The following is a 144,179-nucleotide window of genomic DNA, read 5'->3' as shown; positions in this document are numbered from 1 at the left end:
GCCATGATAATGTTACTTGGTCTAACCATAACTTAAGTGAGGTGAGTCAACATTCTTTCCCCTTTGTGAAAGTGCAAACTGCCTTTGCTGCACTCGAGAAACTTTCCACACTCGCCTACGGCTCGTGCGTAAACATTTCTCTTATGTGTAGCAAAGTGCCACTTCGCCCACTAGTTACCTAGTAGGTAGGTAGTAGTAGTTACCTACACAAAACTAACTATTATTAATAGTTTTATTGGAACATAAGGATAATTAATTATAATCTTTATGCAAATTTATAGTTTTTTATAAAAATTTAAAACTAGGCCCTACTTAAAATGTATTTGGATACATCTCGAAACATGTTGTTTGGAAATGTCTTAATTAGGCTAGAGCTTGCATTTTTGCAAATTGGGAAATAACAAATAATTAATGTTTAACACGTTCGCTACCGAGCGACGCACATATGCGTTGGTCCGGTCACTCCTACAGACCAAAAGGAATGATCATGACGTTGCTTACAGACCAAGTGATATAGGAATAACATTGCCAACAGACCAAAAGAGAAATATCGTTTTGATGGACAAATTTACTTCATATTAACCTTAAGTGAATTGTAACCTTTTGTAACCTTTCCCAAATTTGCCTCAGCTTTCTCAGGGAGAAGGGGTGGTCCAACTCAAAGCTTACACCTTACTAAATAATCCAAACTGAATGTTCTTAGTGTTTATTTCTGGGCGCCACCGTGTTGTAGAGTAGAATTTAAAACAGGGTCCAACAAGGAAGTTCTCCTGTACTCATGGGATGATATTTTGGATGAGATAACAAAAAGAAACAATCAGCTGGGCGGCTAATAGCTTACCAAATTCAAACCAAATATTACTCCAAAATGACAACAACAATAATACTATTATCAGCAAGTTCACTTATAATCAGTAGTAGTAAATGGTTACCCAGTTTAGCATAGAACTCACCTACCCCTTATCAGTTGATGATATGATTAGATAACTCAGGCTATATAGTTTACTACTAACCAAGAACTTTTGGGTAGTTTACTAAGTTCAAAATCCTTTTAAGTGTCAAAAGTAATCAACCAATCAATAATTAAACCAACTTACAACAATAAATTTTTAAACTAGACAGTACACAGGAACACAACAACGCTTGTGTACATGGCCATGCTAGAGAATTTATTATACCAAATATGATAATACACAAGGTCAATAGAACAATAATTTATGATTTACATTCCCATGCAACCAAGGATCTAATCCTTTGAAATTAAGGCAATCAAGAGCAATTGACAATCACTAGCAATTAACAAATAAATAAATAGATAAATCAATTGATTTGTGAATACAGTATTGCAATCAATGTAATATCTTTTCCCTCTGAGGTGTGCTCAAATGGCTGGATAAGAAACCGAATATAATTCTAGATCAGATAATCCCCCTCCTGTAGCTCAAAGCATTCAATAGCTCACCTAAAATGCACAGTTTCAAAGACATATAAATACAATCACAAACACTAACCAAAATCTTACTAGCTAAATTACAAACACATGAAAACTCAATGACCGGGGCCCCATTTAACCTAAAAGATTAATCCGGGCAGGCGTGAATAGTCCAAGTGTCTTGGGCTGTCCTCCAATAAGTCCTTGTTAAGTCCAGGCAATAAATAATAGGTAAATATGTCACTCACCAAGTCCACCGCACAAGGTAGCTATCAAGGGAATTCCGGTCTAGACCGATTTGTCTCACACAAGTAGATAGCACACAGGTCACGGGGTCAATGAGGTCCAGATAGGTGTGAAGATACTGGTAATCACAGTAGGCAAGTCCTGTAGGCTGTCACAGTAGATCCTCCAAGTATGGTGTGAAGGGCGCACAAAAACCCTGTACAATAAACCCAATAAATAGTCTTAAGCAATTACCGAAATATACACATAAATGCTGTTACATAATTATTTAATCCTTTTACAAGTTCACCATAAAATAAACAATTATTTTAATTAATCCGTCATTAAGTTACCCTACACTATACTTTATACAAATAAAACATTAATTGTGTTGGAAGTAAAACAAACAAATAATAGATTAAATTGAATATGTTGAATACAAATATTCTGTTTTAAAGTACTGTACTGATATTTACATCAAGGCCTACTGCAATCCAATTATTATTTGTTCAACAGAATCTCCAATTAAAAATATTATACTCAATATGCGATACATCATTTAAATTCATCAGTTAGTTGAATACTAATGTGTGCTACATAATTCTACTTTAATAACATTTCCAACTTCAAACTATTTACAATATTTAAATAACTCATTCATTTGTTAACTATTAATTTCTCAGTAATACACAAGATTTACATACAGTTTAATATACTTTGTGTGTTATCCTTTCATGAGTGGCAATACAATATTATTTATCACATATAACACATATTCAGTTTCAACTAATTAATTGATAATATGTTACCCTTCAAAACATTCAACAGAACAAAGCTAACATTTAATTGAACACTTTTACAAATTAAAATAAATTAACTCTAATGCAGTTCAAACCAGTGTATTATTGTTTCTTTTTTTTTAGTTTACCTCTTTAAGAACTAAAGTAGCATATTTACTTGTGAATGAAATTAACATTTTTTTAAAAAGGGTACTGAAATAGTAATATCAATATTTTTATATGACAATTAATTATAATTTCAAAGCATTATTTATTCTAAGAAACAGTAGACTAATTTCAAAAGATAATTATTTCTTCAATTTAATTTAAATACATGAATAAAATATTCACATTGTTGTATTATTTTCCAGACTAACTTGATATAGATTTTTAAGTTATTTTGGACACATGAAAACGTTTAAAAATACATTTAGGGGCGGTTTGGGAGCTCGGTATTAGCGCTAGTCCGCGACTAAATCCGGATATTTCCGGTATTTTAGGCTGCCGCCTCGAAAACGGGTTTGTGAGCTCGGGATCAGTAAGGCGCGCGCCTAACTTGTGCAGGGATAATCTCGCGCCTAAATGTTGTTGGTTTGGGAGTCAAGTAGACTTAGGCGCCAGCCTAAGAGATAGTTTCGGTGGGTTTGGGAGACCAATTTCGGGACTAAGAGATATGTTTTCGTCATAAAAATCAGTGAGTTTAGTCCCCAACTTTAGTCCTGCCAGGGGGCAGGTCTAAGTCGACATCATGCCGGTATTAGCTCATTAGCAAGTTAATTGTTTACATATTAAACAAAAGAATGTTATGTTGGAATTCGTTATTAAATTCCGAACATTTTCATTACTCTCAAAGTATATTTGATAAAACTTTTTTTTAGTTCTCTTTTGTTCAAAATAAAACGAAAATCTTGCAGAAAGCTAAATTTAACGATAGATTATTTGGTTTTTCGTTTTTACTGTTAACTGCAATACAAATATGGACCCTAAATAGAATTTCTTTCAACTGAGAGTTTGGCTATAAGCACCCATACCTTAATTATAAATATTTTATTAGTAAGGAAATAATTAGCAACCACATGCATACCCCCCACTCACCCCCCTACGAAAGAGTGAAGAGATAGTAAACAAAACATAAAAAACTGCAAATAGCTCACAGTCATAATCGTTATCTTTTAATTGTGTTGTGATAGAGCTCAGTTCAGTGTCATTGACCAAGTGCTAGTTACATCAAAATGGAGTACCTAGATTATTTGGAGTATAAGAAAATATATACAGTATATCAATAAGCAATATTTTGCAATAAGCAAAATAATTATAACAAGCACCTGAAACTACCTACGGTGTAGGTATGCTGCTACTGGGAGGGTGATAAAGTGTGTTTTTTAACAAAATATTAACAGCTTTATAAAAAATAAATAAATTTGCCAAGTTTCATAAAAATATATCCATAAACGACCACACTAGAACAGTTAACTTATTCTCCATAAGAATCACATGGGAATTTAAAATTTACAATTTTACCAATAGTCTCTGTAGCCAATAACCGTACAAAACATTTTAAGAAATTAATTTGTTTTTTATGCTCTTTAAAATATTTTAAAGACAAAGATTTATGTTATAGGGGTTAAAATTGAGAAAAAAACTATTTTTATCCAATACAACTCCGGGTTCCCTTGGTCTGATCATGCTGTTTCGCGAACTCATTAAGGAGAATCACGCCTAACACTTTCATGCCAAATTTTATCAAAATCAGACAAAAATTACTCAAGTTATCACGTTTATGGACGTATATATAATACATTATATATAGGCTATACATATATAAAATTTTGAACGAACAGTGTTTTTAGCCTCTAGGGACATCAAAATGGAAAAGTTTATCGGTCCCGGAACTAAGTGCTACCTACGGTAATAGATACTTCCCTAGGAAAATTAGATAAAAGAGTGTCATGTAAAAAAAGATTTTAAATTGACAACAATTTTTTCTAAGTACTGTATTAAAAGATATTTGTTTACATTTACCTTGGCTTCACACAATCATAACCTCCGCAATTACTTTTTATTATTTTTTTTGTCAATACCCCTATATACTGGGAAATTACTGTTTAATTTTAAAGATTTTTATTGCATGAAACCGAGTTTCCGATGTTAATCCTATGTTGCTCTGTATGTATTTATAAGGTATGGTACTTAAAAGACAACTAGTAGTACTTAAAGACAACTGATTAAATAATTATAAATCGTAAAGTGAAAATAAAGTTAGATCTTAAAAGAATTTAATATAAACAATTACGGTTCTTCAGTCATTGGGATGTAAAACAACGATCTTACAAAACTACATTTTTGCAATGGTACAATGCAGAAACATACACCATAGTCTACTAATTAGCCACCATTGATATACCAAGATAAAATTGTATCCATCTTCAATAAGTGTTCATCTTTTGTTGTTGTCAACGGTAACGGGTTCTGCAATGGCCGTTGCCAACGTCAAAACCTGAATACCCCGCGATTCCCTGTCCATCTAGCGGCGCTGCAACTTAGGCGCGACTATACTTGATCTACGACCATTTCAACTTAGGCGCGAGCTCCCAAGCCTGGTTTCTGGTCCGGGGACTAAAGTTAGGCGCGTCTAACACTAGGCGCGTACTAGCTGGGCTCGAGCTCCCAAACCGCCTCTTAATGAACTTAATAAATTAATATTCCAACAAAATATTCAATTTTTGGGGAGTAGACCTGAACAGGATTGTTTTTACATGATACAAGAACATGTGGTTTGAATTTGGTAATTAACTCTGGATAAAATATCATAATTTTGCAATTTATGTAACTATGAAATTCAATCATATAGAATATTACATTAACATACCTCATCCATTTAAAAATAAATGGTTAAAATCCACATTGAGTGCGAGGGTGAATATTCTTCAATCTTCATGAAGACAACATGAAGAATCTTCAGACAGGTACAACTGGTCTTGTTCAAGGTTTGGACCGCTCTGCCCCAGGCTACTCTCTTATCAGTTGAAACATCCTTATCAGTTGAGCTGGCGAACTGATACAATGGCTATTGTCTGGTTGGGTTTGGAGTAATTGTTTGAAATGATCCTCTAATTTTTATTTGAGCTGATTGCGCGCTCATCAACTCAAAAAGGTGTTAATTCATCTTTTGAAGTGGCCAACTTCAATAAATGATAATTAGGGAGGCAATAGAGTATATCAATTGTTACAGAATTAGTAAGCAATAAATATTGTTTTTATTTATCGTTTTTAACAAATTTTAAAACGCTGCATATATGAGTTGGTCAGTCTATTTAATGAAATCTAGATAAAAAGATTACCTACATTTTCGTTTCAATAGACCAGGCGACACACGGAAGCGTCGTTGTAAATTTGGTTGTTTCAAGCTTTTACACAAACAAATAAAGAAACTCCACCACTCGCCAAAACTGCAAAGGTTATAACCTTTACATCTGTTCTGAGATGTCGCGGAATGCACAATGTAAACAACAATGTTGCCAACTGTTGTGTGGCGTAACCAATCGTCATATCCACAGACCAAGCGACGCACATTTGCGGCAGATATCCCTCTAGACCGATACGATAAAATCAGGGCTTTAAAATAGACCGTTGCTAAGAAATTCGCGGATTAACCCTCCGAGTGTTATTTATCGCTGCAGCGACTCACAAACACTGTTTACGGCGAAGGCTCTATGACTGACAAAATCGGATTGAACTGGATCGAGTTAGGTATCGTTTTATTTGACAGATTCAGACCTTTCTCCGGAGGTCTGTCTCTAAGCGCTATTCATTTTAGTTCCGAATATTGTAGCAGACAGCTGACGTGCGTATTTGTTAACAGCTTGGTTAACCTCGGACCGATGACTGATGTGTTTTATTACGTTTATCATTGTTTTAGTGTTAAAATCAAAAGTAGTGATATACGTGGTGCATTATAAGAAGATTTAAGTGATTTTGAAGGGCTGGTTGATGATCCTGAAGAAGTAGGTAGTGATAATGATGTAAATTATCAGCCAGATTCCTAGCTATGGTTAGGCTATGCATTCTTAGCTAAACGCTATGTACTGAAATCTGTTTTTTGCCCATAACTTATTTATTTGCAAATCTACTTCCTTATATTATTATATATTTGTAATCCTCATAAAATTTAGAACAAAGTGGCTATTTTCAAATATTTATAGGCCTATAATTTATACAATTTCATTGAGCGCGAACTTATTTTTTTTTTTTGAAAATTTTCCTTGAAAAATATTTTTTTACCTAAAATTTTTTTTTGAAACAAATGTTCTTTATGTTCTATGTATAATATTGAAGCCCATGATTTTCCAAACAAAATGGTATATAGAACAGTATAATTAACATTGTTTTCAAGCTTCTCAGATCAGTTTTAATAAAACCTTGCAAATGAGCAAAAAATAGGCAGACATTAAGGCCAAAACAAGGGACACTCGGAGTTTTAATAACATTGAACACCGACGCAAGTGTGCATCGTTAGTCTATTTCAATGTGATCAGCTGACGCAAATATGCGTCGGTGGTCTATTGTGAGAAACGAGTCGACGCACAATTGCGTCGCTGGTCTATGCGAACGTAAATTCCATATAATTGTGGTAGCGAACAAGTTAAACCAATTTATTTTGTCTAAACCAAATTATTGTTACAAATTCTAATATTTGTACTAACTTGACCCAGATTTGCTCAAACATTTTCCTATTAGCTGTACCTATTTGAATATCGCAAATATAGAAAGGAGTGTACACACTTGTATTATTTGTTGGACTAAAATTATTTGTATAACACTATTTTTGCAATATTTCTGTACAGAACTGAAGCCTACCAGTAAAATGGGGGCGTTGCAATTAATATCCTCCGACATTGGAGAATACAGGGAAGAGGTGTCAGAGAAAGAGGAGATGGAGGATGGGGCGAAGTAAAGACTAAGATTGAAGAGAACTAACTAATGGTAAGTTTTGCCATTTACTTAAATTTAATACTTATAAATCCAGGGCCGTGTCCATTGCCCCCAAGCCTATGTCGCATAACCCTCCTGAATTACTAGTATTTAACCAGCATTTTAACTCGTGAGGTGCCCAAAAATTTGCTTTTGTTTTTTAGGAAATGTAGGCTATATTTTTTGACACCATAATTATAATTGTTCTGAATAGTTTTTACATTTGGTAAGTAGGCCTACTGAAACAACAATAATTTTAAGACAAATGGAAAAGCCCCTGTCAACAGAAGCAGTTGAAACAAGTATAAAAATTCTCATACATCAATAAGGTATTTATTTTAGTACTAGTATGGTTCAATAAGACCTTAGAAGAATATAGAATAACACAATTTTTTGTGATAAATTTGATTTATTTTGCTATTAATCTCCTTTTATAATATTTTATATTTCTATAATCTCCTCGAGTCTTCAGAAGAAGATAGAGGAAGTAAATAACAGACTTGTTGAAAGGACGGATGACCTCGAACAATATCAGCGGAGGGACAACATTCGTATTTTTGGTGTCAAGGAGACTAAAGATGAGATCACTGACGAGATTGTGGTAAAGCTATGTCGGGAAAAACTTGGTGTGGAACTGTCAAAAGACGCAATCTCCCGTTCGCATCGAGTCGGCAAGCTGCAGACACCGGGAGACGACGGCAGGGAGCGGCATCGGCCCATCATCGTCCGATTCAGCACATACCGGGCCCGACGGACTGTATTTGATGTGAAGAAGCGGCTAAAGGGGACAGGCGTAACCATCAAGGAGGACCTGACGCACCTTCGCCAGCAACTGTATAAGCAGGCGGTGGCAAGGTTCGGCGTGGGAAACGTCTGGACCCAGGATGGCAGAGTGCTCTGGGTTGACAAGAGCGGGGAGAAGAAGGTGGCGACGAGTCTGACCGACCTACCAGCTTTGGCCCAAAACACTGCTTCAGTTAACAGTTAAGATTCTGTTTAATTTTTATCACCAGCTACTTTTCTATCATTTTAAATTTTATTATGTTATTATACATTTACATTTAATATATTTTTTAATATTTTGTTTATTTTTATATTTACACTTTTAAAGAATACTAATGAATATTACTATTAAACTGAAATAGATTTTGTTATTTTGTTTTAAATTAAATTATAAAATATATTTTATGATCTTAAAGTTTGAAAGTTAAGTTTATGTTCTCAATTTATTTATATTTATTATCTTAGTGTGTAATATGGTATTGCAAACAGTAAATTAATTTATTTATTAACATTTGTTTTTATATTCTTTGCATGGAAAAGTTCACGTTCAAATAATAAATATAAAAAAAAATCAGTTTGTTTACAAATGTATAATGAATATGAGGTTTTATTGTTGAATTTAATGTCATTGAGTTTAGTTTCTTTGGATGTATTTTATTCTAAAATAGGGGAAAAAAAACTTTTATTTTTTGTTCATTTGTGAATTGTTAGCGGAGCCAGACAAGCGTGTTGTTTTATTCTTTACAGTGATTTTGATTTACTTTAATAATTTAAGTAGGTATGTATGTATGTATGTGTGTGAGTGTGAATCAGTGATCGCAGCTTGTGCAGTGGTCTTGGGTGCGCCTGTCGTGACGTCGCGACCTGTGATAGCGAGTCCACAGCCGCACAGTGCTCGCCACAACGACCCGCTTATCTCTCCCCCCTCCCCCACCCATCACCCTACACTGTCCACCGCTGATTGTCTTTCTCGCTCCTTATCTCCCTATCCCAAACACCTGAAAGCGGCGAACATCAATGCCCAGTCTTTGCGTGCTCACATTGATGAGGTTAGAGAAATATTTTGTCCCGGTAATTTTGATTTAATTTGCATTTCTGAATCCTGGCTGAAGCCGAGTATTCATTCAAATGAGGTGTCCCTCCCTGGATATGTGCTGCAACGTAATGACAGGATTGGTAAACAGGGCGGTGGCGTTGCGGTGTATATCAGGGAGGATTTAAAGTTTAAAACAGTCTTTTCTTCACCATCGGAGTACTCGGCTGGGCCAGAATTCCTATTTATTGAGATCAGTTTGCCTGGAGCAGATGCGCTGTTACTAGGAGTGTGCTACCGCCCACCAAGATCAGGGCATCTGCTTGATTTTGAAAATGCTCTGCTTAACGAGATGTTCAAATACAGTCATGTTTTGATCATGGGTGATTTTAACACTGACTTACTATCGTTGACTCATAACTTTGAACACAGACAGCTGACTACCATGTTTGAATCGTGCAACTTAACTGTACTACCACTCGATCCCACACATCATGTTGCCAATTCTGACACCCTCTTAGATTTAATAGTTGTGTCCAATGACCACGATATCATTCATCATGGGCAGCTTCCAATCCCTGCAATATCTAAACATGACCTCATTTTCTGTGTGTACTCAATCAAATCTCCCAAGCCCAAAGCAAAGTTTATTAAATATCGGGATTTTAAAAATATGAATGTCGCTCAGTTCATGTTAGATGTTTAACAAACTCCGTGGCACTTCATTGAAAATTTAAATTCTGTCGATGAAATGGTTCATGAGCTAAATTCATCCATATTGAATCTCTTTGACAAGCATGCTCCCATCGTTTCAAAACGTGTGACAAAACGAAGACCTGTTCCGTGGATGACCCCTGAAATTAAAAGTTTGATGGCTCAACGTGATAGCTTACTTAGAAAGGCTAGACGCTCCAGCAATTTAGAACTAAAACAACAATATCGGAATCATCGTAACCGAGTTAAACAGCTTCTACGAAATTCAAAACTCAGATACATTCAGAAACTTTTTGAAAATCAAAAGCAACCATCAAATGTTTTATGGCGCAAGGTTAAAAGTCTTGGGCTAGGGAAACAATTTGATTCTCAACCGGTACACATTCCTCTAAATGAGTTAAACGTTTACTTTTCTTCTTGCAGTCAAAATACCAACCAGCATCAAGTTGACAGTTACTTAAATGAACTAGTTAACTCTCCAACCCCACACCTGAGATATCCTGAGTTTAATTTTAAACCAGTTATTCAGTCCGATGTTTTGATGGCTATCCGCAGAATCCGAAGCAATGCTGTCGGTTCTGATGGTACCCCCCTATTCGTTTTATCAAAGACATCCTCTATGCCATCCTTCCAACTATCACGTTCATTTTTAATGCATCATTAAGGCACCATTCTTTCCCTTCTTCTTGGAAGTCTGCCATTATCCGTCCCCTAAAAAAGATCTCAGCCCCAACCTTGGTTGGGGATTTCAGGCCGATAAGTATTTTGCCCGCTCTATCTAAAGGCCTAGAAAGAATCGTTCACTGTCAAATCACTGAATTCATCACAGAAAACAACATTTTATCTGACTATCAATCTGGTTTTAGGACAGCACACAGTACAGAGACAGCACTCCTTCGAGTGACTGAAGACATAAAACTTGCTATGGAGCGTCGACAAGGAACGATTCTAACTCTATTTGATTTTTCTAAAGCATTTGACTGTGTTAATCATGACCTGCTGGTTCAGAAATTACGGGCCATAGGGTTTTCCCATAATTCTCTTAAATGGCTGAGATCTTATCTGTCAGATAGGCAGCAATGTGTGGAGATTGGTGACACGAGATCAGACTGGGTGACTGTTACATGCGGTGTGCCTCAAGGGTCAATCCTTGGGCCTCTGCTCTTCGTACTGTACGTCAGTGACATAAACTTGACCTTGGTCAACTGTAAACACCACATGTACGCTAACGACTTACAAATCTATGACCATTTTACTGCAAACAACGAAAACGACTGTGTCAGAAGGATCAATGAAGATGTCAACCGAATTGTTACTTGGACTGAGAATCATGGACTGAGACTAAATCACGAAAAGACGAAACCGATTGTCATTAGCCATTCTCGACTTCGACCTTCAATTGACTTAGACTCCATAAACCCAATCACAGTTAATGGCAAAGCACTTCCATACTACGACAATGTCAAGAATCTTGGTATATCTTTCAACTCTTCACTTACTTGGGACATAGCAGTTACGGACACACGAAAAAAGGTTTTTGCCTCCATACATTCATTGAAAAGATTACAGAATTTTTTACCACAACACACTAAACTACATTTGATCAAATCACTTGTACTACCCCACTTCAGTTACTGCAACTCATTGATCAATGACTTGACTGCGACTCAGGCGGGTATGCTCCAGCGGTCACAGAATTATTGTTTGAGATTTGTCTATGGTCTGCGACGTATGGAGCATATCACGCCATACTACCTTGAGGCACACATCCTGAAATTAAATGATCAAAGATTCATTAAAATTTTGTCATTGGTTTTTTCAATTTTGAAAACAGGCTCCCCAAAATATTTTAAATCCGATTTTAAATTTGTGTCTCAGGGTAGTTCACTAATGTCTCGTTATTCTTCGATCACATTGCGTATACCTCATCATGTGACCACAGCTTATGGCAGGGCTTTTGTTGTTACCGCTTGTCGTCTGTGGAACGGCCTACCCCAACACATTAAGACCATTGAAAAACGTTCCCAGTTTGTGGCGGCACTGAAAAAGCTCTATTTTGAGAAGATGGTCTCGGCTGGCGTGTCCTAGGGCTACTGTTACCTTGCGCGTTTGCTGATGCGTGTATGCGAGAGTGTGTGAATGTGTTTTTCTATTTGTTAAATTTTTGTTTTTTTTAGATATGTAGGTACTTGAATTGTTAAATATTTTATGTTTAATTAGATTAAGTTATCCCTATGTCACATTATTTATGTTATATTTTTAATGTCAGGTTAAGTGTAAGAAAGGGCCATGTGGCCCTAACTTTGCCTGAAAAAATAAAGGATTTTTCATTTCATTTCATTTCATTTAATTTTATTTAGCTCTATACACTTATCTTAAAGTTTCTCCAACCTCGTTCAAATTATGTCCAAATAAATAGTACCCTACAAACTTGAAAAGCCTTCAAAATACTCTTCTGTTTCAGTGATGACCAGCTCAATGGCAACTAAAAATGTCCGCACGTAGGCCTTGAAGCGCCCCTATCCCCACCACCTTTCGCCAGTCACTCGCCTGACAGGGCAGCAAAGAAAACTGTCAGATAATTTTGCCACACTCTGTACATTATATTTTGTCCTATACAAAATGGGTTATATGGGTCGGCTCTTATATATTGATCCAAACGTTTACTGCAATTGTGGCAAAATTAAACAATATTGTCCTCGGTTATGACCAAATCGTGATTGCAGGGTCATCATCTTCATCTCCCAAGGTCGCCAGTGGTTAAAATTGTGGGCATCCTCGGAGCAATCGTGAACATCTTTCGCGGTTGCGAGGCCTGATTATCGTCACCCGCGATCGCTGGTAGTCGTAAATTTCGATCACACAATCATTGCAGACGCTTTCGGCTATCATGAGAATACAAGACAAAGTTGGATTATTGTACCCCCTAATTCTAACAGATTGTGGGAAAATTAATTTTCCAAGAGAAAAAGCATTCTTTTGAGGCCCCAAGTGAGTCCCCTTCCCAGGCTGAAGCCCTTGGCAATCGCAGTGTCCACTGTTAGGGGAATACGGCCCTGATTTGGAGGCCTATGTTGGTGTGGGGCCTGGTGCAAACCGTCCCCCCCCCCCTCAGTACGCCACTGAGTAGCCTACATTAAATAATGATAGAAGTATGCATAAAAAGACTCTTTGTTCAGAATACTGTTTTTAATATTAATTTTTGTTCTGTTATATCCAGGCCTGATGACAGGGTGGATGGCGATGGAGGCATGGAGGTTGGGGGAGAGGAGGCTGAAGAAGTGGAGACAAATCAGTTTGGATCCATTATGTTGATTAGTTTAACATTTATTTTGAACATCAGTATTTAAATTTTTTTTCCTACAGTTACCTAACAATGTACATGTTCTCTCACTGATTTGAGAAAGCAAAGTGGCCAATTCGCTCATCAGTGAGACAATGTTAACATTGTCTCACTCTAATTACTTTGTCTCACTCCAGATTTTCAACGTGAAGGCACGAAATAGTGAGCGCGTAACATGCAGGCAACGCCGTATGCACGCGAAATACGTTGGCAGCACTGGCTGTAAATCAGCTGGTCAGCTGTTGTACTGTTGTATTTGTCACTTCACATTAAATTAATGTTATATTAAAAGTTCACTTCTGTGTAAAAATAGGTTATGTTTCTTCACCAATTTATTTGTTTTATGGTAACTGTAGGAAAAGTATAATGTGCAACTCGAGTTCAAAGTACAATTGCCTCACTCGAGAAACCATTCCTCACTCGCCTACGGCTCGTGAGTAAGGATTTCTCTCGAGTGAGTCAATTGCTCACTTTTCTCACTAGTTGCACAAATAACTATTCTCATTTAGATTATTAAATTAAGATAATTTTATTGTTTTTATGAAGATGTTTTCTTACATTTTTAATATTTGTTTGTACTTCTGCCTGGTAAAAAAAAAACCGTTTATTATGTTTGTTAAAATGATTACTTTCACTAACTGACCTTGTCTTGGGTAACAAGAGATATCTTGATACTTAACTAACAGGGTGCCTGTTCTATGGGGTTGTATAAGTCAGTAGAAACCTTCTTATATTTCGATACTTGGTAAATTAATCATTTCCAACTTTATATAGTATAGATCGCTATTCCTGTATTGATGTACTGAAATGAATAAAATTATATGAAATGAAATGTTGTTTTTTTATATATTTTGATGACACACTATTAAAAAGGCATAACAATATTCTAAAGTTTATAACAGCTAATTTTTGTGTTTTTATTAATGATTTATTGTGACTTTTGAGTGATTGAAGGATTTGTGATTTGGTTTTAAGGAGATTGATGTACCAAATTTTTTTAAATCTATACTTATTAAATACACAAGCAGGTTTTTTGTGACAATTACTTCTCCAAAATTACTGAACCGATTGACATGTTTTTGGTGTCATTGGAAAGAGCATAACGTGAAGTTGTTCAAGAAACTTTCTCTTTAGGGAAATAATTAGAGAGTGAGAACCTGGGGCCCTTTAAAGTTTCGTATTTCTCCATAAGATTAACATGGGAAACAAACATTGTTGTGAAACTCCAAATGTTGTCAGAAATTTAAAGTGAGAAGAAGGACATATGTTAATTGTAAAATTGTGACAGAGAGGTTATGCAGAAAATCAGGTAGTTAATGGTTATTTGGTGCTATTAAAATAAAGACTGAAATTTGTAAATGTACTGGCGACAATGGGTGATACAACGCAAACTACATTATCATTGACAAAGACCAACATGGAGAACCTATTGTGACTATAAGTGGGAAACATTTCTACAACACACTAAAAGCCCATGGTGGATGGAAAAACATAGGTGTGCTATTCCCGTCATATTCTAACCTCACTTGTATTGCAAACAAAAGATCACCTGATTGTAACTGTCAAATTAGTATGTATTTGTTTTGATTTGATTGTTAATGTTTTTTTTATAAAAACACACATTATAAAAACAATAACAACCAAATCAAAACAAATACATATACTAATTTGACAGTTATAATCAGGTGATCTTTTGTTTGCAATCCAAGTGACGTCGGAATATGACGGGAATAGCACACCTATGTTTTTTCCTTCCACCATGCTAAAAGCCAGATCAGCTTTTGAAACATGATAAAATATTTACAAGAAATGTTGATTATGTTGAACTGGTAAGTACATTGTGAGTATTATCATAAGTTACGTAATCTTTGAGTTGACTCTTTTAAACTCATCGGAATTTATAACCTATATTTGTTCTTAAACAAGTTATTTGTTTTTAAATAGCTCCTTTATGTACTTCTTTGCGATTGCTCGATTTCGAGCAACATATACCTAGTTCAATTTATGGGTCAACTTTTTTTTATAAGAACCGGGTTTCGTTATTCATGTAACTATTGGAACACTTTTTATTATAGTATCCATAATACGAGTAAAAAAATTAAACATAACTAGAAAACACCACGTAGGATTCGAATCAGCTGCTTGATATTGACATTTTGTGGACATTGTGTGACTATTTTTATATATTTCAATCTACTGATGAGGGAATTAAATTAAAAACAATTTATTTAGTATAAAAAGTATAGTTGACTTCCAATTAAAAGGTTTATTATAATAAAATAACTGGATTTGTAATAAAACAACTATTATTATAATAAAAAGCTAGTGACATCATTTTTTATGTTTATGAACCATACCGTTTCTGTTCTAATATCGGTGATAACATTTACAGTAATTCCTTTTACCTACGACCTTTTTTAAAGTAGCCGTTTCAGTTAAGTCCTTTAATATGTCAACAGCTGATCTTGTGTCTTTGTTTTTGTGTCAAATACTGCTCCATAAAGATTACATAAAAATTTTTAGAGCCAGTGGGGGGGATTCCTTAGAGAGTTTTTTTAACGCCATATAGTTGTTAGCACTCACCGATGGTCTTTATCACCATGCAAAATTTGAAAATGATTACTTCAGCCATCTTGGAGGAGATTGCGTATTACGAAATGCATAAGAGTCGACGTATAAGAGCTTCGCTCAATGAGTTATACGATTTTAGATTTTTTTAACATAGGGTAGGTAAGGTGTTTACATATTTCCAGCACAAAGAACCATTTTGAACAATATTTTTGAAGATTTTCAGTGTTTGTTCTTGTGTCTGATTAACATGGATATGGATGTCACTGAAATAGCCACCCTGGAAAATATACCACACAAACTGACCTTGTGAAAATAGGGTTAGGAAAGTAAAAAACTGTCATTGTTAGTGTCAGCCCGGTTTTCTGGCTAGTCAAACTAGCATATAACTGAATAAGTTACACACTTTTACCATGGTTGGAATATGCAGGCAACCTTGTGTTTGCATTGAACAGTATGACAGAACAAAAACCAATAACTTTGTGGTAATGTAATGCAAACATCATCTATACAGTAAAAATGAGAATTGAGAATCAAAGATTCATAATTATAATTAATAATTCAGTAATAGAGTAAACAAACAAACAATAAATCTTCATAAATAAAATTAGAGTTTTGTCTGCAAATTGCTCAGAATTATATATTAAAAAGTTTTTTATTAGCTCGCTTATTTCTTGTCTGGTACAAATTTTGCAATCAATTTTATACTAAGTTCCCGATGAGCTAGAGACTTGAAACTTGAAACATAGCTCACAAATGGATGACAATGCAATATTATATCATTTAATTTTCATATTTCCCTTGTGCTACGCCCCAATGGGCTTGTTTTTATTAGCTCGCTAGTCGCTTTCATACAAATTTTGATATCAATTTTAAACAAAGTTCCCGATGAGCTAGAGACTTGAAATTTGAAACATATAGCTCCCAAATGGAAGACAATGCAATATTATATCATTTAATTTTCACATTTCCCTCGGCTACGCCCCATGGCCTTCCAAATTTTCCATGTTTACATTTTGAAAGAATGTAAATATATCAATTCATTTAAGTCATTTGTAAATTTTTTTAATACTAAATAATATAATTCACAATTTTGATATGGAAAAATAATAAAACAAATAATAAAACATTTGCTATTTAAATTAATAAATAACTGGTACTCCAGCCCCATCTTCAAACTCTCTAAAAGGGTCCTCCACTTCTTCCTTGTCCTCCTTAGACACATGCTGCTGGCCCTTAACGTCGCACAAAAAGGTTTCTTCCATTTTTCTGTTAGGCGTTCTGCCATTGCTCTTAAGGGCACGAGACGCTCTCAAAGGTCGCATTTCCCCCATAAGAATTACATTGAAAACAAATTTAAAAACAAAAACAGCTGTACATAAAAATAAACTCACCAGCTTTTTTGGAGTAAGTATTTATGTTTGTAATATGTGAGGTTATAAACAAATCCAAACAGTTAATCAGTTTTGTTGGAAGAACAGAAAATGTCTTGAATTTAAAGGAGAAATATTGAAGACAGGAGGAGGAGACAATTAATAGGAAATCTTATACTTATGAGAAGAGTAGAGGAGAGGCCTGTTCTCACAGTAAGGAATCCAGGTACGCAATCACTTAGGGAGTTGAATCATTTTTGCCAGTTATGCTAAGCAACTTATTTTGGAAGTAAATAAAAAAACCATGAAGAATATACACATCGTGTTGTCACAGTGTCACAGTAAACCTACCTAAAGTCAGATCAAAGAAATACATGCAAGAAATGTTTACTGGTATCAGCTTTAAGTCGGGAAACATTTGTAGAAAACGCTAAAAAATAAGGCTGAGTCCTAAAAATGCTAAAATATTTTTACAAGAAACGTTTATTTATAATTTCAAAGCAGTATTAAATAGCGTGAGTATTTCAATTAGGATAGTTACCATAGCATTTAGTCGGGTCTTTTAAACTCATCGAAAATTATGACTGTTATTACTGTAGTTTTAAAATAACTCCTGCATAATACCGGTACTTGACAATTGCTCGATTTCGAGCAACAGGTACACTAGTTCCTGTTGAAATACTGTTCAAAAGTTAATGAAACTTTTGAGATTTTACCTATTAAATAGGCCTACCAGCCTACCACTATCATCGCTTACCTATGATAAAGGTTGTTGACAAGCTAATGGAAGAAAGTATGTGTCAGATTGCCGATACCGTTTATTTTGCATTTATGTAAACAGCTAATTTGAACTAAGCAGCAAAAAAAACTGTGATACGCAATGAGAAATGTCAAAGTAGGATTGTGTTATCTTTACGTTTCTAATTTCATGAATAATTTGTGTTATTTTGTGAATTTTTATAATTTTTTTCTCTATTGTTTAGGTGAAGTGGTAGAACATAATGGCTATGTTTATGTAAACTGTAAATTTAAAGAAGCAAATTGTATCAAACTGTGTCCTTCCCCATTGCATACACAAAGCTTGAGTATAACTCTTGAGTATATATGTCTATACTCCTTTTATCCATGCATGGTATAACTACAATAAGCATTTTATACTTATATGCCAACCCCATAAGGACGGGTACTCTGCTAGTAGATTGGTATATTTATAGTTAGTTACTAGGTAGGCCATACATTCAATCTAATACATAATTATATGAAAAGACACTCAAATAAACCTTAGATTTTCTACATGCCTCTATCTTAATCTGATATAGACGCTTGAAATAGATTTAACATCCAAACCCATTAAAAACTGGAACCAAAATAAATTATAAATATGTGGAGAGTATAAATGCTTAAGATTTAGAACGAAAAACGTTGGGTGCATGCAATTGATAATAATACATTAGTTCAATAGGTGAAGGTAATTGAAAATTTGTGTATTTTTACATTTCATACATTAAAGAAGCCGAAACAACTCAAACAAGTCTTATCTCAATTGCTGTCTATCTCTCCAGCAGTATACAATGCCCGAGCGGAAATGCCGGAAATGCCATTGATATCATAAAGGCCCCTCCAACGATGTGAGTGAGCCTCCCAACGGCTACAGTTGCGGTCAACCTAGTACTGTACTTTTATGATTCAAATTGTCTAGGTAGGTCAATGCGGAACTTTGGCACGTTATTAAAATAATACTTGTACTGTAATAATCATTTCAAATATGTATAAATTACAAATCAAAAATTATTTGATAGTTTACTTTACTTCAAACAGAGACATATATTAATAACGTAATTAATTATTGGTTTTCAACCGAAATATTAATTTAGGCCTAAACAACCTTAGGACGTTGACCCCCCCCCCTTTCGAGGGTGCGTTTTAACTGCGAGGCGCAGTTCGTATGATAAGGACCGTTTCCCGACTGTACACAGAAAACATATACTAACTGGGGCCCATTTGATAATGAAGTACATAATATTACTAGTAAATCAGCTGATCGCCCAATGCAAATCTAATAGAAATTACAAGTTGTTGTAACTTGTAATTTGTAGTTTATTATGAAATGGGCTACGCAGGATTAAATCCTGTACGCAGGATATGAGCATGTATTGTATATGTGGCGACGACGTCTTAACTTGACAGGAGACGGGACTAGTGAATAGTGAGAATAAAAACTACATCCAAGTCCAAGTCTATATATGACTGTTATTCGCTAAATCAATAAAACATGTCGTTAACGTAATCTTTATTGCTTTCATTAACAAAGTGTACTATTCCTCCTGTAGTTGCCCGATTGCACCTATGGCCAGGGATTAGGTCCACCCTACGATTGCACCGACAGCCCTTTTTAGGGGTACCCGTTAGTACTAATGTTTGCATACTTTTAATCTTTCAGTAGAGTATTAAAATGTTCTAACGCGGTAAAACTGATTTGTTTATTAAATAACAAACATTATCAGGTTGATTATACATTGCACGAAATAATACGTAAAACATAAAAATTGCTTATCGCCGAATACACAAAGTCCATTAACAAGTCTGGAAAATCTGCGTTAGTGAACTATAGGTAGCCATAGATGAACTAATATTAAAATTAGTATATTATTAGTTCTTACTATGGCTACCCGAAAATTGTCCTCATAATGGTCACTAGTACTTTTGGTTGAATAAGGCCTTCAAGAAATTTTGGATAAGTCATAGACTCCAAATTAGAGGCGTGCGTACACAGAGAGCTTCTTTCTAATTTTTATTCTGGTCCAAAAACTGTAAGTTGAATGGCCTTTGTGAAAAACGCGTAATACATTAATAAAATTTGAGTAAAACTAAAGTGTTAAATAGTCGATGGGGTTACGTTAATTCAACTTTACAAGTATCTACCATTTATTATGTATACCATATACGAGAGAGGTCATCCAGTGGCCAAAAACTCGACCAAAATAATCTGCTATAAGGTACAGAGTTCTCTACTTCCACCCCGCACTGTAAATAAAACATTATTGGAATTTCTTCCATTTGTTTTGATTTTCTGTTAATGTTTCGTTGTCATTTCGTCACCAGCATGGCAACCCATATATGGCCCATATGCAAATTTGTTTAAACTACTAAACACGTCGCTCGAAATCGAGCAATTGCAAAGAAGTAAAGTAGTTATTTAAAAAAAATAAAAGTCATCATAATTTCCCATGAGTTTAAAAGACTCAACTCATAGATTACGTACCTAACAGTTCCATATAAACAACATTTCTTGTAAATATTTTATCATTTTTCAAAAGCTGATCTGGTTTTTTTTTTATGTTTCCCACTATAGCCGTAATAGGTTGTCCGTGTTGATCATCGTCAATGATAATGTATGGCTGCATGGTACCACCCATTGTCGCCAGTACGTTTACAAATTTCAGTCAATTCTTTATAGCGATAATATTTTGTTTACATGACTAAGAACTACCCTACTACCTGATTTTCTGCTTAACCTCTCTGTCGCAATTTTATTTGCATGAATTGGCATTCATTGGCTAGTTACTGTTATATCGTAAATTATATTTACCTGAAACAAAAATGCAGAATTGAAAGGCCTAATGTCGTCCAGATGGTTTTTTTTGTTTCCCTTAAATGGGAATAATGCGAATCCTTCAATAAAAGTTGTATTAAAGTTTCTTGGATGTAGTCACATTCTTTTAAAATCCCTTGACTTTTATGAAAACACTAGCAGAGTACCCGTCCTTCGTACGGGGTTGGCATAAGTATAAAATGTTTATTGCAGTTATGCTCATAAGCTTTCTGATTGCAATGGGGAAGGACACAGTTTGATAACATTTGCTTCTCTAAATTTAAGGTATACTATAGTATTACACATCTACCATAGCCATAATGTTCTACCACTAAAAAAATATTATTACAAATTCTCAAAATATCACAAATTATTCATGAAATTAAAAACAGAAACATAACTGTAATCAATCCTTCTTTGACAGTTCTCATTGCGTATCACAGTTTTATAAATGCAAAAGAAATAGTGCAGCACCCTGTAGGTAAATCTAATAACTTTTTAAGGCTTTTGCATATCATAGAACAAACCTTTTTATTTGAAACAGCCGACTAAATTCTTTTATTCCCTTTAAATATTAATACTCATAAGATTAACATGGGGAACTACAGAGCCACTGGGGCGGAGCCCGAAAAGATTTTTGAGATAAGAATATGCCTATACATTTATGTTAATCGGAAATGTAAAGCTATCATTGTGCCAAATTTCAGCCCAGAACTCCTCCCTCATTTTAGGACCGATTTTGATGATTAGGGTAAAAGAAAATTGCCCTGATCTGTAGTTGTGCAAAGTGTTTTTCGTTTTTTGATATCTTTATTAGTTTGGGCAGGATCTTCCATCAAAGTTGGTTTCTCTCCCATAAGATTAACATGGGGGAATCTAAATATTTAATTGGAAACTTTGTTTCCACTAATTTGAGAGAACGGCTGGGCGTAGAAACTTGGTAGGAGGTGTCCAAAGAAAGGTTTTGGTCTGTAGATGAGTTATCATTATCAAAAGAAAAACGAAATAAATTCGCTTAGGACTCTGCCCCAGAAGCCTTTAAAGATCCCTCCACAGATTTGTTTACATTTCGGTCATGTGGATAATAATTTTTAATAAAAACAGCTGTTCATTTAAAAATTGTATTTTAAACAACACACACTGAATTGTCTAAAAGAATTATTTGCAATGTTATTTTCTGATTTTAAAATTGATTTTCTTCTGTATCATGTCATGTGTTGCAATTGGTTGCAATATAAAGTTCCATTACGAAATCAGTGGAATAGTATATTTCATTACTAGGACCGAAAGTGGCATTTTCCGTCGCGCGCCCAAGTTTTTGTGTGAGGCGAAGCCGAACACAGGGAACCCCAATTTCACGTGCGAGGCGAAGCCGAGTATGTGAGAGCTATTTTCACGTACGAGGCGAAGCCGAGGACGGGAATAATAGAGCAAGTGCCGGATAAACTTTCGGTACGAGTTATGAACGATACTTTTCATCACGACGCAAAAATACACAAACACAGAATAGCAGACCTCAGTATATTAAAACAATTTGATTTCTCAATTAATTTGATTGAATATCAAAATAAAATAAAATCTTCTAAAAAGAAACCTACTTATATTTCTCAATAAATTTTGTTTAAACATCAAAATAAAAGAATAACACAACTTTTAAAAATACATACAGCTGATAAAAATCATGAAATTAAACCGTAACAAAACACTGGCGCACGTAGTGAATAAATGGAGAACTAAATTGAGAGCGAGGGAAAGTAAATTTAGAGCGAGGGAAAATCAGCTGATCGATTTTCCCTCGCCCTAAATTAGAGCTTGGGAAACGACTACTTTCATTGATATCAGCTGTTATCGAAAATATTTACTTTCGTTAAGGAGTGATGAAAAATCCTTTTATCACAATAACTCTGTATACAAATAAGAACTTCAACTCTTAGAGAGCCTTTGAATGTTATTATACTAACAAAAAGGGTTATGCATGTTTACTAGCGCTACTCAGCAACAAAAACCATTTAATTTATCTCTAAAATATATATTCTTAAGGTGCACTGAGCAGCAGCCTAAAAATTCGATGTAACTTGCCCTTATGCTTATAATATACAGTAGTTACAAAATGCTCATACTCGCATTGTGACATTTATAATTCGGCTTATAATTCTCCAACAGAAAATTCATCAGCAGAAGAATTTTATTGTACTCTTACCGTTTCTAATAACATCCAAAGACAGAAACCCTGCCTAAAATGGTACCTGTCTTGACAAATTATTTTCAGTGGCCTATATTACGGACCGTGGCCCACTGGGTTGGTAACATTATTGAAAATAACACGACGATTTTGGCTGTAAAATGGCCCATTGAGTAAATACTATTCAAGCAGCTACTGGCATGACAGAAAGGTCATATTCCTTTTAAACTAGATCACATAATTCTTTATAAGATACGTTGATTAACAATGCATGTAAACGTAAATATTTACGTAACAGCCAATTAACATTATTTTTTGCTTTTTGGAAATGCCACATTACTGTGTCATTCGCATTATTTGTTTCCAATGAAGCTGCACGACCATATAAATGAGGAGGCTCCTAACAATCCGTAGAGAGATTATATTGACAACTTTATGTAACTGATAAGGCTGAGACAACTAACTATGACATCCCCCATGTCAAGGAATTCCAGCTTTAACAGTAACCTCAAAACCAATTTCTCAAAACTGTGCTAGAGGGTTATTCATCGGCACAGAAGTACGATATGAACTGACGCGACGTGACAAAGGAAAAATCAAACTTACACCACAGACAATGGAAACAAAGACAAAGTATTATATAGTCTGTGCTATTACCATTAGCGAAAAAATCTCTCATGGCAAAAATAATACGATCCTGATGAAATTTGTACAAACGTGTCGTGTAAACCTACAACGAATGAGTCCGCGAACCAACACAATTGGAATACGCGAAAATGAGTTTATGAGGGTAATAAGAATAAGGTAAAGATTTTTACATGGGCATAATGATTGAATTTCCAAACAAAATTTAAAATGTTAACCAATTGTAAATAGCTTATGTATGGCATGCAGAAGGAATTTTGTATATATTTTATGTATTTCTGTAATTGACGTAACCAATGCATAACTTATGTAAATCTGGTTGAATAAATCACTTATGACTTTAGAGTAAAATACCCCCGCCGCAGCAAACCTGCATACTAAGCGAATTTCCATTTGCCTAACTGGATTTACACTAAAGTGTCTCCTTTAAAATATCACGTAAATTATCGTACGTAACTCGTCCAAAATGTGTGTACCGGACTCGTATGGTAATCCCGTACTCGACTTCGTCTCGCACGGGAACGACCACACTCGTCCGGTAAACACACTTATTTTCAGGACTAGTAACGTAATATCGTATTACCGTGTACTTAGTCAGCTGTTGAAATAAACAGCTAATTTCAGCGGCCTATTTTATTTTCAGAAAAAAATCTAATTTATGTTCTGTCCTAAATAAATTGTGTCGCACGAAAATCCCGTACTCGGCTACGCCTTCGATAAAACACCTTACCGCTTACCGGGCTAGTAACGTAATACAGTAGGCATATACTATTATTTTCTTTATACCTACTGCATTTAGATAAGGTGTTTAAGTTTCTTAAGCAGCCATTACAGTTTACAGGTGGTTCTGATGTGTGTTTCTAAATACTGCAACAACTCTATGATTTATTTTAAATACCCCCCCCCGCAGCAAACCTGCAGACTAAACGAATTTCCATTTGCTTGATTGGATTTACACTATCTCCTTAAAATATCACAAAATTATTCCCTATTTCAATATTGCATTAGTTTAACAAGTACTTAGGAGTTAGGTACCTATGTTGTAACAGGGAGGGTTTTAAAGTTTTTTTTTTTTTTTTTTTTTTTTTTTTTTTATATTATTACATGTAGGTAGTTTAGTATGAAATAAATGCATTTTCAAATTTTGATCAAAAGATGTTCATAAACAAGCTAACTACAACAGTTTACCTACTTATTCTCCATAAGAATAACATAGGGATTTTAAATTTAAAACTGTTTGAGTTTTCTCCGTAACCATAGGCGCATAATAATGCTTCAATATACTAAATAATTTGTTTTTAAGCTCTACAAAATAGTTTGGAAAGAAATTATTGCAAAATTTTATGTTGTCATTGCTTGGATCGCCATATTGGCAATGGAAAGGTTAACAAAAGAATCAAAGCATCTGCAGAGGGAAATTAACGCAGTTTTTTCATTTTCTCATTTCCGGTGTAAGTTGCTGATACAAATGTACTACAACTCATTTAATATTTCAAAGTGTAACAATGAACAACGTAAAATTGTTATTTGGGTTAATCTGTTTTAACACTAAGCTAGCAAGTTAAATGAAAAAAAACTATGTACTATATCATTATAATTTCAAATAAATGTATGATTGAAAAAACTTGGATGGATACCATAATCATCCTCTATCAAAGTTTGGCCTAGGTAGCACGTTTTAACTACCTTCTTACACGAAAAAAAAACAGTCAATAAATCAAGTGCGACAAATGTCAAATTATTTTAAGCCTTCAAACGGAAGAACACATATTATATACACAAGATAGTTAAGATAGCATTCACAAATTTGAAGGAGACTGCAAGCGCCGTGAATAGAAGTCGTTCGGAGTTTAAAAAAGAACGACTCTCATTATACTCAACCGATCTGTTCAGCAAGAGCTGTTCACCTTCAATTTGAATCTCCCGCTCTTTGTCGATCTGTTTTGCTTGTCGACATTTTGCGTGTCGATAAAGTGGGAAAATTTACACAACCGTCCCACATAACAGACATCCCACATAACCGACATCCCACTTTACAGACATCCCATATTACCGACACTGTCGACATTTTGAGTTGTCGACAAAGTGGGACTATTTCAGTGTCGATCTTTTGGGATGTCGATAAACTGGGACCCCACGACCCAACAAAACAACACTCAATGTCAAAGACGACGAGACTCAAGGCAAGCCACCTTTTTCCAAAAGCTCAAGGAGCAAGCAACTCGAGCGAGACAACAGATGGTTTCCATACCTAATGTTGATGGAGAAAAAAGTGATGTTGATGTTGTTATCTGAGACAAAGTGCTTCTCAAAAATCCTTGATCAAGAGAGGAGTGCCCCAAAGGTCCGTCCTGGGTCCCATGTTGTTCCTTATTTTCATTAACAGCCTACCTAAGTGTGTCAGCCATCGATCTCTTTTACTAGAGATCGATGTTGTCAGCTCGTCAAAGCAGACTTTCCTATTTGCCGGTCCCTTACCCTTTCCAGTCCATCTATGGAATCATTGGAGCTAATGGTATTTCTAGAATCGAACAGTCTTCTGCAATGGTGTTATAAAAACCAGCTGATTTTAAACTCAGAGAAAATTTAAATGCTACACTTCCACACGTCTATAGCTCATCGTCAGCAAACGGCTGTGGCCTTATGTTCTTCTAAATGACAAAGTATAGTGGCCTCATCCCAAAATGAAAGTGTCTTGGTGTGGTACTGGACGAGTAGTTGAAATTTCACCACCACATTGAAAGTGTAACCAGGAAAGTTTCCACTGGGTTATTGTTCTTCGAACTGTGAAACAAAAGGCTCGTAAAAAGTTGTATCTGTCCGCATACTATGTCCCATATCCCATATCTATCATATGCTGTATCTGTCTGGGGAAGTGAAAACCAAAGGACTTTGCTATTGTTTCTTTAAAAAAAAATCCCTAAAGGAAATCTTCTCTAGAAAACAACAACAAACAATTGTGTACTAATCTTTAGGCAGTACAATATTTTAACCTTTCCTTCTTTGAATATTTTAGAGACACTGTCGTTTATTAAAAAATAATCTTGACATGTTTGAGGTTGCTTCCTGTCACAAAAGTATTCTCTCCGAAACTCTTACAACATTCCCATCTCAAATGTTACTACATTAAGTTGTGCATTTTAGTTTTACGTTTTACTTCAGTTTATTTTAGTTTATTTTGACATGGCTAACGCTAATTGTATTTGCTTAATTTAGCTGAATAAATTGCTTTTGAGAGAGAAGCGAGGAAGTGCATCAGTGTTATCAAGTTCCATTGGGCTAAAAACCTACTGATGCTGATTTAGGACTACACCAATATTGTGGTCCTAATTTGGGACACACAGTGCAGTGTGCCCCCTCAGATAAGAAATCGTGGATGCGACAGCAACAGTGCAATGCAATACGAACACCACAACCCAGTACTGTGTTTCCACAGGTATATGATAAACCCCGTTCATCAGAAAAGATAATACAGTTTTACCATTGACTATATACATCTCCTAGGGAGTCTTTTGGGAGAATCAATGAATTTTTCCTTCTTAGGATTTATGATGATTCATTGATTTTAGTTCATGTTTGCAGATTTAATCTTATTTGATACTCTTGCAGTCTTCATCTTTGACCGATACTATCGTATGCCTCTTACTTTCTTCTTCTTCACCACCACAGTCCTTAAGACTGTGGTTCGTCAATCGTCAGGGTGGTTTTGGGATCGATGGCCCAAGCTTAGGCTACGTTCGGCTGTATTCTTTGATGGTTAATAAATTGGTATTGGGTTATCAATTAAAATGTTTTCAGATCTGGTTTCAACTTTTAGAGCCTTGAAGTGCAAATAAAACTCATTATTAATTGACCTAAGGATATAGGTTTTAATAAACTCTGAAGTCAAGTAAGATTTGTAACATACAAATACAAAATATAAATAGTAAACAAAGAAAAACTGCGAGACAATAAAGAAATTCATGAATTAAATAAGGAATATTAACAGTTCATATGTATAAAAATATTATCACAAGCCTAATCTTGTTTGTAGTGATGATGGCAGGCAGTTGAATTATTTTGCAACCTGTATTTATATTTTGATATTTTGGGAATTTTTCAGCCTGTTCAAATGAAGTTTTCTACTTCAAAGGAAAACTTTTCTACCAGTGCTGAGCTTGTGAACTGAGTTTTTGGTTAAAATTCCTGTTTCTAAATGGATTTCAATTGATCCTTTCAAATCCCAAATCCCGCACACGACAGGACGCTTGATAAAAGATATAACGAATACTTGAAAAGAACACTATTATAATATTTGATTCTAGTATTCGTGCTAGATATGTTTCTACCACGCAGTGAGTGGGACGTTAGTGATGTGATAAACAGTAGAGTGACTCAAAAACTTTTGTATGATTTATTGTTTAGTGTAACTCTGAAGATCCCACTCTTGTGGCGGAATGCGCATGTGAACTTACGAAATAAAGGCAGTCAACATTATAAAAGGTAACTTAATACACTCCCTTGCATTGCATTGTATGTTAGACTAAGGGAGTATATTTTATCTATGGTGATTATAAAATCAACAGCATGTACATACGATCTAACTTTTATAATGCTTTTATTCAGAAGAATAGCATTCAAACTTAGCTTAATTTAATGATCACCAAGTTGAAACAGTTTAGAAAATTAAACCATGGATTAAACACACGCCCTTAACACATTGTGTTTACTATGAGTAAATGTTCACGTTGTTGTATCTATTAAATTAAAACAAATGTTAAATTTATCTGTATAAATGACATTATATCAGTTCAGTCGTCCCGTTGATAATTAATTAATTAATTAATTATTGATATAGGATAATAAATAAGTTTAACGTCTGACGAGTTAAATTTTCCTACAAGGTGAATGTAAAATGCTGTATTCCGTTGGCAAATGAATAAAAAAAACATAACCAAAGCCTAGTCATGGGCTTAAAAAGAAGCAGAAAAGAATATCCAATCAATGAGGAGGGATATTTAGGTTAAGAGAAGGATTTCCCCCAATTGGTAACACTGTATCTTTAGTTTAGAAACTGCAGTCTGTCAGTCTGTCTGTCTGTCTGTGGTTAATAATCATATGTTAGTGGAAATGTTAACCATCAAAATTACTGGTGAACTTTGTTTATAGTTTTGGGAGGTACCTTTTTAACCTAAGTTATTAGATTTTCATACTTTGGTTTAAAAATTTATGTTGCGTTATTTAAATTATTTCTACAGTAGTATTCCGGTCCGGATTCCCTTATTTGATCAAGAAGCTCCATCAACCATTTTTTCGTGCCAAGGCTGCTGTACCCCTAGCCCTAGATGTTTTATTTGCCAGACTAGATAGCCTAATTATACTAATGGATCCAGATTCAAATGGAAAATAAATTAGTTTTATTGTGTTTCTGCTAATTTACAGTTTGTGTTTGGCGTTTTATTCAAAGAATTCTCTTAGGTGGCTCTATACTGCCAATTTTAGGTTGGTCTGTTACCAAGAGTGACTAGGATAGGTATAGCCTAATGGCAGAAACTGTGAGAACTCCTGTGTTTGGGTCAAGACCCCCTTGTGCTTACAAATCTCGCTTGGAAGAAAGAAAAAGCAAAGCAAGGGCTTTGAGAGCAGAGAGAAATAGAAAACCAGAAAAACCAGATGACTTTGTTTGTTACGAAGACTCAGAAGATGAAGATGAACTTCTCACTTACTCTGCAGAAAAAGAAATTCTAAACAAGTCCTACAACTTTGCAGATTTCATTCGAAGTAGAGAAAGTGGTTTAAAAGAACATAGATCTTTTAAAACTAACTATGGTTCACGTCATATACTAACTAATGACATGTTTAAAGAAAGACCCATTCAACTGAACACTATGAACAAAGTGTTTTGTTCACAGTGGTTAAGTGATAGACAAGTTGCATTTGGTACTAAGTGTAACAAGGTACGTACCTACCAAGCCCAGCTTGCCATTTACCTAAGGTTAGATTGATCGAATCTGCTAGGGCCTAGTGGGTTTGGCTCGATAAGTTAACTTAATTTTGATGTGGAGATTTAGAATTTTATACCTAAATGAAATCAAAAACCTGACAACCTGCAGATCATTAACTTAGTTATAGATACTAAGCTTAAGTTAACTTAATTAATTATAGATACTATGTAGCATATTCGATATATAAATCAAATCAGATACGCCTAACTTATATTGCTTAACACAAAAATAACGATTAGGCCTACCTATGTATTGAATTTGAAAATCATAAGTTAACTAAGTTAAGCAATCTAGCCTACTTTTCTTTTAAGAACAATCTTTTACAGTGTTATACAGCGGATAGGATAGGTTACCTCCCTAGTTTGGCTTATAAGTTATGAAAATAACAAACAAGGTGACATTTATAAAAATAGTTGAAAGCCTATGTTGTCTAATTAGAAAGAGATATAGGCCTAGGCCTCTATTTGCAATTAAGTCACTTGTATTTAAGTGTTTTCTTTTTCATGAGATTATAATGGTAAATTTTGTACAGTACATATATCTTCTTCGTCATTACATTATGCACGGTTCTAAACTGGTCTAAAAGAATTAACCTGAGTTAGCGTATAACTTACGTTGCAGCACACAGTAAAAGATTGGCAGGCAGCCCTCTTCTAAGTTACAATAGACCCGTAATAATAACAGAAAATCATTATTTACATTGAATGAAGTATTTGAATCAATATTTATAAGTTATTGGATGGACATTTAATCTGATGATATATCGTAGGTTCTCATTGGTAAAAGTAGTAATTTGTAGCGTAGAAATAGAAATGACTGAGCTTAGGTGACCGGGGAAGCAGGCTATTGATTTCTTTTAAATTTACTTCAAAACTATGTGTGCCTGTGGGACCTCTTCAAAGAAGCAGCTTACAGTGAGTTTTTTGCAAAATCTCACATCTGTTCTTTCTCAATACACCCTCAATAGGCCTAATCACTTACGGTAAGTATTCGTTAACGAGGTCCCACGGACGCTGATCACCAGCAGCTGGCGAGCAGCCTAGTGTGACCCGTGCTTAAGAAACACACATCAACTCACCTCTTCTTTATAATAGGCTACTACAATAAATGGATTAATCATGTGGTACGTTAAATTACATCATAGCCAAGTTCACTAAATTAACTTACATAGCCTTTGCAGCCTTACATCCTTTCATATATATAGCCTTACATATATACCTCATATAAGTATATCTGCCTACCATTGAGATAATTGAAAAACATGCAGATGTTTTCACTGCAATTCAATAGTAAGATTTATTTTTCTAGACAAGACATTTTTTTATAAACTAAGTTAAGAAGGAAGCACTAAATAATAATTTGCTTTGCAGCTCATGGTATATGATGTGATTACTCAGCGAATTGACCAAATTCCATCGTTAAGCAGTCGGAGCGACCGAGCTGTAGAACTCCCACCAGAGCAGCAGTGTGGCATTCACTCGTTACAGATCAACCCTTCACGCACATTGTTGGCCACCGGTGCCAAGAACAGCTCTGATATTGCTGTCTATCGGCTCCCCACTTTAGACCCTGTCTGCGTCGGAGAGGTAATTTTTGCGAGTTTCTAACTAATGTTTAGTAAATATTTTTTTTTAATCCTATTTCTATAGGTACCGGTACTTAGGCGGACTAGGATTTAAGCATAGCGACATAGACGCGCACCAAGGGCGACGTAGATACAATTTACAAAATAATGTCATTGGTCATGTTTTACTATTATAAACAGTATGTTATCGGTACCGCAGTGGTGTTGTCGTAAATTTTCTAACGTGGGAATGCTAACATCGATGGTGATCACGATGTCAATGTGATTACGGGAGGTGTGTCATAATTTTGCTGTGGAAGACTGATGGTGTCTCTGCGACATTCACAATTATCGCATCATGACCCCAGGAGTTTTACCACCGTAAATTGCAAGAGATGGTCATGGTCACTGCCGTAGCAAATAATTGACAACTGTGGAGGATATTTGCTTTCACTGTCATTGCAGGAGCAAGAGATATTTGAATATTACCTAGGCTATTTAAAATTGTTGAAACATCTACAGTCATTGTTGAGTGGTGAGTCGTCAAAAATATACGTATAATAATATGGGGAAATACAGGGAGGATACGCTGTTCCTGCCCCACAACACTAACCTTACTTACTTGATACCATAATGTCTAAAATACTAAATATTTATTTGTTTTCTTGTTGAATAATAAATTTTATCCTATTTGACCTAAAATAACTTGAGTCCTAATTGAGGATATTAAATTTGCCTACTGTCTTTTAACCTTCTTATCCATATGAATGCAACTGTTAAGCTATAACTTGCAAAGCATTATTATTTACAGGACTGTCAATATAGAATATTTTGCGCAAATTCCCTTACAAATCTAATCATCATTTTCCACCTATTTCCTCCCATTTCCGCAAAACACCCTCCGAACCATGACCCCAGGATCCGCACTACAGCTGGAACCTAAGGTTGTTGTTTCTAAATTGGTCGCTGCTGTAGAGGAAATTAATGTATCTTCCTGATTATTGACTGTTAAAAAGGTTTACAACCAAAATATTGTGGTCGCTTGTTTCTTACCACTTAACAGATCGTTTGTCAGCAGTAGACGTGACTTGTGACGAGTGTTTGTGGTTGTGACAGGGAGCTCACCGGGACTGGGTGTTTGACATGTGTTGGCTGGACGACCAGTTCCTAGTGAGCGGGTCGCGGGATGCTCGAATGGGTCTGTGGAGAATATCAGAACCAGACAGCTGTAACGATGACGACATCCCCACCTACCAATCCATCTCTGCTGTCTGCGTCAAGGAGTGTAAATCGGCACAGAAAGTGAGGGCGCTCGCATTTAATAGACGAGCCAGAGAACTCGCCGCTTTGTCTCTCAATGGGTACATTCATGTGTGGAGTGCTGAAACATTTCAACAGGTGAATAAAATATATTTATAGGTTGAGAGGATTGTAACAAAAGGTTTGTTATTTAGAAGGTCTAATTTAAAGATAAGAAAATTTATTTATAAATAGTTAATGAGGTTTGTAGCTCAACCTCTCTCTTTTGCAAAAATTTCCATAAATGTCACACAGATTTTAGCTATTTTGCAGGGTTCATTTACTTACATTTTTTAGACTTGTTATTAACAATAAATATGAACTATTGTATATAATTTTGTTCACCAAATTTATATACTGATGCTAGCTGACCCGGCGAACTTCGTATCGCCTAAGTTATAGGTTTCCCCTAAGACAGACCGATGGAAAGAAAGTGCCGTTACGTTTAATTTTCAAGATGATCTCGTTCGCATCGCTCAATCACGTCCTGGTTGAAGTTCGTTCGCTACGCTCACTCACCTTTGGGTTGGAGCTCGTTCGCTACGCTCACTCACCTTTAGGTTGGAGCTCGTTCGCTGCGCTCACTTGCCTTCAGGTTAGCTTGTTCGCTACGCTCACTCGCCTCCATGTTGAAGTTCGTTCGCTACGCTCACTCACCTTTTGGTTGCAAATTAGCTGTTGTCATAAATGTAAAAGAAATAATAGTGCTGCACCCTGTTGGTAATCCTTGTAACTTTAATGCTATTGAACATCATAGAACAGAACCAACTTGTTTAATTGAAACAGCTGTTAAGATTCATTAATTCCATTTCTCATAAGGTTAACATGGGAAACTCCAGAGCCACTGGGGCGGAGCCCTTTTAAGAATTTTGAAACGGGAAATAGTTTAGGCCTACGTCCGATTCGCATACCTACAGAATTTACACACCAAATTTCATAACGATCGGTGAAGTCGTTCCGGAGGAGTTTGCAGACAAACACTGTGACACGAGAATTTTATATATTAGAAGATATAATAATAATGACACTCACCTGGTACTAAAAACAATTTTCAGCATAGAAATCCTATGCTGTTAATAAATAATTTTCAGTTTTCAACAAAAAGTTTTCATTGGTCACCACTTCAACCCACTTCACCAAGAAAAAGTTTCAATATAGCCAAACTTTAGGAAATAAAATATAGTTTTCAAAAACACACAATGTTTATGGTCTAACCCTAAAAATATTTACACTATGTACAAAAACCTTACGTTGAGCACAGGCAACAACACACAACTAACCTCACTAACCTACATTGCCGGTCTGACAGCTGAATACATTGCATATCCACTGCTACCTAAATAATATAAACATTCGTCGCCAAACATACAAAGTGGTACTATAAGAAAGCTTGTGATTTCAACTTTTAGTGAAAAAAATCATGCCAAAATTATTAAAATTATGCAAACGGTGAGCATTCAAGTGAACGCTTGCTAAATGTGTTGGAATTCTGACTTTGACAGTTAGTTCACAAATGGTGTAAATGCGTCGGAAAACCGATGTGTACAGAGATAGGGTTAATAAGTTTCATTGTTAGGATGAAAGTACGCTGAAGTTAAAAATTGCATTTTATGCTTATTTTGTAACGATGTATTGATTACCGGTACAATTTTCTAAAATATTAAAATCTCAACTATAATTGTCTTTGATATAAGGCTGTGATAACTTCTAATACATTGTCAGAATATAGCGGTTGCAGTTAGCTTACTTTAGAAAAAGTAAATATAGGCCATATAACATACTGGAGTACTCAATAATTCATCCAGTGCTATTTGACAAAGTCTCCTAAATATTTTGTATGTTTTATGGGCCATCCTATATTTTTTCAGGTAAGCTAGCTGCTATCGCTTTTCAAAATTTTGGCCTAGAGCCTTTCTTTTGACAAAACCATTATGCTAGCCTCTGTATTTTTAATAGGCCTACCACAATTCTTTGGAATAATGTAAGCCTACTTTAAGTATTATAGTCTATTGAGAACGAATGGGAGAGTCATAATGTTAATTTAGCCTCTAAACAGTTGAACAAAAAATAAAATCCGGTTAACTCAAGGAATGATTAGACAATCTGTCATACTGTGATTCTTAAGAGGAAATGCACTATTCACTATCTGCAACATAATAAAACTAGATTATTATTCAGTCAAAGATATCATTCAAAGGTTTTATAAACTGATGTAGACATCTAATCACTAATCTATATGAACCTGCTGTCGCCAATGTTTTATTCAAATAGAACATTATTGAATGACGTAATGAGCTACTGAGAGAAAGGTATGGTCAGATTATTTATATTTTCTTTTAAGCTTTTGATAATATGTTAGTAGGTGTGTGATGTTGGTTGGATGCTATACTTAACAATAAGTTGTACTTTGGTTTTCGCTTGGTTGAAAAGTTGGCATGCTGGAAAGAAATGAATACCTAATTAAAATCAACACACTCTGTCGGTGGCGTATTTAAACTAAGTTCAATTTTATTCTAAAACTGGTTTTAACTTTTACATACAAATGGGATGTCTAAATCAAAAGTCCAAGATTCTAAAAAAAATTTCACAACACAATTAATTTCATATATCGCTCCTTTGTTTCTTCAGAAAAAAGAAGCAGAATACTAATTAGGGTTGAAGTTGTATTTTGTTTATCAAATCAATCCTTACTAGTGTACATGTTGCTCGAAATCGAGCAATTGCAAAGATGTACAGGAGTTACATATAAACAAATGACTTGTTAAAAAACTGATAACAGTCATAATTTTTGATGATTTTAAAAGAGTCAACTAAAAGATTATTAACTAATGGAAATACTTACAATTTACATAACAGTCCTATTCCAGTTTAAAGGGTTAATTTTTAACTAACAAACTGTCCATGGACAGGAAAAGGTAAGCTTACAATTTAAGTCAACGTAAAAAAGATGTCAGCTTTTATAATGTACCATACCTAAGTTATTTAGCCAATTTGTAGACAATAAGGTGTAGGCTACTTTAAACTCTACAGAACAGTGTTAGGCAAAAACTGGCAGAACTCTGAAATGGTGTTATTTATCATAGGCATACTCATATGCCAAATCTTAAAAAAAATCAATAATTAATAACTTATCTATATACTAATTTGAAACTGTTTTTCTTTGTGACAGCTAATTTGAGAGAACGGCTGGGTGTAGAAACTCGGTAGGGGTCTCTAAAGAAAGGTCTTGGTCTGTAGATGACGATACTTGATTGGTGTAATTTTTAAAATTACAATGGAAAAAAGAGAGAAATACTGGCCAATTTGATATACTAAAAATAAAACTGCATTAACACTGTGCTACATTTCTTGAGCAATAATTGAAAGAGTCGATTTTCAAACAATGGAAACAGGAAAGTCATAGAACACAACCAAGTACAGTAGAAGAAATAGAAATAATGTTTGTTTTTTTTCATTTATAATCGTTATTATAGACAACCTAATGCGGCTATGAGTGGGGAAAATTTGTAGAAAACGCTAAAAAACAAGGTCAGCTTTTAAAAAAAAGATAAGATATTTACAAACAATTTTGATTATATCTAACTGCTGTGTACATCTTGAGTATTTCCATAATCTTTGAGTCAACTCTTATAAAGTGATCGGAAATTATGACTGTTATTCGTTTTAAAATATTGCCTGTAATGCTTCGCAATTGCTCGAATTCGAGCAACAGGTACACTAGTATAATTTATTATATCATTGTAATAAATAATCTATCATAAAGTTTAAGACAAAAATTAACCTACCACATAGTTGTTTTATTTTTTTGTATCAGCTGTCTGAAATTGTGAAATAGGCATTTGACAGTTCTGATTGTTTACATTTAAATTTCAAAGCAAATATAAACATTGTGAATTTTCTCATGCTTCCATGGAGACCAATTATTAATATTTAATTTCTGACAACAGCTGGAGTTTCAAAACAATGTTTGTTTCCCATGTTAATCTTATGGAGAAATACGAAACCTTTAAGGGCTTTAGGGCCTCACTCTCTAATTATTTACCTAAAAAGAAAGTTCCCTGCACAACTTCACGTTACGCTCTTTCCAATGACACCAAAAACATGTAAATCGGTTCAGTAGTTTCGGAGGAGTAATTGTCACAAAAATCCTGCTTGCGTATTAAATAAGTATAGATACTGTAGTATCATTAACTGCAGCTGTTTTGTGGTTTCGGTAAAAGAGCACATCATCAAGTTGCGACTTGCCTTCCAATTACCCTCTGCGACTAACCTTCCACTGGCTTTGTGGCTCATGTTGACTCAGCGTCTGGTTGACCAGTTTTAATGAATGTTTAGTTTTCTGTGTGTTAATTCGTTTATTGTACTAGGCCTCTTTCGTCTAATGTAAATCTCCTGACACACTCCATCATGAGGGATCATTAGAGCAAGATATCCTAAACTACTGTTTCCTAACCTAATGATGTGCTCTTTTTCCATCAGCACAAAACATCTGTACCCAGTTAATTATACTACAATGGCTAGTTTTACAAACAATAGGTAATTTAAACGATTTATATGATACAGAGAATATTGTTCATGAAAGAAGTAGAATGGCAGTTGTTTTGTAAACTTGTTGTGTGTTTCAACTGCCTGTAACTCTTTTCTTGGGCAAGTTAGTTGTATATCCATCCGTTCCTTCATCCTGAGTGTGATTGCTTTGTTTGCCGTTAGTAAACGGAGATTGATTCTGTTCAGATCATCTCTCGCAAGCTACCATCGGTACAGGAGAATGTTTGTATGGCAGTGAGGGACAACGGTTCTATGTATGCCGTCGGCTGCCGGTCCTACACCTTACTATTGGACTCCCGTACAGTCCAAGCCATCAAGAAAATCTCATCTAGATACAGTGGTTGTGGTAAGTCTTACCTATTACTATGGATTAAACTAGACATTTAATTCCCAAGTTTGTGTTTTGTCCAGTCTTGGAATAGAAATTAACTTAGCCTAGTGGTTAGTGTACTTTGTGAAATCTTTAACAATCTTTTATTATTTGTAACAATGTGCATTTTGAATTACTTACAACTATTTACAGTTAGCGTTTTGGACTTCCGTGGGGGAGGGACAGGTTCAATTCCCGGCACATTTACAAATTATATGGATATGGATGTTTTCCCCAAAAGCGCTTAAAAAACGTTCTCTCACTTTTTCATCTCCTCTGTAATATGACACCAATGTGGATCAGAAACAAAAATTGAGAAAATTACTTTGTTGAAGAAAATTACTGACTTCTGTTGGATAGGCTTACTTTTTAAACAAGTCAAACTACAAGGAAAACTTATTGTAAACTTTAGCGATTTTTTTGTAACATCAAATGACGCAGTAAAATAATGACGGGGAGGGAAATCGCTTGTTATATTGTAGTACACGTTGCAAGTTGCTCATTCAACTGTTTTCCTTATTTAATTAAAAATTGGATATCTAATTTGGTATCCAAAAGTGTATGGTCTATGGTGTATGGTATTGGTATTTTTTTTAGTGATGTAGTATTATTTTGTACAACCTTGAGTTTTTTGTTATTGGTTACTGTTTTTAATTGATTGAATTATTTTCATTCTGTGTCTTACAAATACAAGATTTAAGTGGAAACTACTCTTTCTTACAGTTAGTTGACAAAGCGGGTTTTCTTACACTGATTATAACATGCAAAGTGGCCGATTCATGCATTTACTTCCTTTCCTCTTTCCTGCACTGATTTCACTTACTCACACTCATTTTTCTTTTGCCCACTCCAGTATTTCATTCAAACAACACAAAATAGTGTACAAGTAATACGTGTAGGCTTGAAAACAATTTGGCAACACTACTAAATCGATCAGCTGGTGCAGTGTTTATTTGTCTTTCAACCCTTTGGGCTTTTGATCTTAACTTAACCTATAACCTGTTGTTGAGTGTTGACATAAACATTAGACACAACAAAAAATGAGTGGTGGTCTATTGCAGGTATCCGCTCGGCCAGTTTCCAAACAGACACCCTTACCATCGGCACAGGGCTGGGGATGGTCATGTTCTATGACCTCAGAGCCAACAAATACTTGGAAAGTTCCATCAACTCATCCAGAACTGTGGTGCTCAAGGCTTCTCGTGGATATGTGGTAAGTAAACATATGGTAAAAACAAACAAAATGGGGAAACTTCTTTTTACTTTACCAACCAATAGTATATGGAGAAAGTTGTTTTTTGTCAACATTTTAGAGTTTGAGTTTAAAAGGATATATCCGTTTTGGGCCCCATTGAACCCAAAAAAATGGTTTTCGAAGTGATGTTTGTGTGTGTGTGTATGTATGTGTGGATGTGTACAGAGCTACAGACCAAACCTGTTGTCCGATTTTGATGAAATTTGTTATGTAGGTTATTCATGTTATCCAGGCGTTTTTTCATTTTTTTGAAATTTTGATTTTCATTGGTGATTATTCCATAAAATAACAGAAAAATTGGATGTTAGGAAAAAGCTGGTTTTGATAAAAATTTATTCGTTATGGTCCTAATCCTGTAATTCTAAACAAAATATTTTAACCCACCATTGCTGTAACAAATAGGGTTAAAAATTTGTTATTTTGAAAATATCATATTTACTAACACTGCTTACCCATGATAGAGGTTGTTGACAAGCTAATGGAAGAAATTATGTGCCAGTTTGCTGATACCGTTTATTTATACATCTACGTGGAACAGGATAAATAAATAAATAGTCTATTTCAAACAGATAGTTGCATTTAAGCCTTATAAATAGACTATTTTGCAGAATTGGTTGTATTGCTATTGTGTTTTCCCTTTCGATTATTTTGAGTTAGTGGCAAAACTCATAATAGTGCCTCCTGATGAAAACTGCTGAAATCGGATAGCTCCAGATCACATTTTGTTTGGAAAAGATATCTGTATTTCACAATTCCTTAGATTGTGTAGTTTGATTTTGCACAGTGAAGAAAAAACAACCTAGTACCGAGTTCTGCAGTGATGACAGTATTGGCAATACCTTTATACAATTTACTAGCTGGCCCGACAGACGTCGTCCTGTCCTAATGTGGTTTTATGTCAATGCTCGTTCATTTTCCAGATGAGCTCGTTCGCATGGCTCAATCACGTCCTGGTTGAAATTCGTTTGCTACGCTTACTCACCTTTAGGTTGGAGCTCGTTCGCTGCGCTTACTTGCCTTCTAGTTAGCTCGTTCGCTGCGCTTACTTGCCTTGTAGTTAGCTTGTTCGCTACGCTAACTCGCCTCCAGATTGAAGTATTAGCTGTGGTCATAAGTTAAAAAAAATAATAGTGCTGCACTCTGTTGGTAAACCTATTAACTTTTTAATGCTATTGAACATCACAGAATCAAATTGTTTAGTTGAACCAGCTGTTAAGATTTTTTAATTCCATTTAAATATGAGCACTTATAAGGTTAACATGGGGAAACCCCAGAACCACTGGGGCGAAGCCGATTGGACGGATCACGAAATTGATGGTGTATAAACCTATTCCATGAAATTCTACACTTACGTACCAAGTTTCGTGGCAATCGGTCCAAGATTGTCCAAGCTCATAACGTTCAAACATACAAACTTTCTCTTTTATAAATATAGAAGATACTGTGGAGACTAGATCAACTCATATTCTTAAAAATCTACTCAGCTCTATATTTTGTTGTTCCCCCCTGTGCTGTGTGAAGCCCTTATAATAGTAATGTGTCAAAGTAGGTTTGTGTTAAAAATCGTCCCTTTGGTAATTGAGTCCATTAACTGTGAAAAAGTCTGGAAAGGCTTAGTATCTTTTTAACTAAATCTGTTAGAAATTCAAACTTTTTATATAAAATTATATGTATGAAAACTTTTTATTGCAAGCATTGCCATTTTTTAACCTCCACAACTCGTGAGTAGTAGGTACATAATCTTTAATGTAAGTATGGGTTGATATGCACATCATTTTAAAGGGCTGGTCAAGTACAGTTCATTGCTGGAAACCGCGGCTCAAAAGGTTCATCCGTTACATAACTGCGGCTGTCCTAAGTTCTTGAGGAAAATACATGTAAATAATTTTAAACGTAAGCATATGTTTCAACAATCATTGAATGAGTACACTGGATATTCAAAACATTGCAGCACAGTAAATTTAGGCCATTGTTACTTTTGGTTTAGTTTTTTTTTATTTACCATTTTGGAAGAAAATTTACCACATTGCCATTATTTATTATATTACCATTTTCATTTAGCTTACGTTTAATATTATTTACTGACTCCTCACGGGCCACCCCCCATCGAGATTAAAATTCTACTAGCTCATAGACTAAAATTATTCAGTAGTCAAAACAAATTAACCAGGTTTCAGTTCTCTATCTAATGTTGACTACGAGTATTTACCAATACTAAAGCCTCTGCAGGTATTTTCTGCAATACTAATTACACTACTGATTACAGTGTGTAGTTGCATTTTCACTCATTATAAGTTATGTATTCACTGTGCACTGTGTTGTACAGTTTCCTGATGAGGAGTACCTGGATGGTTTCCAGCAAGTGCGCTACACGCCAGCCATCTACACACACTGTTTTGACTTTTCCGGCACTCGTCTTTTCACTGCCGGAGGACCACTTCCCGCTAACCTCTACGGCAACTATGCTGGTCTATGGCGATAACCAAAGTCTGATAAAAGTGTTTAATATTAAAATTGTATCCTAAAACCCCCAATTGCAACCAAAAATATTCAAAAGGTTGTGTGTGGTGTTTCTTTTTGAACGCACTACTTCTAAATCATTTGATAATTTATATTAGTAACTTAGATTTTATCAATGTCATTTACTTATCTACAAAAATTATACAGCTCTCTGGATCATATACTGTGGTAACATTGTTACGTTTATTATTGTCTATTTTATCAAAATTTGTTTTAAATAATAGAAAATATTGTGCAATAAACCAGTGTTGTACCTTTAAGTATTATATTTACAAAAATATTTTGTGTATATTTGTAAATGTTTTTGTACATTTTACTACGTAATTGTTTTATTTTCATTTTATCACTTTTAGTTAAACTTGATAAAATATAGAGAATGATTAATGTATAGCTTAATTATAGTTTATTTTATTTACTTACATTATTTTTAAGTAAGTTCTCAGGTTAAAATCAGAAAATAATTGCAGTTCTTTGTTATGAGACAGGCTTATTGGTATATTTTGCATTTGCAAAAAGTTTGTATTTCGTTTATATTTATTCTACATTAGTTTATTTTTGCTGTTAGCCATAAATAAAAAAAAAATGATCTTGTTCTACTATCAAAATGCAAGTGCACTAAATCATTAATTGCGATTAAAACTTTTTTAAGAACATAGATTAAGTAAATTTTACTTCAAATGTAAGATGTTCAATTTTTTAAGTGTGTGTCTTTTTTTTAGAAATAGTATTGTTATATTTTTACTTGTTTTGCTTCTGATTTGTTCTTTTATACCCCTTATTACATCAATGAGATAGTTAAGTTGAAAACCTACAACATTTCAATCTTAAGAGGGACTTTTTACAAAATGTGTATTGTTTATGTTTCGCCCTTTGTCTTGTAAGCATCAATTTCTACAATTAGGAAAAAAATCTTAAATGGGTCGTAGAAGTTTTTAATTAGCCTCATATAATGAGCAACAAATTTTCAAAAGGTGGATACTTTTGGTGCAATAAACATTTACTTTGGTTTGTTGGCCATGGTAATTTTAAAGGCTTGAATAGTCCCTGTTTCTTTCTAACCTATACCTGGAAGAGAGATTTTTTAAATGTTTGAGACTGGTATTTCTCAGGAGACACAAGCAAGTTTATGCATTTTAAACATAATCACTAGAGAGTGTTAGAGATTCCTAACCAGAGACGATTGCGTTGAGAAGTGCTTTGTGGTAATGATAGGTATTTATCTGTATTTTACTATGTTTGTGATTTAGTTGGGATGATACTTTGTAACTTAACTAACAATAATTGTAAATTACAGTTTTCATACATATTTATTACAAATTGGCTTTTGTTTAACAATAAATATCACATCAAATGTATACATTCAAAATAGTTCAAATACTGAATTTAATTTACATAGAGTTGGAAAAACCGTATATAACTAAAACAAAACCTTACACTATTTGATTATAAATCATGATATGATTTACATAGGGTTGAAAATTATTGGTGAAACTTGAAATGGATTTTTAAAGATTTTAAACACATTTTATAAAATGTTTAACACTAGGAAAAATACAGTATAATATTATGTACAATTTACTTTTTAAAATATATGGCACTATTATAACCACCAGTGGTTGGAAGAATTTGTTTGCACCGTAGAACTTTATGGAAGGAATATCAATATCTTATTTAGGAACTACAATATTGAGTTAAAATTAAGTGAATACTTAAAATTCTGATTACCGTAATCTGGATTCCATTCACACAATGCTTTCAAACAGTACTTGATCATCCTAATGTTTCTACATCCAAGTTTATAATTAGTGTGTGGGATTTATTTATCTATGTATCAAATCTTGTTTTCATTAAAATATGTTTATGCAGGTTCCAATCAAAATATTTTACAATTTTTGAAAGAAGTGGTGAGTAATAATTAATAAACAAATTCATATTATTGCCACATTGTTTTTACTTTCTCCCCCTATACATAGTATATGGAGAAAGTATTGGTTTTTTGTAAAAAAATTTGTTCGACTAGTTTTGCTGACCTGAACACGTTCCATAGCTCAAGATATTTTATATTTTTTGAACGTGCCAATCAAGCATCAAATATAAAATGGAAGACGTTTTGCAAACAAATCACGTGTGACTTCAAACTTAGTTTCAATTCAATACAATAATACAATTCTTCAACTATCATCTTTTTCCGGATTTCTTCCTTTTCAAAAACGTTAAGTATTTTTGCTGATCACGGCAGAACAGCTGGGCCAGGTGGGTCTGGCTGGCATAAGTCGACGCTCGTGTATTTTTGCACATCTCCAACTGCGAGTCTGTGAGGTTAGGGTCACATTGGACAACATGGAAGATGTGAACCAATCCTGGGTCTACTGCTCGGAACACAGTAACATTGTCGGAGATGGCGACCAGTTTGTCAAACAAGTCTACGTCTTCCTTCCCCCAGCCACGGATGGAGGTGTCGAACCCTCCTACCTGTGAAAAAAAGGATTCAGCAATTAAACAATAGTAGTGCGATGTTGACACATCAAAACATGTTTTGTTCAATAAAATGCTTTGGGCTAGGATTTTAGGATATCAGCTAGTTTATCTTTGAAGAAATACAGGTAGGCCATAGAACACAGGAAAGACACATATCATTTCATCGTTATCCTGATATAAAACTAACCTTTCGCAAATCAGTCTTGTAGAGGCTGGCGATCCCGAAGCCAAACTGCCGCCAATACCCGGAGTCCTGGGATATGTTGAAGTGGTTGGGGGATTCTAGCGTGTTATAGACTATACGAGGATCATACTGGCTGAACACAATTGGAAAGTAAACTCTTCTACCGCGCACAGTGTTTAATCGCACTCTCAGTAGCGTTTCTGCATTGAAAGTCATATCTACATCGATAAAAAATAAGAGATCATCAGGTTCAGGCACATGAGAGGCACCGTAGTCCAGAGCTAGCGCTCTTGCAAATGTATTGTTCATGGGGAGCACTGTTAGTCTTGTGTACGCGTACTTTTGCTGCAGTTGGTTAACAAGAGACAACGACTGGTTAAAACTGTTTTCTCTCTCGTTAGGAAACAACACCACGGTTAGAGTAACTTTTTCTTTCCTCTTCAAGCAGACGTTTTCAAAATTCTCGACAAACCTGAGAAAAGTGTTATAGCGTCCAGAGAGAGGAAGGATGAAGTTGATGAGCTTGTCTGAAGCGTCGTAGAAACCTCTACGTTCCAGAGACGTTGGTGCCTGTAAACCGGTTCCATCTATAGTTTGCCCGAGCTTGAGGAAACCAGATTCTAGAGGCTGTCTGAGTCCGGTTCCCGTCAGGTCTTCAGTGTTAACTTCTGTCTCAATCTCTGCATAAGGGGTTACATCTTGAGCATCTTCCATCTCAAACGTCTCCCGCACATCGATTGCTGGAACAGAGAGAGGATATTATCATAGACTAAGCAACACAAGTAGACTCCTCATCCCATTGTAAATTTTGAAGCTTGTTTTTTGCGTCTAGTTCATGTACGTCCACACTGATCGCTAGTGTAGACAACATTTTGTTTCTATTATTTTACGGTTATTTTCATGATTTGTGCTTTACTATTTGGTTATATAACTAGGAGACCAGTTATTGTTTATGATTATATCGTTTTATTAGGTTAAACGAGGTTTTAAATGACTGCTATGACAAGAAACAAATTGTAAACAAAACATAACCTCTACAGTTGGACGTACAGAACTAACAATAAAATACCCCCGCCGCGGCAAGCCTGCAGACTTAGCGAATTTCCATTTGCCCGATTGAACTTACACTAAAATGTCTCCTTAACAATATCACATTTATTCCCTATTTAAATAGAATTAGTTTAACGAGTAGGTTTGCAGAAACAAGGAAGGGTAAAAAATTGTGTTTTTTATGTAAAATGTTAAAAGGTACTGTAGTTTAGTCAGAAATTAATGTTTTTTTCCAAATTTGATCAAAATTAGTTCATAAACAAGTAAACTACAACAGTTGACTTATTCTCAATAAGAATAACATGTGAATTTTAAAATTACAACTTTTTTAATTTTTTCTCGTAACCATTAGGCGCATAATAACGCTTAAATATACTAAATTATTTGTTTTTTAAGCTCTACAGAATGGTTTAGAAAGAAATTGTAAAATTTTGCGTTTTTAGGGTCAAAAATGGGAAAACCCTATTTTTACCCCATAAAACAGCCCATAAACGGACAATCATCACGAATCTCGCCGCGATACAGAACTAACAATAAAATTGGCTTCAGCTGTTCCATTAGGATGACTAATCTACTAAGGGAGTATGTTTTATCTATGATATTATGTAGACATACCTACCTTAGACTAAGAAGATCAAACTGATAGGAAACTTATTGAAAACTATACCATATTTTATATCCCATCAACTACTGTACTAACAAAACCTCCTCCACCACTTTTTTTCTTAATGTATTGACAGCTGTTGACGTGTTAAATACATTTTTGTTTTATTTGCTTGAGCTATTGTTTTAAAGGTAGGGCAAGTGAAAGGGGTAGATTTCTTCCCCTAAAAAAGCCTAAATTTTGTGAATGGAGTATAATATAGGATTCCTCCGGAAAGTAGGTTAAAGATACAAATTGTATTAGGAAAAATAAGTGTTATGTTTTGCAACTTTTTATAGTATATTCTATATCAGCCCCTGAACTCTTAACATCGTCAGCTTAGCTAGCTGAACTCTCAACACTAGAGGAAGGGAAGTTAGTAAGGTACCTGTAAATGACTGATGCAGGTAGACATGTTTCCTCACAGGAACTGTCATCTTATGACCACGAAACTTCTTATAAGTCAACAGCAAGTCAAAGATGTAGTCAGCACCATACAACGGGTTCAGTCGGTAATACCCATACAGAAGTTCTTTGAAGTCAATTTCTCTACCTTTCAGATCAGCATTGATGTTTATCAAATCCATCACCTGGAGGAAAATTAACTGTCAAAAGTTTTACAATGGATGAACATTTCAACGGAGAAAAACATGATCAATCTTATGTATATAAAGTACTTCGTTAGGGAGTAAAAAGCCTTTTTAGTCCTTAGGGAGTAAAAGTAGTATGTTGCAAACTTCGATTGTAAGCAATCACATGTATCGAAATAAAATATTGATTGTTAATTGGTTGCAGCTTTTTGCTGAATCCTTGTCAATAGTTTGACATATCGATAGTATAATGTACATTGCACACTATACTTCATTCAAAATTTAGGCGGTTTGAGGGGAAGTTTCCACACCACTTTTATATATTTTAAACATTTTTGATTTTTAAGGTAAGGGTCAAGTGGAGGGGGTAGATTTCTTCCCCTAAAACCACCTATATATTGTGAACAAAGTATAACACAATCTTATCAGACAGCAGCTGCTTGTTTGCATAGGCAAAATTTAAAACAAGTTGGAAGTAGTTTTGAAAAATTATCTCTAAATGAACAGTAATTTACTTTTCATGATGTTACAATAAAAGGTGAAATATAGTTTATCACACAGGCAAAAAGTGTATTTTCAACCCTCGTCTATTTCCTAGCGAAACTTGAGTTCGGGTTGATTTCCTTTTTGTGAATCGAGAACATTGGCTCACCATTGGATTTAGTTAATTTTTATGATGGAACATAAAAATTACAAATATAATCGGCTAAAATATTTTTTAAATGTCGCAATCTAGAGATATTATGGTTTTGGATCAGGATGATTAAATTTATTGTTTAACCTAACTATGTTATTTTATGTTCTCTCAAATTATAATTTTTTTTTTAACTTTAATGTTCTGAGGATTAATAATATTTGGCTTATGATCTGCTAATTTTAGAGACCAAGTTGTAAAATGTCAATTAATTACTGGTATTAATTACCTATATTCCAATAACAGATGAAATTATGTTTGTTTTTACAGTTTAAAGTTCAAAATATTTGGAAAGGAGTCGCTTGGTTTGGTTTCAATAAGTTAACAATTGACCGTTGTAAATTAAAAAAAAAAAAACTCAGTGAGGTAAAAATAGGTACTAAAACCAAACTTTTAACACAAATTTGATGGTATCACCAAATTCAGGAACTTCAATCTTTTTAGTTTTACACACCTCCAAAATACTCAGAGCTCCCAGATCATTTATAAACTCCATTTCAATATCCTGTTTTTCTAACAATCATATTTTGCATTCTTTTCTGTTCCTAGAGTTTGAAAAAAGTTCTATAGCGTACCTCTCGCACAGCATCTTCAATCCCCACGTAGAGAGCTCGCTCAGGACGCCGGCGTGGATTCAGATTCTTATGGGAGAAGAGAGACTTGGACATGAAATCCCATGTGAGGACATTGCTTGAGGACTTTGGACGAAACTGATTCAGACTTAGCTCTACTCCTGCAAGAAACCAACCATATAGCATCTCATGATTTCAAGATAAAGTTAGTCTTTGTAATTATACTGGGCCCACAAGTCTGGAATCATTTTACTTTTTTGAACCATTTGCAAATAATGCAACAAAGCTTTACACATAAGTACTGTAACTAAAAATGTACTTTGTCAAGTAAATAAATATAGGCCTGCAGTTTGCATGTGATGCGCTATGGGCCCGAATGACTGTGCCCCTCTCCTTATACCTTGAGGGGGAATTTTCCCTTCCTTGGGCCCTCAACAAATCTAAAACATCTTGCGCCCCTGGACCCCCCTTGTGACATTCCACAATGAGTCAGAACGTCAGAAGGAAATCATAAACTAAAGCATGGGTAGAGTAACATATATGGTGCATACATCAAATTAACAGTCTCTATTAAGAGAGCATAATGCAAACTTGACTGCAAAAGGTTCATCCAAGCTAAAATCAACAAATTTCTTGTTGAAAATACAGCTTTGTAAATGTTTTATTTGGGTAATTTCTTCTATTTATAAAGCCAAAAGTGCCCATGAACTTTTGAGAAAACTAAGTCACACCCCATAAACCATATACTTAAAATGTTCGTCATGACGAGAAACCTTGCGCAAAACTATCCCATTATTTAATAAATTGTCCTATAAGGTCGTAATTGCTTTCCAAAGGGAATTTTCCATTTGTTAAAAATACCTCAGCTGTTATTATTTGTTTGTATTACCATTACTGTATTCTGTTTTGTTTATTTCAGCTTAACTTAACCAATCAATAGTTTTATTAATACTTATGTAGTAAAACGGGGTGGAGCCCGTGGGTAACAGCTAGTTTGGATTAAAATAGACAATAGACAATTTCTTTATTACAATTTCATCAAGAAATGTTACAGCGTCAAATTTTCAATTGTTTTACATGTTTTTGTTACATACCAAGTAATGCAGCATCCTGTAGACAAGTTGAGCAGTTGGTTTTACGGGTGTTGCCACCAACCACAGGTTGATGTAACAACTGAGCCGTCGACACAAGATCTCTGAACAACTCCAGTCTCTGTTGCAACGTGTCTCTAACCCTCAAACCCTAAAAAAATACTACTTTTATAGTCAATGCTCTAACACATACAGATTAAATTTTTTTAGGAATTAAATTACATGTTGCAGTATGAGTATAATTGTTTCGGCAGGAGAAATAGGTATCGTAGTGATAAGCCAAGAGTTCGGTAGGTTGAGGTAATTAAAAGGAAAGAATAATTAAAATAAAGTTATCTGATAAAAAGATATAATGATACAGTATTGAGATTAAATACTCATGCTGCAGCAAACCTGCTGACTTAATCGTCAGCAGTTTCCATTTGCCTGGTTAGATTCGTACAGAAATATTTCCGTTCTCAGATTAATGCGGTATTTAAATAAGTTATAATACCGTCTGAGTACTTAAGTTTGCTGCTACAGGGAAGCTAAAAAAGTGTGTTTTAGCAAATTTTCTTATAGGGAAGTAGACTATTACCATAGGTGGCATGGTAAGACCTGGCCACGGGACCAATTTACTTTTTCATTCTGATGTCACCAGAGGCTAAAACATTATTCGGTCAAATTGTGTTTTATATAATTGGGTGAGTATCTGTGAACGCGATAAGTCGACTAATTTTGGTCCGATTTTGATACAACCAATCCCTCTCTTGAATCTGATCTTGAATTAGTTTACGAACCACTCATACATTTTAATTTCGATAGTGTGTTGCAGTCTAAAATTCTTTTTCCTCCTTTAGTTTTTGTCAATGTGAATTTGACGTCAAATAAAAGATGCTATCATATTCAATACATTAATACAATTAATATAATATAATGCTATACTAAATAATTGATGTTCTAAAGGAACTTGTTAAATTACTTTGTTCTAAAGATGTTGTAAGATAAAGATACTTTTTTAATTTGTCCATTCATTTGGGACATGTTTTTTTAAGTATACGTATTCAACTGCAATCATTAGTTGACAAAAGCGGATCAGCTGTCGGTTCGACTATTCATTCTCATTTTAAAACTAAATCCAGCATCAACATGGAAATAGAGTCTACTGCTATATAACCGGTACTAATGACAAGTTATGCTCTCACATACCTGTATGTAGTTGTGAAGCCTGTACATGTACTTAGGTAGCTTGATGGGATGTAGTGTGATGGCATCATGAACACTCTTAGACTTGAGAGGTCCTGTGAAAGCTGTCTTCTCTGTGTAGTTGTGATAGAACACGTTCACCATCTGACAACAAGCGGTAGCAATATTACAATACAACGCAGAAATTCAACAAGCAGTAGCAATATTACAATACAACGCAGAAATTCAACAAGCAGTAGCAATATTACAAAACAACAGACGATATAGGCAAGGCTCCACTAGAAAAAACAGGCCATGCTGCAGCACGGGCAGCGCAACACTACGTCACAGTGGTGGATAGTTGTACTAAACTCTTACCATTAAAATCTTACAAACAGCCAGCTTGTTTATTTACCTAAAACATATGGGAATGGCGATGGCAATGAATTTATCAATGAAATCCATCCACTAGTGTGACGTCATGGATCCTGCAGCATGGCCTGTTTTTCTAGTGGGGCCTTGATATAGGACAGTAAAACAAACAGTAGTAATATTACAATACAACAGGCGGCACAACAATAAATCAAGCAGTAGTAATATTACAATATAACAGGTGGTAGTACTACAACGATAAATCAAATCAAAATAAACTGTTTTACTGTTTTAAAATAAAAGCGTAAACAAGCCAACATTTCTTAGTTTTTGCAAACCATATTTCTCTCATTTTACAAATTAAAAAAAAATCATTATGACATTGAGAACACCTATTATTTTGTTTTGTAAATTTACTTCGACTGATAGTGCGAAAGTAAAACATAGAAAAGAAACATTTGACTCAATCAACATTCAGACAGCAAACCAATCATCCTAATATGCTTGATAGAGTTGAATGCTATTGCTTAATTAGTTGGTATTCAGGATATTCTGTTTGGATCTCATCCTACAGTATGCAGAATTCTAAGTTCAAAGAAAATATATTTACTTAAAACAAAAAACTATTTTAGAGTAGACTTTTGTATGGAAAATCAAAATACTATCAAACAAAGGATGTCTAAGATTCGTGTAACCGTGGTTGTTCTAGAAACCTTAGTTTTATTAAAAAGTGACAAAATCACTACAAAGGTTTTGTTAAAATAATAATAAAACAAGAGGTTCTACCCGCGAATTCACGGGTGAACAGAAGCCACCATTAAATTAATTTAATCAACTTTAAATTTATATTTCATTTAAAGGGCCCAAGTTCGAGAAATTGTCATCTGAAAGGATGTTAAAAGCTGTGGAACCTTCATACCTTACGTCCTAAGGTTGGCCAAGGTTGTACCTGAACACGCAGCTCTCTTCCACGATGTCTTTAATACTTTACTTTAACACTTTTCAATGAAACTGCGACCTGTTAAAGATTGGTGACAACCTCTTAGAGAACGAACAACATACATGGTTTGTTAATCTCATATTCATCGTGTTTCGAACCCCTTTAATCACTCACTTGTATCCTTGTATCAAACAGCTAGAAATAGCTTCACTGTCCATTCGCCGCACTTCTTTCAAGAACATAAAAGTAAATATTAAAATAAGTAAACAAAAAAACTATATTGTCAATTGCATTGGCCAGCTGATGTTCACTAAATTAATCGAATAACGTTAACTTCCATAACATGCAAGGCGTAGCCCTTTGGAAATCAGCCTGTGGGGCAGAACCCTTAGGGAATTCGTCCATATCAACACTTTTCGGCAAATCTACACACTCTAAGCTTAATTTTGATATGCCATATGCCTATATTTTTATTTGGTAAATGGCCTTAACCGTTTACGTAAAATTTGATTGTATCACTTTAATAATATAATAGATATCTTAATCAATGCTGCTGATATTCACTCCAATTGGAAGAAAATCATAAGAAAGTGGTGATAATGTTAGCCACTTACAAACTTTGAGTACATAACACAATTAAATGTTGAACTATGTTGACAACCCCATTAAATAATAAACTTGTTCTATCCCGTGAAAGGTCAAAGTAAATAATCCTCTTTTAGTACATTTTCATTTGGGTTTTATTTTCTAGTAGTTACAGATAAAGGAACCCTCAGTATACCTACATTAAATATTTGGTCTTGGTGGATGCACTACTACAGCAAATAATAAGATTAACGCGGTTAGTTGGATGGATAGATGGAGAGTATTTTTTAAAAGTCCATTTTCTTCTCTTTTTCTCTTATTGAAATAGTTTTACACCTAAATTGATATCACCTAGATGAAATACCTAGAAATTGATACACTTGGAATTGAAATACCGGTATTCAATTATGTTATAATTATTATCAAATTGATATAATCCCTTAAGTGTCTGATTCTTAATCAATTGGTAATATCAGTTAAGTGTTTGATAACTACTAATTAATTACTACTAATTAATGACGTTGTCTATAGCAATGTAAATTGACAAATGACAATAAATGGATTCTTATTCTTACTTGACAAAAACAAAGCCACCATATAAGGATGTAAACTAATAAATAACAGATGGATGGCATCAGATAAGTTTTGATTGGGAGCAGCAGCCTGATAAAGATACAATAATTCAGTCTATGAATGAACATATGGATTCAGTCACAGGCTTATGAATGATGAATGGATCAAATCAAAAGGCTTATTCATTAATTACTCTCATTAGAGTAAACTTTTAATGTTGGATCTATCTCAGACAGTTATTGATTGAAGCCACATTTTTAAGGAATCTATGTTTTAAAACATATTTGCTTGGGTAAAAGTTTGTCATAGCAAATATCAGGTGGAAGTAAGGTAACTTGTACCATTTTAACATTCATGAGGAGTCCTAGACCTAACATTCACTATGTAGAATTAAATACCGGGTTCATATTGTATAGTATAGTAACTTATGTGTGAGAATTTGATCAAATGAATATTACCACATTAATCTTAATTTTTCATGTTACATAAAATACATTACATTCATCATTTCCAAATAAATCTGTTAACATTTGCGATGAAATCCTGAAATCCATGGTTTTCCCTAAACTGACAAAAAATCACAGAATGAAATCCCCACTACAATGTATCTATTCTATTGCAGTTTGTTAATGCATTTTCAAATAAATACTTGACAACAGTTATTTATCTAACATTTCAATTTTTAATTTTATTTTACCCGTCTATTTATTTTAAACATACAAATTTTGTATTACAGTCATTTACACTATATAGCTTTATTGGTTTTCACTTTTGGATGTTAAAATATGTTTATTCGATCTAAATGACATCTTAGATTACATATGTTAATCATTAGTTTCTTTCTATAACGACATTATATCCGCAGGAGAAATCGTTTGTGTAGAACATCACTTTTAAAGGGTAGACTTCCGTATCTGTTGTAAAAAACCGAATGAAAATATCGATCGATACATCGATTATTTTATTCGATATATTTTTGGAACGATATATCGAATTAAATAATCGATATGTTGAACAATTTTTTATTCGGTTGTTTGTGACAACAGATACGGAAGTGTACCCCTTTTAAAATATTGAAAATACATTCTAACCTCGTTTTAAAATAAAATAATGCTCCCTCAAAGCCACATATCCTCCTTCAACAAAATCTTATTCCACGTCACAATTCTCCACCCTTCATTCCATTCTCGTTTATACTGTTTCTCTGCAGTTGTGCATGTTTGTAGTCCATTTCTCAGTCGTAAATGTTTTACGATCGTCATCAGTCGAGTGTAGACGCAAGACAGAGTGATGACGTCACAAGAGAAGGAGCGTTGCAGTGCGTTACTTCGTGGTGACGTTATGGAGAAAAACTTGCTTCTCAATGATGAAGTCACGAAAAATAATGTAAATGAGCGCCAACTCTGCATGAACAATACAAAGGAGCGTTAAGCGCAGTCAGCTCATTTTAAGGGTGCGTATTTTAAGTTGTATATGAATGTTAGAATAGAGTTAAATGACCTTCAGCTTTTGTTACTGACTAGGATTAATCGTTTCTTAACACGTTCCGAGACAGGAATGTATTAAAAGCCAAATAATCAAGGATAACTGGGCTCTGTTTCGAACAATAAAAAATAGTGAATTGTTTCATGAGTGAACTGGCAACCTTTTTTAGGCGATCACTATGAAAATAACTTCTTAGTTCTTAGTAACCCAGCTATGTTACTAAAACGCTATGTTAGCGAGAGGTGCGCATTTTAACTTAAAGATGAGTGTATAGCGAATGTATTGATTATTTTATTTCGATGTTTTGTGCAGCTTTACTAACTATTTAATATCAGCTGTTTTTTTTTTAGCCATAACCATTTGACGAGTTTATTAACTCAGATGCTTTTTGCAGCTTATTGTTACTAAGATCAGCTGTTTCTTTAGTCATGACTCTTTGTTGAAAGCATAATTTACGGAAAGTAAATAAAGATACGTCTTATAACACTTAAAACATATATTTACGCTTATACTGTTACTCACAAGACGGTAAATATACAAAAGATGGTAAGTGGGGATCGATTTTTATTGGGCACTCCAATCATCATCAGACCCAATAGGCGAATGCCCCCAGACGTATCTTTATTTACTTTCCGTAAATTTAATAACACGTACAATGCTGATCAAGATGAAGTTATTTAAAGCATAATTGTCAAGGAAAGCTTCTTCCAGTTTTTAGCTGCGGTATCAAAAATATAGTGGCTTTAAGGATTGGACCAGCGACCCATTGAGAAGGAGTCCTGTAGTAGTCTTACTCTTATTCAGCAACAGGCAACAAAAGACGAGTTTTACCCAGCGATCATAACCATATACAAAAGAATTAAATTGAACATCCCTATGCATGTCTGTGGTGTTACTGACAACTATTTATTTGTTGACGTCATAAAGGGTGTGTTATTTCACAGGGCTAGATCCTCTGTTCTGGTTATTACTGTGTCGTGTGTTAGAGGAGAGATCAGCTGGGAAGCAGGTCACAGCAAACCCTCAGCTGACGATCTCTGATAAAAAAAAACCCTCGGAGGGTGCGAGGAATGCGATTAGTCGCTATCGGAATGTCGTAAGTCTGAACAGCCCGTGTTCTTTATGAGGACGATCACACAGAAACTTCTCACACAAAGCGAGCTCTAGACCGTGCGTGTTTAGATTAGAGGTTTGTCAAACGTTGAAAAAATTAAATACAAAATACGTATACTGTATTTTTTCATTGAGAACAAATGAATCTCAACACGAATTTGTTCGTCCGTGTAGACTGTTTGTTACGTTTATTTTAACTATGTTACCAAAATCTGGATTTTGAATGGATTTTTAAAAACTTAAGGCAGTATTAGTAACCACTCAACATTTTTAAATATGCTAACAAAACTATATAGTTCTTACGAGCGTATTTAAGCTATCCTATACCGGTACTAAAAAAAGCTCATGTACGGGCAAATCCTTTTTCGTCCGAGGATATTTGATTTTTTGTTTAAAATTGGATATTTGGCCACGAAAATCTATTAAAGCTGGTCGCAAGGCTGGGAAAAATCCAGTTTCCGTCCTACAGCCCTTAAAAGTGCCCATGCTATCGTCAATACATTTTTGTTAACAAAAACAGCTGATTCAGGCTATTTTCATGGAGATAATTTGATTTGACGTGTAAACAAAAATAACTGTATTGGTTATTAGTTTGGACTAGATGTGTTTAAGAATAGTTTTTTTTAATGTGGTTTATCAGGTACATATCAGTGTTAAATGTTTTCAATTCAAGGAATGAACGTGGGAAGACCTCCAAAGCGAAAATTTATACAGAATCTGCAAGGGAGAGAAGCTACAATCGATCGTCAGGAAACAAATTTTTTAACACTTCGTCTACAACCAACCCAGCGCTTCAATCGGTAAGTTTCACATCGAAGAATGAAAGTAGAGACATAATTTCAGGTTTTATGGCCGAACAATATGATGATCATCTTGAGCAGAAGCGTCGAAAAATCGCTGGCTCGACGTTTGACATTGACCAAAGACTCCTCTCAGAGCTCAGCTCGGTCCCCAAAATATTTTTAAATGTTATCACCAAGTAATAAACAGCTTGTCAAGCGTCACTAAGAAGCGAGACGGCAAAATAATACAATCTAGCTATATACTAATACCTACGTAATTTTATAAATTGTCTCGACATTTTACAATTGAGTTTACTCCTTGTAATTTTAATCACAAACTAGCTCTAATTTTATCAAAAGTCATAACTTCCTTGACGAAATAACGATTAGAAATAAAATGCACCAGAACCGATCATTATTGGACATTTTTATTTTCTAACTAAAAGACGTGCAAGAAGAGACTTTGGCGGTTTCACTATTGCTGGCGTCACTTATTGGCCGACTGATGACAAAGCTAGTTTGCGCTGACGAGCACATTCAGCAAGTCATTCAGTTTGCTGACCGCTGACAAGCCTAAACTCTTTCCTACTTTACTTCATCAAGCTCTATAGCCCATTCACTTCAACAGAACAAGAACAATGGCTATATTGAATTTACATGTGCGTATAGGCTTATAGGTCTTAGAAGTTAGTTATTTATAGTGAAGAAACAATCCATAATTATTTGTAACCAAAAGGTTTCACCCAAGATGCGCACGTTAGTTCTAATACGAGGTGGTTATTTTTTTAAAAACAGGTAATTTCTACGGTGCACGTGCAGGAATGATATTTAATTTAATTTTGCTTCGAGGTAATGATGGTGGAGTTTTTTTTATTGCGTTGTTCCATACGGGCAGGGAATTAAGATCCCAAACAGCCCGGGGTGCCGACAACGCTAGACCGTTGATTATACTTCTCTGTGGGGGGCAACTGGGCCCCCATAATATTGTTGTAAAGTAGGCACACTCCGTACAGTGCTGGACATAGTGTCATTGACCATGATAATATTTGCCATAAGATTCACTTGACGTAGCCATTGATAGTGGAAAATATACACTTATCCTGTAAAATCCAAAGCTTAATTTTATCTATGTTTCGTGCCTGCCTGCTTGAAAGTGAAGGTTCCCCGTTTAGTGCTGGATATTGTGTCGTATTATCATAGACTAACCAAGACAAGTGTGGATGTTTTATCTATGGTATTATAGATGTTGCTTGATCAATGGACGTATTAAAACGGACAAACCCTTGATTTGACTCCCCACTATAAAGGCTGGAGATTCTGAAGATTCAATGTATTATTCATGTCAGGTTTATGCTAAGTGTTAATGATTAAACGTGCCTCTCTTTTAACAGTTTTTAACGTTTTTTCTATGTAGTTTTTATTTATTCTTTGGTCATTTTGCCAAGGGATAAGCGTGCATGGTAAAAATCGAGCATTTAAGCTTTAACGAACATCACAAAAGCTTCTATTCCGTCTTGGGTACCTATATAAAACTACTCCCATATTTTATTATCCTTTAGCTGGATAAACTCTTAAGGTATGTTTATCTCCGTTAAAAAATGATGTTGATGTATTCCATTTCTTTCTTCATAATTTGTTATTTTTTAACTACAAAGATCGAATTAAATGAACCATCGTCGTTAAAAATTTAGAATTTATAAAATATTATGTTACAACGTGTGTTTATTAAATCAAAATGATTACTCTGATATTTGTCAAGGCCCAACAATACGGTGTGTAAAGTTCAGTGTAAACAATCGAACGCGGTTGGCGGGAGTTCAAAAAGGCATTGAAAGAGCGACCGTCTGGCAGAAACTGTGCCAACATCAAAATATCATCAGATCGGCCTATCAGACCAGACTGGTGGTCCGTCTGATGTAGAGATTTCGATAATGAAATGTAATTAGAATTAAGATTTCACACGATATTCGATAACTTATATTTTATAATCAGTTATTGTAGTTCTATAGATTGTTCATATTAATTAACAAGAATAAGTCAAGAGGTCTTGGCAAATTGATTCATCCTTAAAATTGTCATGAGATGACTTTATGTTGGCAAAGGTATTGTGCTAAATTGTGATAATCAAAACTCCAATAAAATGAAGTTTCATCTGAGCTGTAACCCAGTGCATTAATACAACAATAAATTGTGTCTGTTTTAAACATATAATGTCAATCCACAAAATGAAATACAGTTTTTGAAAAACTGTTACACAATGAGTTAGTAAAAACTGGTTTGAAGTAACTGTTGCAAAACTAGTTTAAACTATAGAGGATTAGAGCGAATTACCTAGCGCTCCGTCAAAGATAGGTGCTTACCAAACAAATAACATGTACGAGAGGTACGTCAGTGTCGTATATCAAACGGTTTGTACAATGGTTTCAATCAAAACAGTGTATTTCAATAATCGAGAACGGAATAGCAGTCGACCTTGAAAACCAATGAGTTTGCAAAAAAAGGAATGAATGGAATCGAACAATAAAATTGTCTGTAGTCGGGAATCTCGTCCACGTCCATATTTAGTGAACCAGTCCTGGCTATCGAGGCTTTAGGGCAGGCAGAGGATAGCCTTCCGAAGTGATATGTAGATATTGTAGAGGTTAGGTGTGTGAGGGTTGAGCCTAAATCTTCCCTATACCTTCCCACTGTACTTATTGTAAGTGGTTCCAGTCCAATGACGCATTGCGATAATAAATTGAGTCAGATTAAAACTATAGGATTTCGCGACTGCATGTGGAACGCCTTCCATTTCAACCGATTTTTATGATTTTCATTCTATTAAAGAGAGTAATAGCATTAAGTTATTTCTATCCAAATTAAAATATCTAAAAAGGCGTATCAATATGATTATATTTTTCACTCTTTAGTCTCTACATCCTTCCTTCACACTACGGCCAATACACAAGCAACTGTCAGTCGCCGAAAGTGTAAATAATAGGACGAGTTCTCCTATATTGTATGTGGGTCCTGTGCTTGTGGCTTCCAAACCAGCGACTTATGGCATTATAGCATAGCCACTGATTATGGGCAACATTTAAATCTGGACTCGGTACTTCAATGACTACAGTACAGAATAATTTCAAACAGTGTACTTAGGTGTACTCGCTTTAGACAACAGGGGCGTGCTTGAACTTTTATCTTCTAATAAATCAAGTTTAGTCACTGCAATAGATGGGTTGCAACAGGTTGTCTTTTCACGGACTACTGACCACCTAACGCAAATGTCTGACAGCTCGACTCTGGAGGCAATGGTGCAGAAAAAGGCCTCCCTCGAGGCGACGGTAGGCTTGCCTCTATTGTGCAGTTATTGTATAATGGAGACACCGGATCGCCGGATAGTCGCCGACCTTCACGCTTCATCCGATAATGCCAGGAGCTTTTCATTAGATCTACTCCTGGCGTCAAGGCTTAGACACTCTCAAAAGATGTTATAAATCAGGACTATGGAGTACGGAACAGCGCGTTGGCGTAAAAGGCGAGTCTACAGCTCTTCAGTAGAAGTGCTAAAACAAAACAATAAACACAACGAAGGGACCGTTTGCAAATTGCTCATTTAAATCGAATTCGACACTTGTTTTCGAAGCAACTAATATAATAACCTATTACTCTTCGAAGATTACGTTTGTCTAAAACTACTAAAATTTACAACAAAGTAATTTTTTTATCTGCATAATACAGAGTGATTTACCTGGTCCAGTTTCAAGATTCAGTTTCATAAAAAATGGCCTATTTAAAATCCATTTTCATAAACTGTTTTATTCCTTGTTTACAATCTGACTGCGGCTGGGGCTAAACATTCAACGATTCAACTGAAGGATCAGCCGTTTCAATTCACACCGTTTTAAAGAAAGTTAGTCACACTAATTTATATATCTGGCCAGGGGGTAAAATTCCGGGGGTTAAATTCCGGGGGTAAAATTCCGGGTGTAAAAATCCGGGGGTTAAAATTCCGGGGGTAAAAATCCGGGTGGTAAAATTCCGGGCCGTACATTCTAGGTTTTTATAATTTGATGTGTTCTGATTAAATTCACAACCGTGAAAATATATGTTTAATTCCACGTTTAATCCATCGAGCTGATGTCGCGAAACTCAAAAGTTCGCGGCCGGAATTTTACCCCCTGGTTTGTGACGTCACGTTTGCCCAGGGGGTAAAATTCCAGGGTGATAAAAATCCGCTACCCCAACAATATTAGGGCAAAGGTATACAATTTGTGAGTGATCCAAAAGAGATCAAGACGTTGGTAATACAGTCATTATCAATACCTCGATTGATAACTCACAGCCATTGTAAATCACCCAGACATTCCCAGCGGCAGCAAACACCAGACGTAGACAGGCAGGCTGTCGAGCAGCCATGCAGCTTCCTAACCCCTAATCTAGCTGTAATGGTTGCTTATCTCCTTCGTCGTAAAAACTCGCCTCAGGCCAGACAGGGCGTCCAACATAACCTGGGATACTAAAATTGTGCACAACTTTACCGGGCTGTAACCTTTTTACGCCCCACTTAAGGGGTTTAAATCAAAATTTGAAACAAAAACTAGCGTACAACGGTGGTAAGACTTTACCTGTACCTAAGCAACATAGGAGTGTCCCAGAAACACATACATTTTAAATAGCGATTCTAAATGCAGTGTAATTTTGTTTATCCTATTGACTTTTTGTTACTGGCTTTCAATATACAAATGTTCTATGTATCCTGAAATATTTTTAGCTTTATCTTACTAAATAATCTTATATTTCATCAATAGGGCCTAATAGTGACTCTTTCCGAACCGAGCTAGAATCACTACAAATATTAATCACCAGCTCAAGTTTTAAGATAGAGGCGAAGCAGAGGTCGGAAAATGAGCGAGAGTTGTAAAAATACACCTTTTGCCCGTGTGATGGACTGTAATTTTCCGTTATATTGCACTATTATTTGAACAAACTACGTTACAAAACTAACATAGTTTCCATTTAAAGATAACCTCTCAAAACTATTTCTAACCTGATTTCAATTTAATTAAGAGATTGAATCATTTCGTATATTTATATTACAACTAGCTGTACCCACGGGCTTTGCCCCGTTTAACTTCATAAGTATTCGCATGGCTCAATTACGTCCTGGTTGAAGTTCGTTCGCTACGCTCACTCACCTTTAGGTTGGAGCTCGTTCGCTGCGCTCACTTGCCTTCAGGTTTGCTTGTTCGCTACGCTAACTCGCCTCCAGGTTAAAGTTCGTTCGCTACGCTCACTCACCTTTTGGTTGCAAATTAGCTGTTGTCATAAATAAAAAAAAAAAAAATAGTGCTGCACCCTGTTGGTAATCTTTGTAACTTTAAAGCTATTAAACATCACAGAACAGAACCAACTTGTTTAATTGAAACAGCTGTTAAGATTAATTAGTTCCTTTTAAATATGAAAAATCATAAGGTTAACATGGGAAACTCCAGAGCCACTGGGGCGGAGCCCGAGAGTCCGATCAGAATAAAAACTACTTAGTTTTCCTATTTAATGTCTAAAGAATCAGTGTACCAAATTTCAGCCTCCTAAGTAAATGGGAAGTGGGAGAATTAGTGATGAGTGAGTGAGTGAGTCAGTGAGGGCTTTGCCTTTTATATATATAGATTGTGTTAGTTGTACATTACCATCGACATGTCGAACTATTTGCAATACGGACTCAATAAGCGTAAATCAATTAAACAATCAATACATACTTTCGGCACATGCGATTGTTTACAATCGAAAATTACAACCGAGTTGACAATAGCTGATTTTTTACTCCCTTGGGGCTAAAAACGCGTTTTACTCTCCAGAGAGAGTAAAAATTCAATTCTTTAGACCTTCAACGCATGCAAAATCCGCTTTTGCGAGTGTACGACGTACGACGTACGACGTGCAGTATGACGAAAAAACATTGTTATATGTTTAGTTGCAAAGCTATATGTGTCACTCATTCTTAATCAATTCCGCTTTTAACAATGTATTGGAGCTTTCATCAGGTTTACGGAATATTATATTGCTGTAGTTAATTGCAAGAATACTTGCGATGACTAATGTGTACGTCTACTCTTATTGATAAATTTGTGTGTCCTTAAGTGCCTAATTGAATACATTAATAGTTTTTAAAAAATAATATTTTACTAAAACGCCAAAACACTTCTATAGTAACATAGTCTATAACAATAAATTCACAATGAATGTTTAGACAACATGTTTACAGTATTCTAATGGGATATTCTTTTAGCGTGCAAGCTAGAAATACACGAAAGGGTGGTCTAATATATATTCAACAAGCGAACGACCCACAACGCCATTCAGACAGTTTACGGAGCTCACAGCTCATCAAACATGCTGGACATCTACGAGTACTCAGTCTAGACTACTACCCCACATAGCACATAACATCAATTTGACGTAAAAATTAAGTAAAAGACGTCAAATTGACGTCCTGATCAAATTGTAGACGTCATATTGACGTCAAATTGTGGTCAATTTTTTTAATCACATATTTCAATGAAAAAATTGTGTATCCTTTATTTTTAATGACGAAATATAATTTGTGCTAGTATGATAATCAAAACCAACTTCATAATCCAACTGGAACAAAAATTATCATCAAAATGTTTACATCATTTTGCCATAAAAATGACATAAAATAATTTATCAACTACACTGATCAAAAATCTGTATATAATTTAAAGTGAAAATGAAAAAAAATCTTTTGAGACTTACTTATACAACTCGTACGAAAACCTACATTAATTGTTGTATACATTAATTTAAGCTATAGTTCACATATTTTAAAGAGTGAAAAAAGTACATAATATAGCCTAATCAAATTGTAGAGTTCCATTGAATACAAGTGTCAAATAAGTGCTTAAAGTCGTGTAGTAAAACAACGCTATTTTCTTTAAAAGTCAAGAAAGTTTCTTTTCGGATGAACAGAATGTCATATTGTTTTAAAAAGGCATTTTATTATGGCAAGCTACATTAAAAACTTTATTTATGTACACTTTATTTATAAGGCAAGTTTGTAAAAGCAGTTAGTTGACTCCAACAGTAAAGGTGCCTCTATCTTTTTCTTTGGTCATTGTCCATTAATAATTTTTGTTGTCATGCCTGTCTGCTGGTCTGCTTCATATGGTTGAATGTTTATGTTTACCAATGTTTGTTATATGTTTGCGTTATTTATTTGTGATGGCCAAAAAACCAGCCGACTTTTTCTTGAATGAATTATTTATAATCATCCAATTATTGAAAAATTAAGATGTGTTATTACATTAATAACTTCATTTGATTTTGTAGTTTCAATTGTTAACAGTTTGTTTAGTCTAACTTAGCTAGTTTTACTTAAAAACAAGTGTTCAGGCCTAGAAGCATCCAGTTCAACCGGGAAATCCAATTTCAACAGAACTCAGGCAAGTACTAATCATTTAACCTAAGCAAATAACTTAGCTTTAACATTAATCGGTAACATTAAGCCTATTTCATATCTTAGACTCCTGGCCCACGGCTATTTAATTAGGCAGAGGATACGCGTCCGGCAGTTACTGTCATAACCTAACCTAACTAGCCTAAACATACTTGCTGACAGTGAAAAAATCGAATGCAGGTTAAATTCTGTTCATAAAATTAAATTATAAATGCCTCAAATTCTAACAAAAGATGTACAGTTAAGAAGAAATGGCATTCTAAGCTAGGTAAATCTTTAACAAAAAGTTAACTTAGTGCCTCCGTTGGTATTGGATCTAGATAACTCTTGTTCATCAGCCGAGTAGGCTACTCTATCCACTACACCACTGAATATGGCTGTACGTCGTATCGTTGTGGTTATAGTGTTCCGGGCCAACACTACCCGGTGAGGTTGCTGCCGGACGATTAAATTAATCTACGTTCGGTTACAGGACGCGTATCTTCTGCGATTTAATTAATACGATTGCAGCAAAGTATTTAGCCTAGGCTATCTTAGAAGTAGGCCTACCCTACAGTTTCAAGTTAAGCTAGGCTTGTTTGGTATCGTAGGGGTAGGTCTAAGTTAAGTAAGTTAGGCTATCTTTTGGATAAGGAGTCTAAACCTAAGAAAAGGTAATGTTCTAGCCTAACCATTATGTACTAACTTAACTTATTTCGGAAACTGAAGCAGGTTACAAGTCATTCCGTCAATCAGGACTTGCCAGTTTAGTAGCCTATTTAAATCAGTAGGCTAACTCAATAACTTAACAAAATAGCCAAGGTAGTTGGATGAGCCATCTACACAGAGTGTGCTAGCCTACTGTTTTAAATTCTATTTTATAGTATAATTCTTAACCACTTACACCTAAATAGGCCTATATGTGTAAACCTTTTGCATTTCAAACTGAGTTCATCTTGCCCATCATCAAAATTTGCTGGATACCGATATTTAATATCCAATGGGATAATTAGGTTACCGGTACTTAGTAGCCTACTTAATTTCATCTGCTTTTCACTTTGTAAACATAGCCTACGAACAGCTGATGAACAGTAACACTATTTATCTAATTAACCCTGAATTGCCCACTTCGCGACTTCACTTCACTAACAACAATAGATATAGTATAGGCAGGCCTAGTGTGATACATTGAGAACTGTAATTATGTTGTTCCAAGCAAAAGCCTATAAATTTAAAGTTACATCATTCCAATCAACCGTAATTAAAACTACCTTATCTTCTTTACAGTACGGTACAGAGGCTATCATGAAGAACTCCAAATGCCCAGGGTCTACCGCCAACATTGTTGAAGACCTCAAAATAATTGGATGCGGGTGGCATGCTACTTGAGGTTTCTTAGCCTAACTTACTAAAAGTAAGTTTTCATAGATAAACTTAACTTACATGTATTAAAAATAAGTTTGATGAAGTTACTAATAGTTATAGGTAGCATATAAAAAATGAATAAGGAAATATGCCCAAGTATGAACAAATGAAATGTTTTTGAATCATGAAAATAGTGTTGTTCCTGTAACCTAATTAATAAATTGTTAGGCCCATGATTTAACCTTTTTTACATAAAGTTAATTAACCATCATTAAACATTAACCACCATAATAATTTAAATAATCCACCATAAACGACAACTCCAACTTTTTGTTCATTTTTTGTGATATTGCGATTGTGTTGGTTCCGCGTTTAATTTTCAGAGGAAGCATTGCCTAATTTCCACTTCCAAATCCTGACATGTATTACTACAATAATCCTGCATGTTGAAATACTATTCCCTCTCAAGATGCAATAATAATATTAGATGAAGTAAATTTAAAATCATTTACAGGTAATTAGCAATCATGTTGTGATTTAATTTAAATTTAAGATATTTTGTTTTGTTGTGGCAATAGGGATTGTTTACTGTTCTATGATTTGGTTGGGGTATATAATTAGCTCTTCAAAAGAGGGATTCAGAGTTGTGATTTAAGAGACGAATTTGACCTAACAGTAATCTTCCACCAACTTTCAGTTTCTATACCCCCTGTATGAAAGGGCTTGTGGCCCTTCTTATAGTCACATCAAGTAGGCTGTTGGCTAGTACTTTAATCCATCACAACAAGATTGTTTAAGCTTCAATCTAACTGTAGCCTAATCGGAGCATGACCAAGATACAAGATTAAACTAGTTTGTACTCTAACGACGAAATAACATTGTCACTGTTAAACGCTACTTACGCATCTTAGGCTACGCCAATTATCGATTATTTATTTAGAAGGTCAACTTGGCTATTAACTTACGTTGATAAAATGTTAAATAGGCAATGTTAAATAGGCCGATTTTGATCAAATACATTTAGCCAACTTGGCTTACTACTTTACTTTAGTACTAGCGGTGTCTATAGTTTAGATTTGTATTAATTAATTCATTCAAGATTACGACCGTTCAGTTTAATTAGTAAATCTTTAATATGTAGTTTTAATATCCAGAGACTTGATATCATATTGCTAACCCCCCCCCCCTCCCATTGGGGATGATATAATTAGGTCTTGGGAGTACCCCGATTGGATCTACACTATGAAGAATAAGTTAGTAGGCCTAACCATTAATGTATTTACCATATCATGATCAATTCTGTGTTCATCCTAAGCAGGCCCCCAAAGATTCTATATTTTTATATTAAACAGTATATTTTTTCCAGTTAATCATAGTACGTATGCCGTATGCCTACATTCATTTATTACCCACTTTCGTCAGATAATTATAAAGTGTAAGACGGGTTCGTTTTATTGAATCGGCCAGGGTAGAATACTAGTCAGACCTAGACTACAGAGTCATTCTTAAAGCTAGACCAATTTTAGGGTGAATATGAGATAGCTCTCACCTAAGCGTCTGCTAGATTTCATGAGCACTTCTAGAGCTCTATAAAATCCCCTAGGGTCCCTTCGATAAAATTAAAATAACTAATCAGTTAAAAAGAGTGAAACAGCTTTTTATCGACACCTGAATTTTATCGGCTCCTTCTGAGCATTCCGAGGAGGGAATTTGAGTGTGGCTGGTTCTATGGGTAGGCCTAGTCTTTTTCGTGAATATAATTTTATTTGTTTTTTCTGCGTTCGTTTAAAATGGATTCTTAATTTTATGCTTGATTTTAATTTATAATCCTTGTTGGTCAAACTTCTTGAACCGTCCCAATTTTCCACTCTAATGGGTTAACAGGTAAAATTTTTGAATACGCTAAGTTCAAGCAATACACATTTTGAAGTTCAGTTGTCATGCTCAAAAAAAAGGCACACAAAGATCAAAATCGTAAATCGCTGTCTATTAAAATTATTTAGAAATAACTACAAATAATACCTCATATTTTTAAACATAACTGAGGGTAAATATTTCTGAAAATTTTTTCATCTCAATAAATAAAATCAACAAATATATGCCTATAGGCTATTAATAAAAATGCCCATGTATGAGCGTTTCTCAGTAGGCTATAAAAAATCACATGCATCGCAAATTAGCTAGCATGAAACTTGTTTGCAAAGCCCGGCCACATCTTGTCCAAAAACTTAAAAGAGTTGGTAAATTTTACTATTTTGTCACACCACCCTCTTTTTCGTGTCTTTCCTCCTGGGTCTTTAAAACGGATAGGTGTATTTGTATATTTGGTTAGCCCCTCAAACCGTTGGTAAATCAGTACCAGCCCTCTGACACAACATTTGTGCGCTGCTATCCATTTAATGATCTTTCTATAAAGAATCTATTTTGTATTTTCATAATCAACCATTTTTATTTATTGCTTGTTACAGGAGGGTGCAATAGAGAAGAATTGGAGAGCGAATATGAGTTATATAAGTAGTGTGGATGTTAATGATGTACCTAGTTTTATTGTATGAATAAATATTTTTATTTGGACTCCAGGTTTTATTTTCCAGCATAATTAATTCCTATTCTATTTTTTTAAATATCATAAATTGAAAATATTTTTGTACAGTAAAATGTAAAAAGTACATAAAAGATTCTGTATGAAATTTATAAAGCCGATCATTTCCGTTTTGTAAGATACTTTTATTTACATAACCTAAGAATATAAACACCATAATTTGAAATAGATCAGAAAGAGCATAAAAATATATTTTCCACAGTTAGTTTATACCAATGTCAAACGCTGCTATTGAAAAAAAATTGAAGCCTAACAAATATAAATTGCAGTATTTTTTTAGTAGGCCTAGTTATTTTATCTGTTATGCAGAAAATTCATCAGCTGATGCCTAGGTCATCCATTTGTTTTACAATTTGTTATAAAACTTATTACCTTTGTCTAGGTTAGGTATTTATTTACAAGTTTTCCTCAGCATGGTTCCAACAGATTTTTGCAAAAGATTTGCCAATTATGTCATCAAGATTTTGCAGAACTAAAAAATTTTTGGCACTAGTAACATTGAAAATTAATATGAATACAATTACAGTTCTATGAAGAATTACCGATAATTTTATAAAAAAAATAGGGGAAATATTTTACATTATTTTTATGTCAATTTTACATTTTTTTGCTCAACATAATGATGTCAATTTGGTGTGAATTTGACATCATTTTGCCTAAAAAACTGAGCAATATTACGTCAAATTTACAACAAAAAGACGTCAAATGACGTCAATTTTTTTACATCATTTTTACATAAATTTTATTTTCTTTTTTACTTCATATTGACGTCATTTTGACGTCATATTGATCTTGATTGACGTCAAAATGACGTACAAAATATCATTGACGTTGACGTCTTTGACATCAATTTTACGTCAAATTGATGTACTTGTGCTATGTGGGACGTTTCACGTCGTGTAGTGGTGTATCAGACATAGACTAATGTGCTAAACTCTACTATTACGGTTTGACGTGGTGATCATAGTTCAAAATCCAACCAATACTCCAGTCAATAGAGACTCTAGGATCTACGTTGCGTCGTGATGATCACAACCTCATCGAAAATACGTTCTTCTACGTTACATCGTTGTGCCGCGAGTGTTGAATATAATAGGTAAAGAAGTTGACTAATAACGTGTGACATGATAATAGTGTGTGCTCCAAAAATAGCATAACTGGGGTGCCCCATGTTTGCTTTTACAGCTGCAAATACATACACGCCGACAATATAAACACCTTTGTTTACAATAAAGTTTAAAAATATTTATTTTGCAATTCCTCTTGAGATATCCATTTACTATTACTCTTCCATAACGTAAAATAAATAGAGTTGATCTGCGCTACTTTGAAACAGTACCTAAATAAACCAACATCTCAACGTGCTTCACGTCTCTGTAACGTCTCTGATCTTATCTATTTAAACGTTAACAAACTGCTGACTAAACTAGCACCCATTTCATGAGTTTGTTTCGAAAAACAAAAATAGAATACATTTAAAATTCCAACAAAATCTAACAAAAGATTGGTCAAATATAAAACCTTTGTTTAAACATCAACATAAATTTAAAATGTTTTTTCGATCTCGAAACATTTGCGACAAAAATCAATTTTGCAACCGTAATAGCATATTGTCACACAAGCTTATAAATTGCGTAGTTTCTACCAAACTTTCTACAAATTTTCCACTGAAGGCATCCGCAGAATCGCCAACCAGGTGACGTGTGGAGGCTGTTGACCCGCGCTGGTCTAGGTCAGGTCGGGGCCGAGAGCGGACCCTTGGGGAACTCCGACCAATCTCCGTCTAACATCATGTGACGCGTATTTGGCACGGAATCGAATGAGTTTAATCAATTGTAATAGGAATTCCGCAGGATGTAAAAGTATTCGTGACCGGTTATAATATATCGATGAAATTATTTTATATTAGTGGTTTTTATCAAACTATTTTTTGGTACTAGGTTTATAATTAGCGAAAACATTTTCCCATAGAATATTTGACAGGAAATACTTATTTGTGTTAGTGTGCAAAGTGGCTCTTTGCAGCACATGAGGGAAATGTTTACTCACGAGCCGCAGGCGAGTGTGGAAAGTTTCTCGAGTGCACTCACTTTACACATTTTATTTTTCCTACAGTTACTATAAAGCATATAAATAATTAGTCTTTCAAACACTATACAACACGTTTTTAGGTTACGTTAAATCCAAGCGTTGAACGAAATGGAAACGCTTCCAGCTGATGGTAATCGTAGTATTTTAAAGTGTTGTCACATTATTTTCAAGCGTACCTACCTAATAAAGTCACACTGTTTGTGTTGTTTGGTTAAAATACTGGAGTACGACAAAACAATTAGTGCAACAAAAGTAAGTTAATGCATCAATTAGCTACTTGGCGTACTATAATCAGTGCAAGGAAGTCCACTTTGTCAAGTAACTGTGGGAAAACCTCGTTGAACACTGCATTGATGAACTCATTTTGCATATTAGTTCTGTTTTTCTAGTGGAGAGGTTTTGTTCCTAATCGTAAGATTAATGTTTAATTTTATTTTTACTTTAACAAAAATAATACCCAAACGTGAGTTATATAGGCCGAATAGTTACTCCTCTTGCACTTGGGTACCCTGATAATACGAGTAGCGAGTAGCTATAATTAGTTTGGTGTTTTGGGAGAATGATGTATGAGGGATTTAAAAACCGGGAATGTTTTCGTCAGAACCCACTTTGCTTATCATCAAACACTTGACGTCTTGGCAACTGTCAATGTTAAACACTCTACAATGTTGGGCAGACCAGCAGATGTTGTCTGGGCAGCAGACACACTGTCTGTTGAATCATCTCCGAAATGTGCCAATAAACATTGGAGCAACTGGTACGACGTAGATCGATTTTACTGGTAATAAGGTAGGCTATGGGGTTCGGACCTATTTTCTGCTCGTAAAACCATAACCTGGTTGTTTGGAACCTACGATAACCTGAAGGTTCGCACATACATAACTAAAGTTTGGTTTCGTAGGCAAAGAGTAGTATATCTGCAGGAAATCCGCCTCCACTGAAAATTATTAAATAGTTATTTCTATGTTATACACAGTTAGATTGAAGTACTCACATCGTACGCCCAGGTACATGGTATGCCAGCGAACCTCTGCACACACCGTCCCACCTCCACATCCTCATGAGTGGTGAACAAGTTGCCCAGACATGTGCCGATGTGAGGAGCGATCCTCCTCAGCGTCTCCCGACTCAGGATCATCCCAGGACCTCCCATACAGAAGTTCTCGTCATACTCCAGACTCAACAGTCCAAACTCTTCCTGGTTCCCACGGCCCGCTTGTCCCAGAAAGTACGGTTTCCTGGAATCCAGCGATCTGAGGAACACCTCTAATCTCTCCGTTCTCACATACACGTCGTCGTCCGCTCGGAAAAACCACTCGAACCGGTCACCGAAATTGTCCCACATGTATTTGAGCATCATAAACGACTTCTTCTGAGGAGGGTAAGAGTCGTCCACCGTTTTCAAACTGACTAGAGGGAGATCCGGGCGGTTTTTCGGCCTTTTGGAAACTTCCGAGGAGAAAAACGCTATTTTCCCAGGGACGGATTTGCCCCAGGTTTCGTACACGGCGACGGCTCTCGTAGACAGGTATTTCTCAGCTGTCATAACTCCTACGAAGAGCAGACTGCCGTGGCTGTTGTTAGGGTACGCCGTGGGTTCCAGGCCGACTATAGAGGCCGCCGCCTCCTCCACTGCCGGTCGCGCCCTCGTGGCCCCCGGGCAGGTCTCCTGGTCGCCGACACTCGACAGAAGGAGTCCCGCGGTCAGCCCCATCACGAGTCCCAGGAGAGGTTGGAGCATTCGGCGGCGACGGGACATTGTCAGTCAGGGAGGACATGGCGACGCCTCCTCAACCGCCGGCTCATGCCCCCTCAGCCCCTGTAACATATGAAAACGTTTAATAACAACCCACAGACAATAACAATCATCAGAATAGTTTTTGTAAAAGAATACAAGACAATTTTGAAGCGCACCACCTCGTATTTCATGAGTAGTCATGAAGGAAGCAAGAAGAAAGATCTAGATAATTAAAAAGATATAGAGGAAACTAGAAAATATGAGGGAGAAAAACATATCCCGATGGTCCTGGTGTTTCATTTTAGGTGAGGGGCAAATGAGAAAAATCTTAATTTTTTTAAGAAAATATAGGCTAAGTTTTTTTTACGATCCACATCGAAGCTCAATAAATCGAGGCAGTTTAAGAACCCCATGGTCCTTTCTTACAGTTAGTTTGTCCCATGAGTGTTTGTGAGCACAAACTAAGTGCCCGATGAAGTAGAGAAAATACGAAAGCTCCACCTATCTCAGAAATTATTATATTATTGGATCGAAACAGCCGGTAGGCTACCACTTACAACTCACTTTAACCATTTGGGCGTCAACAATGCTTACACAAATGTTTTCTCAGTAATAGTTACGAGGACAATTTTAAAGTATTATTACAATTATTACAATAATTTCTCGCTCCAGCTCCAGCAGATAGCTTCGTGAGATGAGAGATGGAGGTGGTCGCGTGAGGCTTGGAGTGGCGGCCGGGCTGGGCTACCCCATTGTGGTGTTTTGGGACCGACACTGTTTTTGTGCCCCGCCCCTACGGAGTCACGCAACTGACTTGACCTTGAGACCTGAAATCCTAGACGAGGCGACGAACCAAATAAATAGGTTTATCTGGAGAGTGGGCCAAGTAAAGACAACACTCGCGTTAGTTTATCTTGTAGCGTCGTCGAGTATACTAAACTCAATCATTCTTAATTCTTATAGACTTACTACATTATGTATACATTACCGCTAAACGTGTACTTAGAAAAATTGAAACATACAGTACGGACCGTGCAGGGACCGTGTAGGCTAATGTTTAATGCAGGTACGCTGTGCTTGTAAGTTACTTTCCTGAAATAAACGGGCTGTGACTGTGTAAATGCGCACTTTGGTACTACTGTTTATTTTCATTGTATAAGAAAAACATGAGTCTATCACACAGACGTTGATAGTGTTTATAAAAATCTCAGTTTGTTTTTGTGTATTCGAGACCACATACATTCTGTGCAAGAACACAGGTAATTTTTGTTTGTATACCTACTAAAAAAATGTTGGAAACTTGGTTGAACAAAAGACCCAAAGCATCGGTCGGATGTAACCAGCGAGCAAGGAATACAATATCCCTTGCTCGCTGACCAAAAGACTGCAACTATCAGATCGTATCCACAGTGGTTGATGGAGATAATATGCCGTCGCTGTATATATTATACCAAAACTACGTCATATAACACAACAGCAATTTCGAATTTAGCATCGGAACGCGGTATGTACTTGCGCAGTCCCTTTAAAATGTTAATTAGCTGACTATTTTCCTATATTTGATATTATAAACGACTCAAAATGTACTTTTACACTATCCATACACTCGCATTTCTCTAACGCCCCGGTGACGTCAGAGATACATGCGCATGTCACTTACCGTGCTATTCTAGGTGCTATTCTAGGTATACAGTGCTGTATACTAAACTGTAGGGGCAGGAACGTGGTAGTTATGGATCGCATTTAGATGTAAATTGAAACGATCTAATTGTGAAGATTGTCCATTTCCGCGGCGCACCGCGAGTCGAGTGTTGCGCTCAGGGCCACACGGAGCGCTGCAGTCGCTGACAGCTGATCGGGTGTATTGGAAGGGGCGAATGGGAAAATAATAAATTTTAGAAATTGAATTAAATTTTTAGTTTGATATATCAAATCATACTACGTTGAGAAGTTAGAATGAGATCACAAAACTATCATTGAGCATTTTTTTTCGTTTCCAACCACAACTTGAAGAAATTTGAATCATCCCAAATGAGTACAGAATTTCGTGTTGAACCATTTTTCATACAACAATAGCGTCTAACAAAAAACAATATGACAAGGTTGTGATAAATTAAGTATTGATGAAATGCGCATTTGTTAAATTTTCTCTCAAACGGTTTCCAGCAAGACGGTTATTGCAGTTAATTGCTAAAGTAGCTTCCACAATTAATCAACATGTCACGTCTATATTTCGTTCTCTGAGACTAGAAGAAATTGTAGGAAATGCATGATCTATAAGAACCTACTTTATTAATTAAAACAACATTTCAGTATGTGTTCCATGCCAGCACTATGATTAACCAGCAATGCTACATATCTAAAGTAGGAAGGAGTTAGGAAGTATAGGAAGGAGCGGACGAAAACTGTATCGAAATTCGCAAGCAGTTTAATTATGTACAGATATAACGGAATCATTGCTTAACCTGTTTTGCAAAAATAGACATCTCTATTTCTTATTTACTCGCTCGAGGAAACTAACCTGGACTTTCATAAGCCCGTAGGTGATTAAGAATACACCGTTGCATGTACTTGTGAAGCTATGGATATCCAAAATTTTGCTGGCAAAACATTGGGGGCTGTACCTTATAAAAGTTGTCCCTTTGGATTACAAAAAAATTGGCGTAGTCTACATGAAAGAACATTGCATTTTACAACAGCAAATGAACAAAGTACCTATTTAAACTGATTGCAACTTTAAATGAGAATGGAACATATTCTTTGCGGACGCAGAATATTTTAAGTCAAATATTAAATCCGTATTGACGTGTATTACTTATTTGATTTGCATAAAAATAAAACATTACCCACAGTAAATAATGTGTAAATAATGTAGTAAGAAACAGCGGAGGAAACGATTTTTTACTTACAAAAAACAAAAACAAGCTAGTAAATAAGAGTAGTTAATTATCCAAAATAGTACGAAATAGTGACGAAAACAACTAACTTGACCATACAAAATACAAACATAACAAATATTAGCTTTAGCTAGAAGCAAAGCTAGGAAATGACACAGTTTAGTTCTACAAAAAATACAGAGAGTGTCCTTGCATCTAAATTGAAAAAGACAAGTGATTTCTGGGATTTCTCCTCGATTTAATTCGTTCAGAGTATTAAAGTTAATTGTGTTTAGTATGAACTTGTCAGGAACATAACATTGTATGTTGTAAGATACATTTATTTAACTCTGGTGTAGACGCCAATAGCTTAAACTCTTTGGAAAGCGTTAATAATTGATAGTCCAGTGACAATGACAACTGGGTCAAGATTTGAACCTCCGCAGATTCACTCAAGGATTAATCTTGAAGATCTCCGGATTAGGAGTTAAACTTTCTCCATGATGACATTATATTCATGGCTAATTTATAATCGTAAATTTATCACGCATCCTCAAATCATCCAACTCACTAAACTACTAAAGGATTCGAGTTATTCTAATAATTTTTCAAATGAAAAACCATTTATTTTGATAAATGGAAGTTTTATTGATGAATCTAATGTTGAAGCTTAATCCCCGAATATTCTTCAACGAGCACTTTTTTATCACAAAAATATTAAATTTACCATCATTAACAATTACATTCAAAGAAGGTGTATTTTTTCAGAATTTCTTTGCATTTTTACTTTGAACCATTTGCAATATCCAATAATTTTATAGAATATTCAATGTTGTTTTTGAACTTGAAAACTGAAGAAAAGAATTTTGTGGAAATATTTGGAACACAGCCTTCGTTTTACGATTGTTGCAACTAGAAATGTGTAGACAGTAAATTATTGCAAAATATGTACATGGAATTCTTCCAAGTTCTCGGCAAGAACGCATTCCATGGAGTCGGAGACATTGCATATTGATTTCATCCTGAAATCGTGCAAAAAGAGTATCAATTAAAATCTGCAGCGAGTCGCGTGATAAGTTAATCATCTACATTAAATTAGATTCTGTAATCCAATTTTGCGCCAACATGAATACTAATGCAATTGAGTAAATACGACAAAACCTATAAGTGTTGTTTGTGCTTAAAGGTATGGATAGAACATTAATTTTAATCGATATGGCAAAAGTATGAGAATTGAATGGAGGCGCTTGTCTATGAAAAATTATTGACTAATTTACCATGGAAAACCCTCATGATGCATATGAGGCCTGAAAGATGATCATGAATACAGAATCAAGGCTAGACAAAATGTCTTTTAAGCACAAAAAAAGAATTTATAATAAAAAAAAAAACATGGGCATTATGGGTTGCCATACTCGTGAGGAAATAACAACGAAACAGGCATATAAAGAGAATATCAATGCAAATGAAAGAAATTCCAATCACATGTTTTATTTACAGCGTGAAAATATAGAAGTCTGTACCATTTCTGTGCATTACATATTTTTGGTCGAGTTTCCGATCACTGGACGATTTCCAGTATAAATAAATTTGCCGCGAAAATAACATGAAATGAATACTGTGATTCACATAAAATATTTTCAACCGACAAAAAACCATAAAATTATCTTCAGTTTGAGCAACGAATGAAAAATATGCAAGGATGTGTAGGGTGTAACCTAATTAGTCTACGATTGTTTGCATTGCAAGTTTGATACTGCTGCATAGTTTAACCATCGTGTGTCTCATAGCAGTATAGTTTCTGTCAAGGGACACACGGCGACACAGCACGCGAGAACAACGAGGTATTGCGGAACACCGCAGGGACACAATACACGCACTCCATTGTGTATTGGATGGCTGCGGCAAATCATGCACAATACACAATACATGCGCCGGAGACAGAGACCTTGCGTTGCGAATACAGAAGTTTATAGTTGGAAATTGTCTAGTTATGGTATTGCTCTCATATTTATATGTGCAATATTGCATACTGTGGGTAGTTACAATGTGTTGAACACTGTTTTAGATTTCCAAAGAAGACTTAAACCGCGATCAGCATATATTATACCATTTAAGATTAAATGATATGAAATATTATGTAAATATGATATATTTAATATACATGTTTCAAGAGTTTACCCCATAATAATTTGTAACATCTTGCTCTGGAAACCATCGAAACTGGAAATATTTCCTTTGTAGTACGTGAACAATAATGCGAAGAATTTGGCCATTATATGTAGTATATAATTTACTTTTAACACTTTCAAGCTTAACACAATTTATAAATTAATACATATAACTTGTATAATTTGCAACCATTCACGGACTATTTAGAGGATATTTTCTAGTTGAACCACAAAAATGCTCGTCTTTTGTAGAGTATACCTGCTCCTGACTCACTCTATTCTGTATACATTATTTAGCATTACTACAGTTCTTGATGCAATTGTGTGATTAGATTAGAATTCTGACGCCGATACACCATACGGTGATCTGAAGATATGGGCAGGATGACTTAGATTAATTAATGACATTACAGCTTTGTAATTGGCTAAGCTTAATAATCAGCTGGTTCTTAAACCAGCAGGATTAGTTATTGAAATTTAAATGAAGGACAGCTGGGTCCATTTTCAAACCAAAAAAGGTTTTGACTTTTCAGGATCAACTTATATTTGAACACCATACTTTTGTGATTAAGTTATATCCTTATTGGGCTATTTTATTTCAAAAACATTCTTTGTGCCTAGCCATGGAGGAAGAAACCAAACAATTAAAATGTACAGTATATGGGGTACGCTTTTTTGATAGTAATGTTAATACGCCAGTTTTTTTTTACCGACAATTACTTAACAGACGCAAACATTTCATAAACTAAATATAGTTATACAGACAATATTTACATGCATTTGTTTTCGTAATTACAAAGTCATAAATTGCCCTAATCAGTTTCGGATAGGGAACTGTGATAAATTTTAAACGTAAAAATACATCAAAACATCAATTATGTTGATCGTGTTTCCTATAATATGATTAATGAAAGATAATTAATTTCATAAATCAACTAAACATGCTCACACATTAAAACCAACTATACAAGGTAATAAGAAGTTGTATAAAACTTACCAAACAAAAGTCGAGCAGGCAGTTTGACACTGTATGTTTACATGAGATCACAATTACACACCAAGTACCACGTGTTAGTTCATAACAGCGAAGTCCGATTGTGGATGTAGTAAAAAGGGGAATGACCGGAAAAGACGACAAACTTCGCGACGGTCACGAATAAGAACCGGATACCTTCCGTCTTGGAGACAGAGTCAAGGACCACTCACCACTGGATAACCTACTTGGCGAACACCAGACCGGCGACTGAGCGCGAGCCTCGAGCGAGCGCGGAGCGGGGGCAGCGGGGGGAGGCGGGAACAGCTAAAAACTGGCTGTTGAAGTGCGATATTTATCGCATCGAACTATCGCGATACGCGAGGAACGATACGATACTTTTTAAAACAAAACTTTATATCATGATCGTGTGGTCAAAATGACTGTAAGCCATCCACACTATATGTACTACTACACTATATATACCACACGATACACAAAATACTCAAACAGTACGTTAATTGTTGGATTACGGCGATTGGATAGGTCTACGCCTGGCCTGAAAGAGTAAAGTCCTTTTTATCGATATTTGAACTATTTATTTTGTTTTGTATTTAACGCCGTGTGTATTTAATTTTGAATTAGTATTAGCTTTGACTATTAATACAACAACAAGAGTTTGGTTTTCCCACTGCCACACGTTATAAAGTTAACTGGGGTGTCCAGACTTTATCTTGCTTGCTCATCTTAAATAATTAAAATGGCTGCCATTTTGATTAGGGGTGCGGTATTGACCTCTAGTTTAATTGCGCCATTCAATTTCTCTTGATAAACCCTTTTCGATGAGGGGTCACATGATAGGTGTTAGGTGTTTACGTTTGAAAATTTGGGGCTGCCCCCAAAATACTCCATTTTGGGGGCTGGGGCAAAGTTGTAACTTTGATGAAAAAGTGCAATTTCTTATGTTCTAAATATGTGCCGAGTTTGGTTTTCCTACTCCAACGCGTTAAAAAGTAAACTGGGGGGTTCCAGACTTTTGCCTAACCCTGTAGATAAAACATACTGGTTAGTGGTTAAGTCTATGGTCGTACACAGTAATCGTAACTATACGGTCGGCATTATTCATATGACAATCGTCTTATTAATATCGTATCGCTGTATTGCAGTCCGATAGTGCATCGCATGTCTTTCAATCGTCTTATTAATATCGTATCGCTGTATTGCAGTCCGATAGTGCATCGCATGTCTTTCTCTTGACTGCATGCGGCGATGGGAACAGCTGTGTTGGTTTTGTTTTTCATAGATATGAATAACAACTAACTTTTTGTGTCATACTGCAGCAAAAACAGATGTTTTTAATGCATGCGTTGCGGGTCTAAATTAGAATTAGGGAGTAAAATGCATTTTAGCCCCTAGGGAGTAAAAATCGGCTGTTGTAATTTTTGATTGTAAGAAATTGCATGTATCGAAAGCGAAAGTATGTATCGATTGCTTAATTGTTGTAATACTTGTTGCCTAATTGTTGTAAACCTATAGTTCGACATATCGATAGTATAATGTACACTATACAATCGTAATAGACGAAACGATTGAATCACTTACAAACAGCTGCTTGTTTCAATTAACAAATTAAATTGAAAACAAACTGTAAGAAATTTTGAGAGGTTATCTTTAAATGACAACTCAGTTTTGTAACATAGTTTGTTCAAATAATGGCCTAATATGACGAAAAGTAAATTTCATCACAGACAAAAAGTGTCATTTCAACCCTCGCTCATTTTCCGACATCCGCTTCGCCCCGATCGTAAAGCTTGAGCTCGGGTCAAAAAGAGTCACTTTGGGCCCTAGTGATGAAATAATACTGTTATGGTTTTGTCCCGGACACAATATACCTACTGTAATAGCACCAGATCTTAATTCAAAAATAATCTTATTACTTTTTAATAACTCAATTGACTAGTATTTGAAATAATATACTCTGTAGTGTGTATAGCAAATTGAGATCATAAATGCTTTTTGCTTTTAAATGAGAGGTTTACAAGTTACAATTAAAAATGGTGAATAGCATTTAAAGTTAACTTTAAAAATGTATATTTTTACGGGTACAATTTATTTAAACAGTTTATAGTCAATACTATATAGTATTCACATTCGATACGCTACAACCAAAGTAGCGATAAATTACTGGAATATTACATTATCAGTCTTAACCTAGGAGGATTAGTCTTAACTCACTTATTCTGGGGGTCATCCATAATGTTTTCCCTTTTGGAAACCAAAAATAGCCTACTTGAAATCTCTTATCTGAATAATGTGGATTTGTATTTGTAAACATTGTGCTAAACACACAAAACCAACTTTATTGAATAGTATGACAATTTTAAACTTCAGTCCAGCCACATGTATAAATCAATGTAACTACAGGGCCACTTAAAAATTATCGTGCTCAATAAATAATTGCACGAGTAGCCGAGTATAGCATCCGTTTCCTGCCCGCGTAGATGCTGAGTTAGCGCATTCCTTTTCTTCTAGCTAGAGTTCGGTTTTGCCTCATTAGTAAAAAAAAAAAAAAAAAACAGACTAAATGTGCGGTAATTTGTCTTGGTCTTTTTTATGGCATCATATTATGATGAATTATGTAGTATGCAGTCTATAATATTTAGTTAGATTAGACAGTTGTTTATGACCCACAAAAAGGGACTTCAAGGCAGTAAGATTTTTTTAGACCAAATATGTAGGTATGGTTACTTTTTGCTCTCTTCGTCCTATACATAGTATATGAAGAAAGTAATTTGTTGTAAAAATTGTCCAGTTTGAGTGGTAATATATATCTGTTTTGGGTTACCCTGGACCCAAAAAAGTGGTTTTTGAAGTGATGTATATCCATCCATGCATGTTTGGATGTGTACAGAGCTACAGACCTGTAGTCCTGTGGTCCTGTAGTCAGATTTTGATGAAATTTGGTATGAGGTACTAATCCATGTTATCTCCAGGATGTTTTTACATTTTTTTGAAATTTGGATTTTTAATGGTGATTTTTCCACAAAACCCCATAAAATAACAGAAAAATCAGAATTTTCTCAAAAATGGCCTGAACGATCTTGATACAAATTTAGTATGTTGTAGCTCTTTAAATTCTGGACCAAATGGTAGAACTCCCATTCATGTAAAAAAATTTGATTTCACCTAAATATGTTGTATGCACTGTACTACATAGTGCATACTGTACTATTATACCTACTATTGAATCTTTTTCATAATTTTCAACCCTACCCTGTTTATAGTAAGCAGATTAGTTGCTTTTGGAAACCTTATTTTGTGTTCAAGCGGATAGACCTACTCTCAAAGCTGTTAATTTAATTGATGATTAAATAAACATGAGAATTAATTGTATACTTCCAAATAATAAATATAAACTAGCAGAGTACCCATCCTTTGCACGGGTTGGCGTATAAGTATAAAATTCTCATTGAAGTATTATGCTTGACTCTTGAGCTTTACATTTGTAATGGGGGAGGACACAGTTTGAGAAAATTTGGTTCTTTAAATTAACGGGATGCTTACAGTATAACATATCTGCAATAGTCGTGTTCTACCACTGCACTTAAACAATACAAAAAAAGTAAACTATCAAACATTCGCACAATATCACAAACAAATTACCTATTAAGCTAAAAACATAAATATAACTGTAATATATCCTACTTTGACAGTTCTCATTGTATATCACAGCTTTTTGTTGCTAAGTTCATAACTGTTGTCATAAATGCAAAAAAATAATAAGTGTTGCGCCCTGTTGGTCAACATTATAACTTTTTATTCCTATTGAATATCATAGAACCAACTTGTTAAGTTAGAACAGCTGACAAAATTATTTTATTCCGTTTGAATATCATTAGGTTTAAGCATGGAAAACTCCAGAACCACTGCCCTAGTGGAAGACATCAATAGAAATCAATAGAAAAAATCTATTGATATCACTAGATGCTTAGTGATATCAATAGATGTTCATGGATATCATTACAAGTAAATACAAACAAATAGACATCACTGAAAACTTAGTCAATACATATCACTAGACATCTATAAACATAAAATATATCAATATAGATCATTAGAGCAAACAAATCGTTCATTGATATCAATAGAGAATATTTTTTTAATATGTTAGATGTAAATATAAATCAATAGACATCAATACGGGTAAATAAAATTCAAAATATCTCTCAAATTTATCACAAATGAGCATTATGGATTATACAAAATATCAATGTAAAGTGGTTAAATAAACAGTAATAAAAATGTTATTTTTTGAAAAAAGGAAAAACTTTAGTTTTAGGTCATAGACGTTAGCTGAGGTACCTAAAACTCAATATAATTTAAAAATATATCATTTTAAAATTGTTGTAAAACAGTTACAACTTGTATTAAATCTTATTTTTTAAACTGCCAAAATCTGATTGCTAAATAATTTTAAAATTGTTATAAAACAGTTTACAACTTGTATTAAAACTAATTTTCTTAAACTTCAAAAAACTGATTGTAAAACAATTTTAAAATTGTTGTAAAACAGTAAAGTTACAGCTCGTATTGAAACTTATTTTTTCAACTGCAAAAAACTTATTGTTAAACATTTTTAAAATTGTTTCAATCTTATATCAACATTGTTGTAATATGAAGTTTAAATCAAAATGTTTTAAAATTGTTATACAACAATTGTAATACAACTTTCGACAACTTTTAACAATTTCTTTCCTAATGGGTTATTATAGGGATAAAAATTACTCACAAATTCATTATTGAATTGAATTCCTTATTTCTAGAAACAATAAAAATAAATTGTATTGACACACTATTCACATCACCCAAGTAGCAAGAAAACAGTTTGAACTGGTAATCAAACAGTTTTGAAACATGTTAAAGCATATAGGTACATGCTTGAAATGACACAAATGCCATTGAAAAATCTTTTCAAAGTTTAATTATGAGGCCTAACACAGCTTCTCGCATTCAAAGTGGCTATCATCACTTAGTCAGACATGAAGCGTCCGTGGCGTAATGTCTTAAACATCCGGCTACCATGCTGGAGTCCCAGGTTCAAATCTCGGGAACACCTAGAGCTTTTTGACAAGAATTTTTTTACTTTTTCATTTTTATTTTATTTTTAGTGCATAGTAGATGTGATTCAATGTGTTGAAACAAATTAAAAATTGTTTTTTAACAAGCTACAAATTATTTTCAATTAAGCTAATGACTCGGATCCTATATTTACTTGTATTGATATGTATTGATGTGTATTGATGTGTATTGATGTGTATTGGCCCAAATACACATACGTATCAATACGTATCAATATACAATTTTTGTATTGATATATATTGATCACTTCCACTAGGGTGGTGCGGAGCCCCGAAAGGATTTTTGAGATAAGAATAGGTCTATGTTTATCAGGAATGTGAGCTACTATCATGCCAAATTTCAGCCCAATCAGACCAGTAGTTAATACGTGATTGAACCTAATTCAAACAAACACACAAACTTTCTCATATTTTTGAGTAAAGATGACCCAAAAACCAACTTGTCTTGATACCACTCTCTTGATAACTAAGCAGGTGGTAATAGAATTATGATCTATTTATAATCTATTTATGGATCTATTTATAACCAAATAATCCACAAAATCCATCTTGCTCTCAAAGGATTAATTATTTAGCAATTCACTCAGACAACAAAACACTTTTGCGTGTGCACACGCATTCCCGACATCTAGGTCGCAGCAACCTTAAGAAGATCTAGGTATATTACAATGGCCCAAAGAGTTGAGTCGCTGATAAAGCATGGTGGCAGCCACTGCTGTCACTGACCAGCGACAATGTTCTTTAGCAGCCCGCTTGTGCGAAGGCCTCCATAAGACTTGATACAATTTTACAGATATAAATAGCTGACGCACAGGTGGCTGCGACCTAGTGAGAAAGCTGCCTTAATTTGTTTACCTGCTAAACAAACCTCAAACAAATTCTTGGAGGCAGTGTTTGGTTGACAATCAACATAACCTTGGGGTTATCTTGCAACTTAAACAAAGTATAGTTCAGCCAAGACATTATCTAGACACTTGGCCTACGGGAATAATCTCTTAATAAGTTAATACATATAAGGGGTCGGGGTGATCAACTCAAGGAGGCCATTGGGATATCGGAAACGTAAGAATTGGAGAAAACTTTAAGTGGGGGATATTTATTTATTGTTTTGACAGTTAAAAATATGAATTTAGTTTTTTGAAATTCAGCCGCCATTTTCCAATATGGTGGGTGACTTGAAAATTGTTTATAGATCACGTTTTTGGATAGAACATGGAATTTGAAAACTTTTTTATTCTTTAGTTTTTTTTTATAAAGCTACTCGTTAGGGAGTTACAAGCCTTTGAAAAAATTACTTTCGGTGTACATTTGGCATCATGTAGCTCCCAAAGTAATTAATATGAGCAAAAATGCATAGAATAAATAAGTCTTATAATTTCATCTACAGTTTTCCACTTCTCGAGTTATTTTTGAAATAATAGAATCAATACTTTTTACGTATTATATGGTCTTTTTACTCTTTTTGGAATGTACTGTAGATGCAAGTCTGTGTATAGTCATTGGTTATATTTAGTTTAGCTTATTATACATATTTAGTGTTAATTGATTTCAAAGTTTTTTAAGATGAAGAGAAACCAAAATATATCAAGTATTTTTAAGGGAGAGAAGCTACAATAGATCGTCAGGAAACAAATTTTACTACTTCGCCTACAACCAAGCCAGTTCCAGTCAGAGGTCATACTGTAGGCGAGAGTTAAGAAGTCCTCTGAGCCAAAGCGAATGCAGCAATGTTTGTATGTTGCCGCACGGTATTTGCAGGTGCTCTTTTGGTTTTAACACAGTGGATGTGAGCCCTGACTGCGACGTGGAACATGAGTAAGCCACCCGACGCGCCTAGATGTTGAGTAGCAAGTGCCTGCATTTTTAGAATAGGCCAGGTATTCTTAATTCTCGCCTACAGTACATCTCACCCAATGACTCAGAACCTCCACCAAGTCGCGAATCGAAGAAATAATTACAGATCGAGCATCCTGAACAGGAGCGTAGACGAATCGCTGCCTCGAAGTTTGACATTGACCAAAGACTGATCTCGGAGTAGGCCTATAGGAACACTTATAATTTTCTCCAAGTAAAGCTCGGTCCCCAGGTATTAATAATAAATACAGTAGCAATTGTTTTCATATCAGGCCTATGTCCTTTTACTTTCTCTTTCTATAAATAATATGGAAAAAGTATTGTTTACGTCAACATTTTAGTGTTTTAGGCAGGTTGTTTTAAGGTACAGTGGTTTTCGAAGTGATGTCTGTATGTCAGATACACCTGTCTTCAGACTTTTATGAAATTTGATATATGGAATACAAGGCTTTTTATTATTTGATTTTTAATGGTCATTTTACCCCCAAAAAATCGGAAAAAATAAATTTTCATTCAAACGGCCCGAACGATTTTGATTTAAACGTAAGCGTCATGTTATGGTCCTTATAATTATAAATAAAATGGTACAACCCCATTATTGTAAGAATTTCATTTCAAAAGTTATTGCAATTTAGTGATTTCCCCCTTAAATATCATAGTTACTCATGATAAAGGTTGTTGAAAAGCTAATGGGAGAAAGTATGTGTGTAAGTATGTGTTGTGTCAGATTGCTGAAATTACCGTGTAGCCTACATAACTTAAAATATGGTCACTCAAGAATTCATCACTCTTCAGCATTTCAGATCTAAATATCAAAATAATACGTAGCCTACACACAATTTAAGTACTAGCCGAACAAACTTGGTATTGTCAAACCAAGAAGGTTGTCTAAAACATGAACAACTTACAGATGATATTTTCAAAGACTGTCTCAGGGCTGTATAAGCAAGATAATGTAATCTTTAGAACTTATTAAACTGCAACCTCCATAAGAAACAATCCTCATAACTAAAGTAGAATCTTCATTGTAAGCAAGATTTGTTGGATCAAATTCACGGTTAACTTCTATATTTCACAGGTCAATAATCACGCAAGACATGAGTTAAATTATAACATTTATTAAAAAACACAATTAAGTGTCTAATCCCTCATCATCTTCTCCTTCTGGCGAGCCAACTTCTTCTTGGAGACCTTCTTCTTGGCAGGCTCTTCCTCAGCGGCCTTGGCAACCACCTCCTCCTTCTCTGTGAGGACCACCTCAATGTGGCAAGGTGAGCTCATGTAGGCTACACAACAAAACACCCACATTTTAGTCAACTCTCAACAATCCATGTGTGAGATTAATTAGAAACCACAAACAAACTAAAGAACAAGTCAAAGCTACCAGATATAAACAAATAAAACCACAACTAAGAAATAGTAGAAAACTATTGTGTCATCAGTTTGCACTGTTATCTTTGCCCAATAGGACACAAAGAGCATCCCTCCCAAAAGCCAGTGGGAAACAAATACCTTGGGGTCAATTTAGTGGAAAAAATAATTTTATTTCATCCTTGTACGTTAAGCCGTTTTTCTGTAATCAATTTGAGACATCTTACAAGGGACACCCTGTATATGAATTTGAAGGGATGGTGTTTTTAGCCTCCGGGTACATGAAAATGAAGAACCAAAGTGGTTCCGAGTCTCAGAGGTGTTACCATGGGAGAAAGGTCTATGGGAAAGTTAAATAGGCCTAGAGGACTTAAATACTGGGATCACAAAAAAACCCTCTTAGTTCTATGCTTTATAGAACCCTATTTGATGTGACACAACAGCTCAGCTCTTACTGAAAGAAATATAGTAATACCAAATTTTTTAAGTACCGGTACAACAAATGGGAATACTTACGGTTGATGCGACCGTGGGCACGGTAGGTACGACGACGCAGACAAGGTGCTCTGTTAACCTGGATGTGGTCAATGACCAGACGGTCAACATCCAGTCCCTTGTAGTCAGCGTTTGACTCAGCATTCTTCAGCAGCTGAAGAAGAAACTCAGCTGACTTCTTGGGCCACCTTCCCTGAGTTGTGCCCCACTGTTTAGCCTGTACAAAAAAGAAAGCAAATGTCAATGCAACTTTTTAGTGAGTCGGTAGTGTCACGGACTTCGGGCCCAAGGCAGCGATGTCTTGAGTTTGGATCCTGGTCACTGCCGAAAACATTTAACAATACAGATCACCTTTGTACTGTACCGGCTCACTCCTTGCTTTTCTGTATACGATCCACGCACGGGCGGTTAGTCTATGTGGACGGGCAAATGCAAGGTTAAAAGAGGCCGCCAACCTCTTTGTTTCGTTGGAAGTTAAAACTAACTAGCTATCTATCATGAACTTTATTAAATCAACCACACAAGAGCACAGGAACAACAGCAAAATTAACCAGGGACAAATCACAGGGTGTTTAGTTTATTTTGATTTTAAAATTCAAGACTAATTCCAGATTTTCCGAGACTAATTTTTTCAACAATTAGTTATAAATTGCCATTAGCTGTTTGGGCTATTAACTAACAGCTGTGTCTAAGGAATGTCGGCCTTAGTCACTAACAAGACTACAAGATTGCGCCACCCATCCTACACTTATCTCCATTCATACTTGGCTTAAAATACCTACTTAGTATGGTCGCCATTTCATTGTAAAGTATTAAGTATTAAAGTATTAAGTATGTGTTAACACGTTCGCTACTGAGCGTCGCATATATGCGACGCCGCGGTCATTGCCACAGACCGAGGTATACATTTGAATCTCACACATGGACCGGCTGTCACTTGGATAACAGTACACACAGACCACGGTCGAAAACCTGTAAAACAGTGATAATTTACATCTTAATACGCTACAATCGTGTTTGTAAATAATTTATTCTTATTTTTTTTTTTATAACCTTTTGTAATGTCGCATATTTGCGACGCCCGGTCTACAGGGAGGACAATAGTGAAAACTATCATAGTTTTCTTGAAATAGACCAAACATCGCATATATGTGACGGCTCATTTTTGTTTTTGTTTTGAGGTGAAAGTAAGTTTAAATAAAACAGAATATTCAAGAACAGTTTATAACTGAACAAATATAAAAGCTACATAGGATAATGCAGCATACATACTGCATACATACATACAGTGATGCAGAAAAGTAAAGGCAAGTTTTTCCAACTATCATATGACGTCACCAATCATCATATCCACAGACCAAGCGACGCAGTAGTGCGTCAGACATCTCTGTAGACCACTGCAGGGAATTCAGTGGCTTCAAATAGACCGTTACAAAGATATAAGCATTTTAATAACACTAGAACCCTGACGCAAATATGCGACGGCAGTCTATTTTAATGTGACTAGCCGTTGCATATATGCGACGGCAGTCAATGGGTGGAATCCGGCCGTCGTGTATGTGCGTTGCTGGTCCATGTGAATGCAAAATTTCGTACTATTGCAGTAGCGAACGTGTTAATACCAAAGTGTATTGATTCTCAACTCTTGATACCGATACCAATTTTGTATAGTTTAACCAAATTTTTGAAGTAATTTTGTTAAAATACACCAACTCTTGTTTATTTCTGTGTAGCCGTCATCATTGACTGTATCTCTTGGTCACGGAAACGTCATCGTTATCTCCTGCGGTCTCGGAAACATCCCCTTCGTCGTCTGCGATTGCGGCCAAATTATGAACATTTTTCATAATTGCCCGCGGCTGTGTAGTCATCATAATTGACTCCCGCAATCCTGGAAACATTATCGTCGTCGTCTGCGACAACAGCAAAATCATAAAAATCTTCCGCGGCCGTGTAGCCTAGACATCATCATTGACTGCCGCGGTCTCGGAAACATCACCTTCGTCGTCTGCGATCACGGCCAAATTATGTACATTTTTCATAATTGCTCGCGGCTGTGTAGACATCATAATTGACTCCCGTGATCCCGGAAACGTTATCGTCGTAGTCTGCGATAGCAGTAAAATCATAAAAATCTTCCGCGCCCGTGTAGCCTTGACATCATCATTGACTGTCCCGGTCACAGAAACGTCATCGTCGTCGTCGCGATTGTGGCAAAATCATAAAAATTTTCCACAGCCGTGTAGACATCATTGTCTACCACGGCCAAGGAAACGTCGTCGTCAGTTTAAAATCATGAAAATTCCCGACTTTGATATAAAAATAAAGACTAAATCCCGACTTTTCAAGACCATTTTGAAATGCAATACTAATTCCCGACTTTCCCGACTACTAGACACCCTGAAAATAGTTGTATCCTGAACTTGTGCATTGATCCATGAAGACTCAGCTATACACTTTACGTTAGATACAAACTTCACATTTCATGATTAACATCTAGTTTCTAAGAGGTAAATTAGTTGTTAGACGTCTAATTATGAGTATTAATCTGATTGGGATTTGTTTGTGGGCTTCACTCACCTATAAATTGATTGTCTAGTGACATCCAAAACTTGTCATAAAAAACACATCACACTAGATGGTCCATAGAATCTAGTCCTACATTATACATAACCTGAAAAATTGTCCTGTATCTCCAAGGTAGCAAAACCATTTTTATCCCACTCACAGGTTAAACACTTAACCACAACACCCAGTGGGACATCGTTCGGTTTCTGCAAATGTTTGACCAGCCTTCTTTCTGTGGACAATTAACTTGCCTGGTCTTAAAGTTTTGTGCTCTCCCAGACTGGCCAACTGCCCCACACATAGGCCTAGCTTATGTTACAGCTTTTTATCCCTAAAAAATAGCAAAAGAATTAGGCCTACATAAAGCTTTACAAGTACCTAAGTATTAACAATAAATTACCTGTGCACACCGTCCAACTCCACCGTTAAACCTCCTGAAGGGTACACATTCCTTCTTGTCTGTGACATTCTTCAGGTATCGAACGGCCCTCCTCAATGGCATCTTGCCAATGGCCTTTGCTGTTTCTCGGGTGTTCTGAAATCACATTGATTATAAGCAACCAATGTCTTAGAATCTGTTAACTAATTACAAAATGACAGGTTATCTTGTTTTAACCTATTAACATAGATAAAACATACTCCCTTAGTAGATTTGTCATCCTTATGGAACAGCTGAAGCCAATTTTAATGTTAGTTCTGTACGTCCAACTGTAGGGGTTGTGTTTTGTTTACAATTTGTTTCTTGTTATTTCAGTCATTTAAAAAAACATTTAACCAAATAAAACTATATAATCATAAACAATAACTGGTCTCCTATATATATAACCAAATAGTAAAACAAATAGTAAAGCACAAATCATGAAAATAACCCTAAAATAATAAATTTGGTCTACCCCAGCGATTAGTGTGGACGTACATGAACTAGACACAAAAACAAGCTTCAAAATTTACAATGGGATGAGGAGTCTACTTGTGTTGCTTAGTCTATGCTATTAAGTATATTCTTAAGTTAAACTAGCTGTGTGCCCGTTCTACGCACGGGGATCTTATAGTAGTCAGTTGAAACCTTCTTTTAATATAACATAATTAATAATCTTAATATAATTTATCCTAGATGTTATAGGCCTATCTTAGGAGACACATAGCAGTTCTTCAATAGCCTATATGTCCTTTTATTGAATAAACAGTCCTTTAGGGATAAGATACATTAATGCTGCGCGACAAATTATAAACAGGTTCAAGGTAGGGAGAAATTCCTAGTAAGAGTAAGTTACCCCTATTGTAAAAGTTACATTAGTTATGGAATGGAAAATCTTGTGTTGTCATACGATAATTACAAATTAATTTTGGTAAAGAGGGCTCTAGACCAGGGTTTATGAAGACTTTTAATGGAGCTATGTAACAGCTGGCTAACCTTACTGGGAAAACAGATTTAAATGTAGGCCTAAGTTACAAATAGGAAAATAAAATCTTAGAAGATTCCATTTTTTATGAAGGATTTTACTTAACTTAGAAACCTCCAAAAATTCTATATGTTAGGCCAGGTTTACACCAGCGACACATTTAACTTGCAATGACTAGAATTTGCTGCAGCCTGGTGACACACTAGTTCACTCGAGAGACAAGTCCAATGCCTATACCGCAGGGGTTACATAAATAAATGAGCATCAATAAAGGCAAGTAAGGCCTATACGAGCTGCAGTGTGAAGACCCACTGCATATGTGTGAACGAACGCTCTCATATGGCTACATGTACTGCTTTTGAATATTTCTTAAATACTATTGTTTATTATTTCAATTTGAACTGTCCTAGAATATCTAAGAAAATCAGGCATGATTATAAGAGTAAATTAAAGAATAAATGGTTTGATGAATCTCTCAGGAAAATGCGAGATACTGTTATTTTTCTTGCAGATTTAACAAAAATGCCTAATTTAACAAAGCATGATGATTTAAAGAGAACTCTGTCAGTTTATAGGAAAAAATATAGGACTATGATTAGAGTGGCTAAGATTAATTATAATGAGAAATTTGTTAGCAGTTCAAGGAATACATGTAAGGCTGCTTGGCAAATAGTAAAATCAGAAAGTGGGGATTTTTTCAAACATAATAATACCGTTCCACCTTTTTCAGCAGATGATTTTAATAACCATTACATAGATGTTGGAAAAAAGGTAGTAGAGAAGGCTCATGTTGAGCAAGGTAGGAGTTTGGATTTCTCTAATTTTCTAAATAATGCTAATCGTTCTAGAAATAAATTTTCGTGGAAATTGGTAACAGAGAATGATATGAAAAAAATAATAAGATCTCTTAATCCATCAAACAGTGAAGATGCTTACGGTTTTTCAAACAAAATTGTAAAATTCATAGCTCCTTACATTATGGAACCACTGATTCATCTTGTTAATATGGTGTTTTCTACTTCAACCTTTCCAAATTGCTTAAAAATCAGTAAAACAATCCCTCTTTATAAGAAGGGAGATAAATTTCTTATTTCAAATTATAGACCAATTTCAATGGTTCCAGTGGTATCAAAAATAGTTGAATCCTGTGCTAAAGCCCAGATCTTTGATTTTCTTAACTTAAATAATATTTTAAACAATAACCAATTTGGTTTCAGACCGGGTCGTTCAACTACTTTGGCTATAGAATCGGTGGTGTCTGATATTTTGGATAGTTTTGAATCTGGTGGTTATCTTAGTGTGGCACTTTTAGACCTCAGTAAGGCCTTCGATTCGGTCTTACATACAATTCTTTTGCAGAAATTAGAATTTTATGGAATAATGGAGCACGAACTAAATTTTTTTAAATCATACCTCTGTGGAAGACTACAATTTGTTAATTTAGGAAAAGATAGGTCAAATTTTAAGGAGGTTCTTGCTGGGGTTCCTCAAGGCAGTAACGTAGCCAGGATTTCAAAATAGGGGGGGTCGACCGACCGGGGAGTCCAGGTAAAGGGGGGGTCCGGGAAATTTTTTAAAAATATAGACCCTAAAACGGTCTTTTTTAGCTCTCTTGGCATTGAAAATAATCAACCCCAACGTCAATACAGTATGATTATATAATTCTACATTTAATTTAACAAAAAATATTATATTTAAGACCTGAAGGGGGGGGTCCGGACCCCCAGGACCCCCCCCCTGGCTACGTCACTGCTCAAGGGTCGGTACTGGGTCCGGTTTTGTTTATTCTCTATATTAATGATTTGCCAAACTCCATACCTTGCAAAACAATTTTATATGCTGACGACACAACCTTCATCTCATCAGCTGACAACTTTTACTCTGCAAACCAAAGCATAGAAAACGCCATTGAATTGGGTAAGCTATGGTTTGAAAGTAATTTTCTGGAAATAAATCATGATAAAACAGAAAAAATTTGTTTTACTTTGCGTAATCTTGAAGCAGACAATGCAGTTTCCGTCAAATTACTCGGAATATCCATAGACTCTAAACTCACTTGGGAAATACAAACCAATAATATCATTTCAAAATTGTCAAGAGTATGTTGTTTGATAAGAAAACTTAAAAATTGTGTTTCTAAACCAACACTTCTAATTGTTTATCACAGTTTATTTCACTCACACTTGCTGTATGGCAATATACTGTGGGGTAATAGCTCAGGAGCTCACCGGGTCTTTACATGGCAAAAGAATGCTCTCAGAATTATGTTTGAAATTCCGGATAGGGTTAGTTGCAAAGCATTTTTTGCTGAAAATAAAATCATGACACTCTCTAATATTTTCATTTTTTACAATTTAGTTTCCGTTAAAGAGAATCTGAATAAATTTGTTCCTTGCAACTCAATCCATGGGTATATCACCAGACAATCAAAAGATTTATATATTCCTCAAGCCAGGCTATCAAAATTTATCAAAAGTTATAAATACTTGCAAATAAAACTATTTAATAAACTTCCAATATATTTTAGGAATCAGGAAAGTATTCATTTGTATAGGTCAAAATTATCAGATTGGCTTACAAGTCGTGCTTTTTATTCAGTTGAGGAGTTTTTGCAGAATGTAGATTTTTCAACGCTTAAATGTGAGGCCAAGCAGTCTTGATGATTCTTTGTTCGTGTTATGGTCTTTTCCCTGTTAATTTCAAAGTTTTTATTATTACTGATGCTTTATCCTTTTAAGATTCTTTTAACTTTATTTTAACATTTTCTGTAGAATATTTAATATTTTATATAACATATGTAACAAAACATGTTGACCTTGTCTATTGTAATGTTTATATTACCAAACGACAATAAAGATATATTATTATTATTATTATCAACACAGAGCTTGTGACTAGCTAGCCGCGGAAAGTCGCAACATCCGGCGGTAGTTTGCAACAACATGCTCGATCACCGCTGATGTACGCTTGTGTGAATCCTGTGGTCCCCCTACGTCTGGTCACAGACTAACTTAGCATCTACATGTGTCGCTTGTGTGAACCAGGCCGTAGGTGTTTATTCGTGCATTTTCAAAAAATACGTACCGGTAAATGTCAATTCAACAAGTAAAGGGTTAGCAGCTATCCCCATTTATTCTACAATTCAAAATCATAGCCCAGGGTCTTTCATTGAATAAAAATTTAACTAGAAGCCCAAGAGTAAGTCACACAAAAGACTATCATTGAACTTTATTTAGATCGTTGAACCTTTTCAATTTCTGCCTGCCACTTAGTTGCAGTTAAGGCTGGTAAGTTAGGCTACTTTTAAGGACCACCAAAATTGTTAGAATATTATAGCCTTCAGTAAATTTAGCTTAGAGTAATATGCTTAATTAGCACAAGTGACTTAAGCGATCGTGCAGTTTTGGTTTAAAGAATACACCAAAAAGTTATAACATATTTCTTGATGGCTAAAGCAAAAAAATAGCTACCTGTCATGTCACAAGATTTTAACTTGAGGCTGAAGAGAATTAATAGGGGTCTAAACTTTTAACTTACCTTGAAATGTACCCTGAGGTTGGAGCCACGTGCCTTGCACGATTTAGTGGCATTGTCTGGTTCATGTGAATAGCGCGCCATGATCTGGAAACAAGAGAATTAAACTTAAATTAAGTTATCATAGGCCCAACTTAAGTTACCAGCCTACAAAATTGGGGAACATTGTGGCTAACTTTCTAGATCACTTTCTACTTGTTAGCTTTTTTGGCCATCATTGTGTATACCTAGGTGACCATAAACTTACCGTAGCGTCAGAGGTCGGCTACAGCTAACAAGTTAAAGGTACCTAATGATAATATGGTAGCCTATATTAAGTTACAAACTCATCTCACTAGGCTATAATAGGCTAACGTTGTGATAATGAGAGATAAATTATATTAGAAACCAATTTTAACTAAATAGCCTAAGTTAAGTTAATTTCTATAACAGTTAGGCCTAGCCTATATAAAATTATTTGTTAACACGTTCGCGGCGGCATGGGAGCAATCGCTCCCATACGGAACCCTAATACCATCCTGGTGGGTGCGATCGCTCCCAAGCTGCAATGTGGTTCGAAATGATTTTATTTTAAAGCCAGGATTAGAGCTAAGTTAGAAACTTGAAACCTCGCACAGTACTGTTCAATATTAGTATACTGTATTTTGTTGTGGTGTAGGTTGGTAGTAAATTTCCCCGTAAAATCCCCGTTTGGCAATTTTAAAATCTACTTTTTGTCCCGTCTTTTTCCCTCCATTTGGCAATACAATTCCAATGGGACCGGCTACGTTCCAAGCAGTGCTGCTATCTGTGGGTGTTCAGCGAACTACGTCGACTCTCGTTGTAAAGCAGGACATCCTCGCACGTTATTTGCTATTCGTCAGACCTAAGTAAATTGGAAAGCCAATCACACGCGGCAATCGGGTTTGTTCGGCGCTGAGGGCTGCGCCGTACTGGGGATACGCCCGCCATTTGACGTGCCGCCGCGAACGTGTTAACTTGTTTATTTATCAACAGTAATGCCAATATTAGGCCTACAATATGTTATTTACAAAGTAAGTTGAATAGGGATAACAAAGACTGACAGGATAAAGCAATACTTATAGGCACCCATATTACGTTAACTTATTTATTCATCATTGCCACCAGGATTGATTATTGGGTATTGATTATTATTTAGGATTGGGTTAGTTGCATCGTGTCCGTCACCGCGGTACTTATGGCCGGCCGCGCATTCATTTTTGTAAATAGTTTGTGTCCGTGTTCGTGTGTAGGCTATAACTTATGTTAAATGTACTATGTATAATGACGACGACAAGATGTCACAATATTTTTAAGAGGCAAGAGGCTCGACAATGAAACCTTGATGTTTCGAAACTAGTCGCCATAGACTAATTTTAGGATTGACGACGTAAGGTATGTAACCTATTCATCTTATTGTTAACTTATTGACTTAAATTACTAAAATAGGCCCTAAGTCCTTAAGTGATGAATTAATTTCTAGGACATCCATTCTTTTATATTCGATAATATGTCACGGGTAAGCCTATCTGCAGAACTGTAGGCTAACCCCAGCGGCTATCCCGAACTTACAATGGCACTAGGCTAATTTTATGTCTTCAAACCACAGCAAAGAGCCTGTTAGGCTTCTTCTACTTGGACAAACACCGTATGTGAAAACTTACGCATAGGCCTAGGCCTAAACTAAGTAAGAAACAGGGGTTGGCAAGATAAAAAAGTAGCTTATTCTCAGCGTAGCCTAAGCCACACAGGCACAGTTTCGGGTACAGTCACCCACATATCACGGGGGTACACCCCCGGTCGGGTAAAGTTTCTTAACCCTAGCAGTGGCCAATGTTAGAAGTGGGGAATGGCCAACCCATTTTGGCGATTTTGCAGACCATTTTTTGAAAATTCATAAAAATTCAACCGTACAAGTAAACCTAGCCAACCTCATATTCATTTTGTTCGGAAAGAACAGGAGAATCTAGAAATAGTAATATCATAATGATTTAGACAGTGTATTTTATCGGTAAAGTGAAAAAAATAAAAAAAATTGAATTTTTTTTTTGAAATTTCAAAAGCGGCCTCTGCATTTTTTTTCTACGGATTTTTTTATGGGAAATTCATTATATACATTTTGTAGACAATCTAATTCCCTACATAGAAATATATAGGCCTAACATGTTAGGAAAATATTTTTTTTTATAAGTTTTTGGGGCGAAATATAATGACAAACGGAGAACCGAAAAAATTGAAAACCGTACAGTGTTAGTTTATGTTGTAAAAAGTTCTATAATATATGTGTATACTAATAATGATATATACATGTTTGTAAAGCTAATGAAGTAAGGAATCAAAAAAAGTCATAAAGTTTATGGTAAAAATAATTTTTTACCTATAAACATACGTATATAAAATAATGTTTTTATATTTTAGCGATTTCTCGAGAAAAAAATTCACAGGACTTAGTATACAACTTTTGTACCAAATTTGTTTACTTCAAACCAACATAATAATCTTGTAGTGTATTCAATTACCTACATAAAAATGTATAACATGTTAGAAATATTTTTTTTTTGTAGGTACGTAATAGGGACATAATAATACAATAACCGCAAAACCGCAAATAAGTGTAAACTATAGCCTACAGTGTTTGCTTGTGTTGTGAAACATTATGTAGGCTGATGATATGTAGCCTACATATTTGTAAAGCTAATGAAGTAAGGAATCCAAAAAAGTCATAAGTATGATGGTAAAAAGTTATTTTCACCTATGATTATGTATCAATTTGAGAACGTTTTGAATTTTTTGCGCATTTCCAGAAAATGGAGTGTACAGTATTTAGTAGCCTATATAATTTTTTTACCAAATTTTTTACACCCAAACCAATATAAACATGTTGTAGTGTATTCAGTTACCTTTATAAAAATGTATAACACCTTGGGTAAATCATTATATAGCATATATAGCACCTCTGAATGTCAGAATCGTCATTTTTGAACATGATGCTAACAAAATACAGTAGTAGGCCTATTTAGTATAGGCTATAACTTTTTTACAAAATTTTTTACCCCCAAACAATTATAAACATGTTGTAGTGTATTCATTTACCTTTATAAAAATGTATAACACCTTGGGTATATCATTATATAGGTACAACAATCTCTGAATGTCAGAATCGTCATTTTAGGACATGATGCTAACAAAATACAACCTTTTATGAACACTATTTCACACAATTCAGTAATATTTATGCATGAAGATTACTGTTATACACACACACAACACTTCACTAACACTAACACTACGAAACTAATAACATATTTAGTAATAAATCGCGGATAAAACTATTACGGCAACAACACAAACAAACAATGGCAATACAAGACAGCTGACAGACTGTAGCAGTAATGACTCACTTGTCGTCTACATGCGAGCATACAGAAATAACCCTGAGTGCAGGGCTGCCACTCTCTGAATCTAAATTTCTTCCTCTTCAAAATGATATACTATATGACTAGTAATAATAACTTTCACTGTATATAATTCGTATTTTCCATACTGTCACCAGACGACTGTTGGCCATTTGTTAGAAATTTCTAAAACAGCTGTTTTCATAAAATCGTACCGATTGTGCAATCAATATTTAGTTATAAATATCACTACCACAATGAAGATAAAATCAATGGCTATCCAGTGGTACCACCCGCAATATCCCAAGACGAAAATTACCCGAGCAGGGTAATGCCAAACAAGACGTGTTTTGCCAGTTCCCAAGTGTCGGCTGCAAAAGTCGTACCGCGCCAAAATTTCATTTGATTTCTAATCGTCGTGACATTGTTATATACCTGCTACAGGGTTTGTTTATGTAATCAAATGAAAGTTCAGAATGTGATCTTTCGAATGGTATATATATTATTCTCATCTGAGTTGATTGTAAGTGTTTTTTTTACCGTTAAAAAAATTTCGGCCCATACCGTCACCAGACGACATTGGCCATTCTAAGCATCAACGTCATACCGTCACCAGGCGACGGTTGGCCACTGCTAGGGTTAACTGGGCTATGCTAATATCGATTGAAACTATCGCATGGAAAATATTGATTAATAATCGACATTTTTAAATATATTTATTATCAAATACTATCATAACCTAACCTAACCAACCAAACTTGCTGATGGCGAAAAAATCGCACGAAGGTTTACTAATCGAATCGGTAGTTTCAATCGATATTAGCATAGCCCAGTTAAGAAACTGTACCTCAACGGTCCTCTAACATGGGAAAGTCTACCACTAAAACTTGGGTCTGATATTAGTTAGCCTAGGCCTAGGTGTTAGAATAGAAACGTAAATATGGAGAAACAAATTATGTAGGCCTACTGAACTAACCTATAAATTATAGGGGGTACAGTTTCTTAACTGGGCTATGCTAATATTGATTGAAACTATCGATTCGATTAGTAAACCTTCACTTCATGCGATTTTTTCACTATCAGCAAGTTTGGTTGGTTAGGTTAGGTTATGACAGTTTTATTTTATAATAGCCTAAGTTAGATAATTTAAAAATTTCGATTATTAATCTATATATTTTCAATTCTATAGTTTCAATCAATATTGGCATAGCCCAGTTAAGAAACTGTAAGGTACCTAAGTTGAAGTTTCACCCTTCTAAAATTTAATATTGTAACATACCTGACGTCAGTAACCTAGCCAATAGCCTACAACAATTATATTATTTTAAATTAGATGATTGACAAAAAGTATTATTTACAGGGAATGATGAACGGAAAAATTGTATTTTAATATTTGAAGTCGCGGATATTTTCAGTCAACTTATAAATAAGATGATTTAGGATTAATTTGTTACAATTACTTAACCTAACAGTAACACATACCCTAGTCCGAAGAGAGAGTTACCGGAAAGAGAAAAAGAATAATGAGATATTCATTTTTTCAATATGAATGCCTGCTTCCGCATTTTTCCATAGAGTTTTCATGATGGTTCCGACAACTATTATATAAACAACGTTGAGCACCCGGTTCAAACCACGGCCGCCTTAACTCCGGCGATTGAAACTATGAAATATAGATTGACTTTCAATAGTGCAGTGCCACTAGACTTATCATAATACTAGGCGAAACCCGACGAAATCGACAATTACTTTCAAGGCTTATGCTAATTCATTTAACTGCGATAAATTGAGTGAAATTATACATATTTTGAGCATTTAGCATTGTTTAAAGATCAATAAGTGTAAAAACAATAACGATATTAATTGCGTTAGTTACCAAATATGGTTGATCATTCAACGAATAAAATATTTCCCATACTTTGGAAGAACCTTTAAATAGTATTAAAATCGTATTGGTGGATCTTCTTTTAGTTAAAATCTTCCCCGATTTCATCAGTGTAATAAAGATTAATCTATGATTTTATTTGAGAGAAAATATCTGCTTGTTGAGGAGACACGTTCCAACCTAAAAGGGAGGTCCATCCGTCACAGTGTAAGTTTGATTTTTCCTTCGTCACGTCGCATCAGTTTATATCGTACTTCTGTGCCAATGAATTACCCTCTAGTATAGTTTTAAGAAATTGGTTGTCGATATCGTATTTCTGTGCCAATGAATTACCCTCTAGTATAATTTTGAGAAATCGGTTGTGGTGTTAATGTTAAAGCTAAAAGACACTTCTGCACTTACAACCGAAGATTTTTCCAATGATTGAAAACATGTATGACAATAATCTCACGGACCTATGATGATCTGTCTAGAATAATATGATAAAATATAGCCAAAAGTGGTGAAAAAGGCAGACACCAACCCGTACAATAGATATAAGATAGTTCAATAAGAAATAATTGTTAAATAAGAGTTACTGTGATAAAAGGATTTCCACTGATTTCGTAATGGAACGTTATGTTGCAAAATATGACATGATACAGAAGGAAATCAATTTTGAAATCAGAAAATAACATTTCAAATACTTCTTTTGGACAATTCAGTAACTCCCAATAAATGTGTGTTGTTTAAAATACAATTCAAAAATTAACAGCTGTTTCATTAAAAAGTATTATCCACATGGAAAAAATGTAAACAAATCTGTAGAGGGATCTTTAAGGGCTTCTGGGACAGAGCCCTAACGGGATTCACTTAGTTTTTCTTTTGGTAACTCATCTAGAGACCAAGGTCTTTCTTTGGACACCTCTACCAAGTTTCTACGCCCAGTCGTTCTCTCAAATTAATGGAGACAAATTTTCCAATTAAATATTTAGATTCCCCCATGTTAATCTTATGGGTGAAAATCCAACTTTGATGGTAGATCCTGCCCAAACTAATAAAGATTTCAAAAACGAAAAAGACTTTGCAAAACTACAGATCAGGGCCATTCATTTGACACTTTAATCATCAAAATCGGTCCAAAAATGAGGGAGGAGTTCTGTTTACAAAAATCGGCTTAGCGTATTATATATATAGATTGTGAAATTTAAAGCGTATGTTTATCAATATTTCATGTTAGTGAAGTTCAAGTAACGTTTCAGTAGCCTATGGATTAGACAATAGCCTAATTTGTGTGTGCTTCTGCATAGCCACCTTTCCGTGTCGGCTGGATCACGGCCACCTTTATCTGCCAATGATCATTAGACAAGACGATAAAAGACTCAGCAATCATCATCTTAATTAAACATGTAAGAGTGACAAAACTTCCATTTTTGAACAAGACAATTGCTGCTATAATTATTTAAAAAAAGAATTAATTTTATAAACTTTTGAGGAACTTTATGGATTGAGAGCTGTATTTGCATCATGGAAATTTAATAACGAAAAATCAAAGGATTTGTTTTATTCGTTCTTATAAAACACAGGTTTAAGGGTTACATAATAATAATAATAATAATAATAATATAACAATTTTAAAAATTAATACATTTTTAATAACGTAAATAAAATCATTAAACCTTTGGGCCATTTTTAAAAAGAGTTTGTGTGCCTCGTGTTAAGACTGATTGTAGGATGCCATTGGCACTTTTAGCAATGCGTGGGAAAGGGTGGCAAATTTTAGGACTTGCCCCTCCCCCCCCCCTAGAAAAGTGTGCAGCTGCGGCCTGCCGAGGTCGCTGGAGACGATTAGCAACAGTTTCGCCGAGACTCCAAGACACGCTTACGCTGTCGTGGGAGACGATTACCAATGTCGCGAAGAGCGCAAAAAGTTATGTTCCTCCCGAAATCCGACCTTTTGGCCGTTCCGATTCCGGCCCGGTCCAGTCATGATCGGACATATGAGAGGTTCTCTAGGTGGATTTGCAAGGTCGTGTGTTGAGGGGTTGGTCTATGAGGTACATGCCTAGGGAAGTTGAATTTGTTGCTGATTTTATCAATGATTCTCCAGATTCAGATTGTATACTAGTGAATTTATCAGTTTAAGTTTTTTTAATGTTAATTTTGAGGTCCAGGTTTACATCTTTCTATGGATTGTTCTTTTGCTTCGTTGTTTCATTTATGTTTTTTGCTTCTTGGCCACTTTTTAAGGAAAGACAATGGTTGTGTCGTCTGCGAAGATAATGCCTTACGATGATCACAGACTTTTGAATGATTCTGTTTTTGGCCAAATGCCAATGGGTGTCAGTCATGGAACTCACCCTAAAATCTTCACCTAGATTTATACCTCACAAACTTGTTAAAGAAAGTGTCTAACAGGGTTACGTTACAAAAGGGGTATGGAGGGAGAGAAGAGGGATGAGTTTATCATGACAAAACAAGCGCATTACGTAATATTCGGATGGCCCCTACAATTAATTGATCGTACATGTTCCTATCGAGGGATATTATCAACACTATCGGCAGCCACTTTAGATTTAATATCGTTATCGTTATTGTCACGTAATCACTCGACATCACTGAGCTATAATTCTAACTGGAGGTAGCACTGAATGTCAAAGATGCGTGTCGCCAGCCGCCATGTTTGCGTGAGTCTGGTGTCATAAGAAGCCATATTATTGCTATAACTATTATTAAACTTGGCTTAAAATACCTACTTTGTATGGTCACCATTTCAAAGAAAATTATTAAAGTATTAAAAGTATTCAAGTATGACAAAAATACTCACTGCTATACCAACCTAGTTATAAGAAGCCATGTTATTGCTATGGTAAGAAAACTTACTGCTATACCAACCTAACAAAATCAGCGACTCGCTTTTGACAGACTTATGCCATGGCAGTGCTACCTCCAGTTATAATTTTAGCTCAGTGCTCGACATGCGATACCAAACCAACTCACTTGGTTTAAAAATTGGTTCTTCCCATTTTTTTTACCCTAAAAACAAAAAAAAAATTCAAATTCTTACCAAACCATATTGTAGATCTAAAATAACAAATAATTTAGTATTTTGAAGCGTTACTGAGCCTAATGGTTGCAAAGAAAATTAAAAATAGTGTAAATTTAAAATTCCCATGTTATTCTTATGGAGAATAAGTAAACTGTTGTAGTTTGCTTGTTTATGAACATATTTTGATCAAATTTGGAAAATGCATTTATTTCATACTAAACTATTAACATTAAAAATAAAAACACTTCTTTACCCTCCCTGATGCAGCAAACCTAAGTAATTGTTAAACTAATACTATTTAAATAGGGAATAAATGTGATATTTTTAAGGAGACATTTTAAAGTAAATTCAATCAGGCAAATGGAAATTCGCTTAGTCTGCAGGTCTGCTGTGGCGGGGGCATTGGTTACTTCGGTTACTTTTACTGGTCACTACTTCACTTCACTTCACACTTCATATCACTCACTTCCATCCCCACCCCATCCACTTGTTGGTTTGGCTCTTGGTTGTGTTGTGTTTACTGTTTCACTGTTTGTTTAGTGTTTGTTAGGTTAGGAGGTTGGAGACCGGGAATTGTTATCAACGCCTTATCTTTTGTTAATGAAATTATTGTTTGTAATTTTAAGTACATTATCTCAATGCTTTTTACTCGAGCAGGTTTCATAAATCGCCATACTCAGCTAAGTAAGAGTTTATTTTTTCTGAAATTATCACCTATATTTTGCACAATGAGTTTAGCGAGATATCAACATAACCTCATTGCAGTTTGTCAAATGAGTGCTAAAAACAACAAAGATGATAATTTTAAAGTTAGCAAAGATTTAATCCACAATGCAGCTGCAGCTGGTGCTAAGGTAAGATATTCTTGCTACTATATGCTAACACCACATTAAGGAACAAACACTTGTTTCTAACAAGGAATTGGCTTGTAGAAAACTTTTCGCCCATCATAAGATCGAATATCTATCATCAGGGGTACAGTTTTTGGGTACACTTCCATATCTGTTGGCACAAACAGCCAAATGAAAATATCGATGGATATATCGGTTATTCGATATATCATTTGGTTAGTTAGGTAAGGTTAACCTAACCTAACCAACCAAACGATATATCGAATTAAACAATCGAATAATCAATATTACTCATTCGGTTGTTTGTGCCAACAGATATGGAAGTACCCCAGTTTTTTAACTGGGCTATGTTAATATCCATTGAAACTATCGATTCGATTAGTAAACCTTCATGCGATAGTTTCAATCGATATTAGCATAAGTTAGCCCAGTTAGGAAACTGTACCTACCCATAATTAGCTCTTGAAAAAAAGTTTTTTAACTCCTGTCAGTACGCAGTTTTCCTGATAGGAGGTTGATATCATCCCTCTTTAACTTAAATCCTTAAACAGGTTATTGCCACTGTATTTTCATCTGGCTTGCAGCGATGGTCTCACCCAGTACTCTCTCGGTCTCCGCTGTGTTGATAGGATTAGAATTACTCTTAACTCATATATTTGTTGTTCTTCAAACTACCATAGATGATTTAATTAGGCCTATTCATCTATGCTATTACTCTTCACTCGTATATTCCTTGCTCTTAAGTATTTTCTGTAAATTTATAGGTAATTTTTCTTCCTGAGGCGTTTGATTTTGTTGGGGAGAGCAAAGAAGAAACTTTTAACCTAGCAGAACCCTTAGAAGGACCACTACTTAACAGTTACAAACAACTAGCAAGAAACTGTAAAGTTTGGTTATCACTTGGTGGGATGCATGTCAAGGTAAGTTAATGCGTCCTATACTATCACTTAATATTATAGGCCTAGATATCGGTAATCAAAACATAAAATTGGGATATTTACCTTAAGACACCTTCAACAATTTACTTTGTTACTGGTATGTGAGATGTTTACCATTTATAGGAGTATTGTACTACAAAACTATGTCAATTTTTCTATTCTTGAGTATTAGAAGTGACTAGGCGAAACCCGTCGAAATCGACGGTTACTTTGAAGGCTTACGTTAATTCATCCAACTGCGATAAATTGGGTGAAATATACATATTTTGAGGATTTAGCATTGTTTAAAGAGTAATAAGTGTAAAAACAATAATGATATTAATTGCGTTGAATGAAATTAAATTGAATGAAATTACTTCAGTGATTTCATCAGTGTAATATGGTTTTATTTCAAAAGAAAATATTTTTTTGGGAAGATATATTCTAACTTCAAAGGAGGGTATATCCGTTACAGTGTAAGTTTGATTTTTCCTTTGTCACGACGCGTGTCTCGTCAGTTCATATCGTACTTATGTGTCAATGAATAACCCTCTAGCATAGTTTTGAGAAATTGATTGTGGGGTTACTGTTAAAGCTGGAATTCCTTGCCATGGGGGATGTTAGTTAGTTGTCTCAGCCTTATCAATAACATAAAGTTGTCAATATAATCTTTCTACGGAATGTTAGGTGTAGTAAAATACTTAAAAAAAGTGAAGTTGGCTTTTATTCTTGAACTGTTAGGGACCTCCTGGTTCATATGGTCTTGCAGCTTCATTGGCAACAAATAATGCAAATGACATAGCAATGGGACATTTCCAAAAAGCAAAAATACTGTAAATTGGCTGTTACGCATATATTGACGTTTACATACCTATTGTTAATCAACGTATCTTATAAATGATTATGTGATCTAGCTTGAAAGGAACACGTATGACCTTTCTGTCATGACAGTAGCTGCTTAAATAGTATTTTCTCTTTGTACCATATTTTACAGCCAAAATGTCGTGTTATTTTCAATAATGTTACCAACCCAGTGCACCAAAGTCCTTAATATAGGAAAGTGCAAATAATTTTATTTATTTATTTATACGGTAAACACCATTTTTACAGTCAATAATACATGAGATTCAAGTTACAAGATAAATATTTATAAATATATATAAGCCAGATACAGATTCATCTTGCTAAGTAATTTGTCAAGATAGGTACCATTTTAGGCAAGGTTTCTATGTTTGAATTTTATTAGACACGATAAGAGCAGATATTTCTACATAAATAATTGGTATGTGTAGAATAATATGATAAAGTGTAGGCAAAAGGGGTGGTGAAAAAGGCAGACACCAACCCGTACAATAGATATAAGATAGTTCAATGAGAAATTATTTAAGAATTGCTGATAAAAGGATTTTCCACTGATTTCGTAATGGAATGTTATACTGTATTGCAAAACATGACATGATAAAGAAGCAAAATCAATTTTAAAATCAGAAAATAACATTGCAAATACTTATTTGGTAGAATTCAGTAACTCCAAATAAATGTGTGTTGTTTAAAATACAATTTAAATAGCTTATTCCCAATGGGAATTCCCTAATAAAAATGAACAGCTGTTTCATTAAAAAGTATTATTCATATGACCAAAATGTAAACTCTGTGGAGGGATCTTTAAAGGCTTCTGGGGCAGAGTCCTAAGGAATTTTGCTTACTTTTTCTTTTGATAACTCATCTACAGACCAAGACCTTTCTTTGGACACCTCTACCAAGTTTCTGCACCCAGCCGTTCTCTCAAATTAGTGGGGACAAAGTTTCGAATTGAATATTTAGATTACCCCATGTTAATCTTATGGGAGAAACTCCAACTTTGATGGCCTGTGGGGCAAAGCCCGGGGATTTTTATTACAGGAATTGCTGAAAGGGGGCGTCTACACAAAAAATACTTTATTTTGATACGTCGTTTGTAAAAATCCGTCCATTATTAACGGAGGAGTAGTGTTTTGTAGAAATCGCCTTCACAACCTTATTAAGGATTAAATATTGTGTATAATGAAGCCTATCTCATGTAACATGATGAAATCTCGGAATTAGTAAATTTTAACTCAGGAATAGGTAGGGTACTTTAAGAGACTGGTCTACTTGATATTGTATGCCAAGCACATGGTAGCCTATTCAGATACTTTCCATGCTTGATCTGTCTGCAGAAAATTCAGATTAAATTTTCTTTTATCAAGGTATGATGTATGGAATATGTAATAACTTTAATTTTATATGATTTTTTTTAGAAAGATGGGACTCAGTTGCTGACAAATACCCACTTTATGATAAACGATAAAGGGGACATCGTAGCAGCTTACGACAAAGTGCATCTGTTTGACGTCGACATTCCTGAAAAGAAGATAAGACTTAAAGAATCTGATATGATCCAACGAGGTGAAAATATACTACCACCTATTGAATCACCCGTAGGAAAAATCGGACTAGCAATAGTATCCTTTTAGATGCTGTAACACAAAAAAAGGAAACTTTCAATTTAACTACCGGTATCCAATAAAATCCAAGGGTTAAGGCAAACAATAAACATATTATTTTGAATCATAAAAATTTGCAGAACACCTAAAAACTGTTAATTTTTTAGCTAGGCCTACCGTCTCTCTGTGTCTAGATAATTTCTTTAAGACAAACATTACTGTACAATTTTATGCTGTAACACGAGAGTGTACAGTTAGTGCAACTCTTCAATACTGCATTCATTCATGCATTCTTGGTTGATTTGTTGTATTAAAAATCAAAACCTTAAAGCTTTAGTGTGACATTGGAGGTCGTTAATTTCCCTTCTAATCTTGCCTTGAGAATGCTGACAACCTATTACCAAAATCATAAGCGAATTTAAACTTTGTTTTTCAATTTCCATCTTTGTTCATATACATTTATCTCATGAGGTTACACATATTTCACTGTGCTCTTACTGTGTTGTTCCTTAATGTACACAGTGCTATGATTTAAGGTTTCCAGAGTTGAGTTTAACTCAAACTGCTCTGGGGGCTCAAATCCTGACATTCCCATCAGCATTTACATTTGCCACTGGCTCCGTCCACTGGGAGGTTCTCCTGCGAAGTAGAGCCATTGAGAATCAGTGTTTCGTTGTTGCCGCAGCTCAGACTGGCGTGCACAACAAGAAACGTTCGTCTTGGGGTCATGCTATGGTAACAAAAATAAACTGTATCAGAAAACTGACACATACATTTTCTATGTGTCCAATTAATTGTTGTGGGTAAGCGGAGGTAGTGAGCTTATTATATCATGAGCTTTTATGGGAATAATCTTGTCCTCTTTATTGCTTAATTGCTTTTGAACCGTTTATGGTTATCTATGGTAATCTAGTGTTTATGGTTGGGCCAGTCTTTGACTATTACAGTATTACGTCAATACTACAGTAGGTCTATAACATTCTGTATTTAACTAAAATTGCCAGAGCCAGTTTTGTAAAAATAAGACTTTTCTGTTATTTTATGGGCTTTTTGTAGAGAAAGCATTGTTATAAATAAAAACTTTCAGAAAAAAACTTATGAAGATGCATGCTATAGATTAGTATTCACTTGCTAAATTTCATCCAAATAAGACCACAGGTAGTCTGTATATCTGTAAATATCCACACTTAAAGACACATACATACAGACACACATTAGGATGGTGTATAAAAATTCAAGTTGTGAAATTAAAGTTGCTATAGTTCAGAAAAATTGCAATTGGTAGGCTAAGTTACATAAGAACACACATGCAAATACAGCTATCACTTTGAAAGTTTTTTGTTCAAGGGGATCTAAAACGAATATTTAATCCTCAAACGCAAACTCAATAAATTTGACAATAACTATGATTTTACCATATCCAGTTCTATGTATAGGGAGAGGAAGAAAAACTAAAAATGTATTTGTTTTAATCGGGTTTTCTTTTTCCTGATGGCTACATGCCAAAAAAAGGTGTTACAAAAGTGTTTTGACAATGATTCATTAAGAACTGAAAAACATTATTTGTGACAGAGGCTTGACGTAAACTGAAAATAATAGTGTAATTGTTCTTTTGAAATTTTAAGAAAAATTTGCACTTTACTGATTGATTCCCGAAAAGCTTAAATAGTACTAATTACCTTTGAACCAAAAGGTTTGTCGGTTTGGCGGTTTCTTAAATCAAACTGCTATATTTGACAATCAATATAAAGCTTTGATACAAACATTTAGCACCAATTTAGAGTAAAATTTATCTTATTTTATAATTTCACCATGTAAAATGAAACATGTAGATTAAATATCTATTCAATTTTAATCAAACAAGATCGTTTCAAACTGGACCCAGATACCATTGCCATTTAATAAACCTACTGAACACAAATGATCGTTAGATATTAACAAGACAAGAACATTCATTTGGACAGATTCATCACCAGAAATGTATAATATCCAAGGGCGTAGAAAAACACAACAAAAATAAAACAAATGTAAAATGCTATTTTATTATTATTATGATTTCAACCGATTTCTCGTCGTTGCAGGTGGTTGACCCGTCAGGAACTGTGATAGCCCAATGTTCAGAAGGCACTGGGTTTGCATTGGCCGACATTGATCTTCAGTCGTTACGCAACGTGAGGATATCCATGCCTGTCTGGACCCATAGGAGATACGACTTGTACCCGTCCATGGTCCAGACATCCTCCCAGGACCCGGACGCTTCCCCCCACTACCAGTTTGGACAAGTCCAAGTTCCTGCGGCTGGAGTGTTTTATAAGACGAGATTGTCATTTGCCTTCACTAACAAGAAATGTGTTGTTCCCGGCCGTATCCTTTATAAGTTGCGGTGTTTTCTATGTTTTATTACCTTTTTTTTAACTAGGCAGAATTGTTTACTTTTTTTATAAAATCTCCAAAGTTTTTGAAAAAGAATTGCACTTTGAATATTAAATAGATAAATTATTGGGATAGCAACAATTTCTCTCTGACCATTTCCATCTTAATAGGTTTGAGGTTGCTGACCTGTTTGTTGAGACTTTTTACTGTTTATAGCAACAGTAATTTTTCATCTGTCACTAATGCGACCAACAGATCATATTAAATTTGTAACTAATATATTGTTCAAAGGGGATTTTTGTTACTTTTGCTTACATTTGTGTGTAAACAAACCACTATTTTTGAAGAATTTAATTTCATCACTGCCACAAATTATAATTTTATTCAAGCAAATTCCCCTGATTAGTGAAATTTTTATTGTATTTTTAATGTGAGGCCTTCTAGTGAAGTACTTTAAATGAATTTTGTCATTTTGCAATCAATGGGAAAAAGGTTGGTAGGGTACTGGACTAGCCTATATACAATACTCCCCTAAAACTTTTAATTCCTTCTGCATTCAAAACTATTATTCTGACTGATGTAGGGGGAAACTCATATCATTATCTGCATTTTTAGACACTGATAAATGTTTTTTGTTCAAACTATATTTTTCTTACACCCGATAACAATCTAGTTCTTTGATTTTAAAATATTTAAAACCTCTATCATCTAAAACCTATTGATCGCATTTTCTGTAAGTGCAAAGCATTGGAGCTAAACACCAACCCTTTCTGAAGAATGATGATTTGTTTTATATCAAGAGTAAGTAAATTAATTCTCCAAAATATGTCTATTTCCTACAGAAATTTGTACATCTTGGCTTCTCTAAACTTTATAAAAATCCATAATGGTTTTTTTTTATCCAAATTATTTTTGATATCCGACTATCCAAACCATTTGATTACCCAAACCACCAGCCAGAAACTTTCCTAAACACAATGTTTCAGATGTTCTTGTAGCACCTCTGAGGCCAGTTACAAGGATGGACGATCTGACTCAGTCGGAAGTTGCTGATCTTTTCCAAACTGTACAAAAAGTTGAAACTGTGTTGGAAAAAGTCCACAACACCACGTCATCAACTCTAACTGTCCAAGATGGTCCACTCGCTGGCCAGACAATAAAGGTAAATAAAACTAAAAAAAATTGTTTGGTCCTACTTTGGATCAATTAAGTCTCATATTAGACACTAAATATCTCAAGACAAAGCAAACTATTCATTTTTATCAGTATTTATAAACATAGTATATATATATAAAAAAATGTATTTAGCCTAGAAAGAAAGAGACAACTTGTATAAGGACAATTTTATCCATGCCGAAGCACCTGTATGTACATACATCCTGTAATATTCAGTACACTTTGGGCAAATAAATATCATTCATTCATTCATTCATTCAGTCAGTCATTCATTCATTCACTCTTCATCTGGAGAGAAATAAATCAAAACAGTTGAGCCAAATGAAGGGATGTAGTGATATCTTAATTCTTATTCTGTGGGGTAATTAGAGAGAGGAATGGGAGGGCAGACACCTCCTCTAAATTGTAGAGGGATATATTGATACATAATTATTCACAACACAACCTCATGCCTTCAGTCCGTGGTTTGATTGAAATTATTTTCATTACTTTTTCCTTTAAAACACTGGACAATTCTGTAGAGTGTACAATGTACATTAATGTAATTTTAACTTATGTTTCTTTTCTTCTCTAACTAATATTTTTTAACAAATTTTGAATTGTCTTTCAATTATTTTCCAGCACGTTCATGTGCATGTACTGCCTCGCAAAGAAGGGGATTTCCCAGAAAACGACCAAATCTATCACGAGTTACAAACGCATGACAAGGAAGAACCTGACAAGAAATGGAGAACTGAGGAAGAAATGGCTGCTGAAGCAGATATTCTGCGGAAATACTTTTACTAAGTATGATCTAGTAACCAAAGTGATGTAGACATTTTGGGCAGGGTGATACTAGAATATTTGTAGGCAATATTCACATTACTAATATCAGCCCTCTCTCAGGCATAGTCTCATACTTGCTTAGGGGGATCGGAATCAAATCCAGATACAGTAGTCTAGTCTTGCAGTGGAATAAGTCCAGCTGGGGCAAAGTCGGAAAACAAAAGAAACGAGAAAATATCAAAGAAATTTGGATGATAGAAAATCAGATAATCAATATCAAGATGTGTTTTTAGTAATGTTATGATCCACAGACAAGCAAGATACACAGGATACACTCAATAGTACACTTAAGTAGTGTCTAGCCCCAGTCACTTGTGTCTACTTCAAATTCACCCCATCCGCTCTTCTTTGTCCCCTCACCATCACATACTACAGCGCTCACTCTGTAGGAAGAGCCTGTGCGCTACAACTGCTGTTGTAAACAATAGCCGTTCTGGCTCTTCCTGGCTCGGTACTAGTATATTTACGCCCCACCAAATCTATGGTTCCTCTGTATATCTTACTTCTCTGTGTACTTACTTTCAGTCAAATCAAGATATGGGGGAAAAATACAGTGGGAATTTCCAAACCATGTTTGTGCCTAAGTATAAATCTATTATCAACATTTGTGTCATTGTACAGTTGTAAATAAAGTATTGTATTTTCGTACAGTCTTTTATATAATAACAACCTCTTGTCAAATTTCCCATAGAGGGAATAAGCTTTTACTGTAGGTGTCATGGTAAGACCTGAACTCGGGCCCGATTTACGTTTTCATTTTGAGGTTCCCAGAGGCCAAAAATACCCCTGTTCAAAGTTTTATATATATATTTACTATATTATTAACTGATTGAAATATTAATATAACCTTTTTTTCACCCGTCGGGAGGGGGGACCCTATACTAATTCCATATGACTTGGTTACTATAAATATTTAAATAACAACCCAGGAGACGCACAGGCAGCACTTGCCTATGTCTGCTGTATTTCATATAATCAATTGAATTAGTTTATACAGAACTGTTCTTTTTTATTCTTAGTCTTAGTTTTTTTGTAATTATATTTTGTATTTAAAAGTATATTTTTGTTTTCAGTATATATTATGTGGAAATAAATATAATTCATTCATTCATATATTTATGTCTGTGTCTGTTAAAACGATAACTCAAACAAAAATGATCCGATTTTGATGAAATTTGGTATTAACGTGTAAACCTCATTCAAACAAGTTCAGAAGCTATTTGGAAATGGAGAAAATTTCAATAATTTGTAAATTTAAAATGTTCATGTTATTCTTACATAGAGAATAAATGCACCAGTTTGCTTGTTAATAGATACTGTACATATTTTATAAAAAAAAACAACAAAAAAACCTCATTAAAACCCTTTTAGATGCAAATGATGTTATTTAAATTGGAAATAAATCTGACAATTTAAATTGAATTATTTTTTAGTGGAAAAAGCCTAATGAAAATTTGCTGAGTCTGCAGGTTTGCTGTGGCGGGGGGGGGGGGGGGATTCATACATGTGTAATTTTAGATTTAAAGGGTGGCTGAAAAACTTTATATCATAGTTTAAACGAATTTCCCTATAGGGAAGTATAGCTATTACCTATTAGAATATTAGCTATTAGTGGGGTCTCATGGTAAGACTTAGGCCCGGGACCGATTCACTTTTTCATTTTGATGTCCCCAGAGGCAAAAAGCCCCATTCGTTCAAATTTTTATATATTGTCCATCCAGACGATAACTTAAGTTTGTCTGATTTTGATAAAATTTGCTTTGAAGGTGTAAGGCCGGACAAACTAGAATGAGGTTGCGAACCAGCATGATTGGACCATGTGAACGGAGTTTTATGGGGTGAAAATGGGTTTTTCTTATTTTTTACCCTTAAAACACAAAATTTATCAATTTTTCTCCAGACCTGTTCATAAATAACAAAAAAAATTTTGTATATCAAAGTGTTTTTGTATGATGATTGGTTATGGAGAAAATTTAAAAAATTGTTAATTTAAAATTCTTATTTTATTTTTATGGAGAATATTGTAAAATGTTGTAGTTGGCTTGTTTATGGATATATTTTGATCAAACTTGGCGGATTTATTCATTATTTTACCAAGCTATTGATATTTTAATTTTAATAAAAACACACTTTATTTGTTTCCCTGTAGCAGCTACCTAGGTACTCGTTAAACATAAATATTAATTTAATAGATTAATTTAAAATCAATCCAGGCAAATGGAAATGTATTTCCTGCAGCGGAGGTATTTTACATACAGGCACCCATTCAACCATTGTCGTTTCACACAATTTTTTTATAGTGGTAATATTTTTGTTAAGGAAAGTAAAAAATATATATAAAAAATGGTTAAGTGATGTTTATTCCCCGCAATTGGACACTCTGTTCATCACCAGACCCAATAAGAGAATGATAAGAACCTCCCTCCTGTGATTGTGAAGTTCTAGCCCAGAGAGCTGAACAAAACCCTACTGAACTGACTACTGAGGCTGTTTTAGGAGTTTAGGACTGTGTCCTCTTCTTGTCCTCAACATTACCAGAAGTACCAGCCAGGGAGTTTCATTAAGTACAACTACCCTTTTCCACTTTTCAGAAAGGGTCAATTGTATTTCAGAATGGTAATTTTAATTTCAGAAATCATCACTTTTATTTCAGAAATGATCATTTATATTCCATAAATAATTAGGCTATTTGCATTTCAGAAGATCAATTGTATTTCAGAAATAATTTGTGTAAACAGCTTTGTCATCAAGTATTAGGAATTGGCTATGATATGAATTCATTATGAGCAAAAAACGTTTAGTTAGTATAATTTTGGTATCATATGATGTGATTCAACTTGAAAAAAATATCTCATTAGGCCTGGTCAAATCAGAAAAAATCGTGATAAACGGCTGAAGTTTCCAGGCTAACCTAATTAACCTAAACTTAACCCACCCTGTGCTCCTTATAAATTAAAATTATATTTGAATCAGATCCGCTACGACAGTGCAAAACTGTCTAATCGATCATTTCTGAAGTACAATTGACTTTGTCTGAAATACATTTGCCTAACCCTCAAGTATATGAGACAATTTCTGAAATACATATGAATACTTCTGAAATTCAATTGATGTTTACTAAACTAAAAGTTACTAGTCTGGAATGCAAATGATACTTTCTGAAATAACAATGATAATTTTGAAATACAATTGATGCGTTCTGAAATAGACTTGACACTTTCTGAAATAAAATTAGAGAAGGTATAGAGTCAAAATTTAATTGTACATTAATTTGCTTATTAAAAAAAATTCCTTATAAATATAAAAATTGTCCTAACATTCATCGCACATTTGCTTTCGTACAATTCTCTAAAATATATAGTTTTCCTTCAATTTTCGTAATGAGTGGTAATTTTGTAAAAAAATTGTGACAATCGATCTTTCCGGTTTGTTGTTTCAGATATTTCGGTTTTGACCTTTTTTTTTAATTTTACAGTTTGTTCAGTGTTTTGTAAAACTCCAATAAGTATGTGTTGATCGCTTCTGAATAAATTCATATCTTTAACTAAGAAGTAACTTTCATATGAAGTAGACAGACACCACCTCCATATTTTTACAATACATATAGGTACTACGTCCCTCTGATACTGGGACGGGTGGCGTCGTCCTGTAAGCTACTAGGAGGTCACGAATTGTGGATATATTTATAGGCATGCACTGTGGATGCGATACTCCCTGGTGTAGATTAACGTCCGCATTTAAGAACTATAAGACAATCCGCAGAAGTTATTAAATTATTCAGAGCAGTTGTACATCTAGACATCTTTCTGAAACCCTATAAGCATCAGGGGGTGAAAATCCCTGTTTTTATTGCTATCTAATCCATTACACTCTGACTGTTTTATTAAACTCCAAAATCAAGCATTCTCCTAAATTATAAGCTATACCACAAAGTCAGAATTATAAGCTATAGAGCAAACTCGGAATAATTATAAGCTGTGCCATAGACTAACCAACGTATGTTTTATCTATGGCTGTGCTACCTACTACATATTTGATAATTATAAGCTGTGAAACTTACAACGTTTCATACATATATTAGTTTCATAACGTTTTAGAGAAACTATGGCATAACTTATAATTATTTGTGAAAGTGTGGTGTAGCTTATAACTAATTTTATGCTATATTTTCAAGACTATAAGCTATGGAACAAACTCCCCATTATAAGCTATGCCATTATAAGGTATGAGACCCCACGGAAAGCTGTGTAGTGTTTTGTTAAAAAAACTAGCTGATAACAAGAGAAAAGAAAAAGAAAATGAAATTTCAAAGAGGCGCACCTTGACAATAAACAAACGGCTCGTGTTGTGTTGTGTATTTTTATTTTGTTGACTTTTTGGTTTGAAACTAAAGTTAGTTGCTAATAATAACTAACTTGCACGTTTTATTCGGTCTAGGGTTTAAGATTTGAGGACTGTTTGTCAAGTTTATTGCTACGTTTAGTTTAGAAAGATGTATTCATCAAGCACGCAGAGACGTGCCTGGACGTACAAGAATGTACAACAACTGGAGAGAGAAAGACAAAAGTCCAATTCAAAGTACATAATGAATTTTAAAGATAACAAGGTAAACAAATATAAGCTCTACTCTAATGTAATTCAATCTAATAGTACCTTTCTTTAACTTAAGAACTTGTCGACAGCAAGTGTGTGTAACGTTGTAAATAGGACCGGTAACATTTCTTGGGACTATCAGTGTTTGGTGACTTCAAACTCCAATGACAGTGCTAGGCCAACTTGCATTAGTTTTTTAATTAGGTAGGCCTACCTCTAATCGATATGCCTTTGGTTCCTGAAGCTTTATTTGAGGCAATACTGTAGACCTAGGTATACATTTTTAGAGGAACCATTAAATTAACTGATGATGCTGGGTTCACTTACTTAACTTACCCTAGTTAATATCACTTCTAAGTTATAAGTTAAGTTCTATTTTTTTTAGGAACCAAGGAAAAATAAATATTCTCAGTTGGTTCCTGAAACTAAAAAAACTTATAAACAACTCTTCTTTGGAAAGAGAGCTAAGTAGGGGTACCGGTACCTATTTAGTGGACCTAATGCCTTAACAAATAACTTACAGGCCCAGGTGTGTTTCTTGATTTATTGGGTTTTAGGAACATAACCTTAGCCTAGGCCTAGTTGTTACAAGGACATGTGTTCCTAAATCCGGTGTAAATGTGGCTATACAATTCAGATTTAAATTGAAGAGGAAAGCAGCCTATTTAAAGTGCGGCTGTTACGTCGGCAACAAGTATTCAAGTCATGGGCACTTAACTTACCGTACCATGCTAAGTTAACTTTGTTTTAAAAACTGAGTTTTTCTTTATTTAAACTTATGAGGAGACCACCTCATTTGAGTTGGCCACAGTTTCAAAATGTTGTCGTCCCTGTTAACCTTGCCCTCTGGATTTAGATCTGTAACATCTGCAAGTAGACCCTAGCAATAGGCCCTAACTTAATATGGCCACACTAAAGATAGGTAATTAATCATGATGGTAATAGGAAAGGACCAAGCACCGATCCCTGTGGCATGCCATGGGTGTCATAGGCTTTAATAACACGGCCCACCTGCCCCAGGTTGTGCAAACAGTCGAGACTGCTCCACCTAACTTAAATCTTACAGCGAGAGAGCTTGCGGGTGAGTAACTTATGCTGTGAGATACTAAAGCCTACATCAAAAGCCTTACTAAGGCCACAAAGGCTAAATGCGTTTAATGCATTACATGCTTCTAAGGCATCACCAATATAACTCACTTCCAAGGCTATGAAGCGCTGAAGTGGTAGCATTTGTAATCTTAAAAACATGTTCAGCATCCAGGCATAAAGAGATTTTTGTCCTAAAAACTCTAGTAGGTAGCTGGTAATTGTGTAGCTCATCCAAGATCTTAGAGGAGATAGGTAAGATGGAGATCACTCTGCAGTTTTATGAAGAAAGGTTGGTTGGCCTTTAGGTAGGGCCTACTTAATACAATAGGGTCTATCCATATCAAGTGATCCAACAGGGGTTGCTTGACCATTTTTAAAATAAATAATATTTTTATCCTAGATACCTTTATCAATTTCGGGTTCAAAAGTGATTTTAAAAATTTGTTATCTATTTTGTTACTCCTACGGCGGCCATTTTTGTTTTGCGGAACACGCAAATTTTTGCTAATGTAAGGGTTTGCGTTAACTTGCACAACTCGGTAACCATGAACACTAGAGTGATGAAATAAAAAGCATTTTAATCTGGAAGAAACAGCCTAAATATTATGTTCTGTACATATTTATTGAAATGTGTATCAAAAACAGTTTTAAACCCATCTCAACATTTCATAAGAAAACAGAATAATTTCAACTTTTGAAGGCGTATTACCATTGGAACGAATAAAATCTCAGACTTGATTTTTTTTTGTGTGTAGCAACTCAGTAGAACAGTTTGTATTTCAAATATCAACCATGAGACTTAATTCCTTTAAAAGTTATCATTTTTCAAAAACTGAAATTTTTTGAAAAATTCAAATTTTGAGTCTCAATATCTTTGTTGGGACAAAGTTTAAAAATCTGAAATTTTTACCAAAAACCCCTCTTATGGTTGTTATACTGCTGTATGAATTTCATCTTTGAGATTTACTTTTAAGCTAAGTTACAGTATCATGAAAATCGCAAAAACCCCATAAGCTTGGCCAACGCGGCTAGTACTGTAGGTAGCTTAAAAATTAATTTATAGGTGTAGGTAATTATTTTATTTAATGTAAACTTACCTTAGAACTTACTTTAAAGTAATGTATAGCCTTTTCTTGCAAATTTCTTGTCTTATGTGAAATAAAAAAAAAACTTTTTATCAGATCATTTTCATTCAGGTTTACACCTTTTTTTCAATAGGCCTAAATATTTTGAACTCATTTATTAATTTATTGAACCACTTTCATTTTAATAAAGAATATTAGATATTTCACATACAAAAGCTGTTTGAAAGACAAGTTCTTAAAGTATACAACTTTTTTACTTGTTAGTGTTTTTTGTTCTACTTTGATCATGCTAATTAGGAAGTTTGGATGTTTCTTCATTCAGTTTGGGTTTGTCCTTCCAGTGGTTTTTGTCAGTTAAAAGAGATTTAATTTTCTCAAAACTTTGTTTATGGGCACCCAAGCTTGGTCTTTCTAATTTGTTTTAAAGGCGGTTGGTTGTTGGTCCTGCTGGATCTTTATTTTGATAACTGATGTCAATCACCTCTGCCACCCACCACTGTCATACACAAATGCAATAGAGTCTTTGGTATGAAGTGTAATTTTGACAGCTTTCAGTTGCTAGTGAGGTTACGAAGCACCTTACATATTAATTACTTCTGTCCAGTACAGGAATAAAACAATGGAAGCTTCTTGTTCCAGTAATCTTTAAACAGTTCTCAAATCGGTCTAGGAGTTTGTTGTTGTGGTGTTGAGTGATCTCTTCATCTGTTATAAAAATGAATTATTTTGTTAAGAAAAACTGTGTTTTGTGACTCATTTACAACTTCCTGTAGGTACTGGAGACTGTATCAGTTCCCACAGAATATGAGTTTTTTTTTTTCAAAATACCACAATAAACACTTTATTGATTTGTGTTATACAGGTTACGGTACATTAAATATAAATGGAAAATAAATTTTAAGACCTCAATATAAATAGAATTAACTAAGTTTTATTTAAGTTAAATGATAAATAAAACTTAAAATTTAGCAGGATTTTATTTATTTTTAGTACCATAGCGGTACATATAGGCCTAATTTGTACTTTGGGTACAAAGTTTAAGTTAAAAATCTGTTTTGGATTTTTGAAATGTACATTAAGATAAGTTTACATTAAATAAAATAATTACCTACACCTATAAATTAATCTTTAAGCTCCCTACAGTACTAGCCATGTTGGCCGAGCTTATGGGTTTTTTGTGATTTTCATGATACTGTAACTTAGCTTAAAAGTAAATATCAAAGATGAAATTCATACAGCAGTATAACAACCATAAAAGGGGTTTTTGGTAAAAATTTCAGATTTTTAAACTTTGTCCCAACAAAAATATTGAGACTCAAAATTTGAATTTTTCAAAAAGTTTCAGTTTTTGAAAAATGATAACTTTTAAAGGAATTAAGTCTCATGGTTGATATTTGAAATACAAACAGTTCTACTGAGTTGCTACACACAAAAAAAAATTAACTCTGAGATTTTATTCGTTCCAATGGTAATACGCCTTCAAAAGTTGAAATTTTTCTGTTTTCTTATGAAATGTTGAGATGGGTTTAAAACTGTTTTTGATACACATTTCAATAAATATGTACAGAACATAATATTTAGGCTGTTTCTTCCAGATTAAAATGCTTTTTGTTTCATCACTCTAGTGTTCATGGTTACCGAGTTGTGCAAGTTAACGCAAACCCTTACATGAGCAAAAATTTGCGTGTTCCGCAAAACAAAAATGGCCGCCGTAGAAGTAACAAAAGAGATAAAAAAAAATTAAAAATCACTTTTGAACCCAGAATTGATAGAGGTATCTAGGATAAAATTATTATTTATTTTAAAAATGGTCAAGCAACCAATTATTTTATTTCTGGATCACTTGATATGGATTGACCCAATAAGGTTGCTAGTTTTCTTGGTAACATCCCTTTTTCAACCAATTTTTACGACTGAGGCATTTGAAAGCTTATGATCTAGCAGAGGGACGATTAGCAGCTTAAAAAGCAAATTTTGTTTAGGTCTTTGCCCTTAGTGTATGATTTATTATTAGAGCTCACTTTTACAGATCCAGTTAAAAATGGTGATCAAATTTCTTTATGATGGTTGTAAAATTGTAATTTAATTTCTAACTTGAGCATAGTAGGCCTAAACTCTGTAGAGGTAAGGCAATTTTTGCGACTGTGCAGACATATTTTTGAAAATCCATGTAAATTCAACCAATAAAGCTAACCTATTAAACCATATGCTTGGTTTGTTCGTAATTTTATGATAAAGAATTTGAAAATGTAAAATAAATAATTTAAAAAAGTTGTTTTTGAAATAAAGTAGGCTAAAAAAACTAAGAAAAAAATAATAGTCCTAATTCTTTTTGAAAAGTTGAAAGGAGTTCAGCTTTGTCATGAACAGGATATGTTTAACATGAAATCCAAGATCGACAACATTTTTCTAATTTATCTCCCTTTAGGCCTATAGAAATGTAAATATATTTAAAATAGGCCTACAATTATTTTTTTAGGTAGGTACCAGTAGTCATGACAACAAAAACAACAAAAGAACTCAGTGAATTCCAACCGCCATAAATGGGTTTTGCAATAATGGACTTTAACTTACACCACACTACACTGTTTTAACAAACTTCCCACGCAAAGATTTTGTACAGAAAAGAGCTGTTTGCCACCAGCTTAATCAAACAAGATTTTCATTACGTACTTTTACTGTACTGTAATGACTTTTTACAAGACACCAACCAGCTGGTTATATTTGTTCTGACTATAAACAAAAACATAAGAGGTTATGAGTACCGTAATGATTGTTAGTCTTTTAGTCGGTAGGAATTAGAGATTTTTTATAGTTAAGTTAGCTTAGAGTAGTATGGCGTAATATATCGTACATCACTCGTCCCAAATGTGTTTACCAGACTCGTATGGTAATCCCGTACTTAACTTCGTCTCGCACGGGAACGACCACACTCGTCCGGTAAACACATTTTCAATTTCGTGGTAGGAGACAGAAGCCAGGTAATATAAACCTTATTAGTACCGGTACCTATTTTCAGGACTAGTAACGTAATATACTATTACGAAGAAACAAATTTTACCATCAAGCAACTCATATATTGGCCTACTACACTTTTTATTTGAGGGTATGCCATTTAAAAGTTAACAGTGAGCAAATAAAAAAAAAAAAGATGATAACATATGTTTTACGACTGTAGTCACTCCACCATTTCACAAACACTTAAAAAGTGACTGAATTGTTACTGTTTTGAGGGTATCGGTATCATATGAAAGGTTATCAAAATAATATTTAATTTATATATAATAATGGCAATGTAATGCTGATCGGCTAATAAATTATAAATACCCCCGCCGCAGCAAACCTGCAGACTAAGCGAATTTCCATTTCCCTGAATGGATTTACACTAAAATGTCTCCTTAAAATTATCACATTTATTCCCTATTTAAATAGAATCAGTTTAAAACATACTTAGGTTTGCTGCAACAGGGAGGGTAAAAGTGTTTTTTATGTAAAATGTTAATAGTTAGTAAGAAATAAAAACATTTTCCAAATTTGGGCAAAATATGTTTATAAACAAGCAAACTACAACAGTTTACTTATTCTCCATAAGAATAACATGGGAATTTTAAATTTACAATTTTTTGGAATTTTCTCCGTAACCATTAGGCGCATTATAACGCTTCAATATACTAAATTATTTGTTTTTTTAAGCTCTACAAAATAGTTTCAAAAGAAATTGCAAAATTTTATGTTTTTTGGGTCAAAAATGGGAAAAACCCATTTTTTTCCCATAAAATCCCCCATAAACCCCCGTTCCCATGGTCCGATCATGCTGATTCGCGAACTCGTTCGAATAAACGTAGGTTTACACGTTTGTACCAAATTTAATCAAAATCGGATCATTTTTGCTCGAGTTATCGCGCTAACGGACACACACATATATATATATATATATATATCTATATATATAAAAGGCAAAGCCCTCACTGACTGACTGACTGACTGACTGACTGACTGACTCACTCACTCACTCATCACTAATTCTCCCACTTCCCACTTACCTAGGAGGCTGAAATTTGGTACACTGATTCTTTAGGCATTAAATAGGAAAACTAAGTGGTTTTTATTCTGATCGGACTCTCGGGCTCCGCCCCAGTGGCTCTGGAGTTTCCCATGTTAACCTAATGAGTACTCATATTTAAATGGAATTAATGAATCATAACAGCTGTTTCAATTAAACAAGTTGGTTCTGTTCTATGATGTTCAATAGCATTAAAGTTACAAGGATTACCAACAGAGTGCAGCACTATTATTTTTTTAAATATTTGACAACAGCTAATTTTAAACCAAAAGGTGAGTGAGCGTAGCGAACGAACTTCAACCTGGAGGCGAGGTAGCGTAGCGAACGAGCTAACCTGAAGGCAAGTGAGCGCAGCGAACGAGCTCCAACCTAAAGGTGAGTGAGCGTAGCGAACAAACTGATTAACTTTTTCAACCAGGACGTGTGAGCGCAGCGAACGAGCTCCAACCTAAAGGTGAGTGAGCGTAGCGAACGAACTTCAACCAGGACGTGATTGAGCCATGCGACCGAGCTCACGTATGAACTTAAACGGGGCAAAGCCCGCGGGTACAGCTAGTATAAATATATATATATATATGAATTTGAACGGATGGTGTTTTTGACCTCTAGGGACCTCAAAACGAAAAAAAAAAAATCGGTCCCGGGTCCAGGTCTTACCGTGAGTACTACGGTAATAGCTTATTCCCTATATGGGAAATTCGCTAAAAAAGACAGATTTTATGTACACTAAGTTACCGGTATGAAAAAATAAATTTACTTCTCATTACAGTAGTAAGTTACCACCCTTTCCTTTGTAGAAAGAAAATATCCTTGCTGTGACTTTTTGAAATACTGTAGCCTACACTATGTTTGGCAGTTTTATGACGCGTACATGGTGCAACTGGCTTTGTTTGAAAATTTCCTTCACTTTTGTGCTAAATTACATCCATTTGTTTGCATTATACAGTTCATTTATGTAATCAAATAAAAGTATGGAATGTATCCTGATAATTAGACCAATTTGTTAATACCAAGGCAAAAATGTGGTTCGGATTCCACTATAAACTGTAGGTCCCTTAGTTGCCATTAGCTGTTTGGGCTATTATTTAACAACTGTATGTCTAAGTAATATGTCGGCCTTAGTCACTAACAAGACTACAAGATCGCGCCACTCATCCTACACTCATCTCCATTCATACTTGGCTTAAAATACCTAATTTGTATGGTCGCCATTTCATTGAAAAGTATTAAAAAGTATTTTTCAAATAATGTACAAACTATTCAACTCGTGAATAATTTCTAACTATTTGTTTGGAATTTAAAAAGCCTTACAAACTTTACTATTGTAGCATGGCCACATTTACCTCCAGGCCGCGGCCTTCAAAGTGGCAACGTCGCAAGTAGGGTTGTAACAGCTGTTTTGTTTGGAAGCAGCTAATGGTATTTGTGTTGTTTACCTTTTGATTGCCAGGTATTTGTGTATTTGAGCTTGGTTACTGGACTATAAAAATATTGACTCCGCTTTAAATGTACAGTATAGATTTTAAATTAATTTTGTTTTGGTTTTCAATTCCGCATCTTTTATTTTCAATATTTTAATAAAAGTATGTTCACAAATTTAATTTTAAATCAATAAAGTGTGAATTAATGAGCTGATGTCACCTGTCTGCCATGTTATCTTATGGGATGTATGACACTAAACAACCCTGCTTACGACGTTGTCAATTCTACCAGGCCGTGGCCTGGAAATAAAGGCGGCTGTGATTGTAGTCACTGCCACTACAGACACCACTACAGGCTGGGGAGCAAGCTGGCGTAGTGGTTAGAGCACGGGACTTCAGTCCTTGAGGTCCCGGGTTCGATCCCCGCCAAGTCACCAATGGATTTTATCTAAGTGATAATGCTGCAACCCCTAGGTCTAGCCTGACGTTAATGTGAAAAATAATCCCAGGCTCGTGCCTAGCGTCGTAGGGGGGAAAAAACTACAGACACCACCTATTGTGATTATTTAGTCGCAGTGCTAATAAAGGGTCAATAATAGCTTTTCTTTTAGTTGAATTAAAAAAAAAGTCAGATTGTAAACCGGAGTTGAAGCAGTTTATGGAAATAGAGTTTGAAAAGGCTACTATTTTGTATAATTGTAACCTGATTGAGGTAGATATTCCATTCTTTATTGTCTAGATCTAAAACCAACAAACTCATTGAAAATTAGTAGGCTATAGCTTTATTCTATGTTGTAGCCTAAATTTAAGTTTTAGGTATCAGTATGCACTTATTTAAAATTTAACTATTTAATAAAAGAACATGTGATGTTGAATTAAAAACTAATTTTAAGGACAGTTTGTTCAAAAATATGTGTGAATTTCTGACATATTTACAACATTGTTTTGGTTCCAGGATCTTAATGACATTGCTCTGACAGCAAAGGAAGAACTTATGGTTATTAGACACTACGAGCAAGGAATCAGAGCGTTTTTGCAACAGTTTAAGCCAGTAAAAGAGTCTCTGCCGAGAGAAGTCAAAGGCACCGTCTTCCAGCTTTTCAAGAGATTCTTCACAACCACCTCAGTAATGGAGTTTCATCCAAATGAAATGATGTAAGTTTTTCAATCAACCATGTTAAATGCAAAGTTATTAGTAACTAATTATGTATATGATGTTTAAACTTCAAACGCTATGTTTCCAATGAATATTGATTTTAATATAATATTCTTCTCCTTGAAATATCCTGATTGGGGAAAATGTGATGATTGTTGATAGTGGAGGCAAGGCATGGATTAATTAACATCATTAAAATACAAACTAAACCAGACAATTGACAGTCAGCGTCAGCTAACTAATTTCCTAACTAATACAGTTAATAAGCTTTCACCGCAGATCTATATCTCTATTACGACACTAACTTATCTCATGGTAAGGGGGAGTCATAGCTGGATGATGAAAAATCGGTCGGTCGTCAGTGTGAGCAAATCCGTCGCACAAAAAATCTCAATCACGTAGATAAGCGTGAGAGCGTCCCAGTTGGGCGACTGACATTGCGGCTGCCGACTTGACCTATCAAAGACAAACATGTTGGTTTCTGGTTGTACGGGTCCTCGGACCGACTAATGTGATTGTAGGACTCGAAGAGTGAGGCCCTAAAACGATGTTAAAATGAGGCATTCTTCAACAAAAATTGGCTACATAATGTTTGTAGTCTTCAATGTAAAGTCCTTCTTCAATTCGGTTACAATGTATTCAAATGCATCCGCTGACATCCTAGTGCAGTTTTTCAAAAGTTCAAGATACAATCTCAACTTATCATTCAAGTGGTGAAACTCAACAAATTCATACCTTGGAAATCTCATTATCTCATCATCACTCTCATCACTCTTGCAGTCCAATGATTTCTGCTTAAGGTAAGCATAGATTATATAAGAACCGTCCAGCAGCACGAATTACATCTTTTCTCAACCGATACCATGGTAACAATGGTCAAATGGAGAGGAACTGCTGTCTGTCACTGCGACAGCTGCACAGCCCAGTGTGGATACTCAATTGCATCGTCAGACAAGACTCACTCGCACAGACAACCGACTGATTTTTGTCGCTCAGCTAGGACAGATCCAGTACTGATTAACTTGTTATGTTTCACTCCCAATTGCTTGTTTTTAGCTACATGTGTTTTGGTAATAAACTAAAATAAAAATATCCTTTGACACATTTTGAACAGAACGTAAATAAAGATACGTCTTACAACACGTGAAACATATATTTACGCTTATACTGTTACTCACAAGACAGTAAATATACTAAAGATGGTAAGTGGTGATCGATTTCGATTGGTCACTCCAATCATCATCAGACCCAAAAGGCGAATGAATTATATTTACCGTCTTGTGAGTAACAGTATAAGCGTAAATATATGTTTTAAGTGTTATAAGACGTATCTTTATTTACTTTCCGTAAATTTAATAACATGTACAATGCTGATCAAGAAGTTATTTACATTTTGAACAAGCAAAAGCTTTATTTCGAGGGATAAGTTTATTTCCAGCTATGTTATTTTCTCACTGTAACCATTTAGTAGGTATTTTAATAGGTTTTTAGCATTTAGAGATCAACTGAGAGAACTGCAAAGTGGCTGACGCTCAAGGCAAAACGGTCACACCCGCGACTGTAAAGGAGCAAAATGTACCTGAAGACAAACATTTTAAACTTTTTAGTGAATTGCTGAAATATAGTATGTTGAAGCGTTGTTGTATGCCTAACGGTTAACAAAGAAAATTCAAATAAACTGGAAAATTAAAAATCCCATGTTATTTTAACGGATAATAAATAAACTGTTGTTCTTTGCTTTTTTATAGATATATTTTAATAAAATTTGGTTATTTTGTTCATATTTTCATACTAAGCTATCTAAATTTCAATAAATAACCTCATTACCTTCCCAGCAGCAGCAAAACCTAACTACCCATTAAAAATTAATGTTATTTATATAAGAAGAACTAATTTTGAGGAATTTTGAACTAACTATTTAAGGAAATATTTTGGTGTAAATATATCCAGATAAATGGAAATTTGTTTGCAGGTTTGCTGCGGCAGGGGTATTTTTTTACTTCATAGAGAAATTTGTTGTAACTAAGTGAAACACATTTGAGTGTTTGATAGCATTTTAGTTATGAACTCGTAATTTCTTTTCAGGATCACCTGCATCTATTTGGCATGTAAAATCTGCGAATACATGATACCGATTGACCTATTCGTGGAGAGCATCGAAGGGGATAATAAACTACTCCGTTTTATCATCATTGATCAGGAGCTCGAGTTGTTGGCTCGAATAAATTTCAACATACACATTGTAAACCCATACCATGCTGTGGATGGCCTCATGTGCCAGTTGAATGTGAGTCTTGTCACTATAAGCTTAAGTTAGGGATGAAGAGGGCTAAAGAAATTAGGGATGAAAAGGGGTTGTATTATATATTGGCAGGGTAAGATTTTCATTTATAGGCAGCAAAATAAAATTGAGTTGGTTTTTTACCATTCTTACAACTTTTATCTTAAGGCATGTTTGATATGTTTACCAGTAGAAAACTTTCTCAGCATTAGTAATCATAAAATGTTATAATGTGTATCTATCAGTTGTGTAGTGGAGCGTAAACGCGTAGGATTGTTCCAATTATGCTTGTTTAAAAATCATCTATCTATATATTAATAGGCAAGCATGTTTCTTTAAAACCTTTTTTCTCAGCTCGTGTGAATCGTAGGGAAAATCTACGCATACCGTTGGAAAGCTATTTTCCTGTAGGTGTGCAGAATCCCTTTATAAATTTAAATAGGCTCAAAGATAAGCACAAAAAATGAGTTTAAAAATTTGAAAAAATTAACATGGATCTTATGCGTTGCTATGCTGGTTACGAAATAACAACGAAATATAAACAGAAAATCAAAACAAATGGAGGAAACTCCAATCACATGTTTTATTTACAGTGTGGGGTGAAAATAGATAAGTGAGTACATTACATATTTTTGGTCGAGTTTCGACCACTGGACGACCTCTCGTACTTTATTAATAGACAGCCTGTGTTTTTCCCGAGACGATGATAAATGTTCCCATACAGGAAAACTAAGCTGTAGTTTTAGTTTAGGGTTTCAGTTTTTTATTTAGAAATCAAGTTGTGATTTAAATAAAGTCTAGCAGTCAACGCTAACAATTTAAAGTAGTTTTAGTGCTGGTTTAACCGACAGCTGGTTTCAAACTGTCATTGTAATGTTCATGTTACACGTTATGTATTTACAAAAATACTGATCGTCAGTGTTTGCCTGCATACTATTTCACTTTAAAATGCATTTTTTTTATTACCGTAAAGTATCTGCGTTATATAGCATTGTGTAATTTAGAACTGTACAATATAATACTTCTCAAAAACTTGTAGCCTAATCAAGTTGGTTTGTCGTAATTGCAGTGCGTTAAGTAAAAGTTTATGCCATGAGAATTTTAACTCATGTTTGAGAAATATTTTTTCAGCAAACTATAGCTTAACCTTTTAAGACATAAGTGGTTTATGTGTTGATACTTATTTTTCTTGATGTTTGAATATATGAATGATTAGGTGTATGTAGCCTAATGTTAGCATACCAAAATTTTGGTTGCTATGGTAATGTCAAGACGGTGTTAGTAGTAGGTCTCTAGAAAACTATCTAATAAGCTGAAGGGTGTCAGCAATCAGCAGAAACCAAAATCAGTTCATACCATACCATAAAAATCCCAGTAGTACTGTATGGTCCAGAAACAAGGGCATTGACTAAAGAACCGAAAAACATTATTGCTGGGTTTAAGAAAAGAGTGCGGAAAAAAATATACGAACTAGTTCAAGATAACGGAGGTTGAGGTTGAAATACAAAAGAATACAAAGCTAAGAGAAATGTATAAACACCCAGATATAGGGGTGCTTTACAAAAGTAAAAGGTCAGATGGGCAGGCTATGCGTTGTGGATAAACTTAAGTAGGTGGATTTTTAAGAAATGCATTACAATGGAACAAACAAGAAATATTTTCAGATGGATAGTAAAATAGTAACGGATTTAAATAGCTTTTACAGCGGCAATGTAGCTTTCGGCTTCAGTGAAATTCATATTTTTATTAAGAAGGGGTTATAATAAGAATTGAGGTAGGGATATAACTTTTAGCGAATTTCCCATATAGGGAATATTAGCGAATTTCCCATATAGGGAATAAGCTATTACCGTAGGTCTCATGGTAAGACCTAGACCCGGGACCGATTTACTTTTTCGTTTTGAGGTCCCCAGAGGCCAAAAACACCATCCGTTCAAATTCATATATATATATATATATATATATATATATATATATATATATATATATATATATATATTTATATATATATATATATATTTATATATATATATATATATGTTGTTCAAAGGTTTATTGCGGACATTTTCCATCACGAATGTAAAAAACAATACACAACGTTTATAAATATATATATATATATATTTATATATGTGTCCGTTAGCGCGATAACTCGAGCAAAATTGATCCGATTTTGATGAAATTTGGTACAAACGTGTAAACCTACATTTATTCGACCGAGTTCGCGAACCAGCATAATCGGACCATGGGATCAGGGGTTTATGGGGGGTTTTATGGGGTAAAAATGGGTTTTTCTCATTTTTGACCCTAAAAACTTTAAATTTCTAAATTTCTCTCTAGACCATTTTGAAGAGCTTAAAAAAACAAATAATTTAGTATATTGAAGTGTTTTTGAATGTTCATTGACTACGGAGAAAATTTAAAAAATTGTAAATTTAAAATTCCCATGTTATTCTTATGGAGAATAAATAAACTGTTCTAGTTTGCTTGTTTATGGATATATTTTAATCAAATTTGGCAATTTGGTTTATTTCATACTAAGCTATCAATATTTCAATTGAAAAAACACACCTCAACATCTTCCCCGTAGCAGCAAACCTAACTACTCACTAAAATTAATGTTATTTAAATAGGAAATAAATCTGAAAATTTATAGGGAATATTTTAGTAGAAATCAAGCTGGGTAAATGGAAATTCGCTTAGTATGCAGGTTTGCTGCGACGGGGGTATTTTTAATGGTACTTAAAACCGCCTAGCCTATCACATTTTTTCAGTATGGCATTAGATAAAGAGCCATAGCACTAAGAGGGTTAATCCACTGTTAAGTGTTAATTAATTCATAATAATCCCTACTCAAAACTTGCATTTCCTATGGCTAGAATAAACTGAAATATTTAAAATGATGAGTTTCCCCTACATTTTGAACACAATTTCCAGAAGAGGGACCATGGACCCCCTAGAGCCCCCTATAATTTTTTTCTGGGTGGACCACTGTGAGGACTGATAGATATCCTGGCACTGTAAATTACTTACTATGTTAAGATTTACTTTTGCTTGTTGTAGTCTTGCCACAAGATTCACAACCCTAACCGTCTTCAAGAATACATTTACAAGTTCCTTGGTGACATGTGGCACACAGACGTGTGTCTTCTGTACGCTCCCAGTCAGATCGCTCTGGCAGCTGTGATGTTTGCGTGCAGCCGTTGCAAGGAGAACATCGACGAGTTTGTCATGAACACGATCCTGAAGAACCCTTCCAAAGAACAGAGAAACCGCATCATCAGTGTTGTACGAGGTGGGTACACTTTATACTTGTTTTGCATAAAGTTTCATAACTGACTGGGTCTTCTTGACCTTAGAATTGCGAGACGTGTAGTTGTATCTTGATATTTCAATTGGTATGGGACTTGGAGAGTTTTGGATACAGATGATAAAAAACGTTGAATTGCTTGCTGTAAATACTACTAAATTTGATCTTCAACCTAAGAAAAGTCAACTTGTAAAGCCGCATTCGGTAATTCTTAGTTATTAGGTGTTCAATTTGAGTGTTAGCTTTGATTATTGATAAGTTACAACACTAGTATCCAAATGTCAATGGTGTTACATAATCAGCCAAACTATGAATACAGAAAAATAAAGAAAACAATGGCAAGTTAAAGCAGAATTAAGTTAGTACATAAGTTTAAATGATAAAAATTTCAGATATTTTAAAAGTTGAATTGACAAATAGTCAAACAAGCCACAGAAATGTAGGTACTCATTCTTCCTGATAGTTATTCTCTATGATCTCGTCAAACTGCAACTGAAGTGATTGTAATTGCAATATCAAACGATCAAGTGATGGAATATCAAGAGTCAATTAAAAACTTACAGTCAAGCACTTAAAAACTGTCCTGTAAATTATATCAGTTGTCGTTTCACTGAAGTAGGATTTACTCATAAGAATTAAATTACAGTTTTTTGCTATTTAAATTAATATTGTAAATAACAACTTGATATTCTAATTTAATAAATTATTTATTACTCTTTCATTATTGGTTTACTCGTTGTAAATTGACAGTTAAAAATTTACTCTAAATACACTTTTTTTAAATGATTAAATGTTACCGGTACTTGATCACTGCCAGTGCATTCAATCAATCATTTTTTAATCATACTGCATGGAAATGGCGGTTTTTATCACATGCCTTATGGTGTATAGTCAGGCCCCCGAATCTAGGGTGATTTGTGTTCTGGGATCTATATAGCTTTGCCCCGCCCCCCCACATAAAAAATGTTCTAAAATTAGAGTTGTAAGAGTTGTTTTGGAGCTCCAAAGGTTATTTATATTTTGTATTGTTGGCAGACATACGTACCAAAGTGCAAGCACCACGTGAATTACCCACAACGGAGGAAATTTCATCCTACGAGACACGGATAAATACGTGTCGCAGTCCTCACAACAATCCCAGCAGCGAAGTGTAAGTACCACAGACAGTAAACATAAAAACACTATACTCCGTTCAAAAATATTAGGCAGTTTTAGAGGAAGAAATCCATCCTCTCCACCTAAACCTACCTTTAAAACATTAGCCCAACAGCTGAGGTTTGCCAAAATATCAATAAGCTGAAGCAAAATAAAAAGCAATGTTGGAACTTCCTCTATAACTGTCTAAATTTTGTGAACTTTATCGGAATAAATACACACACGTGTTTGGATGCGCTGTTTTAAAGGTGGTCGTTATTTTACATACTAAGTGTTGTGGCCTTGTGTATGCAAACATATTTTGTTTAGTTTGATTATTAAAAATGGTTGCTTTATTTGAAAAAAAAAAATATTTTACAATATATAATTGATTGATAAAAATGTGTAACGTCGTTGATGACTTATTTAACACTATACTAGGGGCCACGAGAGTGCAGTTGGCGGCAGCCAATACTAAGACTGGACTAGCGTGATTTTACAACATCACCCGTTCACCTATTATGCCAGTTGACCCACTATTAACACATTACTATTATAGTTTTGGAATAAACTGTCTACCTGTTTTGGTATTAGTATTGCATTTTTTCATTTAATAAATTGTTTTCTAGGTTTTGAAAAAGAATTTTGTAAAACAATTTAAGTACTTACTGCTGTAACCACTGGTACCCTAAATGGTACTTGCCTCCCCAAAACACTGCCTCCATACATCTCTGCGTCTTGCATCCTTCTTACTTCTTCCAATTAAAGTATGGAAATTAAATATAGATACATATTTTTTACAGATTCAAAAGAAGGATGCAAGAGTACATTTTGGACAATTACTCTCACCCCCACTCACCTTCTAATACAGTAAGTAAATAGTAAGAAGAGGCAGTAGCAGCAAACCAGATGTACCAGATGTACTAGATGTGCCAATTAACATCTAGAACTTCATGTTGAATTTTATGTCCAAAGACATCTTTAGAGGAAGTATTTTTTGTTTTATTACTTTAGTAAATTGTTAATTTACTAAAACCAAGCAACTTGGTTTGAGTTGGTTATTTTTATAAATTGAATTATGATATTGTTTTTTACTGACAAGTTTGATTTTATTAAAGTTTTACCATTGAGTATACACGTACTAGAGTAGCCACCCTTTCAGAACCGGGGAATCTTTGACCTTTCAACCGTTTTAATTCCCGAGCAAATTTTGAACAAATGTTGGTTTTTAACCTAGATTTCAAATACTAAAATTTTAAGTTAGTTTTGTTTTAAAGACGAAACCTTCATAATACCATATAACCATTTCAGTTTCAGCAACAATTAGCATTATATACGTTTAAAAACGTAAATAAAACAGTCATTTACCTTTACACTTTCCTCTTTATCCTATCTTACCATGACATTGCAACAAAACAATCAGTGTTACCATAAGACATGAAGGCAGACTGCAAAACAAAAATTCCCAGCTAATCTCCATAACTTACACAATCGATGCGTACAGGTCTGACCAGCAAAAAGATCCAGACACTTAAAAAAAAAAAAAACAAATAAACATTTAACCTACACAATAGTGTTGGTTAGGTTTTCAGGACTTAAACATTTACCTACACAAATGAGTGTGCTGGGTCTGAAAGGGTTTTAATGGAAGTTATCGTTACCTGAACAGGTTTTTTTATTATTGCTTTCATTGTAGGTTGTAAAATGTCATTTTTGTTGATGAAATTCATTTATTTGTTCGTAGTCATTGTTTTATAATACATTTTAATTACTAAATGATTAAAAGGTCCGAACTAAGTTGCCAAAATCGGTAACAACCATTAGCATTATCTGCCCCTTCTTATACGTGTGTACTCAATGGTTTTAAAATGATTTAAGTTAATGTTGAAAAATACAGTTTGAGAATTTATAGTCTTATTATTAGGTTTAAGTTTGTATTAAGGTTGTGCTTGGGTGTTTATTTTATTGTTGTCAAAATGTATTAAGTTCTTGCAATTAAGTTTGCTATACATAGCAACAAAAAAAAATCTGAAAACCTTTATGGATGTGAAAAATTGCAAACTTGGGACCAGATTTGCTGGATCATAGCCCGGTGATTAGGCCTTGTTAGTAATTCTGATATACTTTTCTTACGCTAGTCATGGTAATAAACAATTTTTATCCCACCCAAGGTCGCACTCACCAATTCACCACCCTCCGGCCAATTCTCTTCAGGCTATGAAATGAACTATATTGCTATTAGTACAATTTAAACAAAAAATAAACAATTCACTTGTCGTGACAACAAAGGCAGAAGTTTATTTCTCTTTAGTACTCCAATAATTTTCTTTGGTTCTCAAAAAAATAAAGTGATAGCCAGTGGGTACTGTTTTTAACACTTCTGGATTCCAACGTTTATCTAATTTAACACCTATTTATAAACATTACCTTCTCCCGCCAGTTATATTTGCGTTGAGTATAGTACCAGGAGACTGAGCCAAGATTTGCTAAGTTGCCTTAAATTAGGTTCAAAAATTAAAAGTAAATCAAACAGACGGACGGAAATTCTGATACAATTTAGCAAATCTATATATTTTTTACCAAGTTATTTAGATTTACATTTTCCCCCTGTAGAAGAAAACTTTGTACTCGTTATTTGTAGTGTTGATGCATTATATAATAAATCTTATAAAAGAAAAAGAATTTCACCTAGTTGTCGCGAGTATTTAAACAAATAATATATTAGTTGTATAAAGAATTAACACTTTGCTGTATTTTACTTTTTTCACCATTGGTTTCTTTTCCAAATCAATACATTTCAAGATTCAACCTCATATTAGGATAAATCAGTATCGACATGTATTCAAAAGTAGTGTATTCCAGCCTCTTGACTTACTACCACCATCGGGGGTAAAAAAACTCAGCAACACTCGGGCTCACCGCTCCACTATGTTTTCACCCTTAGGTTGTGTGAATGTGAGCTGATCACAATTCACAACCACTAGGCAGACACGTGGTGGAGACGTGGAGGTAGACAGGCGGCGGAGGGGTGAGCGCTAAGTCGCTAACAGTACTAGTGCTGCAATCTGTGCAAAATTTCATGATTCGCCCTAGCACAACCTTATAGCCTCATGACAAAGAGAAAATTGAGCTATGTTTCAATCACGAGATATAAGTTAATGTAAAAAAGCAATATTGTGCAATTCTTTAGTCACTAGATTAGTAAAGTTACCTCACAAAGGTCAAGGTTAGATTATTAAACTAACCTCACAACAAAGCCTTCAGTGATCGGTTGTATTAAATTTATATGTCCGTTATAAACTACTTATCTGATTGTCAATAAGACCCCTCAAAAATATATTTAGTGTAACAAGGTTTTTAGTTCCTAAACCAGTAAACCACCGAAGTCTTCTCCACAAAATATATTTTTTGTTAACTAGGTTTTTAGTTCCTAAACCCCAGAAGGCTTCTCCTCAAAATATATTTTTTGTTAACTAGGTTTTTAGTTCAAAAACCACAGAAGGCTTTTCCTCAAAATATATTTTTTGTTAACTAGGTTTTTAGTTCCTAAACCACAGAAGGCTTCTCCTCAAAATATATTTTTTGTTAACTAGGTTTTTAGTTCCTAAACCACAGAAGGCTTCTCCTCAAAATATATTTTTTGTCGACAAGGTTTTTAGTTCCTAAACCACAAAAGGCTTCTCCTCAAAATATATTTTTTGTCAACAAGGTTTTTAGTTCCTAAACCACAGAAGGCTTCTCCTCAAAATATATTTTTTGTTAACAAGGTTTTTAGTTCCTAAACCAGTAAACCACCGAAGTCTTCTCCACAAAATATGTTTTTTGTTAACTAGGTTTTTAGTTCTTAAACCACAGAAGTCTTCTCAAAATATATTTTTTGTTAACTAGGTTTTTAGTTCCTAAACCACAGAAGTCTTCTCCTCAAAATATATTTTTTGTTAACTAGGTTTTTAGTTCCTAAACCACAGAAGTTTGTAACCTAATTTCATTGATAACTCCTAACACAAAATAGACGCTCCGGTACCAAAAAATCAAAATATCTTAAACATTTTCTCTCTTGAACAGACAATGGTGATTGAATTAAACATGTAAAAATCACTGACTGACTCTTTCTTGCCTTCTGAGAGCCATATAGAATGTTATAAAAGTGACAAGGGTTTTATTTAGCTTTAGAATATTGTTGTTAAAGTCTATCACTAAGTTTAAACTGTTACCTGGAAGGCTGATAAGAAGACTGATATTATGTGACTTAAATAACTAAGGTAGCTCAATGTTGAAGTATTTTATAGTCTTTTGTTGTATTGTGATTTTATGAAGTTACGGGTTACTCAAAGAGTTTCTGATTGTTCTTATATTAAAGTTGTTAAGACATATTTTGCTTGTTCTTTTCACCTTTATTTAAATTATTACAAAACCCCATTATTATTGAGTATGAGCAATGAACTTTGTAAATATTGATAGGGATTCTCAATCTTTATTGGTGTTTAGTAGATACCTATAGGCCTACAAATGGTTGTGTTTTATCTGTTATTTAAAATGTACAACCGATACATCAGAACAATGTGTTTTGTCGTAAAAATGGTAATGCAATTTTTTTAAAGTAGTAATGCTACTGAATCAGAGTGGTAACACATATTTTAATTGCACTTTAATTGGCTTTTGACATATAATTGAGTGAGTAGTAAGGTTAATTAATTATTTATTAAATATCTTTGCATAAATGTTTCACATTCATTTTCATATATGTTTTATTTGGAACAGTTACTGTGATCGTACAAACTTAAAGATGTGCATTGTTTAACCTTAGCCCTCGATATATTGTGCGCTGATCCCAAATACTTTCAACCTTCCATATCTGAAATTATGTGTTGTAACTACGGAATGTAAAAATGAGATTTCTTATAATTTACTTTTACTACTTTAGACCAAGGTAATTATCAATCAATTGTTAATCAAACTAAACAATTACATATATTTCCGACCTCTAACTACAAATTACCTTTAGAAATACTGTTATAAAGGTAAAATAAAAATAACAACAGTAGAAAATATTTTATCGTGAAAAATTATACTACAAAATCCTGAGCGAGTTTCTCTCTGGTTGTGATGTTTAGCTAAACAATCCCGTAACTGCGTCCAAGACATCAGACAGTGTGTTGCCCAAAGCTCCTACGGCCCCTTTTACGTTAATGATGCCGTCCAAAGATAGCTCTCCTCCAGTACCGAGCAGTCCGGGTGTGCCCTTGCTCTGAGGTATGGCTCTGCCTTCAGCCTGTAATATATCAACGTTCTTAGTCTTGATGAGTTGATGAGTCATGTTCGGGCTGAACAAGATACATAGCAGAGCCATGTCCGTCCCCTCTGTTTCATTTCTTATAAAAATAAAAATAAAAATTAATGAAACTGACAAAGGTTTTTCAACGTGAATCTACCGCTGTTCTGTTGTTAGGTCACTCGTTTGGCCCGACTACGATACCAGTGACTGAATTTTTTATAATAGACATTCTTCGGGACAATCGCATAGTTTGCTTGTTCGCAATTCAAAGCCTGTTTATTTTCAAAGTTTGTGTTTTTTATATTATTTTTTATAATGATGGCTTTTAAAAAGTAAAAAGTTAGTGGTTTTAATGGAAAACTTTAACGCATAAATAGGGTTAACAATGGAGAAACATTAATAATAAATAGTTATTTACATTTTTACAATGGGTTGTTTTGATTTCTTGTGCAATCTGGCTGCAGCTGGGTTCGGTAAGATAGACACAACCACAATGCCTGATATAAAGATTTATTTGTGTCAAGTATAAAAATATTCTGTAATATAATGCAATATTATGAGTATTATGAGTTTTTATTATGTATCTAAGTATCTCTTAAGCAAGTCATATTTTAGTTTTTTTATTAACTAAATTGTTTTAGTATTTACAATATTTTAGACATATTTTTTTATCAACCAGTTGACTGTACATTTCAAAAATCTAACCATCTCTACATTTTATTCAAAGGTCTTGGGGTAACAAAAGAAAATTATTGCATTTCCAAAGGCTCAAGCTGTTAAAAAAAGGTTCAATCGAAAATCCCAGGCTCTCACACACTTATATTTAACTTTATAAATACCCATCTCAAAATATCTAAAAGTTAAAAAAAAACAACAGCTTATATGTAATAGCTTACAATTTGTCCTTCCCAACAAATGAATCCAACGATATTAAAACCATCTCACATCCTGATTTAGATGTCTATTTTTACTAGGGCATGATCCGTCAGCAGTAGCCACCCCGTAATACTTCTCTATTAGCCTCTTAATTTTGTCATCGCTTGGAGGTGGTGATTTCAGGAATTTCAGGAATGGGTTATCTTTTTTCATCTCGCACATGTTTAATGGTACAATTGGGGGGTTGAATTCAGCTTTAGCAATCACGTTGTCTACCTGTAACAGTAAAATGGTTGTGATAAGAATAGTGTTACAAAAAATGTGATAAGCTTTTAAAGGATTGAGGTTCAATTTTGTTGTCAGTAGCATTGTATTAGCCATTTTGTATTCTTGTATTCAACTTTTCATTGGCAATTTTTACAGAGATTTATGATTTTCAGTTAAAATGTCCAAAATTTTCTATTTACTTAATGGAAAATTGTAATGGCCGTCACACTTTGGTGATTATTTTACCCATGCAGGACTTGTTGAGGAAAATGACAAAGTAAATAACAATGTAAATATTCCTTTTTCGCTGTTACAGTTGCTAGATTAACAATTAATCTAGAGACCTAATTGGACTTATTACAATTCAATTTTGCTCCCATCACTTTAATTCATTATGGCGGTTATATGCCTGCGTTAGATTTTTCAATTGCAAGTGGAGGTTTTTTCTTGTGTTTTACGAATTCCACAGACCATTCACCTTGTATGATTTGCATTACAAATAATCTAAAAAATCAAAGTTTGATTTGATATTTTATTTACTTTCCGTAAATTTAATAACACGTACAATGCTGATCAAGAAGTTATTTATATTTTATATTTAATTGAAGATTACTTATCCTGCTATCTTGATAACTTTGAAAACATCTAATCAGTAAAAATGTTTGACATTAAAACTTGTTTATTAAAATTGTTAATCATTTTATTCACAATGTTTTTGTATATAAATTTTATATTTTTTAGTAAATAATGTATGGTTCAACACTAAGAAGTGTTTACATGTTTCAATATGAATTAGTCATATTGTTATCACAATAACAAGACACAACTTTGACTAATACAGCAACCATTCAGTCTTCATGCAAGCGTAAAGTTTAACGAAAACGACCAAAGATGATAGTTACCTAACATATGCCTAATAAAAAAATTGTTTAAATTTTTGTTTTTATCATCCTTTATTAATGTTTCTTTCACAGTATGATCTTAAGTTAATAAAGTGTTTACTCTTAAAGAGTTTTGTTCCCAAGATGCTTTAAACATTGATTTTAAAATCTGCATTCTCACTGAGGACATTGAAACTGCATTTTTTACCACCAAGCGATGTTTTAGTTTTTAGAGTATAAATAAAGAAATAGAGTACTTTAATTTACTTATTTCATTTTAATTTTTAATTTATTAAGTTAAAAATTTAGATGAGGTTGAATTTAAGAGATTTAAGAGGCTAAAAAGTTGGCTGTGTAGGTTTCAATTACCCCCATTACTTTCAATGATTACATATTTACGTGGATTTCAAAGTATTTGAAAAACCTCTTTGTTAATATTAAAGCAAATAGTATGGGGGTTTTATTTCATGCTGAACACCATTTTAATAAATTTTATAATTTTTCACTCTTGTTTTGTGATTTTATCCTATTTTGTTACTAAACAAAATTAAAAATAATTATTGGTGACAAACATAGTGTAGGTTGGAATTTGGAATCCACACAATACATTTTGTTCTTCTGCTTAAAGTTGTTATATTTCAAAAAGGGGATGAGCACTTCCCATTAGGACACCTAATAGAATTTAAAAACATCACCATTTCAGAAAAGTATTTAAAAGATGAATTTTTGAATACAATTCTTTGTTTTGCAGGACTATATGGTTATTTCAAATCTAAAGGTATATTAGTACAAACCGTTATAAATTTAAAAGGATTTTAAATATTTAACATTAATTCTTACATTAGCTGTGAGAACATAATGAGAGTAAGAACGTAAAGGAAGTTTTTACAAAACATTGTTTGATTAACAAATGAAACTGTTAACTTCAATAAATGTATCAGGCATAAAATATGTCAAATAGTACATACCTGACATAATAATAAAACTCCAATTAGGCACAAAAGGGGGAAGGTGATTAAGTAACTCATTATGTTTTAGGAATGTAATAAAAGTAGGAGAGACAAAAATAATTGTAATTCTCTTAGCAGAAATGAACGAGATTCATCTAACACAAATATTTACCTGATAGACTTGTTTGCTCTTTGATAAGAATTACTTGAGAGAGTTCCTTACATCTTCCTAGAGTTCAAAGAACACTTCAGCCCTATGAATGTATAAAGAAACCGATCATGTTCTTCTTGGGGGATATAAGTTATCTAAGTCCAGAGCCATTGGTGTAAACAATACCTTTAAGACTTCTCCTAGCCAAAGAAAATAACAAGCACTTGGAACAGTACAAATAAAAAAATAATATTGTAACCTTTCCCTGTTGGTACTAGCCAAGTAAATTCTAGAAGATCGGTGATAGATAGGATTTAAAAAGTAATCAAGTCAGTGTGAACGTAACATTATGTTTCATACTTAACAGTAACAGCCTCCATTGTAACATATAGGTGTGGTGAAAGTTAGTTTCACTATTTTTCAATAAATCTCATTACCTCAATCTTCTGATGAAAGTCCATAAGTTTTTTTGTAATGTACAATTTAAACATGAAACTGCTTCTTCAAGAAGAACTGGTAATATTGGGTTGAATAAAATTTAAAATAAAAACATCACCAATATTTAATAAATTTTGAATTTCATGGGGCCTTTCACTAGCTATGCTTGATATCTAACTAAATTTAATCATCTCAACACATTATTGTTTTTAATATTTTTCCTACAAAATGCTGGATTTTAAAGAAGATATTAAACAAATATTTTACCTAGGTTTGCTTGTTTGTTACTTTTAACTAAGGATTTGTTTTGTGCGAGGAGTAGATTTCTGGATTTACAACACCAACATCAATACTCATCACAGATTTAGTTTTATCCAATTATTTGAGTCAATTTGGTTTATAGTTTGTGTTCGTATGGCATCTGTTTCTTAGCACATAATCTTATCTATGAAAAATCATCTCACCCAGAAATATAAAATTAAATAAGTCACACAACGCTTGAGTTTCAGTAAAATAAGTTGTAAAAAGATTTAAAATTTGAAAACAATATTATAGTGTTACCATTTCCAAAAATTTAGTGAGGAAAACAACATTTTACCTTCAAAGCAGGGAATTCACTGGTCCGACGCTCTCCGACACGACACCTTCCGACAAAATTACTTTGCATGACTTTTAAACGGTTTTTGAACATCCCTTTCTTTATACAGTACGTTATAAAAGCTGCCTGAACATATTCTGATGCTTTTAATGATGCAAATTCTATTGATTTGAGGGTGATTGGTGCTTAAATTGTGGACCAACTATTATAAAAAAAGATTATGCAAAGAAAGAGCCATCGGATGGACAAATAATGACCTCTTTTACTACTCTAGCAGCCAAAAAACTTACAAAAAACCTGCGATATCTAATTTCTCGTTGGCTACTGACGGAGCCCGTCGGACCAATGGGCCTTTCAAAGTGCGGAAGGCATCGGAAGGTGTCGGAGACTTGTTGGAAGGTGTCGTGTTGGAGAGTGTCGGACTAGTGGGTTTCCAGCTTAAGCCTTTAAAGGCTAGATGAACAGTTTGCTTTGTGATTTTTTTTAATGGCCCTGGGCAATAGGACTCATCAAGTTTCAATGGTTGATCTATATCCATACTCAGATGGCCAAAGTAATCATACCAAATGAGAGGAAGTGAAATAGGTTAATTAAAAAATGATGGCATAAAAAGTGTATAAATATTTTATCCTGATAAAAAGGCTGTAAGATTAACACTAAGGATGTTGTCTAGCAGGCCTCCAAGTAGTTGCACTATAGTTTTGAGCAGGTACAGGAGAGCATTCTGGTCAAGGATGTCTGTGTAACTAGGTTGTTTCTCCTCGGAGCCTTCTCCCTCATCCCCTGACATGACCTTGAACAGAAAGTTTAAACAGCACCAGTGTGAGGTAAGAACATACAACGATACAGATGCACTGCCTGATACATTAGTCTGTGAATAAGTTAAACAATTCAAATGGCTAAGGGCGATTACTAGTGCATACTTGCTGGAGCTGTCAATGGTTGTATTGGATTTTTATATCAAGAAAACTAATTTTGGTTGACAATTCTCTGTAAATATTGAGCCAATTTCAAAATTTCAACATTTTAAGTACCTATCAACATATTGTTCTAACTATGAACAGTAATTTTTTGGGTTGTTTAAAATCTTCACTCTGAATAGAATGATCAAGCCCAAAGTTTCGAGAACTAATGCTCTGATCCAGCCACAAAATATAGTAACTTTAGTTTTTAGCTGCACTGCTCCATGTTTTTCTAAGTTGTCCTAATCAGTTGGTCCTCTGGTTTTGTGTAAGGCCAAAGAACCTAATCTAATTATCCGAAATGTTAGCATTAAAATATTCCAACAGAATTGATATTTCACCATTGCTATTCTAATTATTATACTGTAACTCATCAAAGTTATGTTGTTTCAGTTTTAAACCAAAAATGTACCCCAGGGGAGTAAATTTTGTTACATTTACTTAAAAAAACAAAAACCGATGAAGACCTGTCACTCACAAATGTACACTACACTGTACCTCTTTATTAGTAATTAAGATGAAAATGATTAACCATGTAGATTTTTGACTACAAGCATTAGAAGTGAACCTTTTTAAACTTACTTTCAAGTACAAGGGAAGTGTTTACAAGTTAACTTACATGCCAAAGTTTTAACATGCAGCTTGTAAACTATCCCAGCGAAATCAAGGGAGTGAGGGAGTGTGGCCAGTACACTGGGCTAGTTTACAAACTGCATGTTAGAAAAGCTGGCATGTAGCTTGTAAATAATTCTCATGTACTTGACAATCTTGACATTAATGTAAACTCCATCATAAATATTTTGAAAAACTGTGAGGTGAAACGCTTTCTATTAATACAATTCCCTAGTCGAATTTGTGCTGGGGTATGTTCCTTAAGTTTGAGATTAGTTAATAAGTGTAATGTGCCCAAATGAAAAAAAAAATCTTTGTGATTTATCCACGAATACTAGAAAAATACCGGTATGGATCATGAACATAAGCAAATAACGTTTTTGGCCGGAAAGTATACAACACCCCTATACTAATAGCATTAATTGACAAAGGGTTTTGTTTACCTTCGGGCCAGTCATATGATCCATACCGGGTCTTTTGTAGTATTCGTGGATTTATCACATGTACACTAGGGCCAAGACTTGGGTCTTGGGTGCATGCTACATCAGAAACATCTTGAGCTTTTTTTCAACTCCACCCTACTAAATATAATAACATATGTTGCCTCCAATCATGAACCAAACAGAGGTTGAAATGCACTGTTACCAATTCTGCTGCAATAGTGTCATCATGACAATTTGATATCAGTTGCAGTTTTGTGTAATACACATTTATTCATTTAGATCATTTAACCTGGTTGGCAAAAACTGTACTTTTCTAGGCATCAGAATTCTCATACTTTCTCAGCCTCACTTGGGTAGAAACAGCTGTAAATGTATGTATGCCAGTAGTTAAAATACCCCTGCCGCAGCAAACCTGCAGACTAAGCGAATTTCAACTTGTCTGATTACATTTTTACCAAAATATTTCCATAAATAAAACGTAAGTTATATATTTCCAATTAAAATAACATTAGATTTAACGAGTGCTTAGGTTTGCTGCTACGGGGAAGTTAAAAAGTGTTTTTTGACAATATGTCATTAGTATAGGATGAAATGAATAAATTTACCAAATTTTATCAACATTATATCCATAAACAAGTAAATTACAACAGTTTTCATTTTCTCCATAAGAATAACATTGGAATTTTAAATTACACTTTTTTTGAATTTTCTCCATGACCGTTAGGCATACAACAGCACTTCAATATTCTAAATTATTTCTTTTTTTAAGCTCTACAAAATGGTTGAGAAAGAAAATACAAATTTTTTGTTTTTAGGTTAAAAAAATGGGAAAAACCCATTTTTACCCCATAAAACCCCCCATAAACCCCTGTTCTCATGGTCCGATTATGCTGGTTCGCGAACTCGTTCGAATAAACGTAGGTTTACACGTTTGTACCAAATTTCATCAAAATCGGATCATTTTTGCTCGAGTTATCGCGCTAACGGACACATATATAAATATATGTATATATATATATATATATATATATATATATATGAATTTGAACGGATGGTCGGATGGTGTTTTTGGCCTCTGGGGACCTCAAAACGAAAGGGTCTAGGTCTTACCATGAGACCTACGGTAATAGCTTATTCCCTATATGGGAAATTCGCTAAAAAAAGGAAGGGAAAAATTCCCCTGCAAAGAAGGGGGGAGGGGGCACAATTATCACTCCAGCACATAGCGCACCTGCATACCCGCAGGCCTTGGTCTGTATCTTTTTGTTGTGGGTTTTCCCAAACTTTTTTCTTAGGTATTCCAAAAAATTATCCTAAATAACTCGGTGGGTAAAATTACTACTAACAGGTAAAAGCTTTGCAAATAGTTTAAGAATAGTATTTACGTATGAAAAATAAATTGTATGCTATTTCATAGGCTTTTAAAAATGAGAACGTTATTTCCTCAAAAATAAAAAAAGATCTTAATATATTGGAGTTGAAAATATTGATTAGTTCATCAAAATTAAAGGTGTTGTGAAATAAGAGAGTGAAATTGATATTGATAAATATTTAATATGAAGACTATCCGGAAACAATAGCGGAAATGTTAACATTGAGAATGTTATCAAGTAGACCTGAAACAAGGTTTAAGATGTTTTGGAGCACTCCCAGGAGAGTGTCTGTATCAAGGACGTCTGAGTAACTCGGTTTTTTTTCTTCTGGTGCCGAACCCTCATCCCCAAAAGCGATCTTAGACTGAAACATACATGATGTTTGGAGTAATTGTTGTGTTAGCAAAGTCTTGTTTAAAACAGTCATACAGGTTAAGCTTTCCGAAAGTTTCTGTTTGTTCTCACTTACTGACGCAAAAAGGAAAAAGGTCTTTTAAGTCTCTAAGTTAGTCATTCACCTATATTTGATATATTTTTAGGTCTTTGCCTTTTGAAGAATTTTATGAAAATGATTCTGTTAGTTTTTATTTTAATAATCAGTATTATAAGTTATAAGTTATAACCTAGCTATTAACATGAAGTTGATTTATTCTCCATGTTGAGATGACACTGTCCAATGTGTGTATGTAATTAGAAGTGTTTGCTAGAGGTAATAACATATATTTAATATACTTTTTATTGAAATGGCGACCATACAAAGTAGGTATTTTGGTATTTTAAGCCAAGTATATGAATGGAGATGAGTGGATATGGTTGGTAGCATATGGTTGGAAAGCTTATAAAATGGCGCAGTTTTTAACATAATTTGAAACCATCTTCTTTATAGGCTGTAGAAAAATGCATTAGACCAATGATTTTTAAATTTTTATCAAGGACCTTAATTTTAATCTTTGGAATGATTTATAATGGCATTTTTATTATTGATCCTCCAAAATTTGTAATGATTCTTATTAAAATTTTTATGTAGAACACGAAAATGACATAATCTACTCGAATCTGTTTACAGATAATTGAGAAATTACTGTATTGTGTATAAAAACATGGTTATTTTAGAAAAGATTAAAATAATTCTTTGGGAAGCCAATTTTTAGACTGGAAACCTCTTATATACATCATCACATTTCATTTACTTTATA

General features: G+C 34.5%; 5 protein-coding genes and 2 long non-coding RNA genes across 8 annotated transcripts; 4 read left to right on the top strand and 3 right to left on the bottom strand.

Moving 5' to 3' along the window:
• Positions 1-28,720: 28,720 nt before the first annotated feature.
• LOC129002469 (DDB1- and CUL4-associated factor 12 homolog) lies at positions 28,721-41,420 on the top strand. The gene is made up of 6 exons (XM_054430301.1): positions 28,721-29,576; positions 30,995-31,210; positions 32,305-32,586; positions 37,222-37,381; positions 38,467-38,618; positions 40,987-41,420. The coding sequence occupies exons 1-6, from the start codon at positions 29,163-29,165 to the stop codon at positions 41,140-41,142; spliced, it is 1,380 nt and encodes a 459-aa protein (XP_054286276.1). The 5' UTR covers positions 28,721-29,162; the 3' UTR covers positions 41,143-41,420.
• Positions 41,421-42,443: 1,023 nt separating this feature from the next.
• Positions 42,444-77,000, bottom strand: LOC129002468 (chondroitin sulfate synthase 1). The gene is made up of 8 exons (XM_054430300.1): positions 76,772-77,000; positions 69,984-70,808; positions 49,671-49,811; positions 48,486-48,633; positions 47,395-47,552; positions 45,924-46,125; positions 43,846-44,582; positions 42,444-43,652 (listed from the first exon to the last, which is right to left on the bottom strand). Exons 2-8 carry the CDS (start codon positions 70,746-70,748, stop codon positions 43,359-43,361), a joined length of 2,445 nt encoding a protein of 814 aa, XP_054286275.1. The 5' UTR covers positions 70,749-70,808; positions 76,772-77,000; the 3' UTR covers positions 42,444-43,358.
• On the top strand, positions 64,239-66,870 carry LOC129002470 (uncharacterized). Its single transcript, XR_008491582.1, has 2 exons — positions 64,239-64,345; positions 66,765-66,870. It is a non-coding gene; the product is annotated as an uncharacterized LOC129002470 (long non-coding RNA).
• Positions 77,001-84,837: 7,837 nt separating the features above from the next.
• Positions 84,838-98,079, bottom strand: LOC129004199 (60S ribosomal protein L17). 2 transcript variants are annotated; one of them, XM_054432673.1, is made up of 5 exons: positions 97,988-98,079; positions 93,114-93,197; positions 88,574-88,708; positions 85,627-85,822; positions 84,838-85,025 (listed from the first exon to the last, which is right to left on the bottom strand). In XM_054432673.1, the coding sequence occupies exons 2-5, from the start codon at positions 93,192-93,194 to the stop codon at positions 84,880-84,882; spliced, it is 558 nt and encodes a 185-aa protein (XP_054288648.1). In that variant the 5' UTR covers positions 93,195-93,197; positions 97,988-98,079; the 3' UTR covers positions 84,838-84,879. The 2 variants fall into 2 exon arrangements, with proteins under 2 accessions (XP_054288648.1, XP_054288649.1); XM_054432674.1 differs by lacking the exon at positions 97,988-98,079 and adding an exon at positions 97,785-97,919.
• Positions 98,080-101,958: 3,879 nt separating this feature from the next.
• On the top strand, positions 101,959-110,673 carry LOC129002541 (nitrilase and fragile histidine triad fusion protein NitFhit). Its single transcript, XM_054430419.1, has 7 exons — positions 101,959-102,272; positions 103,034-103,189; positions 105,466-105,669; positions 106,174-106,386; positions 107,733-108,015; positions 109,011-109,186; positions 109,822-110,673. Exons 1-7 carry the CDS (start codon positions 102,057-102,059, stop codon positions 109,984-109,986), a joined length of 1,413 nt encoding a protein of 470 aa, XP_054286394.1. The 5' UTR covers positions 101,959-102,056; the 3' UTR covers positions 109,987-110,673.
• A 3,683-nt stretch (positions 110,674-114,356) lies between these two features.
• Positions 114,357-131,058, top strand: LOC129004236 (cyclin-H-like). The gene is made up of 6 exons (XM_054432726.1): positions 114,357-114,631; positions 123,232-123,431; positions 125,518-125,719; positions 128,777-129,008; positions 130,059-130,173; positions 130,961-131,058. The coding sequence occupies exons 1-6, from the start codon at positions 114,518-114,520 to the stop codon at positions 131,037-131,039; spliced, it is 942 nt and encodes a 313-aa protein (XP_054288701.1). The 5' UTR covers positions 114,357-114,517; the 3' UTR covers positions 131,040-131,058.
• A 4,136-nt stretch (positions 131,059-135,194) lies between these two features.
• LOC129004394 (uncharacterized) lies at positions 135,195-138,546 on the bottom strand. The gene is made up of 3 exons (XR_008491703.1): positions 138,425-138,546; positions 136,329-136,584; positions 135,195-135,429 (listed from the first exon to the last, which is right to left on the bottom strand). It is a non-coding gene; the product is annotated as an uncharacterized LOC129004394 (long non-coding RNA).
• Positions 138,547-144,179: the final 5,633 nt, after the last annotated feature.

This window comes from Macrosteles quadrilineatus, unplaced genomic scaffold (assembly GCF_028750875.1).
Source record: "Macrosteles quadrilineatus isolate MER2022 unplaced genomic scaffold, UCM_ALF_1.0 Scaffold_9__3_contigs__length_116548681, whole genome shotgun sequence".
Classification (NCBI taxonomy): Eukaryota; Metazoa; Arthropoda; class Insecta; order Hemiptera; family Cicadellidae; genus Macrosteles; species Macrosteles quadrilineatus.
Note: the sequence above shows the minus strand (reverse complement) of the source record. Positions and strands in the feature narration are given on the sequence as shown.

What these genes read in the sequence shown, in the direction of transcription:
- LOC129002469 (XM_054430301.1), top strand. Translation starts at nt 29,163, where the DNA reads ATGGCAGAAACTGTGAGAACTCCTGTGTTTGGGTCAAGACCCCCTTGT. An exon ending in ACCCTGTCTGCGTCGGAGAG is followed by an intron (nt 31,211 to 32,304) that starts GTAATTTTTGCG and finishes TGGTTGTGACAG; the next exon opens with GGAGCTCACCGGGACTGGGT. An exon ending in AGGCTTCTCGTGGATATGTG is followed by an intron (nt 38,619 to 40,986) that starts GTAAGTAAACAT and finishes TGTGTTGTACAG; the next exon opens with TTTCCTGATGAGGAGTACCT.
- LOC129002468 (XM_054430300.1), bottom strand. Translation starts at nt 70,748, where the DNA reads ATGTCCCGTCGCCGCCGAATGCTCCAACCTCTCCTGGGACTCGTGATG. An exon ending in ACAGGATGCTGCATTACTTG is followed by an intron (nt 47,553 to 48,485) that starts GTATGTAACAAA and finishes GGTTTCTTGCAG; the next exon opens with GAGTAGAGCTAAGTCTGAAT. An exon ending in TTGAAGATGCTGTGCGAGAG is followed by an intron (nt 46,126 to 47,394) that starts GTACGCTATAGA and finishes ATTTTCCTCCAG; the next exon opens with GTGATGGATTTGATAAACAT.
- LOC129004199 (XM_054432673.1), bottom strand. Translation starts at nt 93,194, where the DNA reads ATGGCGCGCTATTCACATGAACCAGACAATGCCACTAAATCGTGCAAG. An exon ending in ACCTCAGGGTACATTTCAAG is followed by an intron (nt 88,709 to 93,113) that starts GTAAGTTAAAAG and finishes ATGTGATTTCAG; the next exon opens with AACACCCGAGAAACAGCAAA. An exon ending in TGCCCACGGTCGCATCAACC is followed by an intron (nt 85,026 to 85,626) that starts GTAAGTATTCCC and finishes TTTGTTGTGTAG; the next exon opens with CCTACATGAGCTCACCTTGC.
- LOC129002541 (XM_054430419.1), top strand. Translation starts at nt 102,057, where the DNA reads ATGCTTTTTACTCGAGCAGGTTTCATAAATCGCCATACTCAGCTAAGT. An exon ending in GAAAAATCGGACTAGCAATA is followed by an intron (nt 105,670 to 106,173) that starts GTATCCTTTTAG and finishes TAATGTACACAG; the next exon opens with TGCTATGATTTAAGGTTTCC. An exon ending in CGTCTTGGGGTCATGCTATG is followed by an intron (nt 106,387 to 107,732) that starts GTAACAAAAATA and finishes TCGTCGTTGCAG; the next exon opens with GTGGTTGACCCGTCAGGAAC.
- LOC129004236 (XM_054432726.1), top strand. Translation starts at nt 114,518, where the DNA reads ATGTATTCATCAAGCACGCAGAGACGTGCCTGGACGTACAAGAATGTA. An exon ending in GCCTCATGTGCCAGTTGAAT is followed by an intron (nt 125,720 to 128,776) that starts GTGAGTCTTGTC and finishes TGCTTGTTGTAG; the next exon opens with TCTTGCCACAAGATTCACAA. An exon ending in AACAATCCCAGCAGCGAAGT is followed by an intron (nt 130,174 to 130,960) that starts GTAAGTACCACA and finishes TATTTTTTACAG; the next exon opens with ATTCAAAAGAAGGATGCAAG.